This window comes from Pituophis catenifer, unplaced genomic scaffold (assembly GCF_029215685.1).
Source record: "Pituophis catenifer annectens isolate HBS135680 unplaced genomic scaffold, rPitCat1.0.hap2 SCAF_6, whole genome shotgun sequence".
In the NCBI taxonomy this organism is placed as follows: Eukaryota; Metazoa; Chordata; class Lepidosauria; order Squamata; family Colubridae; genus Pituophis; species Pituophis catenifer.
In genome coordinates, this window is record NW_027256886.1 from 1,139,608 (window position 1) to 1,268,137 (window position 128,530).

Sequence of the window (128,530 nt, forward strand, 5' to 3'; positions counted from 1 at the left end):
AGAAATTAAGGAGAAACTTCCTAACAGTGAGAACAATTAACCAGTGGAACAACTTGCCACCAGAAGTTGTAGGTACCCCATCACTGGAGGCTTTTAGGAAGAGACTGGACAGTCACTTATCTGAAATAGTATAGGGTCTCCTGCTTAAGCAGGGGGCTGGACTAGAAGACCTCAAAGGTCCCTTCCAGCTTCTATTCTATTCTATTCTATTCTATTCTATTCTATTCTATTCTATTCTATTCTATTCTATTCTATTCTCTATTGTGTTTTATTCTATTTGCTATTCTATTCTAAATTCTAATGACTGCTCAAAGTTACAACATCACTGAAAAAAGGGACTTATGACCATTTTTCACACTTATGACCGTTGTAGCATTTCCCGCGGTCACGTGATCAAAATTCAGACGCTTGGCCACTGACTCATATTTATGACAGTCGCAGTGTCCTGGGGTCACGTGATCCCCTTTTGCGGCCTTCTGACAAGCCAAGTCCATGGGGAAGCTGGATTCGCTTAATGACCAGGTTCCTAACTTAACAAGCACTGCGATTCATTTAGCCACCGTAGGAACAAAGGTCGTAAAATGGAGCAAAACTCGCTTAACGACCGTCTCGCTCATCAACAAAAACGTTGGGCTCAATTGTGTGGCCGTAAATCGAGGACTACCTGTGCAATAAATATTAGATCAAAATTGCTTGCCCTTCCGTAGGGGAACCAATGTCAGCAAAAGAGACTGTTGACCTTATATCAAAAGATAAAATAAAAATGCCCGGAATAATATTCCCATCAAACTCCTTAAATCAATTCTGGGTTGGTGGGGCCTTGATTAGCATTCTTATTCCCTGCAATTGGATAGCTCTGGTTTAATTCCTCCAGGCCAGAATAGGGCTTTAATAGTTCCCCTAGGTAGGAAGGGAGAAACGGGAGACCCTGTCAATTAGAGGCCAATTAAGCCAATTATCAGTCCTGGGAAAACTTTACACAAGACATTTAAATGAAAAATTAATATCTCGTATTGAAGAATATTTCTGTTTTGACAAATGCTGGGGCTGCGTTTCAAAAGGGCAAATCCAATCATCGATCCATGTTTTGTATTAATAGGAGGAACCTTTCCCACTTTCCTGAAAGGTAAATTATTTGCTGCTTTTATAGATATTTAAAATCCGATTTGGATTGTGGTAATAGAACTAAACGCTGAGCTAAATGAGAGCGTCTGTTCCTTGACATATTTAATACAGGCACAACATCAGGATAGTATAATGCAGGTGAGATGCAACGGGTTGACTCACAGGTGATACTAGACATGAATTCTGGCCCCTGTATTATTTAATTTTTCTCTGAATGATCTCAAGTCCATGATATTTCAGGTTGGGAGCCTCTCTCCCTCATTAGCCAAAAGAGAAAAAAACATTCTTTTGATACACAGATGACACTCTTCTTCTTTGACATACTGAATTGGGTATGAAACGTCTATTTGAGGCACTAATGATTGCCAAAGTACAAATCAACCATAACAGATTAAGGGACCTTGGAGGTCTTCTAATCCAACCCCCGGCTCAAATAGAAGACCCTGTACCATTTCAGACAAATTTATTTATTTATTTATTTATTTATTATATTTCTATACCGCCTTTCTCCCGTAGGACTCAAGGCGGTGTGCAGTCAAGAAAAATATAGACACACAAACATCATAAAATTGCTAATTAAAATTATTACTTAGTTTGGTCAATTAAATAAAACCCAGAATTAGAAATATATATATAAAAAACCCTCCAGTGATGGAGTAACCACAACCTCTGGAGGGAAGCTGTTCCACTGGTTAATTGTTCTAACTGACGGGAAAGTTCTAGGTTGCTTCTCTCCTTGATTAGTTTCCATCCGTTGCTTCTTGTCCTGCCCTCAGGGGCTTTGGAGAATAGTTTGACTTCCTCTTCTTTGGGGCAGCCCCTGAGATATCGGAAGACTGCTATCATATCTCCCCTAGTCCTTCTTTTCTTTAAACTAGACATACCCAGTTCCTGCAACTGTTCTTCATATGTTTTAGCCTCCAGTCCCCTCATCATCCTCGTTGCTCTTCTCTGCACTCTTTCCAGAGTCTCAACGTCTTTTTTATAGTGTGGTGACCAAAACTGGATGCAGGAATCTAGGTGTGGCCTTACTAAGGCTTTATAGAGTGGTCTTAGTACCTCCCTTGATCTTGATTGAATCCCTCTGTTAATGCAATTTAGGATTGTGTTGGCTTTTTTGGCTGCCACTGCACACAGCTGACTCATATTTAGCTGGTTGTCCACTAAGACTCTGAGATCCCTCTCCCAGTCACTGCTATTAAGCCTGATTTCCCCCAGTCTATATGTCTACTTTTGGTTTTTCTTGCCAAAGTATAAGACTTGACTTTTCTCTACATTGAATTTCATTTTGGTAGATAGGGTCCAGAGTTCAAGTCTATCAAGATCCAGATGGATCTTGCTTTTTGTCCTGCCTTCAGGGGATTTGGAAAATAGCCTGACCCCCTTCCTCCTCTCTGTGGCAGCCCCTCAAATATTGGAAGATGCTCTCCTGTCTCCCCTGGTCCTTCTCTTCCCTAGACTAGCCAGGCCCAGTTCCTGCAACCATCCATCGTATGTTTTAGCCTCCAGTCCCCTAATCCTCTTGGTTGCTCTTCTCTGCACTCTTTCCAGAGTCTCCGCATCTTTTTTACATCATGGTGACCAAAACTGGATGCAGGATTCCAAGTGTGGCCTCACCAAGGCCTTGTAAAGTGGTATTAACACTTGACATGATCTTGGTTCTATTTATTTATTTATTCTATTTAACCTTGTTCATTTATTTTCCAGCGGTATGGTCTCAGGACTTTATTGTGTTAAATAGAGATTGTGAGAAAATTTAGCACCGGAGTCAACAGCTAAAGACGGCATCTCATGTTCACTTTGAAGAATCGGTTACAGGTATACTTTTCAACTCCCTAAATATCTGAAGAGTGTATATTTAAGTAAAAGCAGAGTAACCTTTTCAAAGATGAAATGTGTTGCCATCAAATACGCTATGTGGTAGATTTCAAAAAAAAAAAAAAAATCCCCAACTCTCAAAGAGTTTGACCCTGTAATGGTATTGATCTTGAAACGGCAGATCATATTTAACGCTGCTGTGAATTTTATAAGAGCCCTTGGCAGGAAGTTAACTGGCCTACTTTAAAATCAAAACTCGGAAGAGATATTTCTGAGTACCTTAAAATGATACTTGGAGATGAAAATCCTAAAATAACAGAAGGAAGAGCCCAAACTTTAACCATGCCTGTCAGAACAAGGTTTTCAGTAACAAAGCGATTCTTTGGGGTTCTAAGCATTTTGCATACATCAAATATTTTTACTTGCTAAATTGTTTTCATATTAGTCGTTGGATTATATTTGTAACTTGCATTTGCTCCTTTGGCTATAAATAAAGATGGAGTGACAGATTGAAGGACTGATTGATGTGATGTGTAAAAGCTTAGTCAGTGAGAAGGTTAGTCCATGTTTAGAAATATGATTTGCAATTTGACTTTGTATACAGATCATTGCCCAAGTAGCCATTATATATTGTTTCAACAAAGCAAAATAGACCAGGAGAACAAATTGTCCAGAACGTTTATAACCCAACATTGGAGCTACAACAACTGTCTAGTCGTGACCCCCTCCCAACATAATTTGTTATGGTCATTCCCTGGGACCTGGTGGTCAGTTTTCCCCACTGAAGAGAGCAGAGTCTGGGTCCATCAGGTCTCCTTTCAGCTCCTAAATGCTTCTGCTAACGCTCAACGCCTTCCTTTCTCCCCTTCCTTATTCCTTCTTTCTAAGGAGAAGGAATAATGGCGTTGGAAGGGACCTCGGAGGTCTTCTAGTCCAACCCCCTGCTCACGGAGGAAACCTTATACCATCCCAGTCTCTTTTTGAAAGCCTCCAGTAATGAGCAGCCACAACTTCTGGAGGGCAGCTGTTCCACTGAGGATTCATTGTTCTCACTGTCAGGAAATTTCTCCTTCGTTCTACGCTGAATCTCTTTTTAATGATCTTCCATCCGTTGCTTCTTGTCTTGCCTTCAGGAGCTTGGGAGAATAGGTTGACCCCCTCTTCTTTGTGGCAGCCCCTCAAATATTGGAAGACGGCTTAAATGTCACCCCTCTCCTTCTCTTCACTAGTCTGCCCAATTCCCTCAACCATTCACAATATGAGAGTTGGAAGGGACCTTGGAGGTCTTCTAGTCCAACCCCATAGGAAGCCCTTTCAGACAAATGGCTGTCTAGTCAATTGTCCAGTTTCTCCCATCTGTCTCCAGGCCAGGGTTACAGCATTGGAAACTTTAACACTGAATCAGACAGAAAATATGATTTTTTTCCTAGGGTATAGCCCTGAATCCAGCTCCCACACTTTGTAGACATCATAAGAACAGAAACTGTGGTAACCCCAAAGCAGAAAGAAATTAGCAGCACCTTTCCAGAACAGAACAGAATAACAGTTGGAAGGGACCTTGTAGGTCATCTAGTCCAACCCCCCACCCAGGCAGGAGACCCTACACCATTTCTGATGGACGGCAGTCCAGTCCCTTCTTGAAAGCCAGACTAACGGGTTTTATGAAAAAGCATCATTTTTGTGCACAAGAGCTTATGTCTTATCTTACATTTTCTTAGCCTGAGAAAATGCTTCTGGAGTCCTCCTGCTTTGTGAATTACTCTGCCAGTTCATTTGCAGAATAGCTTTGACTTAAATCGGCAAGAAACTGTCTTAACTTGGACTTAAATCTGGTCTCTCACTGGAACTTCTCCACATATCTTATAAAAAACATCTTCTCAATCCATGTGAATGAATTGGCATTCAAATTAAGGGCATTGGTTTCCCTATTATTTCCCTGCCATAATCCAGGTGTACATTTGAAACTTGATCTACAGGTAGTTTTAGACTTAGGACCACAATTGAGGCCAAAAGTTGTGAGTTTTGCCCCATTTTGCAACCTTTGTTAAGTGAATCACTGCAGGTGCTAAGTCGTTGCAATATCGTTGTTCAGTGAATCTGGTGCTTCTTCATTGACTTTGCTGGTCAGAAGGTTGCAAAAGGGGGTCACGTGACACCCCCACCCCCACCCCCCGGGGACATGGCAACCGTCATAAATATGAGTCAGTAGCCAAGCGTCTGGATTTTGATCACGTGACCCTGGGGATGCTGTAACGGTCATAAGTGTGAATAACGGTCATAAGTCACAATTTTCAGTGCTGTCACTTTGAACGGATGGTCATAGGTCGAGAGCTACCTGTGTACATATTCTGCATGAATTTTTGTGCTTTTTTTGTTTTTTGCTTTGCTCTTTAAAATCTCTCCAATATTCCCCCACCTTAGTCAACAGAGATTCTCGGTCATTCATGGTTGTCCCAAAAGTGTTTTTCCAGGAGGCCACTGGACTTCCTTGTTTTTTTCTTTGAAGACGTTTTGCTTCTCGTCCAACAAGAAAGTCCAGTGGCCTCTTGGGGAAAAAAAATGCATCTTTGGGACAACCCTGACCTTGGATGACTAAGAATCTCTACAGACTTTTAGCTACGCAATTTGGGATGAAGCCCCTTTGAATGGGGTGGGAATGGGAAGGGATTTCCAGAGGAAAAAATTGCAGACCACAGGAACCATTTGCACCACTCAGGTGACCCTGAGGACACAGAGAAACCTCCAAGTGGCCTCAACGTCTCTCTAAAAGGATGCAAGTGACCAGCTGTCTGCAAGGAGTATAAATCCTTCCATTCCCCACCATCCACTCAGAGATGAAGAAGCTTCTGGGATGAGAAGTGAAATGCCTTCAAAGAAAAACAGAAAATCCAGTTGCCTCCTGAAATGAGCGCCTTTGAGTCCCATCCCCCCTTAGGTTTCTTTCGTATGAAAGTGAGAAAGAAGGAACTAATACACTGGACAAGGACACACATACAAAACCACGCATACACCGAACTTGTGTGCCAGAGAAAACAAGTCAGCAAAACAGAAGTCAGCGTCTCGAGTGGATGCATAGAAGCCAGCCATCCGTCAGTCTCTGGGCAAAGGAGAGCTGTTCCTTTTCACCCAGGGAAATAAAGTGCAGAATACAGAATAACAGAGTTGGAAGGGACCTTGGAGGTCTTCTAGTCCAACCCCCTGCTCACACAGGAGACCCTACACCATTTCTGACAGATGGCAGCCCAGTCTCTTCTTGAAAGCCTCCAGGGATGAGGGTCCCACAACTTCTGAAGGCAACTTCTGTTCCATGGGTTGATTGTTCTCACTGTCAGAAAATTCCTCCTTATTTCCAGGTTGAATCTCTCCTTGGCCAGGTTCCATCCATTATTCCGTGTCTGGCCTTTGGGTGCCTTGGGAAATAGCTTGACCCCCTTCCTCCTCTCTGTGGCAGCCCCTCAAATATCGGAAGATGCTCTCCTGTCTCCCCCGGTCCTTCTCCTCAATAGACTAGCCAGGCCCAGTTCCTGCAACCGTTCTTCATATGTTTTAGCCTCCAGTCCCCTCATCATCCTGGTTGCTCTTCTCTGCACTCTTTCTGGAGTCTCATCTTCCATCATCTCCCTTCCACTTTTCCAGGTAAGAGAGGACTTCTACTCTCCCCCAAGGCAAAATGTGGAGTAGTTGGATCTGCAAGAGAACCAAAACTAAGGGAAATGAGGCTTTTCTGTCTTCCGGGGAGAGAGAGAGAGAGAGAGAAAGCATCAGAGACAGCTCCCTGGTGCCTTCCTTCTCAAGGATGGAATAACTTGTCTCTTGCAATAAATCTCAAAATGAAATGATGAATCACCAGGAATAAATCTGTGGTCCTAGCAGAGGTGCAGACAAGGCGCCTTTGAATTACAGCCAGCCGAGGCCGTGTGCCTCGATGGCTTGAGAACACAAGGCTGACTTCTCTGCAAGCTTTATTTCAGACACCTCATCATCCCATGGGAGAAGCCACGATCCTTGGCTGCGCATTGGTGGAGCTGGGATGGAGGAGGCTCTTGGCCTGATGTGGCTTATACCTTCTCAAGGTGGGGGGGGGGTGCTTGTGGTTTCTATTTCCAATTGTTATGTAGGTGTTGGAGCCTGTAGGTGTTAGAGAAAGTGGGACGTTGCTCTGATCGTTCCGAAGATCTCTTTCCCTGGGTTGTTAATAAAAAGACAGTGACTCACTGGCCGTCTCTGTCTGCTGATTCTAGTAGTTACAAGGAAAACCTCTTAAGCAGTAGGAACGGTTCCTCCGTGGGACCACTGACACAGAGACGGGGAGGCCCCCCCTCCCTTGGAGGGACTGCTGGCACAGCTGCTGAAGTCAGGCGGGAGAAACAGGAAGGCACCTGGAGTTCCTTCCGAGTAGTTTCTTCATTGCTATTTGCCTACAGACAGAATCTTGACAGATTCAAGCAACTACCTGCATAACACGGAATGTACTCTGTGAACTGCTAGGGAGGAGCTGCCTTGACTCTCTTCTGGCCTACCAGCCATCCCATGCTCCACTGCCTCTTTGGCAAGCAACCCCTCCTTCCTAGGACTTCAGATTGCAGCTAGTCCTCGACTTACAACAGTTCATTTAGTGACTGTTCAGAGTTACAGTGGCACCGGGAAAAGTGACTTATGACGTGACCCGGATTGAATCCCTCTGTTAATGCTAACTTCTGAGGATCTTGATACTCTCCCTCTGTAGATGCAGCCTTGGCTCTTTTGGCAGCTGCAACCCGTTGCTGGATCTCCTTCTGTCTACCCACCAATTCCCATCCTAGCATTGAGAGCTCAGGTAAATAAGTTCACAACCTGTGACACCTTTCCAAGTATCCCCAGCCTCTATGGCCTCACACCAGCTTCATCAGCCGGGGTCTCAGTCCCCCTGGGAACAACCCAAGAGCAACAGCAAGAGCACTTAGCCTTCTGTACCACTTCACAGTGCTTTACGGCCCTCTCTAAGCGGTTTACACAATCAGCCTATTTCCCCCAACAATCTGGGTCCTCATTTTACCCACCTCAGAAGGATGGAAGGTTGAGTCAACACTGAGCCGGTCAGGATTGAACCCCTGACAGAATTAGCCTGCAATACTGGGAATAGGAAGGAAGGAAGGAAGGAAGGAAGGAAGGAAGGAAGGAAGGAAGGAAGGAAGGGGAAGGGCACTTAGACTTATATACCGCTTCACAGTGCTTCCATCCCTCTCTAAGCAGTTTACAGAGTCAGCCTATTTCCCCCAGCAATCTGGGTCCTCATTTTACCCATTTCGGAAGGATGGAAGGCTGAGTCAACCTTGAGCCTGGTGAGATTCGAACTGCCAAATTGCAGGCAGCCAGCAGTCAACAAAGAAGTAGCCTGCAGTACTGCACTTTAACCACTGCGCCACCGTGGCTCAACCCAAACTCTCCCAACGGTTTTGTTTGTTACCCATGGGACTTTGCCGCGATGAGATTGGGTAGGGTGGGGTAAGCCACCATGGCTTATAACCACACAGGGGCGATGCCAATTCGGCCATCCATGGCTTGCTCAGTAAGCAGCGGTTAAGGCATCCATGTCTTAGACTGATGTGTGAACCAGGTGGTTGGGGTAAGACCAGATGCGGAAATCTTAAATGTTGCATTGGGTTTTTTTTGCCCAATATTCCAGGAGAAGGAGGGTGCAAGGATGAGCAAGTGGGCTATTATGAGAAAGAGCTATTAAAGGAAGCAACAATTAAATCTCAGCATCCCCATGGAAACCATTAACAATCTAGGAAGTTCTCTTATCCGGGCTGGGCCTGCCGTGAATCCAACATCCAACAAAATGCAATTCAGGGGTTAGACAAGGAAGGCCCGGCACCTAGGCAGAAGAATCAGATGCACAGGTATAGCACCTGGATCAACTCCAGTAACTTCGAGAGGGACCTTGGAGTCCTAGTGGACAATCACTTGAATATGCAGCTGCCAAAAAAAACAACGCAATCCTAGGATGCATCAACAGAGGGATAGAATCAAGATCACTCAAAGTGTTAATACCGCTTTATAAATATCTTGCTAAGGCCACACTTGGAATCCTGCATCCAGTTTTGGTTGCCACGATGTAAAAAAGACGTGGAGACTCTGGAAAGAGTGCAGAGAAGAGCAAGAAAGAGAGTCTGCAGGTACTTACGAGATCACCTTCTGCCACCGATTAGCCTCCCACTGGCCAATACGCTCCCACAGAGAGGGACTCCTCAGGGTGCCATCGGTCAAACAATGTTGACTGGCGACTCCCAGGGGGAGAGCCTTCTCTGTGGGGGCACCTGCCCTCTGGAATGAACTGCCCCCGGAGATACGTATGATCCCTGACCTACGCACCTTTCGCCGTGCCCTCAAGACATTATTGTTTCAATAAACTGGGCTGGCTTACACATGAATTTTAATGGTTTGTTTTAGTTTTTAATAATATTGGGGCCAAATTATTTAATATGTTTTTAAACTGTTTTTTTAATTTTATGGATATATGTGTTTTATAGTTGGCTGTGCACTGCCCTGAGTCCCTCGGGAGAAGGGCGGTATAAAAATTTAATCAATCAATCAGTCAATCAATCATACGATGAATGATTAAAGGAAGTAGGTATGTCTTAGTCTCATAAGAGAAAGATTCAGGATGACGTGATAGCATCTTCCAGTACTTGAGGGGCCGTGATAGGGAAGAGAAGGTTAGCCTATTCTGCAAAGCAGCCGAGGGAAAGACAATAAACAAAGGATGGAACTTTGTTAAAGAGAAATCCAATCTGGAAATCAGGAGGAATTTCATGACCGTGAGAAAAATTAATTGGTGGAACGGCTTCCCTCCAGAAGTTGTGAATGCTCCAACACTGGAGGTTTTTAAGAAGACACTGGACAACCATTTGTCTGAAATGGTCTAGGGTCTCCTGGTTAAGCAGGGGGCTGGACTAGAAGACCTCCAAGGTCCCTCCCAGCCCTAGGATTCCATGAAGGGGCTGATTCTGCCAGACTCTCTGCTCATCCTTCAGGCTGGTCCTGCTGTTTTCGCCGGTTGCTTTCCTCATTGCAGGGATATCACCGGATTTGACTCCGAAACAGACCTTCCGTTTTATAGCACTGAGCCAGTCAGCAGAAACTGAGCAACCACAGCTGAATTTGAAGCAGAGAACAAGCGACTTTAGTGAGAGTAACTCTGAAACAACTTGTTGAAATGGATCTTGAAGCCAAGGTAGACGTCCTTATTTATTTCCCAGGCACTTGTGAAAATCTACAAACTTCCTCTTCCAATTTGTTAATAAAGAAATGGCCTGAGGCTCCGAAAGAGAGGAACGGCCCTGGACTGGGAGCAGAACAGAGGAATTATGACTCTTTAGGAGAGAATATTTGGAGCTTGGGGTTGAACTGTGGGGGTCCTTGGTGGTTTTCTTGCAAACATTTCATGACCCAACTAGGGAACATCATCAGTGCTAGAAGGGAGTGGGGTTTGCAGAGAGGGGGAGGGGGAGGAGGAGGAAGAGGAAGAAAGCTGTGGGATCCTTGGTTGTTTTCTTGGAGATGTTTCATTACCCAACCAGGTAACATCTTCAATTCTTGAAGGGAGAGGAATTTGCAGAGATGAGGAGGAGGATTGTGGGGTCCTTGATGCTCCCTGAGCTGAATTGTTTTCTTGCAGATGTTTCCTTACCCAACTAGAGAACATCATCAGTGCTAGTAGGGTTTGTGGATAGGAGGAGGAGGAGGTTGGGATACGTGGTGCTCTCTAAGCTTGGCTGTTTTCCTAGAGATGCTTCATGACCCAAGTAGGGAACATCAGCAGTGCCAGAAGGAAATGTGGTTTTCTCTCTGTGTTGCCCTGACAGTTTTGGTGGGACAATCAAGGAACTACTGACTAACCTCAATCAACCTCAATCAAAAATAAACCACAATTTAAGGAACCACCAAGAGCCCACCCGTTAAGCACCATTAGAGGACCTAGTGGAGGAGATGACCAGGGTGAGCCTGAGGGAGGGGTCAAATGTATTATCAGCCTTGAGTCCCTTCCTGCCCACAAGGGATCTAAGTCCAGCCTTCCTTGAATTCCATGGACTCTACTCTGCTGCCAATTTGCTTTGACCGTTAGTAGGTCAGATTCTTGTAGCGAGTGTTAGCATGCAATAACATTGTATTCATGTGAACTGCCTTGATTCCTGATTTCCTGAGCTTGACACCTAGATCGAGGGGTCCCACACATCTCAAAGTTGCCAAGTTTGAAAAACGCTGCCTTAGAACAATCTGCATAAATTAGTTGTATAGATTTTTCTCTCATAATTGGTCACTCCAATCTAAATTGAAGGGAATGACCAGAATACCAGTGTCAGAAGGGACCCTGGAGGTTCTCTAGCCCAACCCCCTGCTAAAGCAGGAGAGCCTATATCATTCCAGATAAGTGGCTATCCAGTCTCTTCTTAAAAGTCTCCAGGGATGGAGAATCCACAAGTTCTGAATGCAACTTCCATTCCACTGATTAATTGTTCTCACTGTCAGGAAATTTCTCCTTGGTTCCAGGTTGCTTCTCTCCTTGATTAGTTTCCACCCGTTGCTTCTTGTCCTGCCCTCAGGGGCTTCGGAGAAGAGGTTGACTCCCTTTTCTTTGTGGCAGCCCCTGAGATATTGGAACCTTGTTATCATGTCACCCCTAATTCTTCTTTTTTTCTAAACTGGCCAAACCCAAATCCTGCAACCATTCGTCATATGGTTTAGCCTCTAGGCTTTTAATAATCTTACTTGCTCTTCTCTGCATTTTTTCCAAAACATCTTTTGTGTAATGTGGTGACCAAAATTGGATGCAGTATTCCAGGTGTCAGTTGAACAATTAACAGTTAGAACAATTAATAAGTGGAACAACTTAGGCCTGCAGAAGTTGTGAATGCTCCAACACTGGAAATTTTAAAGAAGATGTTGGATAACCATTTGTCTGAAGTGGTGTAGGGTTTCCTGCCCGGGCAGGGGGTTGGTCTAGAGGACCTCAAAGGTCCCTTCCAACTCTTTTATTCTATTCTATCCTATTCAGTGAAAGGTGTGGCCTTACTAAGGCATTATAAAGCGGTAGTAACACTTCACATGAACTTGATTCTATGCCTCTGTTTATACAACCGTGGATTGTTGGCTCATGTTTAAAAGTGACTGTCCACTAGGACTGCAAGTTCCTTCTCCCAGGTCCTGTTTCTGAGCCAGGTTTCGCCTAATCTGTACTTGTCCCTTTGGCTTTTCCTGCCCAGGTGTAAAATCTTGCTTTTCTCCACACTGGAATGCATGTTATTGGATGGGGCCCATTGTTCAAGTCTGTCAAGATCTTTCTGGATCCTGTGCTTGTCTTCTGGGCTGTTGGCTGTTCCTGCCAGCTTAGAGTCATTTGCAGATTTGATGAGTTCCCCTTCTATCCTAAGATCTTGAAGAGTCCTGGGCCTAAGACAGAGCCTTGCGGTGCCCCACTGCTTACTTCTCTCCATGTGGATGTAATACAGTGGTGGGTTACTACCGATTCGCCCTGGGCGAACTGGTAGCGGCGGTGGCCGGAGGCTCCGCCCACCTGCCCGGATGTATGCACATAAGTGTTGCACGCACACACCCACGAGCAAATCAGTAGCGACAGGTTTTGAAACCTGCCCCTGATGTAATACCATTAAGGACTGCTCGTTGAGTACGATTTGTCAGCCAGTTATGAATCCATCTGACAGTGACTCAAACTTTTTTCCATAATTGCTCTATGATCAGTTAAATTCTCTTCTCGAGCTTTTATTTCTTGAGTGATTCCGGAAAAACCACCTCGGAGAATAAATTGGGCACGGAAACCTGGTGCCAGTCTGCCCCCTGCCTGCCATGCCAGGGAAATGCACCCTCCTATTATTTGGAATTGAAGCTGAGTTTCCTCTTCCGCCCTTGCTCTTAGGATGTTAAACTTGGCTAATGGATGGATGGAAAAAGTGGTGGAAATTTTGTTTATTCATTTATTTATATTTCATATTTCTTAGCTGTAAGTCTACCTCAGAGAGGGGCTCCTTAGAAATGGCAAAATTGGCAGTTTTAATCAGAGAAAAAAATAGGAATGGAATGGAATGGAATAAGCATAGCATAGCATAGCATAGCATAGCATAGCATAGCATAGCATGTTGGAAGGGACCTTGGAGGTCTTCTAGTCGAACCCCCTGCTTAGGCAGATGACCGTATACCATTTCAGATAAATGGTTGTCCAATCTCTTTTTAAAAAAACCTCCAGTGTTGGAGCAGCCACAACTTCTGGTGGCAAGCTGTTCCACTGGTTAATTGTCCTCACTGTCAGGAAATTCCTCCTTAATTCCAGGTTGCTTCTCTCCTTGATGAGTTTCCATCCAGGGAATCTTTGCAGTTCAGAATTAAACAGTGGGGCATTGTGCTTGGTGGTTTTCTTGCAAATATCTCTTGAGCCAACTGGGTTACATCATCAATGCTAGAAGAGAAAGGGGTTGCAGAAAAGAGGAGGGGGGAATGAAGGTTGTTTTCCAGGCTAGTTCATGACCCAACTAGGTAACATCATCAGTTGGTAGAGAGGAGGAGGAAGACTCTGAGATCCCTGGTGCTCTCTACCTTACTTGTTTTGCAGAGTCACTAGCACTGATGATGCTCCCTAGTTGAGTCATGAAACGTCTGCAAGAAAACCACCAACTCAGACAGCACCAAGGACCCCACAGTCCTCCTCCTCCTCTCCACAAACCCCACTCCCTTCTAGCACTGATGATATTCCCTAGTTGGGTCATGAAATGTCTGCAAGAAAGCCACCAAGCCCAGAGACCAGCAAATACCTCACAGTTCAGCCCTTCTATTGATAATCAATACATTATGCCAGCCCGCAGAAAGCATTAATGCAGCAACCAAATCAAAATGCATTGTGTGAGTGCGCCTGATGACTTGTGAAAAAAAATGGGTGCTATCACCAGGAGGGCCTTGCAATGAACACTTCAGCGGCTGTGAAATTTTCTTCACGGAGGGTTTTCTATTTTTAAAAATGACAAGTATTGAAGCCCCCCTGGAAAGGCCAAGAGAATTGGGGGACGATGAGTAAAACTCATGTAAGAGTTTTAGCTCTATTTACAAAAACACAATTAAGTAGGCCAGCGAAAAGCCTGGTGTGTGATTGACGCAACCTGCAAAGCTTTGTTAGGTGTAGCTTTTAGTGTGAATTTTTGTGCAGCTCAGCACACCGGGAAGCCATTCCGTAGCACGAGTTAGTTCAATGCACCAGGCAAACTCAGAACGTAGTGAGAGTCCATTCCGTACCCAGGTGAATGCAATAAAATCTTGTCTATTTGCCATAGTGGCTCTTCAGTTCGGTTGAAAGGAAAATCCAGGTCCAGTTTCAAGCCGGGAATAAAATGGAGGCTGATTGGAAAGAAAGAAATTAATTGATGAACAGAACAACAGTGGGTAGTTCTGGGACAGCTGTCAAAATGGAGTTGAGAGTGGGTGGGGTCTTCATACCGTCTCTGGCCTATATATTTGAGCTTCCTGTTCCTGTGCAAGAACATGTCCTTTAATATTCTAACGGCTGCTGTCAGATTCCTACGGGGACATGGCTGGCTTTAGAGGCAAAAGGGGAAATGCAAAATCCTAGGTGTTTGTCTGAGCTAATCTTGTCAGCCTTTGGCTTGCCTAATTGTATCGCTTATCTGGAGTCTCTGTCTGACCCAGTCTTTCTGAATGGATTACCAGATCTGCATTTCTAAAAGCTAGCCTCCTCAGCTTCTGCTTGGAGGCAGGGAGAGTGGGGCTAGTTCCTGCCCCCCTTAAGATTTCTTTTTCCATTTCTCCTTGAGGGAAAATATTCTATCCTGCCCTTTTTTAATATCCCCCAAAATATTTCACTCTCTAGGAGGGTGGGCGGGTCCTGACTTTCTACAGTTCATATGAGTACAAGATACAGCCTGTTGTTTTTGTTGGTTTTAACTTGCCTCATTGGCTTACCACCATTCATTTAATGACTGCTTCAAAGTTATAACTGATGGTCTGGCTGCTAAAACAAAGCAAGGTTGTGGCATATGCTTGAAATGAGATCAGGAAGCCACTGAAAAAAAGTGACTTATGACCGTTTTTCACACTTATGACTGTTTCAGCATCCCCGTGCGCATATGATCAAAATTCAGACCTTTGGCCACTGACTCATATTTATGACGGCTGCCATGTCCCAGGGTCACATGATCCCCTTTTGCAACCTTCCGACAAGCAACCTTAGCAGGGAAGCGACTTAACTGTGTTACTCATTTAACAACTGCTGTTATTCACTTAACAACGGTGGCAAGACAGGTCGTAGAAATGGAGTGAAACTCACTTAACTTCCTTGCTTAGCAGCGGAAATTTTGGATCGACTGGGGTCATAAGTGGAGGACAACCGCAGTTATTTATGGATTTGCCAAAGGCCCCTCCCTCCACCTGCCAGAAAACAGCTGGGTGCACCCTTGCTCCATTTTTATTTTGATGTTTTTAGAAAGCCGGATTGGTGGCGAAAAATTGATGCAGCAGGTAAAAACCAGGACTTCTCCTCCTGCAGAGTCATGAATGGAGGGTAACTCACCTGGCCCTGAATGGAGTCACAAGAAAGTCTATATCACCCCTGAAGGCACCAGGCAAACCTAGGAAAAGGACGGACTCTTTTCAATAGCTTCATGACAATGAACCTGACATATATCTACTATCTAATGTAATGTTGATCCAGTTCTATAGAGGGATTAACAGAGTTGGAAGGGACCTTGGAGGTCATCTAGTCCAACCCCCCACCCAAGCAGGAGACCCCACACCATTTCTGACAGAGGGCAGTCCAGCCTCTTCTTGAAAGCCTCCAGAGATGAAGCTCCCACAACTTCTGGAGTTAAGCCATTCAACTGCTTAATTGTTGTCACTGTCAGGAAATTCCTCCTTATTTCTAGGTTGAATCTCTCCTTCCAGCCATTATTCTTTGTCTGGCCTTCAGGGGCTTTGGAAAACAGCTTGACTCCCTTCCTCCTCTCTGTGGCAGCCCCTCAAATATTGGAAGATGCTCTCCTGTCTCCCCTGGTCCTTCTCTTCACTAGACCAGCCAATGTCCAGGTCCTCCAACCGTTCATCGTATGTTTTCACCTCCAGTCCCCTAAATCCTCTTTGCTGCTCTCCTCTGCACTCTTTCTAGAGTCTCCACATCTTTTTTACAGCGTGGTGCAGTGGTGAAATCCGAACTGGTTGGCTACTGGTTTGCTGGCCACTCATGCACACTAAAAGGAGGCTTGAGAAAGTAAGTAGAAGCGAGCGGGGGGGATCAGCTGTGGCGTGCGATTTAGCTTCGCTAGAAAGCAGGATTTCCTGCTTTCTAGCAAAGCTAAACCCCGCTGCACAGCTGATTGTCGGAAATAACCGGTTAGGAGGAACCAGTAGCTTTTTTTTTTACTACCGGTTTGCCTCATTGGTATTATAATTATCATTGCTCTGTTGCTTTGCATGGAGACCGAGAGCTTCTGTGTTGGAGACAAATTTCTTGTGTGTCTAATCACACTTGGCCAAGTAAATGCGTTTAATGCAGGACGTGGCATGGCTGCCAGCTGGGCTTCTCTTCCGATCCACGTGGAAGCAGCACCACTGAGTGGCCAAGCTTATCTTACACAACGCACCAGCTTTTCCCCACCAGAAACGGGGACCACAACTCCCCTTGGCCTGCCTAAGACATAGACTTCTGGTGCTGGAAGGGACCCCGGAGATCTTCTAGTCCAACCCTCTGCTCTAAGGCAGGAGACCTAGCTGGGGACTGGGGACAATTGGAGCTGTAATCCAACAGGAATTCAGGCTGGGAAAAGGGTGTGCTACATACCCATCCTTCTTTACATCCTGTCTTCCTTTCTATATTTGCATTTGCTATATATTAAGTAAATAGTTACAGATGGTCCTTGACTTAGGACCACAATTGAGCCCAGAATTTCTGTTGCTAGGGGAGACAGATGTTTTGCCCCATTTTACGACATTTCTTACCACAGTTGTTAAGTGAATCGGTACAGCGGTTAAGTTAGCAACACGGTTGTTAAGTGAATCTGGCTTCTGCATTGGCTTTGCTTGCCAGGAGGTCGCAAAAGGGGAATCACGTGACACACACACACACATACACGGGATACTGCGACCATCATAAAGACGAGTAAGTTGCCAGGCATTTGAGACTATGGGGATTCTGCATTGGTCGTAAGTGTGAAAAATGGTTGTAAGTCACTTTTTTCAGTGCTGTTGAAACTTCGAACGGTCACTAAACGAATGGTTTACCATAAGGACGACCTTAGTTTATTGAGTGATTCATTTTACAACCATATTGAAAATATAGAACAAAAAAATACAGGATTTAAGTCCAGGTTAAAATAGATGAAAGAAACAGTAACAAAATACCTTGGTGTTAAATACAAAAAAAAAAAAAATCAACGTTCAGGTAGATCTATCCAGAGGGGGCTTCACATAATTTAACAACCAGTTTGCCGAGTGCAAAACTGAAAATGTGAGCTTGCACGCGGCTTCAAACACACAGTGATTTCCTGCGTGCGGCTTCCAGCACAGCTTCTCGGGCAGCCGCGGAGAGTAGAGCGGGCGAGGCGTGGAAATCAGCTGGGCGGGGCAAGCGAGCCAGAGAGTGAGAGATATATAGGACCAGATAGCTGGTGGTCGGAACTACCGGTTCCCCCAAACCGGCAGCAGCCCACCTCTGGATATATCGCCTTTACAGGGTTATCCTACCTGTTGGATAGAAGGGGTCTTTTAGTCCAGGGGTCTCCAACCGTGGCAACTTTTAAGACTTGTGGACTTCAACTCCCAGAATTTGGGAGTTGAAGTCCACAAGTCTTAAGGTTGCCAAGGTTGGAGACCCCTGCTTTAGTCAACGGCCTTAGCTATAAATTTAGCAGTTCTGCCCTTCTTAAGAATGGCATCAGACCAGGGGTGAAATGCTCCTGGTTCGGCCCGGATCACCCGATCCGGTAGCGATGGCGGCGGGTAGTTTGGAGAACTGGTAGCAAAAATCCCTGCGCACCCCCCCCCCCAAATGCCCAGCTGAGCCGGGCGATCATCAGAGGCCTTTTTTTTTTTACTTTTAAAAGCATTTTTTCTACAACCTCTTCAGCCGAAAAAGTAAAAAAGTAAAAAAAAAAAAAAGCCTCTGATGATCGCGCGGCTCAGCTGGGATCGTCAGAGGCTTCTAAAGGCATTTTTTTTCTGCAACCTCTTTGGCTGAAGAGGTTGTAGAAAAAATGCTTTTAAAAGTAAAAAAAAAAAAAAGTTGGCCACGCCCACCCAGTCACATTAGCACCCCCCACCACCACCACCACCACCAAGCCACGTCCATAGAAACAGTAGTAACAAATTTTAGATTTCACCCCTGCATCAGACTCATTTGAGACATATTTTTTTCAGACTGGAAACTAGTTTTACCCTTAGCCGACCCATTGAAAGATCCACATTTTGCTGCGTCAGTGTGGCTACTGATATTTAGTTCTCTTCTGTTTTGTATTTTTTGATATGGTCATCATTTATTTATTTATTTATTTTGATATTTCTGATAGGGTCATAAAATGAATCAATTCCTTGCCTGGGAAGCTGTGGAGAGTAAAACAGATAGTCCCGGACTTACAATTCATTTAGTGACCGTTACAACGGCACTGAAAAAAGTGACTTATGCCCATTTTTTCACCCATAGGTCCCCACGGTCACATGATCAAAATTCAGAGGCTTGGCAACTGGCATGTACTTATGACAGTTGCAGAATTCCAGGGTTATGTGATCCCTTTTTGCAAACGTCTGACAAGTCAATGAGGAAGCCAGATTTACTTTACGACCGTGTTACTGACCTAACTGGAGGGATTCATTTAACAACTCTAAAAGAAAGGCCATAAAATGGGACAAAACTCCCTTAACAAGTGTCTCAATTAGCAACATAAGTTTTGGGCTCAACGGTGGCCATAAGTCAAGGACTACCTGTATGTGAAAACTTTAAATATGAATTGGCTATATATGGAATAGGGACCCGTTTCTCTACTTATCCATTCCCAGGACGCTTCTCAAAAGCACATCTGGACTTGTTCAAGTGAGGTGGCTCTTCTAAGACTCTCTAATTCCACCCTGTCAGTCAGTATTGGGACTGTCATGGAATCCTAGGGCAGGAAGGGACCTTTGAGGTCTTCTAGTCCAACCCCTGTTCAAAGCAGGACTCCTTATACCAGTGTTTCTCAACCTTGGTAGCTTGAAGATGGGTGGACTTCTCAAGGTTGAGAAACACTGCCTTATACCATCCCAGACAAATGTTGTCCAATCTTTTCTTGAAAACCTCCAATGTTGGAGCTCCCACAACATTGGAATCAAACTATCAAACCTGATAGTTACCTGTTACCCAATGGCCTTGCCAAGAACCCCCGGGCTTTTGAGAAAGGAGACAGACTCACAGAGGACCATTGTGTGCTCCTACCCAAACACTCTCTCTCTTTCGATCAATCCAGCCATCCAGGTGGGTTCCAAGCCATTGCCACCGCAGGTTTCAGCAGGAAGTGCCTTCTGCTAAAAACTCCTTTTTCGGTCAAAGGGCCTGTTGAAAATGTCCATGGAGCTTCTCCATCATCCAGGTCACGGCTGTCCCAGAGGTGCTTTTTTGAGGGGCAAGTGGACTTTTTCTTTGAAGACGTTTCCCTTCTCATCCAAGAAGCTTCTTCAGCTCTGACTGGATGGTGGAAGGATTTATGTTCCTTGCAGACAGCTGGTCATTTGCATCCTTTTAGAGAGTCGTTGAGGCCACTTGGGAGGGTCACCTGAGTGGTGCAAATGGACATGGAGCATTCTTGGAAGTGTTGAAAGGACCACGTGGTAGACAGGAGATGGCTAGTGTGGTATCCCTCCCCCTCTGTTGAGAAGGGGCTGTTGAATTTGAACATAGATGGCCTCTCTGACCATCTCTTTCAAGCCAGAGGTCCTCCCTCTGCAAAGCCCACAGTTTGGACAGACTCATCCAGTCAGAGCTGAAGAAGCTGAGAAGCAAAATGTCTTCAAAGAAAAACAAGACAGTCCAGTTGCCTGCTGAAAAGAAAAGCATTTCTGCTCCCTGGTTGCATTTTGAATTCTAGAGGTGATTAAAAAAAAACCCGACAGCCCCAGGAGGCCCAGCCAACAGAGTCAAGAGGTTTTTAGGCCGAATGAAAATCTCTAGCTGGCATGACCAGAAAACCCAGCTTGGACCTGGCCCAACAATGCTTTTTACAGTCCCTGGAAAGCAGAAATATCGGAGTGTGCTTCTGGCCAGTATTTTTGGCTTCTCCAAAATGAATCTGTGTCACTTCCCCACTTCTGTTCTCTGTGCGTTTCTCCCCCTTCCTCTTCTTTCTCCTCCTCCCCCTCCTCCCTGCAACCCCCTCCCTTCTAGCACTGATGATGTTCCCTAGTTGGGTCATGAAACATCTGCAAGAAAAGAACCAACTTCAGAGAACACCAAGGATCCCACCGTCTTTCTCCTCCCTCTTCTTCTTCCTCCTCTTCCTCTCTACAAACCCCTCACCCGTCTAGCACTGATGATGTTCCCTAGTTGGGCCATGAAACATCTGCAAGAAAACCACCAAGCTCACAGAGCACCAAGGAGCCCCCCTGTGCATCCCCGAGCTACAAATACTCTCTTCTCTAGGGGTTACATTTAAAATCCCGACTGCTCTGGCCCACTTCCCAGCCCACCAGGACCCATTTAAAAGTTCCGTTTCCTCTCTAATTCCTGAGCTGTGTCTCCACTGTGTAGGGAAGCTTTCAACGCATAAACCCCTCTCACCTCTGAACGTTAATAAATACTTCCGATGGAATAAAGGAGCACCGAAGAAGGGCAGACAGTGAAAAGATTGAACCTGGCCACCGGAAAGAATACATAAAACACCATTGGAGGGTTGATAGAGATCGTATCGAAATAAAACTATATACAAAAAGGAAACCAGTGGATATGACAAGAAACATCAAACCGAACCAAAATTAGGGAATACATTGGACGTCTTCAGCATGGCATCGTCACAAGACAAGACTTCAAAATGAATATGGGGAAAAAAAATATCACAACATAATATTTCAAGAGCGAAATCTAGGCGAGGCAGGGAGGGAGGGGCTCTTACAGACAAATTTGTCCTGGAGATTTTAATTTTTTTTTTCTCCAGCAGCAAAGAGAAGAGTAGCAATAAACGCACCAGTTACATTGAAAGCCATCGTCCTCGCCTGGCTAGCCCCCCCCCCCACTCCCCGCAACAACACAAAACAACACAACGTTGTGTGGGTCACACAGTCCAACAGAGCTGGTGGGCTCACCGAGGGAGAAAAAAGGGTTGAAGGCACTTTCAATCTGCATGTGATATTCTGGTAGGGTTCATACTTTCCAAAAACAGCTTCCGCGCTTCATTTTTTTCCCACCCCCCCCCTTACAAACGCATTTCAAATTATGAAAATTCCAGTAATTATGGATGCTCTCCTTACTGGTTCCAAAGTATACTTTTTTTTTAAAAAAAAAAAAAGCTTCATTTTGCTGTAATATTTCAAAAATACTGGAATTTGATGTCCACTCTGTAAGATTTATTAAGATTTATTCTAAATCTATTCAGGCCAGTTTATCTCAATTTGAACAACTTCATCTTCAAGTTGTTCAAACTGAGATACGCTGATGTGCTAATACTCATCCACATGGCTTACATTCACACATCACTTTTAACCAGGTCAGTAAAAAAAAAAAACCCACAGCTGCATTGACCCCCATTTCCTAAACTGGATTATTTTAAATCTTGCTTCCCTTCTTCCCTTGTGGCTTAAATGTGCTGTGTGAATCCAGCACGTTTGGTCAGTTCACGACACCCTGTACTTTGCAAGACCCGTAAAAGGTTATTAAAACTGAACAACAAAAAATTCAGGAACCGGATGAAGCATCTTGTTGAGGGCCCTCAAGGCCTCATTTGCAGCATCTTAAGGACGGGGTCTAAATTCTGTGCTCAAAACTAAGCTTAAAAAATTAAAATAAAACAGACCTGAGTCATCATTATTTATCCCAAATGATCTTTCTGATGAATGTATCTGTGAGTCGATGGAAATTAAAATTAAAAAAGAAAACAAGCTAATCTCATGTTGGTTCCTGTCCTTCAGGAAATGTTTGGAAAACAAGAAAGGGCTAAGCTAAAAATGTACAAAACTGTTGGGCCCATCCTAAAATGACCCAGTGTTTCCTGGGGGGGGGGGAATTCCCATTTTTCTTTCCCAGAAAAGGACATGGACATGTCTCTCTCTCTCATTTTTGGAAGTCTTCTTCTCAAGAAATAGTGCTCAGAATTCCAGGCGAAAGGACATGTGCTTGGGGAAACATCTCCAGAAGTTTGAGGTTGGTCCATTCCAGAAGAAACACTGACCCAGTCTGACCACAGAACCCTCCTCTGGCCTGATCCCAGCCACCTGGACATCTCATGACAATAAGACTACCACCTTCCTGGCTGACTGATTCCACCCTTCCCTGGCCTTCCTCTGGTGTCCATCTGGCCACATCCTACTCTTGTGCTCGGCCAACGGAAAACTATGGACAACAAAGCCAGGTTTTGGAAGCTCGAAAGAGATTCTCGGGGTGCAGGTGGGGTGAGAATGTTCCAAAGGCTGGACTTAACTGGCCAGCCTGGCACAGAGGCAAGGAGAACATCGCCCTACAACAGGCTGAAGGAGGAGGAGGAGGAGGAGGCACCATTTGTGGACATTCTCCTGCTGGAAAGGATGGTCTCCTTGGAGAATGAAAGGACGTCGGGATATCTCTTGGAAGAAATGCAATAAAGCCTGCTACATGGAAAGTCAGTATCTATAGGGAAAAAAAGGGACTAGGGAGGTTTCCTCCTACTGCTTATAGGGGTGACCTGCAAGCAAAGAAAACAGAAAAGAAATATCAAATCAGCAAAGGCATATTTTAGAATTTAGAATCAGAATAGAGCTGGAAGGGACCTTGGAGGTCTTCTAGTCCAGCCTCCTGCTCAAGCAGGAGAACCTATACCATTTTAGATAAGTGACTGTCCAGTCTCTTCTTAAAATCCTCCCACAACTTCTGGTGGCAAGCTGTTCCACTGGTTAATTGTCCTCACTGTCAGGAAATTTCTCCTTAATTCCAGGTTGCTTTTCTCCTTGATGAGTTTCCATCCATCTAAAAGATTAAATCATGGCAACTGGACCAAAGTTTTATTAAACTTTTGATGACTGAACCTTCATTTACATGTTGCTTTTTCATTTTGGGGAGAAATCCCCTTGCAGTCTACATGGCAACAATTGCTTCTTTCCAGTGACTCTGATTCTCAGCCTAAGTATTTTCATTTGGACTGAAGGAGGTTCCTTGGATGACTCACGAAAGGTTTTAATAAACTTTGCTCCAGTTCTCATGATTTAACCTTTTAGATCACTTTGTTGGTTTAGATCTGATGATCTGTGATTGTATCTGATGATTTATCACTCTGTTGCTTGTATGTACACTGAGAGCTTCCACGCTGGAGACAAATTCCTTGTGTGCCAATTCACCCTTGGCCAATAAAGAACATTCTATTTTATTCTATATTCTATTCTGTGTGGTGCGGTGGCCTCGAGGTGGAGCTCTCGCCTCACAATCAGGAGGCTGTGAGTTCGATCCTAGGTAGAGGCAGATGTGTCTCTCTCTGGGCACGTTGAGAATATATCCACTGAATATAACTCCGCACTGGTGACAGGAAAGGCATCCGGCCATTCAAACACTCTGCTAGCTCCATTCAGCTGCCCAAAACTCCACCCCACAAGGGATGATGGGGTCATTAAAAGACGATCATGATTCTATATTCTATTCTATAAAACAAGAGGCCACATCTCACCTTTATGAGCTGACTCCGATTTGGATATCTGATGGGCCACGTTATGCTGATTCGTAAGGCCAGGCGGATGGTCCAGCTCCTTGGTCAAGGGGGGAGCAGCTCTGGCGGAGAGAAGGCAGAACAGGTTAGCATCACAATTGTTGGCAACAAGTTGTTGTTTTTGGGAAATGGAGCCTGGAGAGGTAGTCCTCGATTTACAACGCTTCATTTACTGCCCATTCGACGTTACACTGGCCCTGAAAAAAAGCGACTTATGACCTTTTTCCCACACGTACGACCGCTGCAGCATCCCCAGGGTCACGTGATCAAAATTCAGCCACTTGGCAACTGACTCGTATTTATGACAGTTGTGGTGTCCTGGGATCATGTGATCCCTTTCTGTGATGTTCTGACAAGTGGTGTCAATGGGGGAGATTCATTTAACGACCATCTTACTGACTTAAGAACAGCAGTGATTCACTTATCCACTGTGTTGAGAAAGGTTGTAAAATCGGGCAGAACTTACTTAACAATTGTCTCATTTAGCAACGGAAATTTGGGGCTCAATCGGGGTCATAATTTGAGGACTACCTGTATTTCCAGAAGGAGATGCTACTGACATGGAAATAGGACCAGCCACCAAGCAGCAAAATGCACAATTTCCTTCTAAGTCTTCTTCCTCCTGCTCCTGCTCCTCCTCCCTTGCAAACCCCCTTCTAGCACTGATGATGTTCCCTAGTTGGATCATGAAACGTCTGCAAGAAAACCACCCAGTTCAGAGAACATCGTTTACCGTGTGGGCTTCTCGCTCCTGCCTCGGTGGGGGTCATATCCTTCCCTTGATCGTCCGCACGCCGACTCAGGAGGCTCCTGCTGGACGAAGACAAAAAAGCTAAGCTAGGATCAACCTTCAGGTTTCACGTCCGTGAAGACACAACCGGAGTGCAAGACAAGCAACGTAGCACATAATTTAAGGCCAGGAGGATTTCAGAGCAAAGGGGTGGACGCAGGTGGAACTGGGCTTCAATGGGAGGCACTGGAAGGTCAACCGGAAGAAAAATAAACCTATTCTTGCTTTATAGCTGTGACTGGAAATGAAGAAGGTGAGATCTTAGGAAACCCAGGAGGAAATCTTCTTGCAAACTTTCAATAAACCTGAATCAGAGATGGAAATTTTCTCTTTTGGCTTTCTCTGTCTCTATTCCCTGACATCAGTTATAGAAAAAAAACTCCACCATATATTTAAGAATTGAGAGTCGCGTGATTGCAAGATGGGAGGGGGGAGGAATATATAAATTTAATAAAATTGCCCAAGGCCAATCTTAATTTGGGATAAGAGATGGGATGCGGTTGGGGTGATTAACCTCCTGATTGAATATTTGGGACCTTCCAACTGAGGAATAAGAACCGAACCTACTGATTGGAATCGTCACTTGTCAAAGGATTATCAAAGAAATACCCAGATATAACAAGAGAAATTCTCAGCCTTCCTCAACCTGCCCCCACCCCACATAAGCTGAAATCTCGGCTTGCTCTCCAAACATGATGGGGAATAGAGATGGTCTATGAAAGCATAATTCATAAAGAGAGCAAATTCCATTCCTTTCTAGCACTGATGATGTTACCTATCTGGGTTATGAAATGTCAGCAAGAAAACAGTCCAGTTCAGAGCGCACCAAAAACTCCACAGTCCTTCTCTTTGTCCTCCTCCCCCACCACCAGCCCACTCCCTTCAGTACTGATGAAGTTACCTAGTTGGGTCATGAAACGTTTGCAAGGAAACCACCAAGCTCAGAGAACACCAAGGATCTCATAGTCTTCCTTTTCCTCTTCCTCCTCCTTTCCCCCTCTCCCCTGCAAACCCTCCCCCCCTTCTAGCACTGATGCCCTTACCTAGTTAGGTCATGAAACGTCTGCCAAAAAACCCACCAAACTCAGAGAGCATCAAGGACCCCACAGTCCTCCTCCTCCTCCTCCTCGCAAACCCATTCCCATCTAACACTGATGCTGTTATCTAGTTAGGTCATGAAACGTCTGCAAAAAAACCCCCAAGTTCAGAGAACAGCAAAGCCCCCAAAGTTCAAAACTAAAGATTTTCTTCTATTAAAAAACATAATTCTTGTACAGGGGATAAGTATGTCCTCCCTCCCCTCCCCCCTTTTTCCTTTCCAGCAGAAGCCAACCTCTTCCCAAACTGAATCATTTCTCACCTTCCAGTCTTGATCCGGCCTCTTCTTCTCCCGTTCCTTGGCCTTTTTGTAAGCTTTCTTCTCCTCTGCCATCAGAAGGCGAGCTATTTCCTGCGGGAAACAGTTTAAACAAATTACCGTTTTTTCCTTCTTTTTTTTGGCTCACCTCTCTGATTCTCAGTTTCTGAACTACAGAGAATAACAGAGTTGGAGAATAGAACAGAACAGAACAGAACAGAACAGAACAGAACAGAATCTGGAAGGGACCATTGAGGTCTTCTAGCCCAACCCCGTTCTCAAGCAGGAAATCCTATATCATTTCAGACAAATGGCAGCCCAGTCTCTTCTTAAAAGCCTCCAGTGATGGAGCTCCCACAACTTCTAGTGGCAAGTCGTTCCACTGGTTAATCGTTCTCACGATCAGGAAATTCCTCCTTAGCTCTAAGTTGCTTCTCTCCTTGATGAGTTTCCATCCATTTTTTTCTTCTCCTGCCTTCTGGTGCTTTGGAGAATAGGTGGACCCCTTTGTCTTTGTAGGAGCCCCTCAAATATTGGAAGACTGCTCTCATGCTACCCCTAGTCTTTCTTTTTGGTCCCTGTGCCATAATTTTTTTTTAACAGAATAACAAAACTCAGAAAGGTCTTTGGAGGTCCAAAGACTACAGAGAATAACAGAGTTGTAGAATAGAATAGAATAGAATAGAATAGAATAGAATAGAATAGAATAGAATAGAATAGAATAGAATAGAATAGAATAGAATAGAATAGAATAGAATCTGGAAGGGACCATTGAGGTCTTCTAGTCCAACCCCTGTTCAAGCAGGAGAGACCTGTACCGTTTCAGATAAATAGCTGTCCAATCCCTTCTTAAAAACTTCCAGGGACGGACCATCCTTCTGGTGGCAAGTTGTTCCACCGATTAACTTTTCTCTCTTGCAGGATATTTCTATGTTGGGTTTCTCCTTGATTAGTTTCCCTCCGTTGTGGGACTTACTTAGCAATTGTGGCAAGAAAAGATTCCAGATTCCACCAGAATGGAGAATGTTTACCCCCACCTGCCTTGCTTTCATGCTTAAGCCGAATTTCACGGGCCTTTTGACTGACACATTTATTCTCCCATCTGGAGTAATTCATCAGCATTTTTGGTTTTCCTTCCCTAAATGGTTGGGTGTCGTCCACCAAGACCACAGATGAGAAACCACATCTGCCTTGCGGCCAAGAAAAGTGAGTCACCAGGATACCGTGGCAGACATGAGCTCTACGGAAGAGTTCAGCCTTTTTAAGATTTTCCAACTTTGTCAACTTTTTAAGATGTGTGGACTCCAACTCCCAGAATCCCCTATAGCAGTGTTTCTCAACCTTGGAAGCTTGAAGATGGGTGGACTCCAACTCCCAGAATCCCCTATAGCAGTGTTTCTCAACCTTGGAAGCTTGAAGATGGGTGGACTCCAACTCCCAGAATCCCCCAGCCAGCAGCGCTGGCTGGGGGATTCTGGGAGTTGAAGTCCACCCATCTTCAAGCTACCAAGGTTGAGAAACACTGCCCTATAGCCACCACAATCTCTCCCACAGTTGCTACTGTTGAGCCAGGCGCAATCTATTCTGCACCTGGCTTTTCCTGCCTAAGTACAAATAGCCCTCGACTTACAACCGTTCATTTAGTGACCGCTCAAAGTTACGACGACACTGGAAAAAAATGACTTACGGCCGTTTCTCACCCTTGTGACCTTTGTAGCATCCCCATGATCATATGATCAAAATTCAGATGTTTGGCAACTGACTCATATTTATGACGGTCGCAGTGTCTCAGGGTCAAGTTGATTCCCTCTTTTGCGACCTTCTGACAAGCAAAGTCCATGGGGAAGCCAGATTCCCTTCACAACCGGATTACTAACTTATCAACAGTGGTGGTTCACTTAACCGCAGTGGCAAGAAAGGTCGTAAAATGGGGCAAAACTCACAAATGTCTCACTTAAGAACAGAAATGTTGGGCTCGACTGTGGTCATAAGTTGAGGACTACCTGTAAAGGGCTTTCTGTTTCTCATCATTGAACTACACCTTGTTGGGACCTCAACTCCCAGAATTCTTATTTGTGGCCATGCAGGCAAGTGGAATTCTGGGAGTTGAAGTCCACACACCCAGAAATGACCAAGAAATGATACAATACTGCATTAAGGGGAACAATGCACATGGGATGGAGCCTCTGAAGACCCAGGGGCCCCTGGAAAATAGCCAGCAAGTCCAGATCAAGAACCCCCCTTCTCTTTCCTAGCAGGAATAGCCAACATCCCAGAAGATGGGCTCAAGATGCAGAAGGATCTTGACAGAGTTGAACATTGGGCCCTGGCTAACAAAACGAAATTCAGTGATGAGAAAAGTAAGGCTTTCTTTATACTTAGGCAAGGAAAAAAAACCTAAATAGGCAGGTCCAGATAAGGTGAAACCTGGCTCAACAGCAGTAACTGTGAGGGATCTTGGAGTCCTACTGGACAATCACTTAAATCTGAGCCAGCCGTGTGCAACAACAGCTGCCCAAAAAGCCAACACAGTTCTGGGCTGCATAAACAGAGGGAGAGAATCAAGATCACGTTAAAAGTGTTAATACCACTTTACAAGGCCTTGGTAAGGCCACACTTGGAATCCTGCATTCAGTTTTGGTCGCCACGATGTAAAAAAGATGCTGAGACTCTAGAAAGAGTGCAGAGAAGAGCAACCAAGAGGATTAGGGGACTGGAGGCTAAAACATAGGAAGAACGGTTGCAGGAACTGGGTATGGCTAGTTTGATGAAGAGAAGGACTAGGGGAGACATGATAGCAGTCTTCCAATATCTCAGGGGCTGCCACAAAGAAGAGCGAGTCAAGCTATTCTCCAAAGCACCTGAGGGCAGGACATGAAGCAACGGATGGAAACTCATCGAGAAGCAACCTGGAACTAAGGAGAAATTTCCTGACAGTTAGAACAATTAACCAGTGGAACAACTGGCCTCCAGAAGTTGTGAATGCTTCAACACTGGAAATTTTTAAGATGATGTTGGATAACCATTTGTCTGGGATGGTAAAGAGTCTCCTCCTTGAGCAGGGGGTCGGACGAGAAGACCTCCAAGGTCCCTTCCAACCCTGGTATTCTGTTATTCCCTTCAATGTAGACTCTAACCCTTATGTTACTACGATGGGGGATTGGACTAGATGACCTCCAAGGCCCCTTCCAACTCTATTCTGTATTAAGGTATTTCCCAGATCTCTTCCAACTCTGTGATTCTGTTGTTTACCTACCTCGTCTTGAGCAACTTGTGCAGCCCTCCTGTCCACCTGGCTGGCCTAAAAAACAAAGAAAAAAAAGGGAAATTTTAAAAAGAGAAGATTGGGAAACTGTTTCCTGCAGACCTCCAAGGTCCCCCCCCTCTTCACCCCTGCTTTGAACTCTTTCTCCCCACCTCCCCAAACGAGGTACTTCAAACACCCCCTCCTCTGCTTCTGGCTCCCTCCAACCCACTGTGGCTCCACTTGGAAATTCTCTCTTGGCCTCTAACCTCCGAAAAATTCTACTTTGGGGCTACACAACTCCTTTCCCAGCCCTTCCGATCAACGTAATGGGGTTTCGACCCTACCCTTGATTGAGGATAGATAAGAAGCCATCGTAAATTTTCTCTGAGTTGTACACAGTAACAGTTTGTTAGCAGACGGTTTTGAAACTTTATTCTTGTTTTTCTGGGTTTTATTCCTTCCGATGCTTTACCTGTTAAGTATTTTGTCATCCATATAGTAGATAGGTGACAGGTTAATAATTTGCATGTAGAATTAGAAGTTTGAAAACTTGCTTTGGGCTCATTTCGCAAGGAGGGTGAAACTAATATTCTTGTAATATATTCATCGGTATTGGGGAGGGGGGAGGAAATATGTGTTTATGCGTTTGTGTTTTTTAATGCACTTTTTTGTGCAATGTATTGTCTGCTTTATTTTTTCTTTCTTTGCTTATCTTTTATGCATCTATTTTTTTTAAGTTTTGTATTTCTATTTCTTCTTGAATAAAATAAAATTAGATAACCCCCCCCCCCCCCGACAAAAAAGGAAATCTCCGCTTGTTCTCCAATATCTGGAAAATTAGGTTTGGGGCCACACAGCCCCTTTCCCATTTTCTCTTTCAATCAGGCCCTGCATCGCTCACCCCCTTCAACTCCCAGAGAAGACCCCTACCCACCCACCCATGCCCGGGATGCTATTCTCTTTTCTGCCATGAACCGTGGAGAAAATCAAAGAAGGGCACCAAAGCAGCTGAAAATGGGAAAATTAAATGGGGGGGGGGGTTCGTCTCAGGATTCCCCCCTGTAACGGCAGAGTTTGGCCCTGCTCACCAGCAGTTCCTCTTCCTGTAACTTCCAGGCAATCTCAGCATCGTAGGCTTCGGGGTCCCGGGAAGCCCCTACTCGGGGTCTGGCGTAGACGTCTTCCTTTGACCCCCGGGGTTTTGTCCCTGCAAAACAGGTTGCTACGTGGGATGATTGCTAAGAGAGTTTGGCCCCATGTTACGACCTTTCTCGGCACGGTTGTTAAGTGAATCGCTGCAGCTTAGTCACACCATCATTAAGTGAACCTGGCTCCCTCCTCCCCCCCAGTTGACTCTGCTTGTCAAAAGGTCACAAAGGGGGATCACATCACCCTGGGACATTGTGACGGTCGTAAATGCGAGACAGTTGCCAACGGTCTGAATTTTGATCACATAACCACGGGGATGTTTCAACGGTCGTAAGTGTGAAAAACCTTCTGCCCTTCTCCTGTGCACCACCTGTTGTCAGGCCTGGAAGCCATCTTTTGCCTTGGGCCTTCAGGCCTGCCACATTTAGTGCGGTGGGAAACTGGGAGGGGGGATTGTATGGAGCCAGGGTGATATGTAGTCATAATAACATTCCTTTCTCAGAGAGTCAAGGACATCTTGCCCTGCACCTGGAGGGCTGGAACTGGGAGGCATCTCCAGATGGGACGCTGCTTGGATTGGGCCATGTGATGGACAGGTGGGTGCAGGGGAAGGGACCTGGACTTTCTTTTAGGTGGGGAAAACCTGGAAGCTTTCAGATTCGGCTTTTCCCAGATGTGCCAATATGACATCTCTAATAAAATGGAACTTTGAGGAACTTCAAGCCTTGGAGCTTTCTTTCGTTGGGAATGTTAGTTGAAATCCTGACACCTCTTTCCTGACCAGCTAGCAGCACAGAGAAGACCCCTGGACAGACCTTTCAGAGGGAAAGCAGGCCACCCCCCCAAAAAAAAAAACCCTGGCACCCCTCTTGTACAGCAACGGAGCCCTCAGCAGCATCTGCTGAACAGAAGGCGTGAACAGCCCAGCTGCCTCCACTTAGCAGCGTCTCTGGGGAAGAACTCCGAGACTACAGAGAGCGAGACAACTTTCCCAGGACACCCCCATCCCTTGGCGTGGGCCCAGGGAGAAGCCAGGCCTACAGGAAGAGGTGGGGGGGTGGAAGGGTCTATTTATAGGCCTACGGGGGCCACTGCAAAGCCGACAGCCATTGCAAAACGTCACCGAATTGGAAGGAGAACAAAAGCTGGGGGTTTGCATGAATGGACCAGATGCAACCAGGTTCCATCCAAAAAGATTTTGCTGGGAACAAAGAGGGAAGGGGATTTGCCCCGTCTGGGACCCATTTGCAGCAAGAGTCTGGCGTCTCTTTCCCAGCTTTGCAAAGGAGAAAGTCTCCGTACTTTTTCCCACCCAAGCAGGGGACCAGCCGCCATCCCCTTGCTGAGTTCGGGACAGGATGGGGGCCATCTGCTGGCTTCTCTCTCCTTCCTTGGATGGATCCCCCAAATTGTCATTATTATGGTTCATTAAACCATCAGATCATTAAATTGTGGCGCTCGGGCAGAAGACGGGATGGTGGCCATCCATGCTGGTGTCCGGCTTGGGTGACCCCGGACATTGGCCCTTTCCTTAGCAGCTACATTTCCTGACAGGGAGAAGAATTAACCCGTGGGATGACTTGTCTCCAAGAGGTTGTGGGGGTTGGACTAGAAGACCTCCAAGGTCCCTTCCAACTCTGCTATTCTGTGAAACACACAGGAACTGTCACAACCACAAGAAAGCATTTTATGGTTAATGACTCTAATCGTCCTCTCTTTTCCTTCTCCTCTGCTCCGTAACTCCCTCTCCTTTCTAACACTGATGTTATACTCTAGCTGGGTAATTAAACATCTCTTAAGAAAACCACCCAGTTCAGAGAGCACCAAGGGCCTTACAGTCTTCTTCCTCCTCCTCCTCCTTCTCCTCATCTTCCTCCTCTCCCTCCCTTCCATCACCGATGATGTTCCCTAGTTGGGTCATGAAACGTCTGCAAGAAAACCACTCAGCTGAGAGAGCCTCAAGGACCCCACAATGCACTAGGGACTGTATCAGAGCCTGCTTATGGGGCTGAAGGACCTGCTCTGGCTTCCAGGCTGAGACTGACCCCCATTTCAGTTCAGAAGAAGGGAGGGAGACAGACTTCAAGCTCCCTAACAGGGAACATCCATCACACCTGTAACAGAAGCCCTGGTGTTGCTAGAGCAAACTTAGGGACAGGGAACAAAAACTCTACCCAACCTTCTTCCTGACTGGCAATTTTAGTGGAATCCTCCCTTCTTGGGAGGGTTTAGGATTCCTCGACTGGCAGCTGGCACCCTTCTGGCCCAAGGGGGAAAGGCGGAAGACAGAAGGCCCAGCCTCGAGCACAAAGACCCCTTTGGCCGTGGCCCCATTACCTGGATTCCGGGGACGCCTGCCTTCCCTGTCCCTGCCCTCCCTGCGGTGGGAGGTGGGGGAGGCCCGTGCCCCCCTGGGTTCCCTTTCTCCATCCTCCCTCCTGGGCCGGTGCCGGTGGGCAGCATCCGAGTCGTAGTGCCGGGCGTGATGGACGGGGGTCCTTGGGGAACCACGATCCTCCTGAGGTGGCAGCCCACCACGGTCCGGATTGGGAGAAGGGCTTTGGCCGTACCGTCTTTCCGCTTGCCTCTCTCTCCCGTTGGGGGTCGGCCCCCGTTCCCCCTGCCCTCGGGGCCCACGGCTGCCATGTCCACTTCTCCATTCCTCTTCTTGGCCCACAAGAGGAGGGGGCGTCCTTTGGGGTCTCTCGTGGCTCCGAGGCCTGGTCCCTCGACTGGCCCGGGGTGGCTCTGCATCCAAGACAAGCAGATGTGGCCCCCGAGATTTGTCCTGGCCCCGGTTGGGGCGACTGCAGGCTCTGTCGGGGGCTTCATCTTCCTCTTCCTCCTCTACCTCTGGAGGACCCCTGTGATGGGGAGGCCTCTCGTGTCCGTCTTTCTTCCTCTCCCGTCGCTTCTCCCGGTCCTTCCTCCGGTCATCCTTGCTCTTCTTCGCTTCCTCGCCACTCTCCCAAGTCTCCAGGTCAAGACCCTCTGGAACCAGTGGGGGCCCCCTCCAAGGCTCCCTCGTTTGGGGGGGCTGCCCCTCAGCGCTCCCGGGCTGAGGGTCTTTGGGCCCCGGTTCCCAGGGAGTCCCGGACAAGCGGTCTGGGCAACAATGAAGCGGCAAGACAGACAAGGGAGGTGAGTTAGTGACCTGGGTTAATGGCAGGTATCTATCAGGCTACACAGCGAAGGGGGCAGGGGGGAGGGGGAGCCAAGGGGAGAAAGCTTGGAGGGGCAGGGAAGGCATGCAGATGAGCAGCAAATTTCCTGCCGGGCCCCCGGCCCCTCACCCCGAGAGCAAAATCTCCGTCTCTTCACCACAATCCTAAATGCTGAAGCTCTGAACCCAGGACTCTCTCCGTCTCCAGTAAGGAGGGTCCCTTCCTTGCCCGGACAGGACAATGCAGCAATTCAATTATCACCACGTCCAAGGACAGAAATCCAAGGCTGTTTGCTGCTCACTTTCTAATGGCCCCACGCGTGAGATTCCCAGGGGGATTGTTGGGGGGAGCCAACACAGGCCAAAAGATTTGCTTTCTTGCTCAAGAGGTCAAAAGTCACTTCAGTCCCCCCACTCACGGCTGTCCCGAAGGTGATTTCTTTTTCCCCCCAAAGGCAACTGGACTTTCTTGGGGTTTTTGCTTTGAAAACCTTTTTGCTTCAACTGAAGAAGCTTCTTGAATGAGAAGAGAAACATTTTCAGAGAGAAAAAAAAACACCAAGAAAGTCTAGTTGCATTTTGGAAAAAAAGCACTTTGGGGATGGAGAATCTCCATTGACAAGCTGCGTTGTTGGGTATGGACTGAGAGGTTTGGGTCCCCCCACGGCCCCCAATCTGTGTGTGCGCATGCAGGAAGGGAAATTTGGCACCACATGTTAGGTTTGTAAACACCACCTTGGCAAGATCGCCCAGAAGCAGCAAAAGAATGCAAAAGAAGCCGGAACCAGTAAAGGAGAATATTTGTAGCTCAGGATGGAGGTGAGGGGCCCTGGGGACACTCTTGAGCCTGGAGGTTTTCCTGCAGACGTTTCATGACCCTAAGTAGGGGACATCGTCAGAACTAGAAGGGAGGGGGGTTTGCAGAGAGAGGAAGAGGAGGAGGGGAACTGTGGGGTTCTTGGGGTTCTCTGATTCTGATGGTTTTCTTGCAGACATTTCATTGCCAAATTAGGTAATATCTTCAGTGCTAGAAGGGAGTGTGGTTTGTGGAGTGTAGAAAAAGGAGGGAGAGGAGAAAAGGAGGAGGAGGAGGAGAAAGAGGAGCAGAAGAGGAGGAGGAAGAAGAGGGAGGAGGAGGAGCAGAAGAGGAGGAGGAAGAAGAGGGAGGAGGAGGAGAAGAGGAGGAAGAAGAGGGAGGAGGAGGAGCAGAAGAGGAGGAGGAAGAAGAGGGAGGAGGAGGAGCAGAAGAGGAGGAAGAAGAAGAGGGAGGAGGAGGAGGACTGTGGGAGTCCTTCGGGCTATCCGAGCTGTTTCCTTGCAGACATTTCATGATCCAGCTTGGTAACATCATCAATGCACATTTTTGAGAGAAATGTAGGAAGAATAATACCTTAACAGTTGATGTCAGCTTTGTAAATAAAAAAAGAACTCCAAAGCTATGACACCATTATTCATCCATTATCACTTCCCAATGTATTTATTTATTTGAAGAGGGTAGAAGTTATTTTCTGGGAAGCTCTTCGTATGTGGCAAGCCATTTTCCTACAAATCTACCGCGTGTTTCATGAATCCTTCCCCCCCACCCCCCACCCCATGTTTAGCACTGATGACGTTACTTAGCTGGGTCATGAAACGTCTGCAAGAAAACCGCCAAGCTCAGAGAGCACCAAGGATCCCAATTTTCAACCCAGAACTACAGATATTCTCCTTTATTGGTGGGGGTACATAATCCTACGCTCGGGGCAGAGTCCAAGCGAAGGAAGGACGAGCAAGGATGGGAAAGACGCCACAATTGCAAAGCAGGCAGACGGCCACAAGTCCAGCGGAAAACGCAGGAGGAGTCAGGAAAGGGCTGGATTGCCACACCAGCCAGGTGAATGCTGGGATCGACTCTGCTACCCGCGCAGGTGGCCAAGGAGAGCCCGGCAGCAGGTGAGCTCTGGCCATTAGCACCGAAGCGATCCAGCTCTTGAGGAAAAGGTGCATCCTCCATTTGGGTTTGAAGGCTACCAGCCATGATCTGCCTTTTTTCCCGACACACCCAAGACGAAGAAAAGCAGAATCTGTTGCACAGATGCACAATTAAAGAGGCCGGCCGGAGAAACCACACCAAGCGAATTTCCCACCAAGTTCATTAAATCCCAGCTGTGGAAGTTCCTTTGATCACGTGAGCCCTTCCAGGAGGAGGAGGAGGAGGAGGAGGAGGAAGAGAGCCAGCGCGTAAATCACAATCCGAGAGGCGATTTCCGTTCTGCAGCAGCGATGTTGATCAAACCGCGAGTGGCTTTCGGGGGAAGATCGGAAGGAAGCACAGAAAAACCTCGCCCCTCCCAGGGTCTGTCCAGTTGGCTCTGGTGGAGTTCATTCACGCCAAGTCCGGCGTCCCTCTCGGTCCCCAGGGAGGTCTAAGGCAGGGGCCTCCAACCTGGGCCAGTTTGAAGCCTCGTGGACTTCAACTCCCAGAATTCTCCAGCCAGCAGCTGCTTACACTCAAAGGTCCCTTCCAGCCACATGTTTTTATGATCTTGGGCAGAGGGGTGGACTAGAAGACCTCTAAAATCCCTTCCAACTCTGCTATTCTGTAATTCTGAGCCCTCTTTGGGCTCCTGGGCTACAGCTGGGCACTTGGCAAGATCTGAGGGGGGTGGGAGTGCCTGTCTCTGTGTGTGTGTTGATTTCTTTGAGAAGCCTGGGCCCCTGGGCATCCAGACGGAGAAGCCCCTTCCCTTGACCCATGGCCTTCGTCCTAGGCCTGAGGGAGACACCCCGTCTTAACTGCCACACCCAAAAGGCTCCCCTTGCAGAGGTCAAAGGGCAAAAGGCAACCGAGGGGGGGAGACGGGGGAGCAGCCCCTCCGCTCACCTCTGTTCTCCGGGCAGGGGGCTTCTTCAGAAGCGGCCAGGCGCAAGGGATCCGGGGGCAGCTTCTTCCTCCTTTTCTCCTCCTGAAGCTCCTTCTGCTGCAGAATCCGCGCAATGTCCTGAAACGAAGCACAAGTGACGGGATCCTCTACCCTCTACGGTTTCCCTGGAAATCCGGTTGGATCTCCGTCTTTTTCTTCCTGGGGGTTTCCTGCACAAGCAGGGGGGTTTGGACTAGAAGACCTCTAAGGGCCCTTCTGACTCTGTTGTCCTGTTCTGTTGACACGGACGCCAAGAGGACCCTACCAGCCCCCATCCCCCAGGTCTTCCTGAGGACCCCCACCCCCACCTGGAGATCTTTTCTCTACAGGCAGTCCTCAACTTACGACCTCAATGGAGCCCAAAATATATGTGGGCAAGTGAAACATTCGTTAAGTGAGTTTGGTCCCACTTTACGACCTTTCTTGCCAGACTTGTTGAACTGAATCACTGCAGTTATTAAGTGAATCACATGGTTATTAAGTGAATCCGGCTTCCCCATTGACTTTGCTCATCAGGAGATCACAAAAGGGGATCACGTGACCCAGGGACACCGCAACCGTCATAAGAACATGCCAGCTGCCAAGCCTCTGAATTTTGATCATGTGACGCTGGGGAGGCTGCGACGGTTGTAAGCGCGAAAAACGGTCATAAGTCACTTTTTCCAGCGCCGTTGCGACTTCGGTCACTAAATGAACGGTTGCAAGTCGAGGACTAGCTGTGTGCCTCCACAGGCAAATCTACTCTTCGAAGCTTGTGGGGCAACAGTGGGAGGACCTGTTGGCTTCCTCCAGGACTGGGGCCTCCAACCTTGGCCACTTGGGAATTCTGAGATTTGAAGCCCACCAGGCTTAAAGTTGCCAAGGTTGGAGACCCCCTGCTCCAGGAGATGGGTCTCCACGCCCGGGTGAAGCTTACCTCATCATCCTCTTCCTGGCGTCGTTGCTCTTCGGCTTCAATCACCAGTTTGACTTGGATTTCCTGGGCGATCTCGCAGTCTTGCTGTTCTCTGAAAATTGGACCAGAGGGTCTTTGTGAGTGGGTGGGGGACAGACTGGGAGCATCAAGCGGGGGACGGAAGACGAGGGCAACGGGAGGTTTCTGCCTCGGCTCAGAAGAACCTCCACCAAGGCCTTCGAGATGAGAAAGGCTGTTCGGGGGCAAGAATCGCGGGAGACAGGGCTGCCCCACCCTTGCCACTTGTAAGATCTGTGGACTTCAACTCCCAGAATCCCCCAGCCAGCCATGGAGGAGGAAGAGGAGAAGGAGAAATAGGGGAGGAGAAGAGAGAGAAAGGGGTGAGGAAGAGGAGAAGAAATTGTGGAAAAGAAGGAGAAAGAAATGGTGACAGTGGTGGGAGGAAGAGGAGGAGAAGGAACGGGAGGAAGACTGTGGGGTCCTTGGTGCTCTCTGAGCTTGGTGGTTTTCCTACAGATGTTTCATGACCCAACTAGAGGACATCATCAGGGCTAGAAGGGAGAAGGAGATGGAGATGGAGGAGGGAGGACTATGAGGTCCTTGGTGGTCTCAGGGCTTGGTGGTTTTCTTGCAGACGTTTCATGACCCAACTAGAGGACATCATCAGGGCTAGAAGGAAGAAGGAAGGAAGGAAGGAAGGAAGGAAGGAAGGAAGGAAGGAAGGAAGGAAGGAAGGAAGGAGAGAAAGAGATGGAGAAGAAACCCCCCACCCCCCTCCTTTCTCTCTAAAGACCCGGAAGCGCCCACCCACCATCTGCTCAGCCTACGTTAGGAGGAGCAAAAGCTTTGGAAGTCAAGTCTTTCTCCCTTCAGACCGACTAAGAGCCATGTCAACGGTTCTTATGAAATATGAGCTTCTCTGATCTCCTCCCACCCCTTTTTTCATGTCCTGCAGCTATGAAGCTGGGATGCACCTCCGAGACTGACGCAAACCTCTGCGCCTTCAACCTGGCCTGTTCGGGAGCAGCAAGCAAGCAGCTTTTCTGATCTAGGCCAGATGCTCACCCAGGCCCCACTTGCATTTGCATTGGGTGGGTGGGTAGGTGGGGGGGTTACATGACCTCTTTGGCTCTGGATGAAAACACTGCTCATCTTGAAGTCAGACGGCTGAGATCATGAGCCGAAATCTCCCCCCAGGCCAAGCCACGTCTCCATCCACCCCAAACCCCCAGCCCGGCCTTCTACCATTGCTTGCGTGTCTTTTCTGCACTTCTTCCCAGTTCTTCCTTACATCCTTTTCCAAATGCAACACTCACAACTGCACCCCGATATTTATTTCCCTGCCCCCCAAAAAAAGGCATTATGACATTTCCAAAACACGGAATTTGCCCCCTTTTTTAACGGCTGCCAGATACGGCATTGATCATTTCATGCCACAATATGACTTCCATTATATTTATTTTACTGTTCAATTTACATCCCGTCTTAAACTCTGTGTAACTCCTGCATGACATGAATGATATTCGCAATTACAGCAGACCCACCCACCTCTTTTTCCAGTCCCACGCACAGAATTAAAAGACGAGGGGCTCCAGGGTGCAAGGCCTTGTGTTTACTTACGCCACGGTGCAGGGGTGAAATGCTCCTGGTTCGGACCGGATCGCCCGATCCAGTAGCAGTGGAGGCAGGTGGTTCGGAGAACTGGTAGCAAAAATCTCTGAACGCCCCCCCCCCCCCCGCCCCCAGGCCCAGCTGAGCCACACAATCATCAGAGGCTTTTTTTTTTTAGTTTTTAAAAGCATTTTTTCTACAACCTCTTTGGCTGAAAAAATGCTTTTAAAAGTAAAAAAAAAAAAGCCTCTGATGATTGCACGGCTCAGTTGGGATCATCAAAGGCTTTTAAAAGCATCTGACGATCCAAGCTGAGTTGCCTGATCGGCAGAGGCTTTTAAAAGAAAAAAAAGCCTCTGTCGATCAGGCAACTCAGCTGGGATCGTCAGAGCCTTTTGAAAGCATTTTTTACAACCTCTTCGCCGAAGTTTTAAAAGCTGGTTTTAAAAGTTAAAAAAAAAATTGGCCACACCCACCCAGTCACATTACCCCTCCCCCACAAAGCCACGCCCACAGAACCGGTAGTAACAAATTTTACATTTCACCACTGCCACGGTGCCATTTTAATAAGACGGACCCCTTTCAACCTGGTGTCGTGGGGAGTGTGCGGATTGCCACTCCCAAGTGTGCTGAGCATTTCAGAGTGGTTGCAAAACCTTTTATGGGGGAGCAGAGAGGAGAGAGGCTGATTTGAGGGGCCCTTGGTGCTCTCTGAGCTGCGTCGTTTCCTTGCAGACGTTTCATGACCCAACTAGATATCATCATCAGTGCTAGTCCTAGTCCCACTCACTAACATTGATGATGTTCCCTAGCTGGGTCACGAAACATCTGCAAGGAAACAACCCAGCTCAGAGAGCACCAAGGACCCCACAGTTCTCCTCCTCCTCCTCCTCCTCCTCCTCCTCCTCCTCCTCCTCCCCGCAAGCCCCTCTCCCTTCTAGCACTGATGATGCTACCTAGTTGGGTCATGAAACATCTGCAAGAAAACTACCAAGCTCAGAGAACACCAAGGACTCTACAGTCTTCCTCTTCCTCTCCACAAGCCCCTCTCCCTTCTAGCACTGATGATGTTCCCTAGTTGGGTCATGAAACATCTGCAAGAAAACCACCAAAGCTCAGAGAGCACCCGGGACCCCACAGTCTTCCTCCTCCTCCTCCTTTCGAAAAACTTTCAAAAAGTTGGTCGAAAACAGCCTCTTCACAGAATGCCGTAATTTGAGTTTTGTTCAGTTTCCCAACTCAGACAGGAGACTGACTGCCTGCCCGCCTGGCCAAAATCTGAAGAGCGTGGCTGGAGGGGATTTTTCACATCACAAGAAAAGGGGGGTCACATCCAGCCCCCCTCCCATGGCTCAGTGCAGAGAGTGAGTCCTCGGGGATCTTCTGTGGCCCCTCCCCACAAAAGCCCCCCATTGCAGCCACCACACACCCCCACTCACAAGTTCTTGTGCTGCTCCTGCAGGCGGGCCCTGGCCTTCCGGTCTTCCTCCTCCTGCAGCTGTTTGGCCATTTGTAAGTCATGTTTGACCAGGCGGTTACGCTGGATGTTGGTGGCCAAGTGGTGCTCGACTGGGAAGAGAAACAAAGCAGGCAATTAAATACTAAAGGACAGCACTCCTCATGCCGTCCATCCTCCTCCCCCTCCCCTCCCTTCTAGCCCTGATGATGTTCTCTAGCTGAGTCGTGAAACGTCTGGAAGAAAAACGCCAAATGTCAACTTGCAAATTATAGCCAAATTTCATGCAGAAAATCCAAACAAGCTTGGTGGGGGGGGGGGTCACATCCCTAAACTCTGCATCTGTACTCGAATTGTTTTGCTTTGTGCAGGTCGCCCTCGGGAAGTGAGGGGAGCCGAATGTCAACTTGCAAAGCTTTCAAGTTGCCATGAGCAGGAGGGAGGGAGAACTGAAGTGAATTCCATACATTCTTCCTGACTGCAATCAGAAGGAGGTTTCACAGCCAGCCAAAGTGGTTAATTGGAGAATGTGATTTATGACATGGCCAGGGAGGAGGGGAGAGACAGGATCATAGGGGAACATAAATCTACGTGGGATTAGTCCTAACTGCATCCGAGTATTGCCGGAATGTTGCTCCTAATAAATGACTGTATTTCTTTTGAAGTTTGGCTCATGGCTCATGAATTAATTAGGGCATCTTTCGGAAACTTGACACCAAGCTCAGAGGGCACCGAGGACCTCACAGTCCTCATCTCTCTCTCCGCAAACCCCCCCTTCCTTCTAGCACTGATGATGTTCCCTCTTTAGGTCATGAAACGTCTGCCAAAAAACCAACATGCTCAGAGAGCAACTAGGACCCCACAGTCCTTCCTCTTCCTCCTCCTTCTCCTTCTCCTCCCCCTCTCCCTGCTCCTCAAAACTGGAACTAAATTCCAGATTTTTGGCCAAAAAAAATATATCACAAAATGTGATCACATGACTACGGGATACTGCAAACAGCCATAAAAATATGCCGTTTGCCAAGGGCCCCAAAATGCAGTCATGTGACCACGCCGGGAGATGTGTGTGTGTGTGTGTGTGTGTGTGTGTGTGTGTGTGTGTGTGTGTTTGTGTGTGTGTGGCCCTCGGAACTCAAGAACTCGGTTGGAAGTATCTCTGGGGAGGTTGGTCGTAACTTTAAACAATTGCTAAGTGACCAGTTGTAAAATTGAGCCCTTCCTGTACCTTATTTTTTCTTACATGGCATCCATTCTCTTTAAAGAATTTGCAATTTTAAAAAAAAATCTTTTTATCGATGGTTCTAATTAATTTTGTGAGCTGTTTCAGATGAACTGATAAACAAACTGGGTACATACCGTATATCTCAATAAAGAGACAGAAATGCCAATCGGATTAAAAATTCGATTAAAAACCAGCCGAGCAGAAGCAGAAGCAAGAGAAGAAAAGTGCAAAATACACCATGTGTGAAGTAAGAGAGTAACAAGCAAGTTTTCCTAGGTGTAACTTACTTTCCTGTTCCTGCAGGCTGTGGGCCAACGTGTGATCCTCCCGCACAGCGAAATCTCGACACACTAGGGAGAAAAAGCAGAAAAAAAGACATTTGGTTCCTCCAGGAAGGATGTGCAAAATCCGTCAGCAAACTTTTTGCAAGATAACCAGGCGCCTAAAACCTCCAAAACAAATTCTCTCTCCAGATGCATCTCAAGGCTTCTTCACAAACACAACCCAGAGGCCAAAAGATACCACAACAGACACAATCGGTGGGTGTATAGAGCTCGCTCTCTCTCTCTCTCTCTCTCTCTCTCTCTCTCTCTCTCTCTCTCTCTCTCTCTCTCTCTCTCTGTGTGTGTGTGCGTGTGTGTGTGCCAGGGACAGTGGGAGTGTGCAAATCTTGCACCAAAGGCTCCACTGGGGAGATAGTGAAACAGGCAACATCTGCAGGAAAAGTCAACGGGGCAGCCAAGAATCCCTTCAGTTCAGAGAGAAGTTATAAAAATAAAAGCCAACTTTTATCCTGGATTTGCTACTACAGAGTTCCTCAACCGATGAGAAGGGGAGGAAAGAGGTGGGGGGAACCCCCCCACTGCCAGCAAGATGGACTCCCAAGACCAGACAAGAAACAACGGATGGATGGAAACTAATCGAGGAGAGAAGCAACCTGGAATTGAGGACAATTAACTAGTGGAACAGCTTGCCATCAGATTTTGTGGGTGCTTCATCACTGGAGGCTTTTAAGAAGAGGTTGGACAGCCACTTGTCCAGAATCGTATAGGTCTCCTGCTGGAGCAGGGGGTTGGACTAGAAGACCTCCAAGGTCCCTTCCACCTTCTATTCTGATTAAGGTCTTGGTCTGATGAAGCTGTTCTTGGTCAGCTGCAGGAACGTGTGAAGGAGTAGAGACTCTCTCTTACAAGAGGACAAGTTGCAGCTGACCCTGCATAGCATCCGTCCTTGAACCTTCTCCCTTTCTCCTGCTCTCCAGATCCCCAGAAATCCCAAGTTGCTTTGGTTTCTCAGCTGTTTGGGGGGGGAGGCAGCCAAGCAAGGAAAGGAGCCTGCCAGCTGGGCCCCTTCCCCCCCACCCCCCCTTTAGAAGACGCCTCCACCCAAGTTCCTGAAGTTTGAGCCAAAACCACCGCAGCCAGCCCAAAGTCAGCCAAGAATGAATCAAACAGCTGCGACCCCATTACAAATAGCTTAATTGACCTTTCTCCAGAAGTGGGGGTGGGAGGGAAGGGGGGGGGCTTTGCTCTGAAAGATCAGCGTGGATTGGCTGGAGCTGGTTGTCCTGGAGATGGGCCCCCTCCCGGTCCGCCCTCTTTGGCTGGTGGGGGGGGTCTTTGTTTGATAACAGATGCAGCTTCTCTTTCTTCACAAAGCCACAGGCGGTGGGGAGGGGGATAAGGGGGAGGGGGGTCCCTCCAGCTCCTGGCCTCAACGCAGCAACTAAATCAGGAAAAGCTCTCTGCAAATTCCTCCCCAGGAGGAGAAGAGAGCACCCCAACGCCACCAGGGCGTCCCACGTATCCATAAGGCAAACCTGGTTAAATCTGAGGCTGAATTCCACCGCCAACCCCCCCCCCACATTTAGGGATCCCTAAAAGCAACCCAGGGAATGCAAGAGAGTTTTGACAAGGAACCCCAAAAATCTACAGGTGGGCCTCGACTTATAACCATTAGTTTAGTGACCGTACAAAGTCAAAATGGCACTGAAAAAAGTGACTTAGGACCGTTTTTCACACTTATGACGGTTGCAGCATCCCCAGGGCCCCATGATTGAAATTCAGAGGCTTGGCAACTGGCGTGGACTTATGACGGTGGCAGCGTCCCTCAGTCACACGATCCCCTTTTGCGACCGTCTGACAAGCAACGTCAACAGGGGAAGCCAGATTCACTTAACAACCATGCTACTGATTTAACAACTGCAGTGATTCACTTAACAACGGGGGCAAGAAAGATTGTGAAATGGGGTGTGATTCACTTAACAACAGAAATTCTGGGCTCAGTTGTGGTCAATCAATATGAACTCAGTTGCCGAGTGTCTGAACACGTGGCCAGAGGGAAGCTGCAACCACAGTTGAAGTGTAAGTCACTTCTTTCAGTGCCTTATAGAGCAGTGACCAAACTTCAAACAGTCAGTAAAGGGTCGTAAGTTGAGGAGTACCTGGAACAGGGTAGAACCGTTGCATTCCCGCCGTTGCCCGTCCCCGGAAGCAGGAGGCGGGCAGGCAGGTGAGCTGGTGACCTTTGGCTGGGCGTGGCACCTGTGGGCTGGCCCAGAGGAAACCAAGGAGATGAAGGGAAGGAAGGGAGGCGGAGGAGGAAAAAGAAGAATTTGGAGAAGGGGGACACGGGTGGGAGGGGTGAAGATCGAGCAGGATGCAGGCATACGCATAACAGAATAACAGAGTTGGAAGGGGCCTTGGAGGTCTTCTAGTCCAACCCCCTGCTCAAGCAGGAGATCTTATACCATTTCAGACAAGGGGCTGTCCAGTCTCTTCTTAAAAGCCTCCAGTGATGGAGCTCCCACAACTTCTGGTGGCAAGTTGTTCCACTGGTTAATTGTCCTCATTCTCAGGAAGTTTCTTCTTAATTCCAGGTTGATTCTGTCCTTGGTTACTATTTCCATCCCTTGCTTCTTGTCCTGCCTTCAGGTGCTTTGGAGAATAATTTGACCCCCTCTTCTCTGGGGCAGCCCCTCAAATATTGGAAGATGCTCTCATGTCTCCCCTGGTCCTTTTCTCTAGACTGGCCAAACCCAAATCCTGCAACCGGTCTTCATGTGTTTTAGCCTCCAATCCCCTCATCATCTTCCTTGCTCTTCTCTGCACTCTTCCTAGCGTCTCCACATCTTTTTAATGTTCCAAGTATGGTTTACCAAGGCATTATAAAGTAGTACTGAACCAAGCTCACTTTACCAACTCTGTTTGTTCAAGCAGAGTGAACTTGTGGCAATCACTAACTATTGATTTCGCTTTTTCGTCTGCAGAGCAAATTATTGCTCATATCAGAATAACAGAGCTGGAAGGGAGCTTGGAGGTCTTCTACTCCAACCCCTTGTCTTAACTCAGGCAAGAGATCCTACCCCATTCCGGACAAATGGCTGTCCAGTCTTTTCTTAAAAGCCTCCAGTGATGGAGCCTTCACAAGTTCTGGTGGCGAGCTGTTCCACTGGTTAATTGTTCTCACTGTTAGGAAATTTTCTCCTTAGTTCTAGGTTGATGAATTTCCATCCATTGTTTCTGCTGCGGAGAAAGTATTTCTGTAGGTCAAGATCTGAAGAACTGAGAATCGCCATGGGGCTTCCCCACAGCAGCTGCTTCCCCCTGGCTTTCCCTCTTCCTCTAAATGGGGGTGATGGCAGCAAGCAACCTTCTGTCCTGCAACCCGGGGGGAAGGGGGGAAGAGCTCTCCCAAGAGTCCCTCTGCTTCCATCATCCCCTCCCAGCGTCCTTGGGAGTTCCTGCCCCCATCTTTTCCAGCTCCACCTGCCAATCAATCCTCACCCATTGCCTCTTTCCCACACCGGCTGCACCCCAGAGCTACAGTGGGGGTCTCTCCCAGCAGCCCCCTTTGGTGTTTAGGGGGTGCTACATATGGGTCAAAGGTAAAAGCTACCCAGAGCAGGTTCCCTCTTTAAAAAATGGATCACTGCCTTGAGACAAAGAGACTCTTGTTCGTCCGTGCAAAAGTGGTTTGCAGGGCCCCACTTGAGAGGACAGCGAGGGAGGGGAGATCAAAGGTGAAGCCCCCAACTGAAGGGCAGGGGCTGCTTCAGACCAGATTCCCAGGCCCCTTCGGGGGAAGGAAAATGCTTTTTACCAACAACTCTGTTCATCTAATCTAAAAGCTAAGAAGATGCAGCTCGCTGGTCATTCAGGGAGACCCACCAGCTCTGCCCTAAAAATCAGGAAAAGGCTCCCCCCCTCCCTGCCCCCTTGGAAAGGACCTCCGGTTTGGGTCAGGTCTTCTCCAAATCAAAGCAGGCCCTTCAGGGTTTCGTTTTGAGCAGGTTTATCAGAATAAAAAATGCAGAAATTTGAAGAGAAATGAGAATGGGAATTTAGGGGAGGAGAAAAAGGGAAAAGACAAAGGGAAGCATTGATGTCCGATTCTTTTTAATAAAATAGCGGAATAACATACAGCCGCAACTTTTGTTGTCATGCAACATCTGCAAGAAAACAACTGTCCTCAGGGACCATGAAGAACCCTACAGTTTTCCTCTCCGCAAGACCTTCTCCCTTCTAACACTGATGTTGTTCCCTAGTTGGGTCATGAGACGTCTGCAAGAAAACCACTCAGCTCAGAGAGCACCCAGGACCCCCCAGTCCTCCTCCTCCTCTCTGCAAACCGCACTCCCTTCAGTCACTGATGATGTACCCTAGTTGGGTCATGAGACGTCTGCAAGAAATCAACCCAGCTCAGGGAGCCCCCAGGAGCCCCTCAGTTCAGCCCTGAGCTACAGAGATTCTCTTTCTAAGGAGCTTCATTTGCGCTCTTAATTACTATTATTACGTGGTGCTTTTTTGAGGCCTGCAATTTCCCTGGGAATAAGCTTCATCAGCAGAGCCGGGTTTCGAAAGTCGCCTTCGTGGAGCCGCGTGGTGTGAAATTTGCATTCATTTTAAAAATAAAAGTCCAGGGGTTTCCTGGAGGGCAGCTCTGCCCTCAAACTTTGCATTTGTGCTTCTGCTGCAAACGTTCACAGGCTACTTCACAAGTTCTTATTTCACACCATAACAGCCCACGGCCTCGAGATCAAATCCGGTGTCTGGGATTGTGCATCCAGGCAGAGGGTCAAGTCAAATACAGGCAGCCCTGGACTTACGACCACAATGGAGCCTGAAATCTCTGCTGCTAAGTGAGACATTGCTTAAGTGAATTTTTCCCCATTTTACGACCTTTCTTGGCACAGTTGTTACGTGAATCACCACAGTTGCCGAGTTAGTAAGACGGTCGCCGTTAAGTGAATCTGGCTTCCCCGCTGACGTTGCTTGTCAGAAGGTCGCAAAAGGGGATCACGTGATCCCTGGATGCAGCGACCGTCATAAATACAGGTCGTCCTCAACTTACGACCACAGTGGAGCCCAACATTTATGTTGCTAAGTGAGGAATTTGTTAAGTAAGTTTTGCCCCGTTTTACAACTTTCCTTGACTCATTTGTTCAGCGACTCCCTGCAGTTCTTGAATTAGTAATCCGGTCATTAAGTGAATCTGGCTTCCCCATTGACTTTGCTTGTCAGGAGGTCGCAAAACGGGATCATGTGACTCTGGGACACTGAAACTGTCGTATATGTGAGCCAGCTGTCAAGTGTCCAGATGTAAATCATGTGACTACCGTATACGGATGCTGCAACAGTCATAAGTGTGACCCCCAGGGGGAGGGCGTTCTCTGTGGGAGCCCCGACCCTCTGGAATGGATTGCCCACTGAGCTCAGGACAGCCCCCGACCTTCTTTCCTTCCGTCGCGAGCTGAAGACGTGGCTCTTCCGCCAATTAAACTGATCCGTTTGGGGGTACACTGGTATAATTTTAAATCGTTTTTAATTGGGTTACTGATTTTAATTTGGTATTGTATTGTGATTTGTATTGAAGTTGTCATTTTGTAAGCCGCCTTGAGTCCCTAGGGAGAAAGGCGGCATATAAATCGCAATAAATAAATAAATAAATAAATAAAAATGGCCAGTCACTTTTTTCACTGCCATTATAACTTTGGGCGGTCACTAAACGAACTGTTGTAAGTCAAGGACTACCTGTATGTCTGAATTTTGATCATGTGACCGTGGGATGCCGCAAGGGTCATAAGTGTGAAACACGGTCATAAGTCACTTTTTCCAGTGCCGTTGTAACTTCAAACGGTCACTAAATGAATGATTGTAAGTCAAGGACAGCCTGTAGCCGTTTCCCATAGACTCAGAGTGTCTTTCCTTCACATAACTTAAACAAACCAATTAGGAAAAACTTTTATCCGTTCAGCATAAGAAAAATTATTCTAAGTTTTAGCTTATACAGTTTTCAAAATGTTTCTCTTGGAACACAGTTCGCATAACATATTTTGATAAAATGGGTTAAAGATTTTGGTAAAGATCCAGCCAGCAGCTTGTGTACACAACACAAAAACTTTACGAAATGTTTACTTTGGCTTTTTCCTGGGTTTTTTTCCCCTAAAAAATACTGTTATTAAAACTTTTTAAAAGGAAGATAAAAACAAATATAAACTAATAAAAAACAAGGCTGGAAAAAGAAAAAGAAAGGAAAAAAGAAAAACAGAAAATAGGACGTAAATAAATGGTTTCCGATCTTCTTTACAGCAGTTATAAATATCATTAGAAATTTACCTCTTCCTGTAAAGTTACAACAGAACTCTCTGCTTCCTGAAATCTGTGTCTAAGCTCCAAAACCATAAATCACAAATTTGTTTTTCTTCTGTTCTACACGAAAAATCTGTAAGCGATTTACAGCCAGCAATAAACACAGATTTTGTCTTTTCCCCTCATCCAATAAGTCAATTTAGCCACCATCATCTTCACCAAACCTTCCTCCATTATAGGGATTGCCAAACACTCCCATCTTTGACCATATAGTAAATCTCCCTGCCGTTTTCATCTACAGATACAAAGTTCCACATCTCTTTTCCAACTCTTTGTCCATCAGTCCCCAAAAGAAAGACCTCTGCTCTCAACTATATATTGGCCTTTTAAAAAATCCTCTGAATCGCTGTATTTGTATCCAAAATTCACTAGCTTTTTTTTTTTTTTTTTTACATGTCCATCCAGCACAATAAAACTTCCATTCTCTCCTTGCTCGTGTTCCCAGCATAAATTTGAAGCCGCCTCGTTTTGGGCTTCTCCGTGATCTACAACATTGTGCAAATTCAATTTGCAACTCAAAAGCATTGTTTTTTTTATTTTTTATTTTGCAAATCCAGAACAAGCAACCAGGCAAAAGGTGATACGCAAACAGAGCCGTGTGTGTAAATATAAAGCAAATAATGAACATTATTTTAGTAACCACCCTGGATGTTGGCCATAACCCACATTTTACAAGGCACGGATTCTACTTCTGCAATCAGCTTAACCCATCTACATACATCAGAGGGAGCTGCGGCGCACAAAAACTTACACCGCCTTTTAATAAAAGTTGTGAGTCAGAAAAGTTGCTCCCAGGGTTGGTTCGGGTTTTTTTGACACCCGAGGCTAACACAATTTGCTTTCTTGGTAGTGTATCTTGGGAGAAGTCTCTTTGTAAGGCAGGTGTGCAGGGATTCAGGGGTCTGTGTGTCTGTGTGTGTGTTTGATGCCTCCTGCCCAGAGGGAGGATTAAAACTACACCAGGATCAAGAGCCTTACTCTCAAGGCCAAAGGAGGTCAGGGAGACAAGAATGGATCCCGCTCCCTAGACCAGATGTCTCCAACCTTGACAACTTTAAGCAAAGCTGGCTGGGGAAATCTGGGAGTTGAAGTCCGCCAGGCTTAAAGTTGCCAAGGTTGGAGGCCCCTCTCCCAGATCTTCTTCTCCAACAGACACAAAGAAGAGGAAGATCTTTCCCGAAACATCAAGGGAAGGGCTCCTCTCAAAAACAAAGCCTCCAGCAGATTTTGCAAAGCCATTTACTTCCCTTACTAGAAAGCAATTCTGCAAGTACATCAAGTCTTTGACTTACGACCACAACAGAGCCCCAAATTTCCGCCGCTAAGCCGGTACGGTTATTCATGGATTTATTTTAGAGGATTTATACGGCCGGCCGCTCACTCCGCAGTGACCCTGGCTTGCTTACAAGCAATGAAGTGGCTCCTAAAGTGAGTTCCCCCCCCCTTTTTATGAGTTTTCTCACCACAGTTCTTAATCGAATCACTGCAGTTGTTAAGTTAGCAACACGGTCGTTAAGCGAATCTGGCTTCCCCACTGATTTTGCTTGTCAGAAGGTTGCAAAAGGGGATTGTGTGGGATGCTGCAGTTCATTTAGTGACCATTCAAACTTAAAACGGCACTGAAAAAAGTGACTTATGCCTGTTTTTCATACTTATGCCCGTTGCAGCATCCCTGTGGTCAGGGGCTCAACATTCAGAGGCTTGGTGGCTGACTCGTATTTGTGACGGCTCCAGTGTCCCAAAGTCACATGATCCCACTTCTGATGAGCAAAGTCGCCGGGGAAGCCAGATTCATTGAACAAGCGGGTTACTAACTTAACACCTGCAGTGATTCACTTAACAACGGTGGCAAGAAAGGTCATAAAATGGTGCAAAACTCCCTTAACAACTGCCTAGCCCGGCAATGGAAGTTTTGGGCTCAACTGTGGTCAAGGACCAGCTGTGCTGAGAAGGAGGCTTCGCACCTGGGAGAGAGAGGAAGGAGTCTGCCACAGCAAGCTGGATGCATTTGTGTGTGTGAGAGAGAGAGAGAGAAAGGAGGAAAGAGTGAAATAGACAAAAAGAGAGAGGGAAAAAGAGAGAGAGAGAGAAAGAGGTGGAAAGAGAGAGAGAGAAGGAGGGAAAGAGAGAGAGAAAGGAGGAAGGAGGGAAATAGACAAAGAGAGAGAGGGAAAAAGAGAGGGAAAGAAAGAAAGAAAGAAAGAAAGAAAGAAAGAAAGAAAGAGAAAGAGGTGGAAAGAGAAAGAGAGAGAGAAGGAGGGAAAGAGAGAGAGAGAGAAAGGAGGAAAGAGCAAAATAGACAAAAAGAGAAAGGGAAAAAGAGAGAGAGAGAAAGAAAAGCCGGGAAAGGGAGAGAGAGAGAAAGGAAAGAGCGAAATAGACAAAAAGAGAGAGGGAAAAAGAGAGAGAGAAAGAAAGAGAAAGGTGGAAAGAGAGAGAAAGAGAGAGAAGGAGGGAAAGAGAGAGAAAGGAAAGAGTGAAACAGACAAAGAGAGAGAGGGAAAAAGAGAAAGAAAGAGAGAGAGAGAGAGAGAAGGAGGGAAAGGGTGAGAGGGAAAAAGAGAGAGAGAAAGAAATAAAGAGAAAGAAAGAGAAAGAGAGGAGAGAGAGCGGAAAAAGAGAAAGAGAGAAAAAGGAGGGAAAGAGAGAGAGAGAAAGGAAAGAGCGAAATAGACAAAAAGAGAGAGAGAGAGAAAGAGGTGGAAAGAGAGAGAGAAGGAGGGAAAGGGTGAGAGAGAAAAAGAGAGAGGAGGAAAGAGTGAAATAGACAAAGAGAGATGGAAAAAGAGAGGGGGAGAGAAAGAAAGAGAAAGCGAAAGAAAGAAAGAAAGAAAGAAAGAAAGAAAGAAAGAAAGAAAGAAAGAAAGAAAGAAAGAAAGAAAGAAAGAAAGAAAGAAAGAAAGAAAGAGACTCTTCCGGGGCTGCCAGGGCCTCCCCCCCCGTTCCCTTCCCTTCCCCCCCGGAGCCGCCTTCCTTTCCCTCTTGCCGGCCGCTACAAAGTAACGAGCGCAGGAAGCGCCGCTGCCGCTGCTCCGCGCGGGGAAGCCAGGCCGGCCCTCCCAGCCCCTCCGAGCCCCGCTTCCCGCGACAGGTGGCGCCGGCCCTTCCCGGCTTCTTCGACTTGAGCAGCGGCCCCTGGGCGCGGCCGGGGCCGGAGGGGCGGCAAGTGGGGGGGCCCTCGGGCAGCCTCCCCGCCGCCCGCCTCACCTTCCTTGACGCCCGGCAGCTTGGAGCGGTCGATGCCCACTTCGGCCATGTTGCGGGCGGGGCGGGAGCGCGCGTGCCCGGACAGCCCCCCACCCGCCGCCGCCGCCGCCGCGGGGACGCGCCTGGCCTCTCCCTCAGCCGCTCCGGCCAGTCCCGCCGCCGCCGCCTCCTCCTCCCTCTTCTCCAGCGGACCCTGCCCTGACTCCGCCCCCTCCAGGTAAAGCGGGAACGCCCCGTTCTCTCCCCCCCCGAGCCCCGCCCCCGCCCCTTCCCCTGCGCATGCCGGGAAGTGTAGTTTGATTCCCCCACTTCCCCCCCCTCCCCAGTGAGATTCCTTCTCCACCGCCTCCTCCTCCTCCTCCCCTTTGTTTTGGCCTCCCCTTCCCCGCTGGCCCGGCTGGCTGCGGATGATGGGAGTGGTGGAGAGGGAGGACCAGCCGAGCCAGGCAGGGCGGGGAAGGCCGGCTGCCTACGGGGGAATCCCGAAAGGAGCCGGAGGAATGCGCTGGGGAGGAGGGCTCTGCCGGAGGGACCCCCTCTAGCAGGACGGTGGAGGAGGAGCTGATCTAAAGGGGGCTTTCCGGAGCAGCCCGGCTCAAGAAGATCTGGGTTCGGATTCGGCCAAACTGGTCTCTCTCCCCCCCCCCCAATTGCATTCCACTGCTGAGCCCCACTTGGGCTGACATCAGTCGAGGGAGGAACTGGTGGGGCACAGCCCAGTCTCGAACTTGGGGAGCACTTGAAGCTCCCCTTCAGCTGGCTGGCTGGGGTTGCACCCCTCCAATCCAGCCCCCCTCCCCCAATGCAGAGTGCAGGGGAGGGATCCCCTTGAGTGCCATTCTGGGGACTGCCGGAGCCCCACCCTGCCCTCTTCTCAGAGTTAAAGGGCTTACCTTCTCATTCCAGCCCAGGGATTTCCTGGTGGCCTCCCATCCTAGAACAAACCAGCCCACCACGCCTGGCTTGGATTTTTCAAGATCAACCGCGGTTGAGTAGCTGCTACAACTCCTGGAGACCCCACCTGGTTGCCCCATGGCACCCTGGGAGAATCAAGGCAGGTAGTCTTTGACTTATAACCCCAACTTTTTTTTTTTTTTTAATTTGATTTATATGCCGCCCTTCCCCGGAGACTCAGGGCGGCTTACAATCTGCTAAGCAATAGCCTTCATCCTTTTTTGTATATTTATACAAAGTCAGCTTATTGCCCCCACAAACTGGGTCCTCATTTAACCTACCTTAGAAAGGATGGAAGGCTGAGTCAACCTTGAGCCTTGGCGAGATTCGAACCTGCAGTAATTGCAGGCAGCTGGTCTTAATAACCAGCTTAATAACAGGGTGCTTTAGACCACTGTACTACCAAGGCTCTTGAGCCCAAAATTTATCTTGCTAAGCGAGACGGTTGTTAAGTGAGTTTTCCTCCATGTTACGACCTTTCTCAACACCGTCGTTAACTGAATCTGACTCCCCCCTTGACTTTGCTTGTTAGAAGGTCACAAAAGGGGATCTCGGGACACTGCGACCGTCATAAATATGAGTCAGTTGCCAAACGTCTGAATTTTGATCATGTGACCGTGGGGGATGCTGCAGCGGTCGTAAGTGTGAAAAACGGTCCTAAGTCACTTTTTTCAGTGCAGTTGTAACTTTAAACAGTCACTAAATGAACTGTTATAAGTCAAGGACTCCCTGTATTGCTAAATTGGAAGGGACCCCCAGTGGTCATCTAGCAAACCCCATGAGGTCATCCTGAGAGGGATGCATCCCCTTAAAAACCTTCAGCAATTGAAACCCACCACCTCCAGAGACAGACAGATGTTTCCACTATGGGGCAGATTAGATTGTGAGGATGTTGGGGGCCTTTGAAGTCAAGATCAATCAAAGATCAATCAATCAGAATAGAGCTGCGAGAGACCTTGGAGGTCTTCTAGTCCAACCCCTGCTCAAGCAGGAGACCCTATACAATGTCAGACCAGTGACTGTCCAGTCTGCTCTTAAAAACCTCCAGTGTTGAAGCACCCACAACTTCTGGTGGCAAGCAGTTCCACTGGTTAATTGTTCTCATGGTCAGGAAATTTCTCCTTAGTTCTAGGTTGCTTCTCTCTGTGATTAGTTTCCATCCGTTGCTTCTTGTCCTGCCCTCAGGTGCTTTGGAGAATAGGTGGACCCCCTCCTCTTTGGGGCAGCCCCTCAGAATAAAATAATAGCCGAATAACAGACTTGGAAGTGACCCTGGAGGTCTTCTAGTCCAGCCCTCCCTGCTCCAGCAGGAGAACCTATACTATTCCAGACAAATGGTTGCCCAGTCTGTTCTTAAAAACCTCCAGTGTTGAAGCACCCACAACTTCTGGTGGCCAGCTGTTCCACTGGTTAATTGTCCTCACTGTCGGGAAGTTTCTCCTTAGTTCCAGGTTGCTTCTCTCCTTGGTTAGTTGCTTCTCGTCCTGCCTTCGGGGGCTTTGGAGAATAGGCTCCCTCCTCTTTGGGGCAGCCCCTCAAATACTGGAAGGCTTGCTATCCTGTCCCCCATGGGAGCCCAGCCTCAAGAAGAGCAGGAAGAGAAAAACGGGGGTCTCCCTTCGGAGGGTTGCTCCTTCTTCAGCCCAGACAGGAGCCACCTCTAAGAGCTGCACATACCCACAAGCGCACACACCACACCCCCAAAGGGCCAGAGAATCACACACCCATCTGCCCCCCTGCAGGGGGAGGCTCCATCGGAAGCCGGGCTATCTTTGCAAACCCATAATAACCCAGGGAAAGGGGGTAATTAGGGGCTTTGCGAATGGCTATTTTGCGGTGCCAGGGCTGTTCTTAGCGAAGTGCAGGCGGCCGGCCAGCCTCCCGAGCTTCTGCCCACAGCTGCTTTTCTTTTCCAGCCAGAACAGAAACTCGAACCCGGCACTCTCCCACACTTGACACCTTCCCGTGAGGGGAGGGGGAACCTCATCCCACAGTCAACCACGGCAGGTGAAAGAAGAAGCTGGGAGGGGGTGTCCCCCCCCCACACACAAACAACTGCCCTCCTTAAACTAGAACCTGCCTCAACTTCCTCATCCGCCTTGCAGTTTTGCAATTTTGTCTTTCTCCTGAATAATAGAATAACAGAGTTGGAAGGACCTTGGAGGTCATTTAGTCCAACCCCCTGCTCAAGGCGGGAGACCTTTTACCATCCCACTCAAATAGTTGTGTAGACTAGTTTTGAAAACTAGACTACACAACTTCTGGAGGCAACTTCCATTCCACTGATGAATTGTCCTTATTATCAGGAAGTTTCTCCTGAATTCCAAGTTGCTTCTCTCCTTGATGAGTTTCCACCCGTTGCTTCTTCTCCTGCCTTCAGGTGCTTTGGAGAATGAGTTGACTCCCTCTTCTTTGGGGCAGCCCCTCAAATACTGGAATACTGCTATCATGTCTCTCCCCCCCCCTTCTTTTCTCTAGACTGGGCATATCCAATTCCTGAAGCTGTTCTTCATATGTTTCAGCCTCCAATCCCCTAATCCTCTTGGTTGCTCTTCTCTGCGCTCTCTCCAGAGTCTGGAGGGGAGAGATGCCCAAGCCCACCCAGCTTTCAGACCACCCATGTCCCTGTCTGAGCTGCTGGACGTGCTCATTGGGTGGCCTTGAGTCACTCAGTCTATCAAGGACAGCTCTGCTTTCTGGATCTATCTCTTCTTCTCAATGGGCTTCCTCTTCCCTAGACAGAAGGGGTGCACCAGCTTGGGGGGTCTCCAGGCTTGGGGCTGGGGGCTTAGGAGGGATTTTCTGTCTGTCCTGCAGGGATGACCAACTCCCTTTTATGTTATCTGGTGTGTTCCATTCCTTCGCTTTTTATTTCCTGTGCTGTCCAGATGTTGTGATGTTGGGTGGCCTTAGCTATGAGGAGTGTAAATAAACACATGTAGTATCCTGCGATCCCTAGGAAATATTTCCCGGGCCTGTAGGCTGCCTAAGTAAGTACAATTAAGTTAAAGAAAGTGAGATTTTTAGCCTTAAAAACTTCCATTTGGAGGCTTACAGCATAGCTTTAAGGCACTGGGAGCAAACAGAGAGTGTTCATTCAGAGCATAATTCTATGTTTCAAGTTCAAAATTCAAACTGGCTCCTTTTGCCAGTTTTCAGGGAAAGGAGAAATGGAAAATACTTTTTTCCTTGTTTTTATAAATGTGTTTTTGTATGTATTTATGTGTGAGAGAGAAAGGGGGGGGAAAGATATTGAGACTTTAGAAAGAGTGCAGAGAAGAGCAACAAAGAGGATTAGGGGACTGGAGGCTAAAACGTGAAGAACGGTTGCAGGAACTGGGTATGTCTAGTTTAATGAAAAGAAGGACCAGGGGAGACATGATAGCAGTGTTCCGATATCTCAGGGGCTGCCCCACAGAAGAGGGAGTCAAGCTATTCTCCAGAGCACCTGAGGGCAGGACAAGAAGCAACGGATGGAAACTAATCAAGGAGAGAAGCAACCTGGAACCAAGGAGAAACTTCCTGACAGTGAGGAAAATTAACCAGTGGAACTGTCGAGCCCTTTTCAAGGGCTCACCATACCTGGGGGGGGGAAGTGACATGGCAAAAACGGCGATGGCTGGGGTGGCAGGAATGGCGGCAGCCGGAGCGGAGTTGGAGGCAGCGCCTCTGCAACAACAGGCACGCCTCTGACATGTGTGGCCCGTGATGATTGGCTTCTCCTGGATTGCCCAGTTGATGCCCTGCGGCTGCCAGGCCTCTACACCCCAGCCGATGCCCTGCAACCATCAAGACATCGACATTCTGCTGTCCGGCTTTATGCAGACGGAGCGGCTCAGAAGGCAACGACCAGATTGCCGCCATGAGGGATTCTATGAGGGCCGGAACAGCCGGATGCTGGCTACTGGGGGGGAGGGGGGGCATGGCAGCCAGATAATTGGGGAGTGGGGCCACACGCTCAAAAGCAGTGCTGGAAGGCGGACACTCCCAGTGCTGACTTTCTCTCAGCCTGGCAGGAATGAACTGAGCCGAACACAAATGCGTCCAATGCCCGGGTGGCTCGGGTGGCTGGTGCAATCCCTGGTGATGGCCTCACAAAGGAACTGCAAGCAGCATCGTTGAACGACCTGTGGCTCTTGGAGACCCAAGCACTGCGCACTCATCAAGACGGATTAGCCTGGAAAGGTGACAGGTTATATGTTCCGGCTACCCTTAGGCCCACGGTGCTACAGCATTGCACGACGTAAAGCAGGCTGGCCATTTTGGGTTCCTTAAAAAGTTACACCTGGCCAAACAGCAGTTCTGGTGGCCTCGTATGTGGTTGGAGATCGAGGACAGATCTGTCCAACGTGCAATGACAAAGGTGCTGCCCGGAAAACCGCTAGGCCTACTACAGATCATGGCTGATCCCGTCCGACTGTGGGAGAATATCGCCATGGACTTCATAGTGGATCTGCCAGAGAGCAATGGGCATACAGTTATATGGACGGTCATAGACCTGTTCTCGAAACAGGCCCATTTCGTACCATGCGTTGAGATACCATCGGCATGGCGGCTAACTAAACTATTCATTGGGCATATCTACCGTCTCCATGGGGTGCCCCGACGTATCATCTCAGATACGGGGGTTTCAATTCACCGCCAAATTTTGGCGTGATTTTATCCAGCTGATAGGCTCCACCCAAGGCTCAGCGTTTCACCCCAGTACCAATGGGGCCAACGAAAGAGCCAACGCCATGACTGAATGCTATCTGAAGATGCTATGTCTCCTATCAGCAGAAGGACTGGGCAGGCCTCCTCCCCTTTGCGGAGGTGGCGTATAATAACGCGGTGCACGGGAGCGCTGGATTCACCCCCTTTTGAGTGGTCAACGGGATGGAGTTTGTGGCTATACCCGAGTAGACTCATGACCCCCAGGCCTCAAAGTAAAGGGCAGGCATGATACCGGACGTCTGGGGGGGCAGTGAAAAAGTGTTACAAAAAGCGGCCGAAACCTATAAGGTCCAGGCTGGCAAGAAGCAGGCAACACATAGACCTTTTAGGGTGGGTGACCTAGTGTATTTGTCAACTAAGCACCTCAAACTGAGGGTACCATGTAAAAAGCTAGGCCTGATCTGTCCCCGTCCACACACACACACAAACACAGCCAGCCGAGGGTTAAGGAAACACTTTGGAACGCACCCAGGTCTTATCTCCAACTTGGCAGCGATAGACACACCGTCTGCCAAGTGCCTTTATTTTCACAGAAAAACAGAAAGACAAATACTCAGCTTCCAAATGTCCGACAACAATAAATCTTTCTCTCCGCAGTTCCGAACGAGGCTTTAGTGACTATCCAAGGTTTACTTTTGTTCGTCACAAGGATCCTTGACCACCACCCTCTATTATATAGTCTCTGGGGTGTGGTCCAGTGACTCAGTTCTAATCCCTAGCACGCCTCCTAAGCTGCTGCAATCGTTTATCACGCCTTCGGAGGCGTGCGTCCAGGAATGATGTTTCTCCGTCACTCTGATCCGAGCCACCTGTCTCCCTGCTAATCTCCTCTCCCTCGGCCGGCACCTGAGACAATGCCAGAGGGGAGGGGCCTGGAGAGGGAGGCCTGGCTGACTCCTCTTCCTCATGCTCGGAGCTTTCTTCCTCCGATGGGACAGGCTCAGAGGGCGGGGCCACAACAAGGCCTAAAATACCTAGGCCCATTCCCTATCATCCAGGACATCAATCCCGTGACTGTGGAACTGAAGCTCCCGTCCTTACTGGGCCGGGTGCATCGTGTGTTCCACAGTAGCTTCAGGGGTGAAATCTAAAATTGGTTACTACCGGTTCTGTGGGTGTGGCTTGGTGGTGGTGGGGGTGTAATGTGACTGGGTGGGCGTGTTCAACTTTTTTTTTTAACTTTTAAAAGCATTTTTTCTACAACCTTAAGAGGTTGCAGAAAAAAAATGCTTTTAGAAGCCTCTGACGATCAAGCAACTCAGCTGGGATCCTCAGAGGCTTTTAAAGGCATTTTTTTTCCTACACTCTTCAGCCGAAGAGGTTGTAAAAAAAATGCTTTTAAAAGCCTCTGACGGTCCCAGCTGAGCCGTGCGATCATCAGAGGCTTTTTTTTTTTTTTTTTTTTTTTACTTTTAAAAGCATTTTTTCCGGCCAAAGAGGTTGTAGAAAAAAATGCTTTTAAAAGTAAAAAAAAAAAAAAAAAGCCTCTGATGATCACGCGGCTCAGCTGGGCATGGGGGGAGGTGCAGGGATTTTTGCTACCGGTTCTCTGAACCACCCGCCTCCCATCGCTACCGGATCGGGCGATCCGGTCCGAACCGGGAGCATTTCACCCCTGAGTAGCTTGTTAAAGCCTGTAGAGGCCACTCAGATGAGACCCCTACTGGAACCCCTGGGACCTGTGGGACAGGATCATTACGAAATAGATAAGGTTCTAGACTCACGGTTACATCGGGGTAAGCTCCAGTACCTAGTCCAGTGGAAGGGTTACCCTACCACCGAAGCCTCCTGGGTACTGGAACGGGATATGAATGCATCTCTGATGTGTGTGGCCCATGACTCCCAGCTTCTCCTGCATTGCCCAGCTGATGCCCTGCGGCTGCTGAGACATTGATGATCTACTGGCCAGCTCTACGCAGATGGAATGGCTCAGAAGGCAACGGCGGTATTGCCACCATGAGGGATTCTTTGAGGGCCGGATCAGTGGTGAAATTCAATTTTTTTTACTACCGGTTCTGTGGGCGTGGCTTGGTGGGTGTGGCTTGGTGGGCGTGGCAGCGGAAGGATACTACAAAATCCCCATTCCCTCCCCGCTCCTGTGGCCAGCCAGAGGTGGTATTTGCCGGTTCTCCGAACTACTCAAAGTTTCCGCTACCGGTTCTCCAGAACCTGTCAGAACCTGCTGGATTTCACCCCTGGGCAGGAGCGGCCAGATGCTGGCTACTGGGGGGCGTGGCAGCCGGACAATTGGGGGGTGGGGCCACAGGCTCAAAAGCAGCGCTGGAAGGCGGATGCTCCCAGCACTGACTTTACATGGACTTGGATTTAAGCTATCTCTCCGCGTTCTGAAGCCATGGTCTGTTTATGGAAAGCAAAACCCGAGTTTTGACGCATTTGTGTTTGACTCAGTTCATTCCTGCCAGGCTGAGAGGAACAGCTCGTCACAAGACGTTATGGGTGATCCAACACTGGAGGTTTTTAAGAAGAGACTAGGCGGTCACTTATCTGAAATAGTATATAGTAGGCCTGGTGCACGCACATTTGCGAACTGGTAGGGAAGGCAAGTGAATTTCACCCCTGATTGATGTATTTAACTATTACAGGTAAAGACCAATCAGGTAAATACTGTCCACATGTTAAACCTAGTTAGCATTAATCCTGGTTAGTCTTTGGTGGCTTTGTTTTCTTCTGCAAATCCAGCCTGTTTGATATTGTATGTACCTAGAAAAAAGGTTACTTTGGTTTAAGCACATTGGACGGATGCGGTTTATTTATTTATTTATTTATCAAATTTCTATACCGCCCTACTCCCAGAGGACTCAGGGCGGTGAACAGCCAAGATAAAATACAGATAACACAAACATTAAAAGTCCCTTAAAATTATTAAATATTTTGGCCGAAAACACAGATTAAAACACCCAATTTATAAAACAAATCAAATGATTTAAAAATTTAAAAGGGAGAGTTAGGCCAGGCCAGGTTAACACTTGTATTTAGCTAGCTCCCTTTATAAACCTAATTTCATTCAGTTAACCCGGTTTAACTAAGCTGGCTTCACACAACGCCCAACAATGAAATGTGGCTGGATGGAGATGAGGCAATCCTTCACTCTTCCTTTGCAGGAAAGATGGGTGTGTGCACAGCCAAGGCATGGCGTAATTTCCCAGCGGAGATTGAAAGCAGACGTCCTAAGAAGAATCCCTACTGTAAGTGGGAAGCCAAAAAAATGAGCCGGATTTTTTGCCAATATATGTTCTATATATTCTGTGTTCTATGTTTGCCGGTAGACTGGGCACCTCGTCCCCTGTCCTGGGTTTGGCTGACTCGTAAATTCTAGGGCTGGAAGGGACTGTGGAGGTCTTCTAGTCCAACCTCTTGTCTTTATACTAACCCAGTTGGCCAAAATTTTCTTGAAGATGTCTACGGAGCACTGACGGCTCTGGGAAGGAAGCTGTTCCAAAGATGAATTGTTCAGATGGTCAGGAAATTCCTCCTTTTTTCCAGGTTAAATCTTCCTCTAATGAGCTTTCATCCATTGGTCTCCTCCCTCTTCCCTTCCTCCCTCCCTCCTGCCCTCTCTCTTCCTTTCCTTCCTCCCTCCCTCCCTCCCTTTTGAATCGTAGCTCTGCAGGGACCTCGGAGGTCTTCTAGTCCACCCCCCTGCTCGGCCCTAGGCCATTACAGACAAATGGTTCTTAAAAGCACCCACGACTTCCGGAGGGAAGCTGACTGATTGTGCTCCCTGCCAGGAAATTCCTCCTCCGTTCCAGACTGGGTCTCTCGTGAAGGCGCTTCCACCCACTGCAACGGCTGCTCCCTGCCAGAGGAGTTGGCAGCCAGCAGGCAAACAGGAAGGGCAATATATTCTTAGCCCGGGCGCAGGACTTCCGAAGCTCCCCAGAGGAGAATCTTGAAGTTATGCGTTGTTAACAAACAAAAAAAACCTCTTCCTGTCACTCCTCAAAGCCTCCCTTTTCTGTGTGTCTGTGTGCATAAAGGGCCTGCTTAGCTTTGTCTCCCCTTAAAGCCATTTCCCACCCACCCCACTTCGGCTGATTTTTCCATCTGTTTCAGTGGCTGCCGCATTTTCTTTTTTCTCCCTGTGGCTCCAACCGGATTTTCTGCAGTCCAGACTAGGAAAATGGGAATTGAGAAAGCGCCTCAGAAGGAGGATTGATGGAGGAGGCAGGATGAAACGGACTCATTAAAGTCAATTGCAGAAAATCCAGCTCATCGGCCAGCTAGGACGGGTCGCGTTTTCCCCCCCTCCCCCCCCCCCCCCCGTGGTGGCTCCTGTGTGATTGACTGCAGGTGTTTGGATTGGAGAAATGCATGGCAAGGTTCCTTCTCTTCGGGGAGGGGAGGGACGCAGGATTATTCAACATTTTCCTGAATGGACAATGGGATGGAGAAGCTGTTAATTGGAGAAGGGCAGAGAATTGGGAGGTCTGGCTCAATGCCCAGGATTAGGGAATAAAATTGAAATTTAATTTGGATGCTTTTGAAGGATGAGGCTGAGAAGAACACAATGCCCTTCAACCAGGAGAAATCACATGTGTGTGTGTGTCTGTGTGTGTGTGAATGTAGGGCAGACATAAAAGATGGGGAATGTAGGGTTTGATAATGCAACATCTGTCTTGGACACTGGCAACCGGCTGAACATCAGCCAGCAGCCTGAGACTCCTTCCAAAAGGGCCAATCCGATTTGGGGCTGATATAGCAGAAGTGTCAACCCATCAAAGACAGTCAAAATCCTCATTTTTCTCTCTTTTCTTCTCCCACTGCTGAGGCCAAACCTGGAGACTTGAATACAGGTAGTCCTTGCTTAACGACCAGTTATGATGCAATGTGGCTGCTCGGGAAATGGTGGCGGCTTCCAGATCATGCCATGTGGCCCAAGAACAGAGTGGCCTGTCTTTCCTTCCCTACCCAACTCGGCTGGGGGACTTTGGGCCAGGAGACGGTGAGTTCTAGTCCCACCTTAGGCATGAAAGACGGTTGGGTGACTTTGGGCCAATCGCCAGGAGCCTGTGAATTCTAGTCCTGCCTTTGGCACAAAAGCTGTCTGGGTGACTGGGCCAATGACCAGGAGACGGTGAGTTCTAGTCCCACCTTAGGCATGAAAGACAGTTGGGTGACTTTGGGCCAATCGCCAGGAGCCTGTGAATTCTAGTCCTGCCTTTGGCACAAAAGCTGTCTGGGTGACTGGGCCAATGACCAGGAGATGGTGAGTTCTAGTCCCGCCTTAGACATGAAAGACGGTTGGGGGACTGGGCAATTCTCTCTCTCTTTCAGCCCACCTCACAGGGTGGTTGTTGGGAAAAGTGAAAGAGGAAGGAGGCCACACCTTGAGCTCTTTATAAAAATAATGAAGGTGGGATATAAACCGATCAATCCCATCCCTTCAAGAGAAAGGAAAGAGAGCCTTTGGCTATAAGATTTGGGAAATGCATTTTCAGAACCAGGGTGGAAGCAGAGCGAATAAGATTTGTCCATCACAGAAGAGGCAGAAACAATATGTTGCGAATCTGCCCTTCTTCAAATAACAGAGTTGGAAGGGATCTTGGAGGTCATCTAGACCCTGCTCGAGCAGGAGAGTCTAAACCACTTCAAACAAATGACTGCCCAGTCTCTTCTTATGGAGCAGCCAGAACTTCTGGTGACAAGCTGTTCCACTGGTTAATTGTGGGAGCTCCAGCACTGGAGGTTTTAAAAAAGAGACTGGACAATCAGTTGTCTGAAATGGTATAGGTTCTCCTGCTTGAACAGGGGGCTAGACTAGAAGACCTTCAAGATCCCTTCCAACTCTATTCTATTCTAATTGTTCTGTCAGGAAATGTCTCATTAACTCCAGGTTGCTTCTCTCCTTGATTACTTTCCATCCGTTGCTTCTTGTCCTGCCCTCAGGTGCTTTGGAGAATAGCCGGACTCCCTCTTCTTTGGAAAAGCCCCTCAAAGATTAAAACACTGCTATCATAAGTGGACCCCCGGTCCTTTTTCTTATTCAACTAGACACACCCAATTCCTGCAATTGTTCTTCCTATGTTTTAGCCTCCAGCCCCCTAATCCTCCTGGTTGCTCTTCTCTGCACCCTTTCTAGAGTCCCAGCATCTTTTTTATAGTGTGGTGACCAAAACCGGATGAAATATTCAGTTGCAATATTCAGGGAAAAAAAGATGTTGAGATGTTGTTTTGCCTTCTGGTGCTTTGGAGAATAGTTTGACCCCTTTGCCTTTGGGGCAGCCCTTTGTGTCTAGGGGAAGTTGAGCTCCATTCTTTCCCTGGTATTTCATCCCCCATCCCTAGAAGTGACCGGAAATGCCAAAGTAATTGGGAATTGTTGGGGAAACTCAAGAAGTCAGCCGTGAGAGAAAACCCAGCGGGCTCTTTCCAAGGTCCCAGCTGAGCTGCAACTGAAATTCTGCTGTGTCCCAAAACTTCTTAGTTAATGCTGATCATATCATTTCCAACCATGGTTAAATAGCCGTAATCCAGGATATCTATATATAGCCTCGATGGGAGACAGAGAGAGAGAGAAGAGAGAGAGAGAGAGATTGAGAGAGAGAGAGAGAATAAAAGTTTCTCAGCTGGGATTGGGATCAAATTGGCTTCTTGGGTGAGAAGAACGGATTTGCTGGAGAAGTTCAGCCTCTCGTGGGGCAGCCTGGGCTGTTTCCTCCCTGGTGCTCTTTCAGTTGGTGGTTTTCCGGCAGACGTTTCATTACCAAACTAGGTAACCTGATCAGGGCTAGAAGGGAAGGGGGTTTGGTGGTATCTTAATAAGGCTGAAAGAATAATTCAGAAAATATTGGATGGTGCAGAGATGGATAGACCGACATGGAAAATAAAAGATAAAGGAGATACAGAGAAGTACTCAATGTGGGATCGGTTTTATCAATGGTTAGAGAGAAGAGGTTGAGGTTAGATGAAGGTGGATTATTGTTATGTGCAAATACAGATGGACGTTGTTTATGACTATAGGTATGCTAGTATAATGAATAAATGTAGCCTTGGTACTACAGTGGTTTAAAGCAGCCTGTTATTAACACAGCTGCCTGCAATTTACTGCTGGTTCGAATCTCTCCAAGGCTCAAGGTTGACTCAGCCTTCCATCCTTTCTAAGGTAGGTTAAATGAGGACCCGGTTTGTGGGGGCAATAAGCTGACTTTGTATAAATATACAAAAGGATGAAGGCTATTGCTTAACGCATTGTAAGCCGCCCTGAGTCTCCGGAGAAGGGCGGCATATAAATCAAATTAAAAAAAAAAAGTGATTATAAATAAGCTAATATAGCTATTAATACTGCTATGATTACTTATATGGGTGTGGCTTACTAGGTGTGGCATGGCTTGGTAGGCATGGCTTGGTAGGCATGGCAGGGGAAGGATACTGCAAAATCCCCATTTCCTCCCAATCAGCTGGGACTTGGGAGGCAGAGAATAGATGTGGGGGGGGGGGGGGCAGTCAGAATTTTTACTACCGGTTCTTGGAACTACTCAAAATTTCCGCTACCGGTTCTCCAGAACTGGTCAGAACCTGCTGCAACCCACCTCTGCCTCTGAGCCACAAATATTCCCTTCTATGGCAAACAAACGGTTTCCCAACAGCTCAGTTCTACTCCCTGGGGGCTCAGGGAAGATTGCTTTCAGGGAAGGACCAAATGATGTAAGAGCCTGATTCTTTTCAACGAAGTCTTGCTTCAACCTTGTGGAATCAGGCAAGCGTGCTTGTGTGTGCCCTAACGTGCAAATGTTGTTTGTGTGGTCCTATGTGTGTGTGTGAGAGAGAGAGAGAGGGAGGGAGAAGAGCCAAAGTCTGCCATTCTGTGCCACAAGCATCGCATTGAAAAGTGTCCCAGGGATGCCACCCAGGCTGTGGTGGAAATCTCCATCTTCCAGGTTGTCTTTTTGACAATTGTTGTGGTTGGAGAATGCAACTTCCTTTTCTATAGATTTTGACCAGCCTCAGAGACCTTCTAGAAGTTGGATCCCAGCTCTTCTTCATCCGGGGAACCGGAGGCTTCGAATACTCGGTCCTGAATCTGGGAGCAGATCTGAATAAAAGTGGGGGACCACCCATGGCCCTTATCTTCATACAGCTTGTTCCACCATCTGCTGCGCGCATACTCTACTACATCATTGGTTCTCAGCCTATGGTCCTCAGAGCCTGGGGTGGGGGCTGTGTTTATTTATTTATTTATTTATCTATCTATCTATCTATCTATCTATCTATCTATCTATCTATCTATTTATTTATTTATTTATTTATTTATTTATTATTCATATTTCTATGCCGCCCACTGTCCGAGGACTCTGGGCAGCTTACACCAAAGGCAGTATACTAAATAGCATATTGCCCCCCAACAATCTGGGTCCTCATTTTACCCACCTCGGAAGGATGGAAGGCTGAGTCCACCTTGAGCCGGTGAGATTTGATCCGCTGATCTGCTGAACTAGCAGTCAGCTGAAGTAGCTGCAGTACTGCACTCTAACCACTGCGCCACCTCCTGTGTTGTCGTTCCAGGGGGTCCGCGAAGTCTTGGAGGAGGAGGAGGACTGTGGGGTCCTTGGTGCTCTCTGAGTTTGCTTGTTTTCTCACAGACGTTTCATGGCCCAGCTAGGTAACATCATCAGTGCTAGTAAGGAATGCTGTTTGCTGTTAACACCATACCGACAATCTAGTAAACAATTCCCCAATCAGGAAACTGCCAAAGAGGCATCAGTAAACAGCCGAACCAAAGAATCTTTATGACCGCCCCCACCAACACAGACAAGCAAGCCACCAGAATATAAGCTAACAGCAAGCAGCCACTCCTCAGTGGTACTGATTATGTTCCCTAGTTGGGTCATGAAACGTCTGTAAGAAAACAAGGAAGCTAAGAGAGCATCAAGGACCCCTCTTTATGATTTAAATCTCGAGTTAAGTCTTGGGGATCCGTGGCCACAAAAGGTATTTAAAGGGGTTCCGTGGTGAAGAAGAGGTTGCACACCACTGCTCTACGTTGACTCTTAAACTCACCCCTTATGCTGGGCTCAGACATCCCACTAAACCACAAACAGAGATAAACCCTAAGCCATCTTAACATCTTGTGCCCATCCGGTGATGGCGGCCTTCAGATGCATCTGCTTGCAAGCGTGAGTGGGTCTCCTTAGCTCCTGCTTCTGGTGCAACTGGGGTGTGTGTAGCTGTTCTGGAAATACACCACACCCAATGGACGTGCAACAGCTGGGCTCCAGATGTTCCAGCTTCTGTTTCTGGTTATGAGCTGACACGTGTAAAAATACAAGGCCACTAAACAGAAACAGATGCAACTTGGAAGAACACAGAATGTCGTCAGAGTTGGAAGGGACCTTGGAGGTCTTCTAGTCCAACCCCCTGCTCAAGCAGGAGACCCTATGCCAAGAGCTGTGGTGGTGCAGTGGTCAGAGTGCAGTACTGCAGGCTACTTCTGCTGACTGCTGGCTGCCTGCAATTTGGCAGTTCGAATATCACCAAATTGACTCAGCCTTCTGTCCTTCCGAGGTGGGTCAAATGAGGAGCCAGATTGTTGGGGGGCAAGAGGCTGACTCTGTAAACCGCTTAGAGAGGGCTGTAAAAGCCCTGTGAAGCGGTATATAAGTCTTAAGTGCTCTTATTATTGCTATTTCAGACAAGTGACTGTCCAGTCTCTTCTTAAAAACCTTCAGTGATGAAGCTCCCACAACTGCTGACGGGAAGCCCTTCCACTGGTTAATTGTTCTCACTGTCAGGAAACTTTTCCTTAGTTCCAGGTTGAATCATAGAATGCTAGGACTGAAAGGGACTCTGGAGGTCTTCTAGTCCAACCCTCTACTCGAGCAGAAGAGCCTCTACCATTCCAGAAAATTTGGTTGTCCAATCTCTTCTTAAAAGCCTCCAGCGATAGAGCACCCACAATGTCTGGAGGCAACTTCTGTTCCACTGGTTAATTGTTCTCACTGTTAGGAAGTTTCTCCTTAATTCTAGGTTGTTTCTCTCCTTGATGAGTTTCCATCCATGGCTTCTTGTCCTCCCTTCAGGTGCTTTGGAGAATAAGTTGACCCCTTTTCTTTGTGGCAGCCCCTCAAAGACTGGAAGACTGCTATCATGTTCCCCCTAAATCCTTCTTTTCTCTAGACTACCCAATTCCTGCAACTGTTCTTTGTATGTTTTAGTCTCTTATATTAAGCCTTTAATCATCTTAGTTGCTCTTCTTTGCACTTTTTCCAAAGTCTCAACCTCTTTTGTTTGTAGTGTGGTGGCCAGAGAACTGTCCTGGTGGAGTTTTATACAATATTCAGACCACAGGAAATACTCAAGACTGCATTTCATACAGGGGCAAAAGCAGGACAAGATGAAAGATACAGGTAATTCTTGATTTACAACCAGAATTGACCGCAGAATTTCCCTTCTTAAGTGAGACAGATGTTAAGTGCATTAATCACTGCAGTTGTTGTTAGTGACATGGTTGTTACTTGATTAATGACCACTCCTCACACTTACGACCATCACAGCGTCGCCATGGTTACATGATCAAAATGTAGCTGCTTCCCAACCAGCATCCCAGGGTGCAGTGACAGCCAGTTGTGACTTTCCCAGCCAGCAAAGTCAATGGGGGAAGCCGGATTCGCTTAAGGACTGCCTAATTAACAGCTGCAGCAATTCACTTAACAACTGTGGCAAGAAATGTCATAAAGCGAGACAAAATTCACTTAACATGTGTCTTGCTTAGCAACAAAAATCCAAAAATCATAGTCCCAATTGTGGTCGTAAGTCCAGACGAATGCCCCAACACTGGAAGTTTTTAAGAAGAGATTGGACAACCATTTGTCTGACATGATATAGGGTTCCCTGCCTAAGCAGGAGGTTGGACTAGAAGACCTCTGAGGTCCCTTCCAACTCTGTTATTCTATTCTATTCTATTCTATTCTATTCTATTCTATTCTATTCTATTCTATTCTATTCTATTCTATTCTATTCTATTCTATTCCATTCCATTCCATTCCATTCCATTCCATTCCGCATTCTACTCTACTCTACTCTACTCTACTCTACTCTACTCTACTCTACTCTACTCTACTCTACTCTACTCAGGACTACTTATCGGGAGATCATAGCTCCCTGATCCCAATTTTGGCCATTTCCAGATGCCTGGACTTCAAATCCCAGATTCCAGACCCAGCTTGGTTATTGATGAGAATTCTGGGAGTTGAAGTCCACAGGCCTGGAAACTGCCAACATTGGGAATGTCTGGTTCTCTCACCAAAGGGCGCTCTGCCCTCTAGTGGCCAGAAAAGGAATTCTTCTTGAATTTTTATCCTTCCCATTCTAGAGCAGAGTATCCATAATCAGATTGGTCAGGATGAGAACAGAGGATTTAGGAGAAGATATTCTAGAATGGAGTAGAAATGAGAAAGAACCTGGTAGTCCCTTTTCCTCCCTAGCACATTTTATTCTAGGAAGCTGAAGGGCGTGTCCAATGGGGTTGGCAGGCACTGGGCAAGCTAAGCGTAATTTTCAAGAACAACTTTCCCTCTCTGCCTATAGAGGGAAGATTTCGATCCGTGCATTCTACCTGCTCTAACATATGGTGGCAAAACATGGACACTAATCTCACAATTGATACAAAAATCCAGGAGCCTGGATAGCTCAGCAGACTAATGCATTGTAATTTAACTCTAGCTGTCTGCAATTAAGTTCGAATCTCGCCAGGCTCAAGGTTGACTCAGCCTTCCATCCTTTCTAAGGTAGGTAAATTAAGGACCCAGTTTGTGGGGGCAATAAGCTGACTTTGTAAAAATATACAAAAGTATGAAGGCTGTTGCTTAATGCACTGTAAGCCGCCCTGAGTCTCCGGAGAAGGGTGGCATATAAATCAAATTAAAAAAAAAAAAAGCTACAAGTGGCACAAAGAAAGATAGTCGCTCGGCATCCCAGGAGAAGATAGAAATCCCCACGCGTGGATCAGAGAACACAAGCACACGATCCCATCAGAAGAGTCAAAGAATTGCAATGGAAATGGGGCTGATCACGTAGCAAGGGGAACTGGTGGCAGGTGGACCAAGGCAGTCACAGACAACGGATCCCACTTGATCAAAAGAGACCTACAACAAGATAGAGTGATGACATCAGCAAGTACTATGGGTCCAATTGGCAAAAGGAAGCTCAGGACCGTCTGCGTTGGAAACGGCCGGAAGAGGCCTTCGTCCTGCAGGAGATAGAGTAGGCCATGGCTACAATGAGGAATGATGCAGGTGACATTTTATTCTTTGATGAACTGTAGCTCATTCCACCAGATACGTAGAGTGACCGGGGAGTCTTTATTTATTTATTACTTATTAATTCAATTTGTATGCTGCCTCTCTCCGAAGACTTTCTCAATGGAAAATAGAGGATCTGTGTAGTTGAGGGTCAAACTGTGGGGCCCTTGGTGTTCTCTGAGGTAGGTGATTTTCTTACAGGCATTTCATGACCCTACTAAGTAACATCATCAGTGTTAGAAGGGGAATGGGGTTCGTGGAGAGGAGGAGGAAGAAGAGGAGGAGGAAGATGACTGTGGGGTCCTTGGTGCTCTCTGAGCTCGGTTTGTTTTCTTGCAGACATTTCATGACCCAACTGGGTTATATCATCAGTGCTAGAAGGGAATGGGGTTCGTGGAGAAGAGGAAGGAGGACTGTGGGGCCCTTGGTGCTCCTTGAGCTTGATGGCTTTCTTGCAGATGTTTCATTACCAAACTCAGTAACGTCATCTTCTCTATCAACTGATGATGTTCCCTAGTTGGGTCATGAAACGTCTGCAAGAAAACCATCAAGCTCAGAGAGCACCAAGGACCCCACAGTGTTTCTCAACCTTGGCAGCTGAAAACTGGGTGACTCCCAGAATCCACCCACCCAAACCTGCAAAGAGTTGGGAAAGTGCTTCAGTTGTAGCCCTCCACAACTGTGCTCACAACTTTTGTGAATCGGTCCGGGAAGAAGGACATCAACACAACCGCCCAGGAACCTTACAAATGCCTAAAATCATCCTTTTATTTTATTGTCAATGGCATGCAATGCAATTCTTATATAGTACATGTACACACACACACACACACACACACACACAGCCTTTCTGTGCCTGTTTATCAGGAGGACAGAGCGTCAGTGAACAGAACGAAATTAGCCAGAAATACTCGGCAAAGAACTACAGAGGAAGCAGCTTAACAAAAGGTTCCCTTAATTGCAACGTCTTTGGGAAGAAATGGGTTGGGGGGAGCAGAGCGGGGAGGGTCACCGCGGTTCTTTCTCCAGGCCTGGGGGGACCTTCCAGGAGGCGGGAATCTGTAGGAAAGGAAGGGAAACTGAATCAGAAGGAGCTTTCCAGCTTCTACCCTGGAAGACAAATTTCGTAGCAGACCAGGTGGGTAGGTGGGAATTTGGGAGGAGGGGGCTGCATCTGGCCATGGAGGGGGTTCAACAAGCCAAGTGGGTGGGAATAAAGAGTTTTATGGAGGCTTGTTTCAATAGAAACACAAATTGCGATTAAACCAATGAATTAAAAGATGCATTTAATTCTTTCCCTCTTTTGACCCACGAGAAAAGCACAATGGAAGGAATTTTTCCCAGCCCGTCTGCAGATGGAAGGAATCGAATCCGAGGCTTTCGGTTTGCAAGATTGGCGAGGAATCCTCTGGTTTGAATCTCCCAGATGGAGCAGCACCCAGACGGCACCTGATGTTGGCTAATATCGTTAACCAGGCTAAACCGAGTTACGCAATCAGGGCTGTGTTAGCCACGGCATGCAAATCTGGGTTAATGTTTAAGAGAGACAATTTGGTCTACTGGTTATGGCACTAAGCTAGAAATCAGGAAACTCTGAGTTCGAGTCCTGCCTTAGGCATGAAAGCTTTGGAGCCAATCACCAGGTGAGTTCTAGTCCCGCCTTAGGCACGAAAGCCGCCTGGGTGACTTTGGGCCAATCACCAGGAGACGATGAGTTCTTGTCCCGCCTTAGTCATGAAAGACAGCTGGGTAGCTTTTGCGCCAGTCTCTCAGCCTAATCCACCTCACAGGATTGTTGTTGTGGGGAAAATAGGAGGAAGAAATATTAGTATGTTTGCCACCTTGGCTTATTTGCAAAAATAATAAAGGTGGGATACAAATACAAATAAAAATAAATAATAAAATAAAGTAATAAATGAAATGAAATAAATAAAATAAAATAAAGAAGTGAAGTGAAATGAAGTAAGTAAAATAAAGTAAAATCGTAATGTAAAATAAAATAAAATAAAATAGTATAATAATAATAAATAACAACATAAATAATAATAATTAAAGTAAAGTAAACTTCCATTTAGCCCAGGGTGCCAATTCAGTTTTTTGGGTCCCTTGAAAACTCGACCCACGTAGCCCCCAGATTCCTCCCAGTTGCAGTTCCCCCCAAGAGGCTTTTAAAACCCTGGAGGTGGCCCTAGAATAGGGAGAAGGTCGAGACCTCCATGAGGAGCCTCCAAGAGCTTCCCACCAATGGAAGACGGAGGAGGAAAACGGGAACGTAATTCTTCATCTGGGTCCATTCCTGCCCCCCTCCCCAGCCCCTGGCAAGAGACCGTTGGGGGGGGGGGCGCCTGGCACACGCTTACATGGGCTTTGGGTGGGAATCTTGGTCTTACCTGCTTCTCCTAAACTCTGGAGCTTCTCAGGCGATTCACGCCGATCCGGTCCAGAGGAAGTCCAAACCGCTTCTTTGGCAGCGGCACGACTTTCCTGCAAGAAAGACAGCAGTCAAGGAGGAGGAGTCTGGGGGCTTCTTCCAGGCCTGGCGGGTAGAGTAGACCCCACCGTCCCCAGGGCCTTCCTGCCGACTCATGGAAGAGAATCTGTCTAGCTCAGGGCTGGGCTGTGGGGTCCTTGGTGCTCTCTGAGTTGGAGGTTTTCTTGCAGACATTTCATGACCCAACTAGGGAACATCATCAGCTAGAAGGGAGGGGGGTTTGTGGGAGGAGGAAGAGGAAGAGGAAGAGAAAGACTGGGGGGTCCTTGGTGCTCTCTGAGCTGGGTTGATTTCTTGCAGATGTTTCATGACCCAACTAGGGAACATCATCACTGTTAGAAGGGAGAGAGGTATGTAGATGGGGGGGGAGGAGGAGGAGGAGGACTGTTGGGTCCTTAGTGCTCTCTGAACATGATTATTTACTTGCAGATATCTCATGACCCAACTACGGAACATCATTGGGAATTTTAATTGTCTCGGGCGAAATGATTTAATTTGGTTTTAATTATGTTTTTTAACTTTTGTATTTATGTGTTTTATTCTGTGCCTGTTCACTGCCCTGAGTCCTTCGGGAGTAGGGCGGTATACAAATCTAATCAAATGAAATGAAATGAAATTAGGAGTAGAATTAACTTCTCCATCAGCAAACCCCTCTGCACTTCTAGCACTGATGATGTTACCTAGTTGGGTCATGAAATGCATGCAAGAAAACAACCCAGCTCAGAGAGCACCAAGGGCTCTCTACACAGTCATCCTCTTCCTCCCCCTCCCCCTCCTCCTCCCCCTCCCCCCTCCCCAGTCTTGGGTACAAAAGCACACCTATTTTCATGTCCCCACCCAACACACCTCTAAGGTCAGCAGGATCCTTCCCTCACAGCACCCACCCATCCATCCATCCCTCGATGCCTTCAACAAACAGAGGAACATCATCCATCGCATTTCGATTCTCGCTTCCGCTCTGGACCCTCTTTAAGGAATTTCATTTATTCTCCAATGTTTCATTTCCATCAGGCACCGCTTTTAACATCTTCAGAAATCGACCTTCGGCTCCAGCTTTGCACGAAACGCTCCATCATCCAGCTCCATTTTTTTTTTGTGCTGTCCCCCTCCTTTTTTTTTTTTCTGTTTGCAAAACGTCCGCGAACAAAACCCCATTTCCGAAATTCATTTACTTCTCAGAAAGCTGCTAAAGAGCAAAGCTTGCAGCTCGGCATAATGATTCATCACCCTTCCCAGGTTCGTTCACTTTTTAGCATCCTTTCAGAATTTTGCAAGCCCCTTTCCCAAATAAAAGCACCCGTTTTCATTTCCACATTCATTCTGGCCCCCCGTCTCTCTGAACCGCACAACAATCCCCACATTCTTCCGATTGTGGGGCGCAGCTGCAGCCTTCGCAGGCACCCTAGGCCAAGTGCACAGCCGCTTTGTCACTGAGGCGTTTTCGGTTTTCTTCACAGCTCTTTTTCCACTCGGGCCATTTGTTTTCCTAGCCACACCAAGAATACTATTTTTCCAGCATTCTGAAAACCATTTGCGGTCCTCATTTTTCCCCTCCCGTGACACAGGCACTTATATAACCTTTCCTCAAATTGCACTCTTTGGCGTTTCTCAATTTGCTTTCATGCTGACGCCTTAAAAAAAGTCATTCTTGCAGGTCCTCCGTTCAGTTGGCTCCCAAATAGAATTCAGAATAACAGAAAGACAGAGCAGGAAGGGACCTTGGAGGTCTTCTAGTCCAGCCCCTACTGAGCTTGTCGATCAGAAAGGTCGGCAGTTCGAATCCCTGGTACAGGTCTCCTGCGTGAGCAAGGGGTTGGACTAGATGACCTCCAAAGTCCCTTCCTGCTCTGTTACAAATGGCTGTCCAATCTCTTCTTAAAAACCTCCAGTGATGGAGCTCCCACAACGTCTGGAGGGAAACTGTTCCACTGGTTAATTGTTCTAATTGTCAGGAAGATTCTCCTTATTTCCAGGTTGGATCTTATGGAATTGTAGAATTATAGGGTTGGATGGGACCTTGGAGGTCTTCTAGTCCAACCCACTGCTTGAGCAGGAAGCCCTATAGTATTTCAGACAAGTGATTGTCCAACCTTTCTTAAAACCCTCCAGTGATGGAGCTCCCACAATTTCTGGTGGCAAGCAGTTCCACTGGTTAATTGTTCTCATCGTCAGGAAATTTCTCCTCAATTCCAGGTTGCTTCTCTCCTTGGATAGTTTCCATCTGTTGCTTCTTGTCCTGCCCTCAGGTGCTTTGGAGAATAGATGGACCCCTTCCTCTTTGGGGCAGCCCCTCAGAATAACAGAATAGCGGAATAACAGAGTTGGAAGGCACCCTGGAGGTCTTCTAGTCCAACCCTCTGCTCAGACAGGAGACCCTACATCATTCTGGACAAATAGCTGTCCAACCTCTTCTTAAAAACATCCAGTGATGGAGAACCCACAACTTCTTGTGGCAAGCTGTTCCACTGGTTAATTGTCCTCACTGTTAGGAAGTTTCTCCTTAATTTCAGGTTGCTTCTTTCCCGGGTGAGTTTCCATCCAGTTCATTCCACACCTGTCACATCTAGTTGGGACTTGAACGGAAACCACCATAAATAAGAGCCTTGGTAGTACAGTGGTCTAAAGCACCCTGTTATTAAGACCAGCTGCCTGCAATTACTGCAGGTTCGAATCTCGCCAGGCTCAAGGTTGACTCAGCCTTCCATCCTTTCTAAGGTAGGTAAATTGAGGACCCAGTTGGGGCAATAAGCTGACTTTGTATAAATATACAAAAGGATGAAGGCTATTGCTTAACACATTGTAAGCCGCCCTGAGTCTCCGGAGAAGGGCGGCATATAAATCATTTTTTTTAAAAAATAATAATACAGGTTGTCCTTGAGTTACAGCCACAATTGTAAATTTCTGTTGTTAAGCAAGACTGTTGTTACATGACTTTTGCCCTGTTTTACAACCTTTCTTGCCAAAGTTGTTAAGTGAATCACTCTAGTTGTTAAGTGAGTAACCCGGGTGTTAAGAGAACCTAACTTCCTCATTGGCTTTGCTTGCCAAAAGATCGCAAAAGGGAATCACGTGATCCCGAGACACAGCAACCGTCGTAAATATGAACCAGTCGCCAAGCCTCTGAATTTTGATCACATGACCGTGGGGAGGCCATGGGGAGCATGTGGTCGTAAGTGTGAACAACGGTCCATAAGTCACTTTTTTCAAAGTGCTGTTGGAACTTTGAACTGTTGTAACTCAAGGAGATGCGTACGTGAAGCTGCAAAGCAGGATCTTAACCCCATGGATGTTCTTGGGTGGTCTTGGGTTGTTTTCCAACCAATTCCACCAACTCAATTTCCCTAGCAGTAACCACCTCAAACCAGACAGGTGACAAGAATGAGCCTAGAACTAAGGAGAAATTTTCTGACAAATGAGGACAATCAACCAGTGGAACAGAAGATGCCTCCAGAAGTTGTGGGAGCTCCATCACTGGAGGTTTCTAAGAAGAGATTGAATTTAAATGGTGTAGGGTCTCCTGCTTGAGCAGAGGGTTGGACTAGAACAGGGGTCTCCAACGTTGGCAACTTTAAGACCTGTGGACTTTAACTCCAAGAATTCCTCAGCCAGCTTTGCTGGCTGAGGAATTCTTGGAGTTGAAGTCCACAGGTCTTAAAGTTGCCAACGTTGGAGACACCTGGACTAGAAGATCTCCAGGGTCCCTTCCAGCTCCATTCTGATTGAAAGAAAGCAATATCAGGAAACTGCGTCTCCCTTACTTTGATCCCGTGATGCAGGAGAATTCATCGGAGAAAGCAGTTGTGTTGGGAAGAGTGAGCGGTCAAAGGAAACCAGGCCTCCAAAGAACAAGGGTGGCTGGAGACCATCAAATCTGACCCCAGCCAGAGCACTGAACAACTCAAAGAAGCAGAGCAAGACTGGAAGAGGTGGAGAGACCACCTGGCCCAGAGGATGACCAAGAATCGGACACGACTGAATGGAGAACATCGTCATCAATCACCTCAAGAGCAGCAAGTATGAAGAAGGAGGAGAAGAAGGAGGAGTCACCTACCTCTGCTTGGTCTTCAGGCCCTTTGAAAGCCTGTCGAGGGGTGAACCAAATCCAGTGAAGCTTCTCTTCTTCTTGGTCTCAAAGACGTCGTTTTCCAAGGACACCAGTTCGTTCAGGAATAACATTTTGGCCACCAGGTCAGTCGTGGACTTCTCTTCCCTGGAAGGAGGAAGCCGTCCTGGGCCAGGGCCGAGCGCGGGGTCAAGGGGCTGCTGTGACATAAAAGAAGATGGAGAGTGAGGGACAGTGGCTATGCAGGCAGAAGGTCTCAAGGTCTCCCCTAAATCTCCAGCCTAAAGATCTGGCAGACATCTCCTGGAAAACATACAATAAATGGTTGTGGGAACTGGGGGTGTCCAGAAGTCTCCAAACCCGGCCACTTTGAGACTTGTGGACTTCAACTCCCAGAATTCCCCAGCCAGCAGACTTTATTATTTAAAACTCCTGTGGGTGTTTTTTGCTTCCTGCCACCCTCACTAAATGATGTTGACCCTGACTGAGGCTAGCATGATGTCCGTCTTATTAGGTAGATCAAACAGGAAACTTGACCAGGTGAGCTAATTCTACTTTATTGCAAAGGTGCCTTAACAGAATCTTGGACATCTGAAAAAATAAACCTCCCATCAAAAGAGGGTTCCTCCTGAGCCTCCCTTTCCATGCATAATGCAGCTGTGGGCCATTCTTTTTTTTTTTTTTTAATTTTGATTTATATGCCGCCCTTCTCAGGGCGACTTACAATGCGTTAAGCAATAGCCTTCATACTTTTGTATATTTTATACAAAGTCAGCTTATTGCCCCCACAATCTGGGTCCTTAGAAAGGATGGAAGGCTGAGTCAACCTTGAGCCTGGTGAGATTCAAACTTGCAGTAATTGCAGGCAGCTGGTGTTACTTAACAGCACTTTAATCTGCTGCGCCACCAAGGCTCCATCAATGGATGGAAACTAATCAAGGAGGAGAAGCAACCTAAAATTAAGGAGAAATTTCCTGGCAGTGAGAACAATTAACCAGTGGAACAGAAGTTGCCTCCAGAAGTTGTGGCTGCTTCATCCTTCCTTTTAAGAAGAGACTGGACAATGATCTGTCTTGAAATAGTATAGGTCCTCCTGCTTGAGAAGGGGATTAGACTAGGTCTAATCCAAGGTCCCTTCAATTCTGTTATTCTGTTCAATCTCCATCTTCCAAGCTTATATTGTATATAAATAGAAAGCAAACCCCACTCCCTTCTAGCACTGATGATGTTGCCTGATAATTGCAGGCAGCTGGAAACTAAAAACTACCTTTAACTGTAGCATTAGTCTGCTGCGCCACTCAGGCTCCTGTTCCCATTCTTCAGCTCTGACTGAATGGTGGAAGATGGATTTATATTCCTTGCCTCTTATCTGACTGTTTCCTAAACCAACATTAATAGAATCTTGCAAGTCTGAAAGTACAAGTCTCCCACCATCTGTTTTACAGTCTGAGAAACTAGGGAGGGTTCCTTCTGAGCCTCTTTTCTTCATCCATTATGCAGCTGTGGGCTACGGTGCCTCTTATCTGTTCCATGCGGTATCAACCTTTTCAAACTTCCAATTCCACCATATATTCAAGATGGACAGTGATTAACATTTATATGTATTTATACGTATGGGTGTAGGTATATACATATGTATGTACATAGCATGTCTATATGTATGTAAGTATGTGTACACTTTTGAGAGCAGGCCATGGAATTTCATTTTTAATGTGTGCCCCCAGTAAAAATGACAATAAAGATGATCTTATTCTTACTCTTATCTGTTTTCAAGCTCCATTAATAAAATCTTGTAAATCTGAAAGTACAAATCTCCCACTGTCTTTTTTATAGCCTGAGAAAATAGGGAGGGTTTCTTCTGAGCCTCTTTCCCCCCCACCCATCATGCAAATAGGCTCAGTTATTTCTTATCTGACTGTTCTTTAAAGCTGTCTGAAAGGACAGCTTTGCAGCCTGAGAAACTAAGGAAAGTCCCTTCTGAGCCTCTTTTCTCCATCCGTTATGCAGCTGAGGGCTCAGCTGCCTCTAATCTGTCTGTTCCCTTGCTAACTTCCCTTCCTCCGTCTCCCAAGGTCTTTCCCAATTACACGTGAACATATCTGAAAACTCTGGAAAGTTTGGCGAGAAAGAAACTCTCACCACATGAGGTCACCCCAAGCAAGAAAGCCACAGGACAGAGAAAGTCACCACCCAGTGATTTTGGCCAACCACGGGCAGAGGGTCGGCTCAGCCCCCTCCCCCCCTCCCCCATTTACCTCTTGCATGCCCTGTGCCTGGAAGGCTCTCCTGGGCTGCCAGAGGAGCAGAAGTGTCAGGATGAGGTATCCCGCTGTCTGCTGGCAGGGCTGCATCTGCAAAAGAAAACAGCTGGTTTCTTAACTTTGCAGGAAGATGTTACTAGGGGAGGGCTTGTCTGAGCTTTTCCCGGAGGGCACAAGATATTTTAGCATGCACTAAAAGAAGAACAAAGACAGAAAGGTTAAGTGAAATCTTATTTCTTTTTTTTTTAATACATGTTTTTTTGAAGTTTTGATAATGTTTTTTTGGTAAACTATTCTTTTTCTCTCTTGGGGAATTTGTATTTTAACTTTCTCAATAAAAAATACAAATAAATTTTTAAAAAAGATATATTAGCATGCAACAAAATTTCACTTTAAAGTATGCCGATTAGTGTATATTTAAAATGACAATAAAGTTAGATGGATCTTGACAGACTTGAACCCTGGACCCTATCTAACAAAATGAAATTCAGTGTAGAGAAAAGTAAAGTCTTAGACTTAGGTAAGAAAAACCAAAAGGACACATATAGACTGGGGGAAACCAGGCTTAATAGCAGTGACTGTGAGGGGGATCTTGGAGTCTTAGTGGACAACCAGCTAAATATGAGCCAGCCGTGTGCAGCGGCAGCCAAAAAAGCCAATGCAATCCTAAACTGCATTAACAGAGGGATACAATCAAGATCAAGGGAGGAACTAATACCACTCTATAAAGCCTTAGTAAGGCCACACCTAGAGTCCTGCATCCAGTTTTGGTCACCACACTATAAAAAAGATGCTGAGACTCTAGAAAAAGTGCAGAGAAAAGCAACCAGGATGATGAGGGGACTGGAGACTAAAACATACAATGAACAGTTGCAGGAACCGGGCCTGGCTGGTCTAGGGAAGAGAAGGACCAGGGGAGACAGGAGAGCATCTTCCAATATTTGAGGGGCTGCCACAAAGAGGAGGGGGTCAGGCTATTTTCCAAGGGACCTGAAGGCCAGACAAGGAATAATGGATGGAAACTGATCAAGGAGAGATTCAACCTGGAAATAAGGAGGAATTTTCTGACAGTGAGAACCATCAACCCATGGAACAGAAGATGCCTTCAGAAGTCGTGGGAGCTTCATCCCTGGAGGCTTTCAAGAAGAGACTGGACTGCCCTCTGTCAGAAATGGTGTAGGGTTTCCTGCTTGGGCAGGGGGTTGGACTAGATGACCTCCAAGGTCCCTTCCAACTCTATTAATCTGTAATCTGTTATTCTAAATTCTAAATCTACCCATTTCTGGGCCAGGAAAGATCCTTGTCAAAGCAGCAGGAACTAGCTGATGTGCTCCAATCTACCAGCAGATGGCGCTCGTGCTCTCTGGCTGCTGCATTGTAGCCCCAGCGAGGGCGTCTCATTGGCTTTGATTCTCCCTGGTTAAATGTCCAAGAAATTGTGTGAAAATTCACACAAAAATCCACAAAGAACAGAGAATAAGAGGCTCATTTCAAAATCTTGGTGCACAAGTCCAATTTAGACATTTTTGCCTGCAAAAATTGGAAGATGTCCCTTTTTTCTTACCAAGCACAAATACGAAGCGTTTTCATGTACTGGAAGAGACACAGTTTTGCTCATCATTGTGTTCGGTTGTGGTTAGCATCACAACGTTAGAAAGAGAACAATTTGGTGCAGAAGGCAACGACCGTCCGATGTGCTTGTGGCTTCAAAAGTGCCAAAATGGAAAGCTAGCACTTTCCTAAGTAGCTCAGATATGGGATTTTAGAGAGAGAGAATAAAGTTTTTGATTTTTTTTTATTTCAGATTTTTATCTTGTCTTTATTATTTTATAAATAGCTCCAGGCGACAAACATATGCAATTCCTTCCTTTTTTATTTTTCCCACAACAACCCTGTGAGGTGGGTCAGAGCTGAATTGTGGGGTCCTATTTGCTCTCTGAGCTTGGAGAGGTTTTTTGCAGATGTTTCGTGACCCAACTAGGGAACATCATCAGTGCTAGAAGGGAGTTGGTTTTGTGGGGAGGAGGAAGAGGAGGTGGAGGGGGGACTATGGACTTTTTGGTGCTCTCTGAACTTTTTTTTTTTTTTTACAGATGTTTCTTGACACAACTAGGGAAAATTATCCCAGTACTGATGATGTTACCTAATTGGGTAATGAAATGTCTGCAAGAGAACCCCCAAGCTCAGAGAGCACCGAGGGATATTTAAAACAGCAAAATCAAACAAAGGACAACACCCCCATAAATCTTTCCATTGGCAGAAGTTTTTAAAATGCCTTTTAAGGGCTTTGGTTGGCCTGGGTTCCTCTAACCATCTTCTTATTTTAGTCCAATCTTTCCTGGCTTCTGGACATGTCCACCACATATGGAAAAATGTACCTTGGTTGCGCTTGCATTTCCAGCAATCCGCTGATCTATTTGGGAACGTTTTCGCCAATCTTGCTGGGGGTAAATGCCAACAATAAAACATTTTATATAAATTTTCTTTACATGTTGCCGACATTGTTCGTTTATAATTTTCTTCCCATCATTTTTCCCAATATTCTTAATTCGATAGTATACCCAAAATTCTTTGCCCAAATTATCATAGTTTCTTTGACCGTTTCTCCTTTCATTTTGAATCTCAAGAAATAGTTGTACTTTCATTATCATTTTTTCCTCCGTCCCCTGTACTATTTTATCAAACTCTTTTTGTTCCTTATAAAAGACGTAGTTTTCTAGATCTTTTTTATATCTTCCCTGAATTTGCAGATACGGGCACTAATCTATAGCTATTCCTTGATGTTTTAATTCTTGATTTGTTTTTAATTTCCCTTGATCATCTAATACATCTTTGTATCTTACTCTTTTATCTAAATCCAATACATTAGGGTATATCAACGCCTCCATGGTTGATAGCCAAATTGGTATTTTAGTATAATGATTTTTCTTTATTTTCCCCCATACATGTAGAAGGGCTTCTCTGACTTGGTGTCTCTGGAAATAAGTATTTTATTTTTCCCCTCCCAAATAAATGCATGCCAGCCTAATTGTAAATCGTGACCCTCTATTGCCAATATCCTTTTATTTTTTAGATTTATCCAGTCCTTTATCCACATCACTGCCGATACTTCATAGTATAGTCCCCAGTCAGGGAGTCCAAAACAGACCTTATTTCTCCTGGCCTGGGTTCCAGCTGGCTCCTGGGGTTGAGCGAAAGGATTGCTCCAGGGGTGAAATCCAATTTTTTTTACTACCGGTTCTGTGAGCGTGACTTGGTGGGCGTGGCAGGGGAAGGATACTGCAAAATCCCCATTCCCTCCCTACTCCTGAAGGAAGGTTATTGCAGACTCTCCATTCCCACCCCACTCTGGGGCCAGCTAGAAGTGGTATTTGCCAGTTCTCTGCACAAAATTTCCACTACCGGTTCTCCAGAACCTGCTGGATTTCACCCCTGGATTGCTCTCCTCTTAGGGGAAAGACAGACTGACAGCTTCGCCCACCCCTCTCTCCATTTCAACTGCACAGACGTTTCTGCGTAAGAGGAGGAGGCCTAATTCTCCTCCCCACCTGATGTGGTTTTAGCGCAGGGTCAGGAGTGAGTGGGGTTGTCCCACTCTTTGCAGATCCTGCCTCTTGTTCCCACGTGCACGAGTGAGGTTGAGTTGGAACAAATTCTTTCTGCTTTCTTCTTTGGAGCAGGAAAATAAAAGCATGGGGGGGCTATGCGATTTTTTTAAAACCCTGATCTGTGTCTGCAGCGCATAGACAAGATTATGAAGGACAGACTTTGTGCCCAAGGATTTCTGAAAAGCTTTTGCAAACACAAGCTTCACAAAGCTGTACAAATCTCTCTTCGCTGACAACAAAAATGCTGCCAGACTGCAAGTTTCTTCTCAGTTTTTATTCTTGGATCCTTTTTAGAATTAATGCACTCTTTTTTTATTTTCTCAGAAAGTCCCAAAGGATGCTCAGCTCAGCCACAAGTAGAATTTGTCCAAAGCAGAGGAGCTCAATTTATTTTCCAAAGCACCAGGACAAGAAACAATGGATGGAAACTAATTAAAGAGAGAAGCAACCTGGAACTGAGGAGAAAGTTCCTAACAGGGAGGACAATTAACCAGCGGAACAGCTTGCCACCAGAAGTCGTGGGTGCTCCATCTTCCTCCCAAAATTGGGTGCAGATCAACAGTCAAGAGGTGGAAATGAAAGGACTCAGGTGGGACCAGAAGAAGAATTGAGTGACTCCGAAATCCATCAAGCAAGGAGATGGCTGCTATTATTTCAGTTTTAATTCCTCACGGTGAGCTGAGTCAAGAGAAAATCACACGCCCCAAATATTTGAGAATTAGAATCATATAAGGTTGGAAGGGACCTTGGAGGTCTTCTAGTCCAACCCCCTGCTCAGGCAGGATTCCCTAGACCATTTCAGACAAGGGGTTGTCCAGTCCCTTCTTAAAAGGCAAAGAGGCAAAGAAAGACAAGTAGTCCTTGAGTTACCACCACAACTGAACCCAAAATCTACGTTGCTAAGTGAAACATTCATTAAGTGAGTTTTGCCCCATTTTAGGACCTTTCTTGCCACTGTTGTTAAGTGAATCATTGCATTTGTTAAGTTAGTAACAGGTTGTTAAGTGAATCTGGTTCCCCCCATTGTCTTTGCTTGTCAGGAGGTCACAAAAGAGAATCACGTGACCCTGGGACACTGCAACCGTCGTAAGTACATGCCAGTTGCCAAGCCTCTGAATTCTGATCACGTGACCACGAGATGCTGCAGAGTGGTGCGGTGGCCCCGAGGTGGAGCTCTCGCCTCACAATCAGGAGGCTGTGAGTTCGATCCTAGGTAGAAGCAGATATTTCTCTCTCTGGGTACGATGAGAATTTATCTGCTGAACAAAACTCTGCATTGTCGACAGGAAAGGCATCCGGCCAGTAAACGCTCTTCCATTCAGTTGCCCAGAACTCCACCCCACCAGGGATTATGGGGTCGTTAAAAGGAGATGACCACGGGGGATGCTGCAACCGTCGTAAATGTGAAAGACGGCCCTAAGTCGCTATTTTCAGTATTGTTGTAGCTTTGAATGGTCACTAAGTGAATGTTGTAAGTCGGGGACTATCTGCAAATATAGGCGAGTAAGGTCAGGTGTTTCCTTAGGACCCTCTGCCTTTCTTAGGGTGATTTATTTCAGTTTTGCTCCTTTGCCCAAAGCAAGCAAAGATGGGTCTAAATTTACTTGCCCAGCCACACCAATCTTGCAAACTGTCAAGGACTTCCGTTCCCAGGCAGAAATTCTTTCCCGGATGGAAAATGCTGCCTGGCCAGCCTGCTCCCCGTCCTCCAAGGGGAGGGAGGGTGTTTCGGGTGGGGCACAGCAGAGGAAGACTACTCCTGCTCCGTACCTGGACATAAACTCAGGACCCAAAAAGATCTTGGCAGACTTGAACAAAGGGCCACACTCAAAGTTTGGAGAAAACGAGAAAGACATGAAGCTCGCGGTTGACATGAGGGGTCCTGGCTGGTCTCTGAGCTTGCTTCTTCTCCTGCAGGCATTTCATGACCCAAACTAGGTAACATCATCAATGCTAGAAGTGAATAGGGGTTACGAGGAGGAGGAGGAGGAGGAGGAGGAGGAGAGGAAGAAGAAGAAGAAGAAGAAGAAGAAGAAGAAGAAGAAGAAGAAGAAGAAGAAGAAGAAGAAGAAGAAGAAGAAGAAGAAGAGGAGGAGGAGGAGGAGGAGGAGGAGGAGGAGGAGGAGAAGGAGAAGGAGAAGGAGAAGAAGAAAAGGAAGGAGGAGGAGGAGGAGAAGAAGAAGAGGAGGAGGAGGAGAAGAAGAGGAAGAAGAAGAAGGAGAAGGAGAAGAAGGAGAAGAAGAAGAAGGAGAAGAAAGAAAAAAAACCTAGGTAACACCATCAATTCTAGAAGAGAATAGTGGTTACAAAGAGGAGGAAGAGGAGGAGGAGGAGAATAGGAGGACTGTGGGGTCCTTGGTGCTCTCACTGTTAGGAAGTTTCTCCTTAGTTCTAAGTTGCTTCTCTCCTTGATTAATTTCCATCCATTGATTCTTGTTCTGCCCTCCGGTGCTTTGAAGAATAGCTTGACCCCCCACCCTTCTTTGGGGCAGCCCCTCGAATGTTGGAAGATTGTTATCATGATTACTTGAATATGAGCCATCCGTGTACAGCAGCATCCAAAACAGCTCATACAATGCTGGGTTATATAAACAGAGGCATAGAATCAAAATCATGTGAAGTATTAGTGCCACTTTATAAAGCCTTAGTAAGGCCACACCTGGAATACTCTGGATCCAGTTTTGATCACCACATTGCAAAAAAGGAGGTTGAGACTTTGGAAAAAGTGCAGAGAAGAGCAACCAAGAGGATCAAAGGGGAATAAAACATACGAAGAACAGCTGCAGGATTTGGGTTTGGCCAGTCTAGAGAAAAGAAGGATTAGGGGTGACAGGGTAGCAGTTTTCCAGTATTTGAGGGGCTGCCCCAAAGAAGGGGGTCAACTTATTCTTCAAAGCCCCAGAAGGCAGGAGAAGAAGCAACGGATGGAAATGCATCAAGGAGAGAAGCAACCTAGAATTAAGGAGAAATTTCCTAACAGTGAGGACAACTAGCCAGTGGAACAGAAGTTGCCACCAGAAGTCGTGGGTGCTCCATCACTGGAGCTTTTTAAGAAGAGATCGGACAACCATTTGTCTCAAATGTTATAGGGTCTCCTGCTTGAGGAGAGGGTTGGACTAGAAGTCCTCCATGATTCTATTCTATTCTATTCTATTCTATTCTATTCTATTCTATTTGTTCTGTTCTGTTCTGCATTCTATTCTATTCCCATTCCATTCTCCCTCCAGTCCTTCTTTTCTCTAGACTGGACCTATCCTATTGCTGCAACCGTTCTTCATCTTTTAGACTTTCCAAAGTCATAACATCCTTTTTGTATCGTGGCAACCAAAACTGTACGCAGTCTTCCCGGGGTGTCTGGAAAGGAAGGAGAGGGAAGGGCTCTTTGCTCTTAAAACTGGGAGCAGGTCGACAGTCCAGAGGTGGACATGAAAGGACTCAGGTGGGACGTGAAGAAGAATTTAGTGATTTCAGAAGTCACCAAGTAAGGAGACAGTCAGGACAGAGACAGGGTGGGGTCTTCTTCACCGTTTGCTTTCCAAAGAGTGGTGGGTGGAAGCAGGCCACCGGTTGCAAAGGGTTCCCAGGCTGAACGGGCTGGACTAGATGGCCCTCAGGGTTCCCTCCAACTCATTCATTCTTAATCTGACTCCCTTCTGGTGTGAGGCTTCCCCTGTCACGTCCTCCAGAAGAATCTCCTCCATTTCTTTCTATTGCAAACCTCTTGACCCCCTAAAAAGCAGAATTTAAATGCTGCTATTATTTCAGTTTTAATTCCTCACGGTGAAGAGAAAATCACCCACTCCTCAAATATTTGAGAATTAGAATCCTATAAGGCTGGAAGGGGCCTTGGAAGTCTTCTCCTCCTTTTTGGGGAGGATTTTCATCACTCCATCCTCTCAGCGAGTGGGAAAGAAACCCCAAACTGCAGGCTGAACGGAAGAGGGGAGCCCAGATATTTATCCTTTTCAAAACTTTTCAAAACTTTCCTGCCCTTCGCTGAAGCGATTGTGGCTTTGCAGCAATCCAAGGAAACTCATTTTTGATTCCCCAAGGCAAAAAAAAAAACAGAGACGAGAGAACAAAGTTGGTAGCTGCCCACTCACCTTTGCCAGGAGTCACAGATCCCTTGGAACAAATTCCCCAAGTGGCCTTCCCTTTCTGAGTAGATCTCCCCAACCGGATCCTCTGAGTTCTCTTTTTTCTCTCTGGTCTTTTATAGTCTCGGATGGAGCCTCCAAAGGCTGCCTCTGCCCCCTCTTACATCATGTCTGCAGTTTTTTCACCGGCTCTGCTCTTACATGGCTTTCTCCCTCCCCTCTAAACGGGCAGGCTGCTCCTGCTGCAGCTGCTGCTTATCGCTCTAACCATGATCAGGGGAGAAATCAGGATCTGATTATGGTGAAAGAGGCTCGTCAGAAGTCCATCCATCCATCCATCCATCCATCCATCCATCCATCTATTTATTTATTTATTTATTGGTTCAATTTATATGCCGCCCTTCTCCAGAGACTCAGGGCGGCTTACAATGCGTTAAGCAATAGCCTTCATACTTTTGTATATTTATACAAAGTCAGCTTATTGCCCCCACAATCTGGGTCCTCATTTCACCTACTTTAGAAAGGATGGAAGGCTGAGTCAACCTTGAGCCTGGCGAGATTCGAACTTGCAGTAATTGCAGGCAGCTGGTGTTACTTAACAGCACTTTAATCTGCTGCGCCACCAAGGCTCCATCAATGGATGGAAACTAATCAAGGAGGAGAAGCAACCTAAAATTAAGGAGAAATTTCCTGGCAGTGAGAACAATTAACCAGTGGAACAGAAGTTGCCTCCAGAAGTTGTGGCTGCTTCATCACTGGAGGCTTTTAAGAAGAGACTGGATAATATTCTGTCTGAAAATAGTATAGGTCCTCCTGCTTGAGAAGGGGGTTAGACTAGAAGACCTCCGAGGTCCCTTCAATTCTGTTATTCTGTTCAATCTCCATCTTCCAAGCTTATATTGTATATAAATAGAGAGCAAACCCCACTCCCTTCTAGCACTGATGATGTTTCCTAGTTTGGTCATGAAATGTCTGCAAGAAAATAAGAAAATGGTACCACATTCACATAGAAGTAAGCAGTGAGGTACCACAAGGTTCCATATTACGCCCAGTACTTCAATATCTCCATAAATGATTTAGATGAGGGGATAGAAGAGGAACTCATCCAATTTGCAGATGACCCTAAGCTGGCAGGAACAGCCAACAGCCCAGAAGACAAGCTCAGGATCCAAAAAGATCTCGACAGACTTGAACAATGGGCCCCATCCAACAACCAACGAAATTGAATGTGGAGAAAAGCAAAGTTTTGCATTTAGACAGGAAAAACCGAAAGGGACGAGTACAGATTAGGCGAAACCTGGCTCAAAAACAGGAACTGGGAGAGGGACCTTGGAGTCCTCATGGACGATCCCTTAAACGTGAGCCAGCCGTGTGAGGCAGCAGCCAAATAAGTTGATACGATCCTTGGTTGTATAAACAGCCTTGAATAGTACAGGGGTTTAGTGCACCCTGTTATTAACACAGCTGCCTGCAATTTCTGCTGGTTCGAATCTCTCCAAGGCTCAAGGTTGACTCAGCCTTCCATCCTTTCTAAGGTAGGTGAAATGAGGACCCAGTTTGTGGGGGCAATAAGCTGACTTTGTAAAATATACAAAAGAATGAAGGCTATTGCTTAACGCATTGTAAGCCGCCCTGAGTCTCCGGAGAAGGGCGGCATATAAATCAAATTAAAAAAAAAAAAACAAAAAAAAAAACAGGGACATAGAGTCAAACTCACGTGAAGGACTAGTACCGCTTTAAAAAGCCTTAGTAAGGCCACACCTCGGAAGGATGGAAGGCTGAGTCAACCTCGAGCCTGGTGAGATTCGAACTTGCAGTAATTGCAGGCAGCTGGTGCTACTTAACAGCACTTTAGTCCGCTGCTCCACCAAGGCTCCTTGGATTGATTCTGATTGATTGATTGATTGATTGATTGATTGATTGATTAAGTCCCCAGGCTGGCTTAGAGGAAGGACAGTTGGGAAGCAGTTGGGAAGCCACGAGCTCATGAAAGTCAAAGATGGACTCTGAAGAAGAGTGAAATGACGGGTATTTTTTATTTATTTTTATATTTTATATTTATTTTATATTTTTATATTAAGAAATGAGAGTCTTGATGACTCCAAGTGGCTTAAAGCAATGAAACCCCAATACCAGTAGTCCTCGACATATGACCATAATCGAACCCCAGATTTCTGATGCTCTGGGGGCATCACCTGAAGAGCATCGAGGAACTGCAGCTGGCGCAGAAGGTGGTTGCACGAGCACATCTGGGCACGCCTGGGGTCACGCATGTAACACCCCCACTATGTGAGTGGCATTGGGCGCCAGGAGGATTCTGGGGGTGTCGGTCATTACCTTTAAAGGTAATCCTTTCAAGTGCAGGGAAAGCGCCCCAGAGGGAGACCACAGCTGCGATATAAGGATATCTGCAAGAGGGACCTAAAGGCTCTGGGAATGGACATTAACAACTGGGAAACCTTGACCTCCAATCGTTCAGTTGGAGGCTAAAGACGCAGCATGGCCTTCTCCAATTCGAAGAGACGCTTGTTCGGCAGGCTGAGGCAAAGAGGCAGTCCCGGAACCAGCAAAATCTTTGGGGTGGGCAGGGGACAGAATGGATCTGCCCTCAGTGTGGAAGGGATTGATGGTCACTCTCCAATTGGCCTTTTCAGTCACACTAGATGCTGTTTTAGGACCTCTTTCCAGAGCACGATACCAGAGTCTCTGGAGACTGAAGGATGCCAATGCAATGAATCCTCTACCTACAACCAGAACTGAGCTCAACATTTCTGTTGCTGAGTGAGACAGCTATTACATGAGTTTTGCCCCACTTTATGACTTTCCTTGCTTGCCACGGTTGTTAAGTGAACCTGCCACTGGTTAACAGGTTTCAGTTAGCAACAGAGTCGTGCAGTGAATCTGGCTTTGCTTGTCAGAAGGTTTGCAAAGGCGATCACGGGTCCCTGGGACACGGCAGCTGTCATAAATGTGAGTCAGTTTCCAAGCATCATGTGACCCTGAGGATGCTGCAATGGACAAGTTAGGGTTTCTTGGAAACGTTTCATTACCAAACTAGATAACACCATCAATTGACTGCAAGAAAACCACCAAAGAGCACTAAAGACCCCACAGTCCTTTTCCATCTCCTCCTCCTCCTCTTCTCCTTCTCCTTTTTCTTTTCCTCCTCCTCCTCCTCTCCTTCTTCTTTTCCTTTTCTTCCTCCTCCTTTTCTTCTTCTCCTTTTTTCTTCCTCTTCTTTTTCTTCTTCTTCTTCTTCTCCTCCTCCTCCTCCTCTTCTCCTTCTCCTTTTTCTATTCCTCCTCCTCTCCTTCTTCTTTTCCTTTTCTTCCTCCTCTTCTTCTTCTTCTTTTTCTCTTCCTCTTCTTTTTCTTCTTCTTCTTCTTCTCCTCCTCCTCTTCTCCTTCTCCTTTTTCTTTTCCTCCTCCTCCTCCTCTCCTTCTTCTTTTCCTTTTCTTCCTCCTCCTCCTCTTCTTCTTCTTTTTCTCTTCCTCTTCTTTTTCTTCTTCTTCTCCTCCTCCTCCTCTTCTCCTTCTCCTTTTTCTTTTCCTCCTCCTCCTCCTCTCCTTCTTCTTTTCCTTTTCTTCCTCCTCCTCCTCTTCTTCTTTTTCTCTTCCTCTTCTTCTTCTCCTCTTCCTCCTCCTCTTCTCCTTCTTTTTCTTTTCCTCCTCCTCCTCTCCTTCTTCTTTTCCTTTTCTTCCTCCTCCTCTTCTTCTTCTCCTTTTTCTCTTCCTCTTCTTTTTCTCCTCCTCCTCCTCCTCCTCCTCCTCCTTTCTGCAAACCCCACTCCCTTCCAGCACTGATGTTGTTATCTAGTGAGGTAATGAGATGTCTGCCAGAAAACAACCATGCTCAGAGAGCACCGAGGACTCCAAAGTCCATCCCTGAGCTACCAGTCTTCTCTTCTGCTGGTTCATCATCTCCATTTTCTCTTCATTATGTAAACTCCTGTTGCAAGTTTTACTGGTTCTCGTGGCCCATTAATCTCTCCCGGTTTAATACGGGCAGGCTTCGGCTCTGGTCGTCTCCTTCAACAGCAGGGCTGAAAAATATCAGGCCGTATCTGCAAAGAAGAATGAAACGTAGATTTCGCAGCTCCCGGGGGGGGGGGGGGCTGACTCATGCAAGTGGCAGCTGGATGTTTTGCAAAGGTACCTTCTCATGTACGAGTTGGAGGATCTGTTTTTAGACCCCAGAACCGGGAGAAAATTGTATCTCTCCAATGCCAAGCCCTCCCCAGCTTTTAATATAAGTTGTATTTTTTTTTTAAAAAAAAAAATGTGAATGACAGCAATTTTGGAGGCCGGAGATGGGGAAAACTCGGCAAAATGCAAAATTGTGGCTCAAAATTGGAGACAACGAAGGCCGTGCAACGCTGAATTATTTTGCTGGGTAGCAGAGGCTCCCTAATTCAAAACACTTTTCCAGGTCAACCACTCCTGTCGGTCCCTGGAACGGTTGACTAAAGATAGTCCTCGGCTTACGACCACAACAGAGCCCAAAATTTCTGTCGCTAAGCGAGACAGTTGTCCCATTTTTACGACCTTGCTTGCTACATTTGTTAAGGGAATCACTTCAGTTATTAAAGTGGTTGTTAAATGAATCCAACTTCTCCAATCCCACTTGACTTTGGTTGTCAGAAGGCCGCGAAAGGGGGGGTGTCACACGACCCCGGGACCCTGCTACTACGAGTCCTCTGAATTTTGATCACGTGACCATGGGGGAGACATACTGCGATGGTCATTAAGTGTGAAAATCGGTCATAAGTCACGGGTCATTTGCTTTTTTCAGTGCCAGTCTAACATTGAACAGTCACTAAACGAAACTGTTGTAAGTTGAGGACTGCCTGGACAGATCTCCAGCCAGCTTGATCCAAATGCTGGGCATTGTAATCCAGGATGTATAAAGTTGTGTTGAAATTTGGACGGTGGAGAAGAGAAGCCCAGATTTCTGTTCATTGAACTCAATAGGATTTACATCCGAGTAAACACGGGATTATATGGGACGTCTGGGTTGAACTGCTCCAACTACAGGTCTTACCTTGGCCACAAATTTCCCGAGTGTTGATAAAGAGGAAATTGAGTTCAAAATGCATAATTCAGATCATCCTAATGAAACTCTGAGTTCCAGCCCCCTCCGGCCTCTCCTCTGACCATGCGCCTCGGCCAACTCGCCCCAGGACAAGAGTTACACTCATCGGAAAGAAACTGTGGGAGAGAATCCTCAAATCAGCCGGTATTCAAGATGGACGGTGATTCACATTTAGTTGTATTTATATGTGGGGGGGGAGGTATATGCGTATGAATGTAGCATGTCTATATGAGTGTTATGTATGTGCCAGTGTGGCCAAGTAAAAAATGACAATAAAAGTTATCTATCTATCTATCTATCTATCTATCTATCTATCTATCTATCTATCTATCCATCCATCTTTCTATCTACTATCTATCCTCTCTCTCTGTCTCTCTCCTATCTATCTATCTATCTATCTATCTATCCATCCATCCATCCATCCATCCATCCATCTATCCATCCATCCATCCATCCATCCATCCATCCATCATCTATTCATCTATCATCTATCTATCTATCATCTATACACTCTCTCTCTCTCTCTTTATATACATATATATATATATATATATATATATATATATATATATATATATAATCTTTCTCTCTCATTATCTGTCTATTCTATCATCTATGCATCTATTTATCTATTTACTATCAATCATCTATCTATCATCTCTATTCTATCTATGCATCTATCTATATCTATCTATCTATCTATCTATCTATCTATCTATCTATCCATCCATCTTTCTATCTATCCATCTATCTATCTATCTATCTATCTATCTATCTATCCATCCATCCATCCATCCATCCATCTATCCATCTACTATCTATCCTCTCTCTCTGTCTCTCTCCTATCTATCTATCTATCTATCTATCTATCTATCTATCTATCCATCCATCCATCCATCCATCCATCTATCCATCTATCCATCCATCCATCCATCCATCCATCATCTATTCATCTATCATCTATCTATCTATCATCTATACACACACTCTCTCTCTCTCTCTTTATATATATATATAATCTTTCTCTCTCATTATCTGTCTATTCTATCATCTATGCATCTATTTATCTATTTACTATCAATCATCTATCATCTCTATTCTATCTATGCATCTATCTATATCTATCTATCTATCTATCTATCTATCTATCTATCTATCTATCTATCTATCCATCTATCTAAAGAAAGGATGCAAAAGGAGGGACAGAATGAAATGAAAATGGCAAAAATTAAAGTATTTTTAAATTTTGTTTTAATGATAGAATTGTTAAATTGTCCCGCAGCGAGTCCTCCCCCTGGGGGTTTGTCACAGTGAGTTGGCTGTGGCAAGTTGTCCCACACCTGTCCACGGGTGTGACTCACACAAGGGGAGCTGTTTATTTTTAAAAGGTAACTTCTAATGTATGAGAAGTTACAACCTCCCACCCCACACACACCCCCGAACTAACGTGCCTTCCACTTCACACAATACCCTGAAGCTCAGCTAACTGAAGAGGCTGCAATCCTGCCACCCGCTGAGCCCCCCACGCGCTCTGACACTCTCCCGTGCAGACCCTCAAACACACCCAAACTGAAACCACGTTTTGCAATTGCAGGAATGGGACCGTCAAAGCAGAGGGGTGGGGTGGTTGTGTGAATGCTGCCTTCTGGGTCACAAGAGAGCAGTCTTGTCCTTTGGGAAGCAGGTTTCCTGCAAGTCCTTCTTCTTTCAAGGATGCTCTGGGGATTTACTCCAAAATAGGAAATCCGCGGGGGAGGGCCTTCTCTGTGGCTGCCCCGGCTCTCTGGAACCAATTACCTCCTGAGGTCCGGACTGCCCCCACCCTATTGGCCTTCTGGGGCCGTTGATCTCCTTATAGTGATCTTGCAAGACCGGGTCACAAATTGGAGCGTATGTGTTTTAACGTTTTAATGTTTTGATGTCTTCTTTTAACTTTTGTATGGGATATTGTTGCATTGTTTTATTCTCTGTTGTAAGCCGTCCCTTGGGAGTCCCTTGGGAGTTGGGCGGCATAGAAATGCAACAAAATAAATGAATAAATAAATAAAATGTAGGCAGCGAACCCTGATTCTTTGGCGACACCGGACGTTGGGTCCAAAGCCTGCAGGAATCACGCGAGGGTGTGAACTCACCTGGAAGGCATCAACCTAAAACAGGTGACTTTAAAATGGTGTTTTACTCAGAGCCTCAGTAGCAAGCAAGCAATCAGAACAGAGCTGGAAGGGACCTTGGAGGTCTTCTAGTCCAACCCCCTGCTCAAGCAGGAGACCTTATACCATTCGAGATAAATGGCTGTCCAGTCTCTTCCAGTCTCTTCTTAAAAACCTCCAGTGATGGAGCACGCACGATTTCTGGTGGCAAGCTGTTCCACTGGTCAATTGTCCTCATTCATAGGAAGTTTCTCCTTAATTCCAGGTTGTTTCTCTCCTTGGTACGTTTCCATCCATTGTTTCTTCAGGTGCTTTGGAGAATAGTTTGACCCCCTTTTTTGGAGGGCAGCCCCTCAAATATAGGAAGACTGCTATCATGTCACCCCTAATCCTTCTTTTTCTCTAGACTGGCCATACCCTATTCTTGCCATCGTTCTTCACATGTTTAATCCTCTTAGCAAGAGAGGGCTTGAAGTCTCAGCAATAATTTAACGTGAGACGACAACTTGGCTCCAAGTTTGGAGGGCGTCTGTGATGGATCAGAAGGGGGGAGGGAGGTGCCCTTGTTCCACCAGGATCTCCTTCCAAGTGTGGCTTGGGAGATACCTTCAGGTTTTGTGGGCCTCTGTGGCTACGTCTCCCAGTGGGAAGGAATCCAAAATGTTGTGGTTTGGACTCAACCTGGAAAAGACCGATAAAAAGCTGGAATGAGGTCATCCTGCATGGAGTCAATTGCCTGCTAAAAATAGGACCTTAAAAACAATGTGAGAAGAGGATCTCTCTTCTTGTCTGTCTGTCTCTCTCTGTCTCTCTCTCTCTCTCTCTCACACACACACACAGAGTCTTGCATCTTAGGTGATGGGGAAAGAAGGAGGCTCTGTGTGTTGTGAACATAGAACATAGAACAAGAGAGTTGGTGTGTTTGCGTGTAAAGGAAGGGTGAGGGGTGGGGGAGAGAGAGAGAGATTTTCCCAGTAGGATCTAAGCTATTAATTTGCTCCTTAGTAACAGAGTAACAGAATATCAGAGTTGGAAGGGACCTTGGAGGTCTTCTAGTCCAGCCTTCTGTTCAAGCAGAAGAAAAAGAACTTATATTATTTCAGACCAATGCCTGTCCACTCTCTTCTTTAAAGCCTCCAGGGATGGAGCTCCCACAACTTCTGGAGGCAAGTCGTTCCATTGATTAATTGTTCTCACTGTCAGGAAGTTTCTCCTTAATTCCAGGTGGCTTCTCTCCTTGATTAGTTCCCATCCGTTGCTTCTTGTTCTACCCTCAGGTGCTTTGGAGAATAGGTGGACCCCCTCTTCTCTGTGGCAGCCCTTCAAATATTGGAAGACTGCTATCATGTCTCCCCTAGTCCTTCTTTTCACTACCCAGTTCCTGCAACTGTTCTTCATATGTTTTAGCCTCGATTCCCCTAATCCTCTTTGCTGCTCTTCTCTGCACTCTTTCTAAAGTCTCAACATCTTTTTTGTATCATGGCGTGGAAAACTGGCTGCAATATTCCAAGTGTGGCCTTACTAAGGCTTTATATAGTGGTATTAATACTTCTTGGGATAGTACTTGAAATAAAGCCTGATCCTTCCAGCCAAACCTTCTGAAGAAGCCATGGATGAGCTGGCCAGCTCTGAAATGTTACCGCAATGGAACCCATTGTTTACTGCTAATTGGCTGCATGGACCTTATTGGCCTACAAATATTCTCTTCTATAGAGACAATGCAGCTGGAGGGTCCATTCTAGCAGCCCTCAGGAGCTGAAAGAACCACAAAAGAACCTTGTCCCAAAGGTGCTTTTTCATGAGGCAACTGGACTTTCTGGTTTTTCTCTGAAGACATTTCACTTCTCATCCAAGAAGCTTCTTCAGCTCTGCTTCAGCTCTTCTGAAGAAGCTTCTTGGATGTGAAGTGAAACGTCTTCAGAGAAAAAACAGAAAGTCCAGTTGCATCATGAAAAAGCACCTTTGGGACAACCATGGCCTGGAGGATGGAGAATCTCCATAGACAAACCATGAATGGAGCATCACAGAAGCTAAGTGCCCCCCACCCCCAACCATCCTCCTCTGGCTGGACCTGTTCCACTCAGAAGCACCCAGCCCTTCCTGGCTGATTCCTCCCAGAGCTGCGGTGTGCTCCGTCTGCCCTTGGCAACATGGGAACACGCCACAACTTTGCCAAAGAGTTTCTCCGATAACCCTGTATTTATCTGGGTTCCATGAGGCTTGGAGAGAGACCGAAGGGAGCTGAGTCCGCAGCCTGCTGAAAAGACCTTGTCAGCGAAGTCTACTATCAAGCTCGGGTCTGTCATGCTTCCAAATGCTCCGAGCTTTGATATGTGAGCCCTGCTCAATCAGCGGTGAGGTTCTCCAAGAGAATGGCCCTCGGGGAGGAGGCCGGACGCCAAGGAAGTGCAGGAAGATGCTGACGGCATCGGAAAAGAGAATGGAAAGACTGGGGCCGCCATTGCCAACGGGGCACCGTTGGGAGTGATTTAATGCCAGCAAAGGGACGTCCGTTTTTGATCTTCTGGCTGATGGACGTTGAGGAAGGACCCAGAAGAGACAAAGCCAGTGGGAGGAGAATGGTGGTTGCTGACTTCGCACCGTCCTTCCAGGCTTCTGGAGACTTCAGGCTGAGTCTTCACCCTGGGAAAACACCAAGACCCATCTGGGATCCACCAAGGAGACCCCGCTTCCCACTAGAGGACTTTCCATCTGGACCTGCTCCCAGGAAGAGTAACCTCCTTTGCAACGGGTGGTGGACCTCCCCAACTGATTTGTTCTGCAAAGCAACAAAGGTGATGAAGGGTCTGGAGGCTAAACTATATGATGAATGGTTGAATTGGGCATGAATTGGGTATGTCTACTTTAATGAAGAGAAGGACTTGGGGTGATATGTTAGCAGTCTTCCAATATTTGAGAGGCTGCCACAAAGAAGAGGGGGAGTCAACCTATTCTCCAAAGCACTTGAAGATGCAGGAGGAGAAGCAACGGATGGAAACTAATCAAGGAGAGAAGCAACCTGGAACTAAGCAGGGATTTCTTAACAGTGAAAACAATTAACCAGTGGAACGGAAGTTTCCTCCAGAAGTTCTGGGTACTCCAACACTGGAAATTTTTAAGAAGAGATTGGACAACCATTTGTCTGGAATAGTAGAGGGTCTCCTGCCTGCAAGGACCCCAAGCATGGTGCAACCAGGACCCAGGACAAAAAAAAATCATAGAATCACAGGACTGGAAGGAACCTTGGAGATCTTCTAGTCCAACCCCCTGCTCAAACTACCCCCATCAAATGGCTGTCCAATCCGTTTTTCTGAAAACATCCAGCAATGGAGCACCCACCATTCCATTGATTCATCACTATCATTGTCAGGAAATTTCTTCTTATTTCCAGATTGAATCTCCTTCTGATGTGAGAAAAATGGGACTCATTTAGTCCACTAACAAGCGGTACTAACACTTCACGTGATCTTAATCCTCTCCCCCTGTTAATGTACTCCAGGATTGCATTGTCTGTTTTGGCTGCCACTGCACGCGGCTGGCTCATACTTAAGTCATGGTCCACTAGGACTCCAAATCCATCTCACAGTCACTGCTGTGGATCAAAGGCCTGGAGGCTAAAACGTATGAAGAACGGTTGCAGGATTTGGGTTTGGCCAGTCTAGAGAAAAGGACCAGGGGTGACAAGATGCTTGGGCAGGGGGTTGGACTAGAAGACCTCCAAGGTCCCTTCCAACTCTGTTTATCTGTAATCATTGGTATTTTTTTTCCCTCTATGGATTATCGGCCTGATTCTCAATAGACTTTTTTTTTTTTTAAATCGACTACTATAAGTCAGTGTTTGAATGTGTGCCTTGCCCCCTGGCTACCTTATTGTGTTCAGCCCAGAGTGTTTTTCCACTGTGGTTGCAAAGCAAATTATATTCTTTTAAGAAAATTACATCTGGAATTAATTCACACCTTTCTCCGAGTGGATCCTTAAGTGGCACTGCAGGAATGGCACGGCTTGGCCCCCGTTCCGAAGCCACAACCTCTATTAACCGGCAGGACTCCTCCTGCGGTTTCAAAATGACGGGTGGGCACAAATTCGGGAGCCACAATATTTGGATTGGGAACCGCTGCCCCCGAGCGTTGCCCCTGCCCCCGGCCCACGTGAAGGCAGGAAGGGGGACCCTGTTTCCCTGACCCCAGCTTCAGCGGCAAAAGGCCGGAGAAAGTCATTATCTCTAATAGGCAGTTCTTTAGTTTCCTGGTAGATAAATATAGGAGTTCCACATCGCTCAGCTCCTCCGAGCAGAAAGGGAAGGTGAGACACCTTAAGTGCCTGAGGTTGGGCTAGACGGCAGCCTGCGTGGGAGGGAATGGGGGGGGCAGCCCCAGAGAAAGGTCAGCACCGGGGGGGGCGAGGTGGGGTGGACTTGGCAGAAGAACTGGGAGTCACCGGGTGCAAGGAAGGAAGGTTCAGGACAGGGAAATCACCCCCCCTGGAGAGCGGATCACCCCTCTGCCACTTTCTGCAGCTTTCTCCAGGCAGGAATGGGAAATAGGAATTGCTGTGACCATTGCTTAAAGATTTCTTTTATCCTGCCTTTATTTATTGTATTTATACATAAGTCAAGCTGGTGAATGTATCTAATGCTCCTTCCTCCTATTTTCACAACAATGACCCTGTGAGGTGGGTTTGGCGGAGAGAGAGAGGGACTGGCCCAAAGTCACCCAGCTGGGTTTCATGGCTAAGGTGGGACTAGAACTCACCGTCTCCTGGTGATTGGCCCAAAGTCACCCAGGTGTCTGTAACGGCTAAGGGAAAACAGAATAACAGAGTTGGAAGGGACCTTGGAGGTCTTCTAGTCCAGCCCCTTGCTCAGGCAGGAAACCCTCTGCCATTTCAGACACATGGCTCTGCGATCTCTTCTTAAAAACCTCCAGTGTTGAAGCCCCCACAACATCTGGAGGCAAGTTGTTCCACTGGTTAATTGTTCTCACCGTCAGGAAATTCCTCCTTAGTTCTACGTTGCTTCTCTTCTTGCTTAGTTTCCATCTGTTGCTTCTTCTCCTGCCTTCGGGTGCTTTAGAATATGGGTTGACCCCCCCTCCTCCTCTTCTCTGGGGCAGCCCCTTTGGCTTTCATGCTGGGCCTTACATGGACAGTCATTTCCTCCTACAACATCTGAAGAATTTGGACCTGGGTGAGTGGCTGAGAGGTATGTTTGTTTGTTTACTTCAATTATGTTTTAAAACCACCCTGTTAAGGATACTCTTGGCTCATAACCGATGTTATGGGTTATTGAGCCGAGTACCCCTTGAGTATGCAAATGAAAGCAGCTGAGAGTGAATAACCACGGTTAATATACTGACACACTGAGTTGTGGTAGTCTTTTACTTTTAGAAAAAAGTAAAGCAAAGTCCAATAACAATCCAAGTCATACACAGATAAGGCGATAGTTACAATATCAATTCAGGGATATTCCAAGTACAAAGTCTTCTTACCAGTTGTTGTCATTACACAATAAAAACAGTTCTTCTTGAATTTCAAACAGGAACAAGTTCAGTATTAAAACATTCAATAAATAGTAGAAAGCAACAAGTAACAATAATCAAACAGTGATCATGCAGAGAGTAACAGCAAATAAGCAGATAAAATGGTGTAGTATCCACACAAGCCATGATTCAGGCTTCCCCTTAAGTAATTGGCTACAGAGCTTAGCCAATCAGGATACAGGATGATGCAATACAGTCTTAAAGCAATATAATACCTTTCTGACTGCAAACATACATTGTTGGTTTATATATTGCCTGACTAGTTAGACAATAGCAATTTCCTAACACACCCAACCGAAGATGGTAGTTTACAATAAAACGCCCTACAAAACCCATACTCTTGCCTAACCTTCACCAGAAGCACCTGAGGAGATACAGGCTCCCCTGACCCTCCCAGGAACAAACATGGCCAAGAGACCAAATGTACAAGCAAGTGTGGCTTGTTTGACGGGGACGAGCAAACCATTTCCCTCACACACCCATCGAGGAGGCTGGTTAGGGGAGGCAGGCGGGGTCTTTGGTAAGACCTTGGAATCCGGCATCCAGTTTTGGTCACCACGTTACAAAAAAGCGGCTGAGACTCTGGAAAGAAGGGCAACCAAGAGGATTAGGGAGGCTGGAGGATCTAAACCACAGGGAGAACGGTTGCTGGAATTGGGCATGACTGCTTTAATGAAAAGAAGGACTAGGGGGTGAGATGATGGCAATGTTCCAATATTTGAGGGGCGACCACAACGAGGAGGGGGTCAATCTAAATCTACAAAGCACTTGAAGGCAGGACAAGAAGCAATGGATGGAGACTAACCGAGGAAAGAAGCAATCTGGAATTAAGGAGAAAAAATCCTGACACTGAGAACAATTAACCAGTGGAACAAACTTGCCTTCAGAAGTTGTGGATGCTCCATCACCGGAGGTTTTTAAGAAGAGATTGGACAGCCACTTGTCTGGAATGGTCCAGGGTCTCCTGCTTGAGCAGGGGGTTGGACTAGCAGACCTCTGAGGTCCCCTACAGTCCTATGATTCAGGAAGAAAGGAATGAAGGAAATGAATGGAAACTAATCAAGGAGAGAAGCAACTTGGAATTAAGGAGAAACTTCCTAACAGGGAGGACAATTAACCAGTGGAAGGGAAGTGGCCTCCAGAAGTTGTGGCTGCTCCATCACTGGAGGTTTTCAAGAAGAGACTGGACAGCCATTTGTCTAAAATGGTTTCCTGCTTGAAGGGGGTTGGACTAGAAGACCTCCGAGGTCCCTCCCAACTCTAGCATTCTATGATCTGGGGCAGGGGACCTCCAAGACCCCTCCCAGCTCTGTTGTTCTGTTATTCCTGTCCGCTTTGAAGGGTTCAGCTTCAGCCCCACCTCTGCATTGAAGGGTGAGACTTTCTCCCCTGCCCGGGGAACCCTGTCAATCCCACTGCCCCACGTCAATCCCACTGAAGAGACGGTGGGACAGGAAGAGACCGCTGTCCCCTCATGACTCCAGAAGCCTGTCAGCCAAGCTGCCTGCATCCTTCAGACTTCAGACCAAGATTCAACCGGTATCAATATTCAGTTCAAAATAACTCAGCCTGAAAACCCCTGATTAGCTTTGTGGCAGAGCAACCGGGGGACGGCAGCCAGCAGACGGCAATTTTGGTCCAAATGGACGTGCCAGTTGGACGGACAAAACAGCTCCTGCTTCTCTTTCAGTGGGTAGCGAGGAGGGCCCAGAAGGTTTTTTTTCTTTCTTTCTTTCTTTCTTTCTTTCTTTCTTTCTTTCTTTCTTTCTTTCTTTCTTTCTTTCTTTCTTTCTCTTTCTTTCTTTCTTTCTTTCTTTCTCTTTCTTTCCTTCTTTCTTTCTTCTTTCTTTCTTTCTTTCTCTTTCTTTCCTTCTTTCTCTTTCTTTCTTTCTTTTGCTTTCTTTCTTTCCTTCTTTCTTCTTTCTTTGTTTCTTTTCCTTCCTTCCTTCCTTTCCTTTCCTTTATAGCCGCCCATTTTATGTGCCAAAACTTTGCGCTGATGACACCAAGACTGGTTAACAGCCTACAAGCAATTGTAAAAACCCAGCATTTTAAAAAGCTGTTGAAGCCACTTACCTACGGTGTCCTAGTTCCAGTCCTAGGTCTCTCCCAGGCCCCCTCCCCAAGCCCTCCAGCCCCCCACCTTTCCACTTTGATCCTCATTTGCATAATATCCAGAAGGATGTTTCCAAATTGGAAGTAAGCGTCTCAGGTTTCAAGAGGGGAGCTATTCTGAGAAACGGAAAGAGGGGAAATTAAATTAAATTAACTCCATGGAGAAGCTCCAACATCCATCCTAGCAGGAAAGGCCGTCCCTCAAGCCTTGGCAGGAGTTCCTGAATTGCTACAGAAAAAAGAAACACAGAGGTGCAGGAAGCCAAGGAGAGCCTGTGGCGGAATCTTTCTCCACCTTTCGTACTTCTTGGTAAGCTAGAAAAACGTGGGATAGAAAGCATCACCACCAGATGGATTCATAACTGGCTGACACATCATACTTAATGAGTCGTCCTTAATGGGTCTATGTCTACGTGGAGGGAAGTAAGCAGTGGGGTAATACAAGCTTATGTCTTGGGCCCAGGACTCCTCCTCAATATCTCCATAAATGATTTAGATGAGGGGATAGAAGGGGAACTCATCCAATTTGCAGATGACTCTAAGCTGGCAGGAACAGCCAACAGCCCAGAAGACAAGCTCAGGATCCAAAAAGATCTCGACAGACTTGAACAATGGGCCCTGTTAGGATATAGTATAAGTCTAACAAGTTGTCCAGGCAATATATGTATGCTATCACTTTAAATGTATTCTGTAACTTTAAATGTAATGCTGAGTAATTGTACTGCTGAGTCATTGTAATGACTAATGACTGCTGACTGAATGCTGACTGCAATTATCATAATTGTACTGTTGAGTCATTGCACTGCTGACTTCACTTATCTTAAGTGGATAATTACTAGTGTAAACTGTATATAAGAAGGAAGCTGAGCTATAGTTATTGTTGGACCTGCTCTCATCATTGCTTGACTTGCTGCTTGACTGGAACTGTTGGTTGGAACTGTTACTGTCGTCGTGTGAAGAAGTGGATGGATCTGTTACCATCGTGATTTGTTACCAGAGTTGAATTGCTGTTTGTATGGTAAGAAGATATCTGTAACTTAGGACTGATTTGAATGGCTAAAGACTTGGATTGATAAAAAGACTATGCAATTGTTTTTCACTACAAAGTAAAAGCTTTGTTAAACCAGTTTGTATGTATTGTACTCATTGCTCTCAGTACCGTTTCTCTGTGCACTTGCTCTGCTGGTTGGTAACACAACAATATCCTTAACAGGCCCCATCCAACAACCAATGAAATTGAATGTGGAGAAAAGCAAAGTTTTGCATTTAGACAGGAAAAACCGAAAGGGACAAGTACAGACTAGGTGAAACCTGGCTCAAAAACAGGAACTGGGAGAGGGACCTTGGAGTCTTAGTGGACGATCCCTTAAACGTGAGCCAGCCGTGTGCAGCAGCAGCCAAAAAAGCTAATACAATCCACAGTTGTATAAACAGTAAGGTGACCAATCATCCTCCTTTAGGGAGGACACTCCTTCTTTTGTAAGTTCTGTCCTCTCTTGAAAAGTGTCCTCCTACATTTCCTCCTTTTCGATATTTGAAGACTAATCTGTAAATCTCTGTATTCAATGGATGCCGACCCGATCCGTTGCGTGTGATGTGATGTATTTGTATTTGACATGACAATTCGTCAAGGCTCGGTACAGGGTGGCGAGATGCGATTATGAGACGCATGCGCTCCGCACAGGAGAATTGTTTCGAGAGAGTGCGCCACGCGCAAGTGGCTTTGTTTACTTCTTACCAAATCACGACACGGCACACATGTACGTATTAGACTCATTGTTGGTCCCCTTAATAAACAGAGGGACAGAATCCAGATCACGTGAAGTGTTAATACCACTTTACAAGGCCTTGGTAAGGCCACACTTGGAATACGGCATCCAGTTTTGGTCGCCACGATGTAAAAGAGATGTTGAGACTCTAGAAAGAGTGCAGAGAAGAGCCACAAAGAGGATTAGGGGGCTGGAGGCCAAAACAGAAGAAGAACGATTGCAAGAAATTGCATGCCATGCAGGGGTGAAATGCTCCCGGTTCGGACCGGATCGCCTGATCCGGTAGCAATGGCAGCGGGTGGTTCAGAGAACCGGTAGCAAAAATCCCTGCCCCCCCCATGCCCAGCTGAGCCGCGCGATCATTGGAGGCTTTTTTTTTTATCTTTTAAAAGCATTTTTTCTGCAGCCGAAAAAATGCTTTTAAAAGTAAAAAAAAAAAAAAAAAAAGCCTCTGATGATCTCGTGGCTCAGCTGGGATCATCAGAGCCTTTTAAAAGCATTTTTTTTATATCCTCTTTGGCCAAAGAGGTTATAGAAAAAATGCTTTTAAAAGTTAAAAAAAAAGTTGGCCATGCCCACCCAGTCACATTACTACCACCACCACCAAGCCACGCCCACAGAACCGGTAGTAACAAATTTTACATTTCACCACTGATGCCATGCCAATGGTAGACCATCTGCAACTCTTTAAAGCAGCTGCTTCTTAAGAGCTCACATGAACCTGGGAAGAAGTACAGTTGCAATAAAGCACTCTTTTTCAACCTTGGCCTCTTTCAGACATGTGGACTTCAACTCCCAGAATCCCCCAGTCTGCATGTGCCGACTGGGGAATTATGGGAGTTGCAGTCCACATGTTTTCAATGACCAAGATTGAGAAAAATTGCTGTGCAGCATCATTGCAACTGGGACTGCCAGAGGCAACTGAAGTCCCTGTACAGAAACTTTAAGGGGGAGCAAATCTTTCTCTCTTCCAGGGTTTTCTCACACCTGCAGGAAACAAATCACGCCAGCCTGGAGGAAATCATCACAGCAGTGATGAAAAAAGAAAAAAAAGATACCAAGAAGAAGAAAAAGAGAGAATATACCAATCAATACACGCTATAAAAAGTTCACACTGCATGTTAAAAGAAAAAGGGAGAATACTACACCATTACTCTTACATCTAGAACGATGAAAAACGAATTTAAATATTTTAAAATACCAGATTGATAGCAAAAATCAAAGCTCTTTTGATCTTTGCTTATACTTGTAACAAATCAAACCGCAAAAAAAAGATAAGAAAAGGAATTAACTGAACAGACTGAATTTGCAGAATATGCTACACCCCTAAAATCTGATCAAGGTTAACCCGAATCCAGCTTGGCTTGTAGTCTGAATCTGTCTGCTGGGATTTTAACCTTGTTAAAATGATTGTGATGATTGTGGCACTTGTGTTCTGAAAAATAGCTTCTCTTTTGGTTTTTTTTCCCACCAGGTGGCGCTCATGTGCCACTGATGTGTGATGTGCGCAGGAGGTGTCTGCGCACTCAGCAATCATGTACAGTATGCCCCTTGGCCTCCCCCCCCCCCCCCCAAAAAAAAAAAAAAGATAGCAAGAGGCCTTCTCTGCTTTGGCATCGCATAGCAAACAGGATCTATCTTTTTTTCTTTCTTTTTTTTTCTTTCTTTTTCTTCCTCCCTCCCTCCCTCCTTCCTCATTTCTTGTCTCCTTTCTCCTTTCCTCCTCTTTCTTTCTCTTTCTTCCTTCCTTCCTTCCTTTCTTTCTTCCTCTTTTTCTTTCCTTTTCTTTCTTCCTTTCTTTCTTCCTTCCTTCTTTCCTTCCTTCCTTCCTTTTTCTTTCTTTTTTTCCCCTTGTCATTCCTTCCTTCCTTCCTTCCTTTTTCTTTTTCTTTTTTTCTTCTTCCTTTCTTCCTTCCTTTTTCTTTTTTCTTCCTCCCTCCCTCCCTCCCTCCCTCCCTCCCTCCCTCCTTCCTCATTTCTTGTCTCCTTTCTCCTTTCCTCCTTTCTCTTTCTCTTTCTTTTTCTTCCTTCCTTCTTTCCTTCCTTTCTTTCTTCCTCTTTTTCTTTCCTTTTCTTTCTTCCTTTCTCTTTCTTCCTTCCTTCTTTCCTTCCTTCCTTCCTTCCTTTTTCTTTCTTTTTTTCCCCCTTGTCATTCCTTCCTTCCTTCCTTTTTCTTTTTCTTTTTTTCTTCTTCCTTTCTTCCTTCCTCTTTCTTTCTTTTTCTTCCTCCCTTCCTCCCTCCCTCCCTCCTTCCTCATTTCTTGTCTCCTTTCTCCTTTCCTCCTTTCTCTTTCTTCTTTCTTTTTCTTTCTTTCTTTCTCTTCTTTTTCTTTTCCCTCTTTTCTTTCTCTTTGTTTCTTCTCTCTCTCTCTCTCTCTCTCTTTTCCTTCTTCTTTCTTTCCTCCTCCTCCTTCCAAACCCTTCTCCCTTCTACCACTGATGATGTTCCCTAGTTGGGTCATGAGACATCTGAAAGAAAAGCATCCAGCTCAGAGATCACCAAGGATCCCACAGTTCCACCCTGAGCTACAAATGGTCTCATTTATTTATTTTCATTTACTTATTTTTAAATGCACAGGCACAAATATGGCTTGCTCCAGCCTGCTGGCCCCCATCCTCACCAGCTCATTCCAGCAACTTGGAGTCCAGAGTTTGAGCTGAAGCCAGCGGGCGCTTCCATTTCCCCCCAAAAGGCCCCCATCCCCACACCCCCCCAGTGAAGGAGACCATTTCTGTAGAAGCAACATCCAGAGGAAGGAAGCCACGTCTTGCTTTTGAAAGCTTTCTTGTGGTTTCTGGCATGGCCTCTGGGTCTCAAAGAAGGCCCGCCTCCACTGGGGAGGGGGTCCTGGAAAGCATCCCCCCCCCATGTCGCTCATCGGTCATCAAGAAAGGAATTCTGGGGACAATCCTCCTGATTTTGGGGTGTGGGGAGGTCCTGCTCCCTCTGGAGACCAGCAAAGGAGCTAGCAAACCCCAACCAGCTGGAGAATTATGGCTTTCAAAGTGTGGCAAACTGGGATCCAGAACCATCAAATGTATTTTAAAAGGGCTGCTTCTGCCCACTCTGGGCAAAGAGGGGGTCTGTTTGAAGAATCCACCCTGGGCAGCCAGGCCTGGCAGTGGCCTTGGACAAATATGACGTGGGGGGGGAGTTGCTTGGAGCCTTTTAGAGGATGCTAGGGACAGAGTCCTGCCAGCCAGGCGGGACGTTCCCCCCCACCCCCAAGGCCTAACTCAGGGCCAGAATCTCCCCACCCCATCAGATTCCCCCATGTGCTCAGAGCCACCAGCTGCCCTCAAGCAGGGAGCAACAGAGCCCAGACTGAAGGGAAACAAGGTCTGCAACTGTGACGGACAGTTCCATGATGGTCATACATCAAGGACTGCCTGTATACCATCGTTTAGCTTTGCAAATGCATGCAATCAATCAGAATTTCTACTATTCTACTGTCTAGGTTCTTCTTAACAACCTCCAGGGGTGAAGCAGCCAAAACTTCTGGAGGCAACTTCTGTTCCACTGGTTAATTGTTCTCAGCGTTAGGAAGTTTCTCCTTAGTTCCAGGTTGCTTCTCTCCTTGATTAGTTTCCATTCATTCCTTCTTGTCCTACCCTCAGGTGCTTTGGAGAATAGCTTGACCCCCTCTTCTTCTTTGGGGCAGCCCCTCCAATACTGGAATGCTGCTATCATGTCCCTCCTAGTCCTCCTTTTCTCTAGACTAGCCAAACCCAGTTCCTGCAACTGTTCTTTGCATGTTTTAGTCTCCAGGCCTTTAATCATCCTGCATTTTTTCCAAAGGCTCAACATTTTTTTTGTAATGTGGGGACCAAAACTGGATGCAGGATTCCAGGTGTGGCCTTACTAAGGCTTTATAAAGTGGAACCAATACTTCACTATCAACTTACTTTGCACATAAAAAGTCTAACTGAGTTTACACTAACATATTGTAGGAGAAGAATTCTATTCTATTCTGTTCTGTTCTGTTCCATTCCGTTCCATTCTGTTCTGTTCCATTCCATTCCATTTCATTCCAAGATGTGGCAGAACCCAGGGGTGGAGTTAAAAGAGGAACCATCTTAGAATCCCTACATAATCACAAGCAAACTAAGTCCAACCTCCCTTTGTGGTATTGACCCTTATCTAACTTCTAGCAGGTGCCAGCCATTAGCTGAGGAGATTCCTGTGCATAGGCTTTTAGCAATAAATAGTTTTAATTGGGCTCTCACCTGTGAACCTGGTCTTTTGCACCTGACAAGATGGGAAGGAAGGAAGGAAGGAAGGAAGGAAGGAAGGAAGGAAGGAAGGAAGGAAGGAAGGAAGGAAGGAAGGAAGGAAGGAACCTGGAGGTGGAGTCAAAAGAGGAATCAGCCTAGAATTCCCTACATAGCCACAAGTGAATGAAGTCCAAGTTCCCTTGAATTCTGTGGTCCCTTATCTAATTCCTAGTAGGTGCTAACCATTAATTGGGAATATTCGTGTGCATAGGCATGATTAGCAATAAACTAGTTTAAGCGAACCTTCACATGTGGACCTGGTCTTTTCTGCCTGACATTAAGTCTTCTGGAAGGGTGCAGAAGAAACCCCCTACAGAGAGTCCAAAAATTCAGCCAGATGTTCTAGGCAGAAGGTCTTCAGAAGGACCCTGTAGACTTAAAGGAATAGGTACTGATAGTAATTGGGCATTGTTATCAGCAGTACCACATCACATGGGTTGTTGGCTTTACTAGCTGAGGATGAAGGTGTCATTGTCCCACAAATTGAGAAGGTCTCTCCTGAAGGGCTGTAAGATGTGAGAAGACTAGCCAACAATGTTCAGGGGTCTCCAAACTTAGCAACTTTAAGACTGGTGGACTTCAACTCCCAGAATTCCCCAGCTAGTCATGGAAGAGCTCTCCCCATCCCACTCCCTGGAGTTGTAGGTGCTCCATCACTGGAGGTTTTCAAGAAGAGGTTGGACAACCATCAGACTAGGATAGGTCTCCTGCCTTGAGCAAGAGGTTGGACTACAAGACTTCCAAGGTCCCCTCAGTCCTAGGATTCTGTGCCACCTTCTTGTTTCTCTTTGACTTTGGCTGGTTTTGAGTCCACCAGTTTTAAAGTTACCAAGTCTGGAGACCCCTGATCTTGTCCCACCTTTGGAGACCATCTCAATGGGTAAGACAATGACACTCCTTCATCCTCAGCTAGCAGCCTTCCCCTCCCAATTGGACAATGCCATCCTTACCAAGCTAGCCGTGGGTGCTTCCATGGTCTTCCTCCTTCCCCTGGCATCTCCCAAATTCTGCCAACGTTCATGAGGGACAGCTGCATTGCCACTTCCCTGCTTCTACAAGGGGGACATTTCCAACCCTTTGGGCAAGAAGGAGCCATTGCTGCATTCCTGTTTCTTCCAGCAGGCCTCCTGAGTGCTTGGTGGGACCCCCAAAATGACCCAAAAATGAGTTCTTGAACAGCTGAATCCCCTCTCTGATGGGGGCAAGGGTGGGGGAGAGGCTGCCCTCTGCCAGGGGTTATTCTGCCCACAGGTCCTGGATGAATAGGGAAGAGGGAAGAGGGGGGAGGGAAGCAGACCTCCATGGGGCCCCCTTTTCTCTCCCCCAAGTTCACGGGGACTGGAGGTGGGCCAAGCCCTGGGGGCGTCCTGTGCTTGAGAAGGAAGAAAAGCAGAGAAGGAGAAAGAGAAGAGAAGAATGATGATTAGGAGCCCCCAGTGAAAAGCTCTAAAGAACTTGGATGGGTGAAGATGGCACGCGAGGAAAGAACATGGAGGGCCCTTTGTCCGGCCAGCATTCATCTCGGACCGACTTTGCCACGCTGCCAAGCTGAAGGGACAGTCGAGGCAAGCCTCTTGCCGGTCACCCCTGGAAGCAGGAGGCCCACTGCTCTCCTTCCAAGCCTTCTCTGGCCTCCGCTCAGGTGTCCTTGGATTTCTGGGTCCTGGGGGGCTCCTTCTGATGCTGGGGGAGAGGCAGAAGCTTGTCCACTGCCAGGGGCTGAAGTCGGGGGGCAGCTCCTGCTTCAGATTCCTGCCTTCCCTTTTTGCTGGTCACTCTCTCTGGAACATGAGACTGTTGGCTTTGCTAGCTGGGGACGGATGAGTCATTGTCCCACCGGTTGAGAAGGTCTCTCCTGGAAGAAAAGGGAGGTGAAAGAGGAGTAGAGGAGAAGGTTAGAAGTGGAGAAGAAGAGAGGAGAGGGGGAAGAGAAGGGGAAGTAGGAAAGAGAAGGAGAGAAAGAACGAAGGAAGTAGGAGGAGAGAGAGGAAGGAAGAGAAGGGGAGGAGAAGAAGAAAGTTTGGAGTAAAGATAAAGGGTAAAAGAGCAGTCCCAAAAAAGTAAAAATGAAAAATGAAAGTTAAAAGAAAAGATGAACGTAAAATGATGGAAATGACTGTACATGTAAATGTGTTTATGAGAAATAAAAATAAAAAATTATTTTAAAAAAGAGAGAAGGTCTCTCCTGAAAGGCTGGAAGATCTGAGAAGACTAGCTGAGGATCATCATTCAGAATAAAGCTGGAAGGGACCTTGGAGGTCTTCTAGTCCAACCAGCAGGAGACCCTGGCCTGTACCATTTCAGACAAGTGGCTGTCCAATCTCTTCTTAAAAACCTCCAGTGATGGAGCACCCACAACTTCTGGTGGCAAGATGTTCCACTGGCTAATTGTCCTCACTGTCAGGAAATTCCTCCTTAATTCCAGGTTGCTTCTCTCCTTGATCAGTTTCCATCCACTGCTTCTTGTCCTGCCCTCGGGTGCTTTGGAGAATAGGTGGACCCCCTCTTCTTTGGGGCAGCCCCTCAAATACTGGAAGACTGGTATTCTTACTCAATCTTCCCTCCCCAATATCATCTTTGGAAAGCTAGCTGTTGACACATCCAATTGTCCATGCCCTGTTCGTCTTTCCTCATCTCCCGGCAAGAGGAGGAGGAGGAAGAGGGACTGTGAGGTCCTCGATGCTCTCTGAGCTTGGTGGTTTTCTTGCAGACATTTCAAGACCCAACTAGGTAACAGCATCCATACACATTTTTGAGAGAAATATAGGAAGAATAATATCTTAACAGTGGATATAAGCTTCGTAAATTAAAAACAACTCCAAAGCTATGACAGTATTATTCATCAATTATTGCTTCCCTTTCTCTTTCTTTCTTTCTTTCTTTCTTTCTTTCTTTCTTTCTTTCTTTCTTTCTTTCTTTCTTTCTTTCTTTTCTTTCTTCTTTCCTTCTTTCTCTTTTCTTTCTTTCTTTCTTTTTCTTTCTTTCTCTTTCTCTTTCTCTTTCTTTCTCTTTCTCTTTTCTTTCTTTTTCTTTCTTTCTTTCTTTGGAAGAAGTTATTTTCTGGGAAGCACTTAATAAATCGTGAGCCATTTTCCTACCAAACTGCTGTGTGTTTCGTGACTCCTTCCTCCCTTCTAAAACTCTGGTCTTCTTCCGAAAGGGTCCGGACGAAAGAGAGAGTCACCCAGCCAGGGCCTCTTCTTCTCCTCCATGCTGCTGACTCCTCCTTTTCCTTGCAGGGGAAGGAAAAGCCCGGCTGATCCTTTGGCAGCTGATTCACCACTTTCCCTCCCTGGCTTTTCATTTTCCAGATGTTTTAATCTGAATTTGATGAATGAGCTTTGTGGAAAAGCCTCCCCTGAGCCGCATTTTTGGTTCTCAGTTGCCCAGGTGAATGTTTGACTATTTCAAGGCAACACAGACAGCAGCTGAATCACTTCTAGAAGGGGAAAAACCAAGATGGTTGGAAATAAGTACCTACAAAATAATAGTGGGTCCTTCCTTCCACTTTTCTTTCCTCCCTCCCTCCCTCCTACCATCGCTTCCTTTTTCTCTTTTTTCTTTTCCTTTATTTTTTCTTTTTCCTTCCTTCCTTCTTTCCTTCCTTCTTTCCTTCCTTCCTTCCTTTCCTTCCCCATCTCTCTCTTTCAGACTGATAGTTTGAAAGGAAACGCATTTGTCAGAATAGAACTGGAAGGGACCTTGGAGGTCTTCTAGTCCAGCCCCCTGCTGGAGCTCCTATACCATTCCAGACAAGTGACTGTCCAGTCTCTTCTTAAAAAGTGATTTTTAAATGATGGAGCTCCCACAACTTCTGAAGGCAACTTCTCTTCCATGGGTTGATTGTTCTCACTGTCAGAAAATTCCTCCTTATTTCCAGGTTGAATCTCTGCTTGTTCAGTTTCCATCCATTCTTCCTTGTCTGGCCTTCGGGTGCTTTGGAAAATAGCTTGACCCCCTCCCTCCTCTCTGTGGCAGCCCCTCAAATATTGGAAGATGCTCCCATGTCTCCCCTGGTCCTTCTCTTCACTAGACTAGCCAGGCCCAGTTCCTGCAACTGTTCATCGTATGTTTTAGCCTTCAGTCCCCTCATCATCCTGGTTCCTCTTCTCTGCACTCTTTCTAGGGTCTCAACCTCTTTTTTTATAGTGTGGTGACCAAAATGACGCTCAAAGTTGGTGGAGAGATTTTCCCAGGTAAGCAATGTATCCAAGGCAGATGGAAAGACATCTGCATCCAAGCAGATGTTGGTCCAAGCTGGAAACTGGTATTTCTCTCCCTCCCTCTCTCTCTCTCTCCTCCCTCCCTCCCTCTCTCTCTCTCCATCCATCCATCCATCCACAGAGAAAGAGAAGAACAGAGACGCATGGAATTGATAAGGCAGGAAATTACAGGAAGTAATTCATTTAGTGACCATTTGAAGTTACAAAGGCACTGAAAAACTATTTTTCACACTTAATATAATAACCGAGTTGGAAGGGACCTTGGAGGTCTTCTAGTCCAACCCCCTGCTTAGGCAGGAAACCCTACACCACTTCTGACAAATGGTTATCCAACCTCTTCTTCAAAACTTCCAGTGTTGGAGCAACTACAACTTCTGGTGGCAAGCTGTTCCACTGATTAATTGTTCTCACTGTCAGGAAATTTCTCCTTAGTTCTAAGTTGCTTCTCTCCTTGATTAGTTTCCACCCGTTGTTCTCTGTTCTTCATATGCTTTAGTTTCCAGTCCCCTAATCCTCTTTGTTGCTCTTCTCTGCAGTCTTTCTAGAGTCTCCACATCTTTTTTACATCATGGCAATCAAAACTGGATGGAGTATCCCAAGTGTGGTCTTACCAAGGCATCATAAAGTGGTATTAACACTTCAGGTGATCTTGATTCTCTCCCTCTGTTGATGCAGCCTAGAACTGTGTTGGCTTTTTCGGCAGCTGCTGCACACGGCTGGCTCCTATCTAAACGGTTGTCCTCTAGGACTCCAAGGTCCCTCTCACAGTTACTACTATTGAGCCAGGTACCTGTGCATTTGGTTTTTCTTCCCTAAATGTAGAACCTTCCTTTTTTCACCCTTGAATTTCATTTTCTTAGATAGCACCCAATGTTCAAATCCGTCAAGATCCTTCTGTATCTGGAGCCTTTATCTTCTGAGTGTTGGCTATTCCTGCCAGCTTGGTGTCGTCTGCAAATTTGATGAGTTCCCCATCTATCCCCTCGTCCAAGTCATTGATGAAGATGTTGAAGAGTCCTGGGCCTAAAACAGAGCCCTGGGGTTCCCCACTGCATACCTCCCTCCACGGAGATGTCTTTCCATTGAGGACTCCACGTTGAGTCAGCCAGTTACGAATCCATCTGGTGATGATGCTGTCACAAATGCAATGATTCAGTTAAGAACGGTGGCAAGAAAAGTCATAAAATAGGGCAAAGCTCAACAATTTTTTTCATTTAGCAACATGAATTTCAGGCTCAACTGCAGTCATAACTCAAGGACTTCCTGTACATGCTCATGCTTGCACCTCCTTCAGTTTGCAGCTAAGATTTACTCCCCATGCAGAAGAAAAGGGCTGATTAGCAGAGAGAAAAAAAATCCGCTTAGGCGGTGTATAATTTAGCTAGAACAATCGCCAGCCATCGCGCCTGCCTGTCCGAGCACCAAGGATTACCCAGGCAGCCTGCTATTGTGCTCCAGACCGGTGGCTTCCCCTTCCCCTTCTCCTCCTCCTCTGCAGCCATAATTCCCGGCCACCACATTCCTCCCACCCCAGCGCCGGCTTGCTCTCCTTCCCTGCTGCTCCCTGCTCTGCCCCGGGTTACAAACGGCCCCGGCAGACGGTCATTTCCTGCCCCTGCTGTTCCAATGCCCAGTTAGCTCCCTTGCTGGCCATCTGGGCTACCAGGCGGGCACATTCCTGCCCCCTTCAGATGCAGGGGGAATTTTCTGGGTCAAAAGAAAAATGCCCCAGCCGTGTACCGGTGTCCAGCTTGGACCATAATCCCCTGCTTGGATGCAGATGTCTTTCCATCTGCCTTGGATGCCTTGCTTACCTGGGAAAATCTCTCCACCAACTTTGATGGCTCTCGTTTTGGTCACCACAATGTAAAAAAAGAGGTTGAGACTCTGGAAAGAGTGCAGAGAAGAGCAACCAGGATGATGAGGGGACTGGAGGCTAAAACCTACGATGAACGGTTGCAGGAACTGGGCCTGGCTAGTCTAGGGAAGAGAAGGACCAGGGAAGAGAGGAGAGCATCTTCCAGTATTTGAGGGGCTGCCACAGAGAGGAGGAAGGGAGTCAAGCTATTTTCCAAAGCACGGGAAGGCCAGAAAAAGGAATAATGGATGGAAACTGACCAAGGAGAGATTCAACCTGGAAATAAGGAGAAATTTCCTGACAGTGAGAACAATCAACCGATGGAACAGAAGTTGCCTTCGGAAGTTGTGGGAGCTTCATCACTGGAAGCTTTCAAGAAGAGATTGGGCTGCCCTCTGTCAGAAATGGTGTAGGTAGGGTCTCCTGCTTGGGTGGAGGTTGGACTAGATGAACTCCAAGGTCCCTTCCAACTCTGTTAATCTGTATCTGTACCAGTTGCTTCTGGGGACAGTGATATCTTGGCAAAGGAAGAACAGTCAGCATCAACAAAGGCCAGGGTTTTCTAACCTTAACAAGAGCTTTGGCTCACTTGTGGTAACTGTGAGAGGGATCTTGGAGTCCTAGTGGACAACCATTTAGATCTGAGCCAGCTGTGTGCAGCAGCTGCCAAAAAAGCCAACACAGTTCTGGGCTGCATCAACAGAGGGAGAGAATCAAGACCACGTTAAAAGTGTTAATGCCACTTTATAAGGCCTTGGTAATAAGGCCACACTTGGAATCCTGCATCCAGTTTTGGTCGCCACGATGTAAAAAAGATGTGGAGACTCTGGAAAGAGTGCAGAGAAGAGCAACCAAGAGGATTAGGGGACTGGAGGCTCAAACATACAAAGAATGGTTGCAGGAATTGGGTTTGTCTAGTTTAGTTTAAAAAAAAAAAGGATTAGAAGGATGTGTCTGTGACATGATAGCAGAGCGCCAAAGAATTGAGGGGCCTTTGAACTCTGCTGCTGGAGAAGCCTCCTGCGAGTCCCTTGGACTGCAAGGCGAACCAACCGGTCAGTCCAAGAGGAGATCAACCCCGACTGCCCTTTAGAAGGCCAGATCCTGAAGAGGAAACTCAAATCCTTTGGCCACCTAATGAGAAGGAAGGAAGGACTCCCTAGAAGGAAGAGCCTAATGCTGGGAAAGAATGAGGGCAAAAGAAGAAGAAGGGGACGGCAGAGAAGGTGGTGGCTGGATGGAGTCACTGAAGCAGTCGGCGTGAGCTTCAATGGACTCCGGGGGATGGTAGAGGACAGGAAGGCCTGGAGCAACGTGGTCCATGGGGTCGCGATGGGTCGGACACGACTTTGTGACTAACAAAAACAACACAAAGAAGAGGGGGTCAATCTAGATCCTAAAGCACCTGAAAGCAGGAGAAGAAGCAACAAATGGAAAATAATCAAGGAGAGAAGCAACCTGGAACTAAGGAGAAATGTCCTGATAGTGAGAACAATTAACCAGTGGAACAGCTTCCCTCCAGAAGTTGTAAATGCTCCAACACTGGAGGCTTTTAGGAAGAGATCGCATAACCATTTGTCTGAAGTGGTGCAGGGTTTCCTGCCTAAGCAGGGGGTTGGACTAGAAGACCTCCAAGGTCCCTTCCAACTCGGTTATTCTGTATTCTATTCTGGACAAAAAAGTAATGGATGGAAGATCATTAGAACCCAGCCTAGAACTCAGGAGAAACTTCCTAATAGGGAGGACAATTAACCAGTGGAAGGGAAGTTGCCTTCAGAAATTGTGGGTGCTCCATCACTGGAGGTTTTTAAGAAGAGTTTTGTACAACCATTTGTCTGGAATGGCGTAGGGTCTCCTGCTTCAGATTGGGCTAGAAGGGGTCCAAACCCCCTTCCAATTTTGTTACTCTGCTTTGCTTCGCCACAGCAATTCTGGCCCCCATTGTGTTCATAAGTTGAGGACTGGTGGTATATTACCAGAGCTCTGGATTTGCCTGGAATTACAGTGCATTGCAAACAGGCAAGCATTCCACGCACCCACCCAGGAGTTTGAGTTTGCAGGCAAAGCAAAGATTCATTTCCAACCCTCTTGCCGTCCGGCTAATCCGGCTCCAGTCGGCCTCATCTGCCTGCGAAGCAAATATAATGAAATTTTCTCAGCAGGCTGGTGGCCTCGGATGGAGACCACAAGGATGGAGAAGTCCAACCTCAGCAAATACCTTGTCAAAGATGGAGAGACGGGGAATTGCAGCCACTTATGGAGCCTGAGGAGCTGGCTCTTAATGAAAACCCTCGACGGATTCGGCTCAGTCCTTGGGCTGACCTACAGCGAAGATGTCGGCAAGGGCCTGCTGGTCTAATCCTCTTAGGAAGACGCTTGGAGAAGCATTTCGGTGACCTGCTGCCCCGTCTGGGGTATTTTCTATCCATGCTGACTCCGTGGTTCCCTTGTTTTTAGCCCGCAGTTTCCAGAGGGGGTCGAGGAAGGGGAGCAGGATGGCTATGGGCCTCTCCTCCAGGATGGTGGGCATGAATGGGGAGACCAGGCTGGGAGAGGATTGACTGACTCCCTGAGTGGACCATGGCATTGCTAGTGGAGCACATTTGTTGGGCGCGATTAATTCGACTGGAAGTCAGTCTGACAAGGGAACCAGACCAGAAAATCCATTCCACAGAAGGATAAAAATCCTTTTATTTCAAGGTGTCCCAACCTGAGCAAGTTTAAGATGCCTGGACTTCAACTCCCAGAATTCCCCAGCCAGAATTCCCCGATTGAAGTCCACGGGTCTTAAACATGCCGAAGTTGGGAAATCCTGTTTGATTGAGATGGACTGTAAAGACCACAATCTTACCAGTATAAATTGTTCTATCCCACTCCTTCTCCCCTCCCCCTCCCCCTCCCCTCCTCTGCAAACCCCCCTCCCTTCTAGCACTGATGATGTTACCTAGTTGGGTCATGAAATGTCTGCAAGTAAACCACCAAGCTCAGAGAGCACCAAGGACCCCCACAGTCCTTCCCTTTCCCCTTCCCCTCCTCCTCCTCTTCCTTCATGGGTTGGTTGGTCACACGACTGACCCAATCTTATGACCTTTTTTGCAGCTTTTGTTAAGTGAATCTTTGTGGTTGTTAAGCCAATGGCCCAGTGGTGAAATCCAATTTTTTTTACTACCGGTTCTGTGGGCGTGGCTTGGTGGGCGTGGTGTGGCTTGGTGGGCAGGCAGGGGAAGGATACTGCAAAATCTCCATTCCCACCCCACTCCAGGGGAAGGATACTGCAAAATCCCCATTCCCACCCCACTCTGGGGCCAGCCAGAGGTGGTATTTGCCAGTTTTCCGAACTGTCAAAATTTCCACTGCCAGTTCTCCAGAACCTGTCAGAACCTGCTGAAATGGCCCGGTTATTAAGCAAACCAACCATTCACTATGGGTATGGTTTTGCTGAAAACCGGAAGTTAATGCTAGTTTTCAGCAAAACCGACCTAAATTGTGGCCACGTGACCACGAGATGCTACATACAGTCAAGAATATGGCCCAGCACCAAGTGCTCCGAGTGCAATCCCATGACTGCAGGAAGAACTTTAAATCTGGGTCATCCTGTTAAGAGTTTGCAGCAATCCAACCAGCACACAAGTAAATAATTCAGCAGGATCCTTCTATAGAAAAAACTTGTCTATACACAATAATATAAAGCATGATGCATGTATACAACACCCAGGCAGCAGAACTCAGAATCCAGAAGCACAGAATCTATATAATCACAGAAGCAATCTTATATGCTGTATATACAGATCAGTCAAGCTAAGCCACGCCCAGGCTCCAAGTTGTCTCAGTCACCAAACACTCCCCATTGGCTGACCTGTTGCCATGTCTATTCCAATTCATGAACTCTTATACACTGACACATACGCACCTGCAGATAGGTAAGCTCTCATAGGTCAAGAGCTGCCTGTATGGGATCCTTCATTCATTACACTGAAGAGACAGGCATATTTGGGGGTCTTCTGCAAACGTGGCTGCACCCCTGTCCTGCTGCTCCTGATTACATCAGTTGGGGAGAGTTTTTAACCATGGTTTCCAGATTTCCGTTCAGGCAGCCGTCCCCATCCGTGGGGGGAAGCCGCCCCTGTTCAGGCAGGAGAGCCTGGTCAACTATATTTGGAAGCCATTAAGAGGGTCATGGCTCTGCCAACCTGATCTTTGTGCTTGCATCATTCCAAAAACCTCCCCTTCATAAGACCCCTCCCCCTCCATAAAGGTTCCATGCATGCACCCACACCACTTCTTACTAATTCGTACAATCGTGGAATCATAGAATCAGTCATAGAATCAAGGAATAATCATAAAGCCATAGAATCAATCATAAAATCAATTATAAAACAATACTCAATTATAAAATCATACTCAATCACAGAATCATAGAATCAATCATAAAAGCGTAGAATCAATCATAAAATCAATTATAAAATCATAGACTCAATCATAGAATCATAGAATCAATCATAAAATCAATTATAAAATCATACTCAATTATAAAATCATACTCAATCATAGAATCATAGAATCAATCATAAAAGCGTAGAATCAATCATAAAATCAATTATAAAATCATAGACTCAATCATAGAATCATAGAATCAATCATAAAATCAATTATAAAATCATACTCAATTATAAAATCATACTCAATCATAGAATCATAGAATCAATCATAAAAGCGTAGAATCAATCATAAAATCAATTATAAAATCATAGACTCAATCATAGAATCATAGAATCAATCATAGAATCATAGAATCAATCATAAAATCAATCATAGAATCATAGAATCAATCATAGAATCATAGAATCAATCATAAAATCAATTATAAAATCATAGACTCAATCATAGAATCATAGAATCAATCATAAAATCAATTATAAAATCATAGACTCAATCATAGAATCATAGAATCAATCATAAAATCAATTATAAAATCATACTCAATCATAGAATCATAGAATCAATCATAAAATCAATTATAAAATCATAGACTCAATCATAGAATCATAGAATCAATTATAAAATCATAGAATCAATCATAAAATCAATTATAAAATCATAGACTCAATCATAGGATCATAGAATCAATCATAGAATCATAGAACCAATCATAGAATGATAGATTCAATCATAGACTCATAGGCTCCTAGGATCATAGAATCCCTAAGGCTGGGAGGGACCTTGAAGGTCTTCTAGCCCACCCCCACCCCTATACCATTGTGGGCAAATGGCTGTCCAGCCTTTTCTTGAAGACCTCCAGCGACGGATCCAGGGATTCGCCAGAGCCAGCCTGCCCAACGCAAGAAGCCCCCTCCTGCCCTTTCTGATCCTGGCTTAGACTTCCAGAGCCTTGCAAACAGACAAGCATCCGTGCAGGGGCTCCAGCTTGCCGGCAGAGCAGCAGGGCCGTGTTCAAATTCCTGGCAGCCTTGGCTGGCCGGCCCGTGTCAGGAGCTCTTCTCGGCTTCTTCTCCCAGAAGACTCATTAGGTCAGGCGCTCCGTGGGGAGCTGACATTCAATTAACTAGCTGACTTCTGCTCGTGACCCCCTGCAAGCCAACCGAGGTCTGTTTACAAACACAGCCTGCCAGCCCATACGGAAGGCCAGGTGAGGTCGGGCTCCCGCCGGGTGAGTTTGTTCAAAGCTAAACAGAGCTTTGTCAAGGGAAGATCAACATATTGCTTCCGGAGGGAGGGAGGGGGGAGGGGGGCGGCTTTAATGAGGGGCTTGCAATTGGGGGAAAGGGGGGAACAGACCCCTCTGCATATTCAGCCTGAACAAAACCGGGAGGGCAGCCCCAGCTCCCCTGCCCCTTTGCCATCTCAAACACCTCTGAATGGGCAAAGCATTTCTTTGACACAAGATGCAATTCACCTTCCTTCCTTCCTTCCTTCCTTCCTTCCAACTGGGGTTCCCAACCCCCGTTTTTCAACTGATGCATTTATATCCCACCTTTATTAGTTTTATAAATCACTCAAGGCAGCGAACATCCCTAATATGGCTTCTTCCGCCTGTTTTCCACATGACAACAATCCTGTGAGGTGGGCTGGCCTGAGAGACAAGGATGTCCCAAAGTCACCTAGCCAAGCTTTCATGCCCACGGCAGGACTAGAACTCACCGTCTCCGGGTGATTGGCCCAAAGTCACCCAGTCAGCTTTCATGATGAAGGCGGGACTAGAATTTATTGTCTCCGGGTGATTGGCCCAAAGTCATACAGCCAGTTTTCATGCCTAAAGCGGGACTAGAACTCACCGTCTCCGGGTGATTGGCCCAAAGTCACCCAGCCAACTTAAAGTTGCCAGTTGGTGAGGAATTTTGGGAGTTGAAGTCCATACATCTTAAAAGTTGCCAAGGTTGAGGAACGGTGCATTAAATCAGAAAGCGGTTTGCTTATTTAGGAGTAACATCTCCTGTGAACCCAGAAACTCTGCTTTATTAATCCAGATTTGGGGGTTAAATAATTAAGTGCACCCAATTTATGGGCTGGCAGAAATTCCATTAGCGAACAGTTTTTGTACAAATCGCTTTGGACAGTGAGAGGGGTGGCATATAAATAGAAATAAAATAAATAAGCCCCCCTCCCAAAATGCACCTAGAAGAGACCAGCTAAGCGTTTATACTAAATCACCCAATTTGCCCTTCCTGACCTTGGGCCAAATCTGCATTGTTTAAAATTCTGAATGAAAGAGAGAAAGTGAGCCACAACACAGGTGGCCCTCCACTGACGACCACAATTGAGCCCAAAATTTCTGCTGCTAAGTGAGACGTTTGTGAACTGAGTCTTGCCTCATTTTACGACCTTTCTTGCCATGGTTGTTAAGTGAATCCCTGCAGTTGCTAAATTAGTATTATGGTTGTTGAATGAATCTGGCTTCCTCCTTGACTTTGCTGGTTAGGAGGTCACCAAAGGGATCATCACGTAACACCCCCCCCCCCCGGTCATAAATATGAGTCACTTGCCAAGTGTCTGAATTTTGATCACCTGATCATGGGGGTCGCTGCAACGGTCGTAAGGGTGAAAAACGGTCATAAGTTTTCCAGTGCCGTTGTAACTTTGAATGGTCACTAAACGAACTGTTGTAAGTGGAGGATTGCCTGCAGCCGAAATGTTTTTTTGTTTTTTTGCAAAAGAGCCAAAGACACGAAGGGAAAGTTGGGAGGGAGATTCTGCACGCAAAGTGTTTGTAGAGGCTGAGGTGAAGAATCAAAGTTGGGGTCAAACTGAATGAGACCAAAATAGGGCAGGTTCGTCTCTCTGTGGAGGTGGGAGGGGGCAGAATTTGCGGGCAGGTCAGCACCAAGGACAGAGCCCCAAGAGGCTGAAGCAGCCCAGGTGGGAGAAGCTGCTGGAGAATTGAGATTGTGGGGCAGGAAGGTCAATCAATCCATTTCTCTCTCTCTCTCTCTCTCTCTCTCTCTCTTTCTTTCCTCTTTTTTCTCTTCCTCTTTTTTATATATTTTCCTTTTCCTTTCTTCCTTCCTTCCTTTCTTTTTCTTTCTTTTCACTTTTTCTTTCTGTTTCTCTTTCCTCTTTTTTCTCTTCTTTTTCTTGTCCTTCCTTCCTTCCCTCCCTCCTTCCTTCCTTCCTTTCTTTTCTCTTTCTCTTTTCTTTCTTTCTTTCTTTCTTTCCTTTTTTCTTTTTCTTTTTTCTTTCCCTTCCTTCCTCCTCCTTTCTTTCTTTCTTTCTTTCTTTGTTCCTTCCTTCCTCTTTCTCTTTCCTTCCTTCTTTCTTTCTTTCCTTCCTTCCTTCCTTCTTTCTTTTTCTTTCTCTTTCTTTCCACTTTTTCCTCTTCTTTTTCTTTTTTCTTTTCCTTCCTTCCTTCCTTCCTTCCTTCCTTCCTCTTTCTTTTCCTTTCTTCATTCTTTCTTTCTTTTTCTTTCCTCTTTTTCCTCTTCTTTTTCTTTTTTCTTTTCCTTCCTTCCTTCCTTTCTTTCTTTCCTTTCTTCCTTCTTTCTTTTTGTTTCTTTTTCTTTCCGCTTTTCCTCTTCTTTTTCTTTCTTTTTCTTTTCCTTCCTTCCTTCCTTCCTTCCTTCCTTCCTTCCTTCCTTCCTTCCTTCCTTCCTTCTTTCCTTCCTTCCTTCCCCATCTCTCTCTTTCAGACTGATAGTTTGAAAGGAAACTCATTTGTCAGAATAGAGCTGGGAGGGGCCTTGGTGGTCTGCTCAGGAAGGAGACCCCAGACCACTCTGGACAAATGGCTGCCAGCCTCCAGGGACGGAGCCTTCACCACTTCTGAAGAGAAGCACTTCCGGTGCCTAGACATTGGCTAAGTGAGTTTTGTCCATTTTATGACCTTTCTTGCCACAGTTTTAAGTGAATCCACTTTTCCCATTGACTTTGCTTGTCAGGTGATCACAAAAAGGGATCATGTGACCCCAGGACACTACAGCCGTCGTAAGTCTGAGTCAGTTGCCAAGTGTCCGAATTTTGATCAGGTGACCCTGGGGAGGCTGCAACCGTCGGGAAGTGTGAAAAATGGCCATAAGTTGCTTTTTTCAGCGCCGTCGTAACTTCGCACCGTCACTAAACAAATGGTTGCAATTTGAGAACAGCCAAATAAACAAATAAATGTAAATTAATTTTTCCATCTCCGTTTGGCCCAACTTCCTAAACCAGGATGGGGGGGGGAACCCTGCTGGCACAGTGCAAAGCCAGCCCCTTCCCATCATTTTAACCATATAGCCCCTTTCCCCCCCAAAGACCCCTTCCATTTCTCCTTTCCCCCCCCCCCACAAACTCCTCTCGGTGAGCCTGGAGACAGCTGGGGTGCCGCCCTCCCCCCCCTCCGCCTCAATCCGGTGCCCACCGGGGGCGAGGCCAATTAAAGGAGGGTCGCGTGCGAGGAAGCCACGCCGCGCGCCGCCCTTAACCACAAAGTCTGAGCCGCCTCCAATCTCTGTTATTACCAAGCTGTTCCTGCCGGCGAGCGGACCGGCCCCAGACAAAAAGAATAGATTAGGATCTAGCCAACCGCCCCCCCCCCCAAAAAAGGCTGCCTCCCTCCCTCCCGCCCCAAACTTTCCTCCCCAGCACCTCGCTGGCTGGCTGGCTGGCTGGCTGGCGGCTGCAGCCCCGCCACCATATGCTCGCAATTAAGCCCCGCTTCTCACGCTGGCACCAGCGCACAAACGCCCCAGCACACCGGAGCAGCCGCAGCCCCCGAGGGGATTTGGGCAGGGGGTGGGCTGATCCAATTGACGCCACCAGCCGGCCCGGAGGAGGGCGTCCGCCGCCCCCCAGCCCCGCCTCCCAGGCCCAGCCGGTCCCTTTCCAGCTGTGGCCCCGTCCGCCCCGCTCGCTTCAGCCCCAATTTAAAAAGCCAGCGTGAAATCAGAAGAGGCCGAAGGGACGGTGGGGGGGGGGAGGAGGAGGACTGTGAGGTCCTTGGCGCTCTCAGAGCTTGGCTGTTTTCTTGCAGACATTTCATGACCCAACTAGGCAACATCATCAGTGCTAGAAGTGAGGAAGAGGAGAAAGAGGAGGAGGAGGAAGGAGAGGAGGAAGAGGAAGAAGAAGAAGAAGAAAAGGGGAAGAAGAAGAAGAAAAGAAGGGGAAGAAGAAAAGAGGAGGAGGAGGAAGAAGAAGAAGAAAAGAAGGGGAAGAAGAAGAAAAGAGGAGGAAGAACAAGAAAAGAAGAGGAATAAAAAGAGGAGGAGGAAGAGGAAGAAGAAGAAGAAAAGAAGGGGAAGAAGAAGAAAAGAGGAAGAGGAAGAAGAAGAAGAAGAGGAAAAGGAAGAGGAAGAAGAAGATTGAACTGAGGGCTCCTTGGTGCTCTCAGAGCTTGGCTGTTTTCTTGTAGACATTTCATGACCCAACTAGACAACATCATCAGTGCTAGAAGAAAGGAGGAGGAGGAAGAGGAGGAGGAAGGAGATGAGGAAGTGGAAGAAGAAGAAAAAGAAAAAGAAGAGGAAGAGGAAGAAGAAGAAGAAGAAAAGAAGGGGAAGAAGAACGAAAGAGGAAGAAGGAGAAGAAAAGAAGAGGAAGAAGAAGAGGAGGAAGAGGAAGAAGAAGATTGAACTGAGGGCTCCTTGGGGCTCTCTGAGCTTGGCTGTTCTCTTGTAGACATTTCATGACCCAACTAGGCAACATCATCAGTGCTAGAAGGAAGGGAGTTTTAGGGGGAGGAGGAGGAGGAGGAGGAGTGTGTCTGGGGTGGGCCGAAGGCTGCTCTGCTGCTCCCTGCAAAACGTGGGAATCTCAGCCCTTCATGAATTGGGGTTAGGGCTCAAGGTGGCCTCTTACCTGTCAAGGTGGGCACAAGAGGGATGTTCTGGCGGCCTCTCAGACTGGCATTCCGGGCAGCCTCTGGCCCTTGAGATCAATGCCCTGGGCAGGAAGGGCAAAGTGGCAGATTCCCCCCCCATTTATTCCCCCTCTTAGATGGCATCAGCAAGTGGCTTTTTTTCCTTTTATTTATTGAACCATGTTAAGTGAGTCTTGCTCCATTTTACGACCTACCTTGCCACCGTTGTTAAGTGACTCGCTGCAGTTGTAAAGTTAGTCACATGGTCGTTAAGCGAATCTGGCTTCCCCACTGACTTCGCTTCTCAGAAGGTTGCAAAAGGGGATCACATGACCCTGGAACACTGCAACTGTCATAACTTTGAGTCAATTGCCAAGCACCTGAAATTTAATCCGGTGACCATGGGGATTTTGCAATGGTTATGTGGAAAACGGTCATAAGACGTTATTTTTCAGTGGCCTTGTAACTTTGAATGGTCACTAAATGAACCGTTGTAACTCAAGGACTCCCTGTGTGTCACATTTAAAAAAATGATCTGTTGAACAGAAATTACAGAGTAACAAAGTTGGAAAAGGGACCTTGGAGGTCTTCTAGTCCAACCCCCTGCTCAGGCAGGAAACCCTATACCCGTGATGGCAGTGCCGAAAATCGGCCTGTGCATGTGTGCCGGCCAGCGGATCATCGGGCGCCCATGCGCGCTAGAACCTGGAAGTTCGGCTTTTCCAGAGCACAGCCCCAACAAGTGTGCACGCCACAAAGTTCCTCCACATCGCCATCACTGCAGACAAATAAAGATGTCCATATTTACCGTATATCTAAAATATGGCTAATATTAAGTCTGCTGTCTGGAATATCAATGATGGTGGTTGGTGAATGTATTTTCCTTCTTTCCTTCCTCCCTCCCTCCCTTTCTCTCACCTTTATTTCCCTTCTTCCTTCTTCCTTTCATTCCCATCTCCCTCCCTCCCTCCCTCCCTCCCTCCTTTCTAAACTGTTTTATTTATTGATTGATTGATTTGATTTGATTTCTATACCGCCCTACTCCCGAAGGACTCAGGGCGGTGCACAGCCAAACAATAAAATACATACATACAAAATTTAAAAATAGAATAAAATCAAATTAAATAGTTTTGGCCCAGACAAATTAAAACCCCAATCAATTTAAAACCTATTTTAAAATTTGAATATATAAAATACTAAAAAGTATTAAAAAATTAAAAATCTTTTATAAAAGAGGGGGAAAATTAGGCCAGGCCGGCCTGGTGAAATAGTAAGGTCTTTAAAGCGCGGCGGAAGGTGCGCAGATCCGGGATCCTCCGTATCTCGGGGGGGGGAGCTCGTTCCAGATAGTAGGTGCCCCCACAGAGAAGGCTCTCCCCCTGGGGGCCGCCAGTCGGCATGGTTTGGCTGACGGCACCTGGAGGAGCCCCTCTCTATGAGACCGTACCAGCCGGTGGGAGGCTACTGGTGGCAGAAAGCGGTCCCACAAGTACCCAGGTCCTGAGCCATGGAGCGCTTTAAAGGTGGTAACCAAAACCTTGAAGCGCACGCGGAAGACCACCAGGAGCCAGTGCAGCTCGCGCAGGAGAGGGGTTACATGGGAGCTCCATGCCATTCCCATAACCACCCACGCACCCGCACTCTGCGCCAGTTGGAGCCTCCGAGTGCTCCTCAAGGGGAGCCCCATGTAGACAGCATTACAATAGTCCAGACGAGAGGTGACAAGGGCATGAGTGACCGTGCGTAACGAGTCCCGATCCAGAAAGGGACGCAACTGGCGAATCAGGCGAACCTGATGAAAAATCCTCCCGGTCACGGCCGTCAAGTGCTCTTCTAAAGACAGCCGTGAATCCAGGAGGACGCCCAAGTTGCGAGCCCTCTCCGTGGGGGCCAATGATTCGCCCCCAATAGTCAGTGATGGCACCAACCGACTATATCGGGACGTGGGAAACCATAGCCACTCGGTCTTGGATGGGTTGAGTCTGAGCCTGTTCCTCCCCATCCAGATCTGCACGGCCTCCAGGCACCGGGACATCACTTCAAGGGCATCGTTGGGGTGGTCCGGGGTGGAGATGTACAGCTGGGTGTCATCAGCGTACTGGTGGTAGTTCACCCCGAAACCACAGATGATCTCACCCAGCGGCTTCACATAAATGTTGAACAGGAGAGGCGAGAGGACCGACCCCTGCGGCACCCCACATATAAGGGGCCTCGGGGTCGACCTCTGCCCCCCTGTCAACACAGACTGCGACCGGTCAGAGAGAAAGGAGGAGAACCACCGCAACACAGTGCCTCCCACCCCCAACTCTTCCAACCGGTGCAGCATGATAGCATGGTCGATGGTATCAAAAGCCGCTGAGAGATCTAACAGGACCAGGACAGAGGAGCACCCCCTGTCCCGAGCCCTCCAGAGATCATCTACCAATGCGACCAATGCCATTTCCGTGCTGTACCCAGGCCTGAAGCCCGACTGGAACGGATCCAGATACGTCGTTTCATCCAGGTGCTGGGGAAGCTGTTGTGCAACCACACTCTCAACAACCTTTGCCACAAAGCGAAGGTTGGAGACCGGACGATAGTTTACCAACATTGCCGGGTCCAGGGAAGGCTTCTTGAGGAGAGGCCTCACCACCGCCTCTTTCCGGTCTTCTCCAATTCTTCATCTTCTATTCTGCCTGGTATAATCCAATTATCCACACTTTCTTCTTTTCAATCACAGTTAAATCTGCCGTGTGCCAAGAGTTTGTCGGCTTGTATGGAGAAATCCCGCAACATTTTCAACCTGCTCATTTCCAAATACATTCACAAACTTCACTACCAATTTTCTATTACTGGCACCCGGTACCTTTTACAAATATTCCTGTGGATCACTTTGGCTATTGTGTTATGTGGTTGTTTTATCATTCGTTTGTGCAATCTTCTTGCATAAGCTGAGCATATGATTTACTGTTTCTTCTGCTTCTTTGTACAACCTGCACTTTGAATTATTGGTTGACCAAAATCAAGCCTTCAGTTTCTCTCTTTCTTTTTTAATATTCTAGTTGGAAGGCATGGCCAATTCTATCTTTATCCACTCTCCCCTCAATTTTTTGTAGAAATTGATCATGTAATGCTTTTCCTTGCCAGCATTCAGGTATTTTTTTTAAAAAATAATAATTGTTATTGCATATTTTTGCATGATTGTATATTGCATTTGAGGATAACTTCAAAGCCAAGATTAACGTGGGCAAAATAATAATAATAATAATAAAGAAATGAAGAGGAAAATTGGGATAGCTGGTGATAGGGTATGGCTACGGAAATATCTCCTAAAATATGTCATTGATCTGTTCAGCATCTTATATACTGTACCTCCCGCCTGTTTAGAATCAAGGAAGTTTACAGCATGTCATTTCTATGATACATGACATAATGTGAAAAAGCAAAAATGCACAGTGTGTAACTCCCTATTACCTTGGTTATTGCCTTGTAGATGTTTCATGACCCAACTAGATAAAATCATCGGGGTTAGAAAGGAGTGTATTGTGGCCCGTCAGGGGCCTGTGCGGATTGTAGCTGATTCCGACAGCGAGGAGGCTGGTGTGGTGTTGCGCCAGCAGCCTGTGCAGCTGGCACTCGAGTCGGACAATGAGGAGGCTGGAGAAGATGTGGTGCCAGAGGCGGGGATTCAGCCAGGGCCTTCAGAACCTCCAGAAGCTCCTTTAAGTGAAGAGGATGAAGAGGAGGAGCCTCTTCTCGATGCACGGGCGCACAGAGCTGCCAAAAGGCAGGAGTGGCTCCTCAGGAGGAGGTCTCCTCGAGAGTAAGGCTTGGGGCTAATTGGCCACTCCCTTAGCCTATTTAAGGAGGAACTCCAACTGAAGCAATTTGTAGGGAACAACTTTAGCTCACTCTCCTTCGCATCTGGATTCTCTGCAAATTGCTTCTGGGCTTTCTGCCAACCTTAGTAAGATTGTGATTACTTTATCTTTGGTTTCTTGTAGGCTGTTAAGAAAGTTTATTAACAGCCTTTGTTTGGAAGAGACTGAGTTATTTTAGTAAATTTAAGTTTGGTACAGACTTTGTGTGTGCTGTGTTCTTTGGGGTCCGTAGCTGGGGCAGAACAGAGTGGGGTTTGCTCTCTGTTTACATACAGTATAATATCATTCTGTTCTAGCATGGATGATGTTCCCTAGCTGGGTCATGAAATGTCTGCAAGGAAGCCACCAAGCTCAAGGACCCCGCAGTCTTCCTCCTCCCCCCTCCCACCCTCCTTCCCTCTGAAAACCTCTGTCTCTTTAGCATTGATGATGTTCCCTAGTTGGGTCATGAAATGTCTGCAAGAAAACCACCCAGCTCAGAGAGCCCCAAGGACCCTCAGTACTCCCCTCCTCCTCCTCCTCCTCCCTTCTTTCAGAGACAGCAAGGTCATGCAAGAACGTTCTCCAAATGTTACAGAGCTAAGGCCTCATGCAAGCCATTTTTTCCCTGAGACGTAACCCGTTCTGTGGCAGAACGTTCATTTGACAAAATCCTGCTGCATTTCAAACAATAATGAATACTCAGAATATAAGTTGGGTAAATTTTAGTGCACTATTTTAAACCTAACCATCGGTGTGCATATTGTTTCTCCTGTTATATGTTCACTCCTGAAGCAATTATAATTCTGCATAATTGCAGTTTTCCTCCTGTTTGATTAATGGGCTGCATGACACCATTTTTAATAACCAAAACAGTTTAATAATGAACCTGTTTTTTTTTTTTTTTTTCATGAGTGCTATTTTACACAGGCCGGAGGTTGTTTGCTTTGTATCTCATTTTTGACTATATGTGTTGTTTTTTTTGTGCAACACATAACAGACACCACGTATGATTGGAATGTGTTTTTTTTTAACGAATGAATTTGAAAAGAAATGTTTCTCTTTGGTCAAGGATGTGTGTGTGTGTGTGTGTGACACACGCACGCATGCACATATACTGGGAGAGTCAAATTAAGCATTTCCTGGATTTTGGGCATGCTGAGCCCAAAAGATTTCCGCATCACTGCTGTAACAGGTGAAGCCAGCTTTCCGGATGCAGGCTGTTCTGACAACCACTTTGGCAAAACTGACCCACAATCAGCAACGCAGAGGTTTTCTGTATCTCAGCTCAGACTGGCAAGCCTGCAAGTTGGAGGCTGGTGTGGTGTGGTTGCTACCTCAGACCCTCAATGGCAGGGGTGGGCAACAATTGCCCCCTTCCAACCTGTGGACTTCAACTCCCAGAATTCTTGAACCAGCAGGAATTCCT

General features: G+C 46.7%; 2 protein-coding genes across 4 annotated transcripts; both read right to left on the bottom strand.

Moving 5' to 3' along the window:
* Positions 1-20,850: 20,850 nt before the first annotated feature.
* CCDC50 (coiled-coil domain containing 50) lies at positions 20,851-51,638 on the bottom strand. Of its 3 annotated transcripts, none has more exons than XM_070945001.1 (11): positions 51,512-51,638; positions 41,942-42,004; positions 40,416-40,545; positions 37,366-37,456; positions 36,410-36,527; positions 30,323-30,441; positions 29,244-29,288; positions 25,991-26,080; positions 24,574-24,653; positions 23,802-23,902; positions 20,851-22,774 (listed from the first exon to the last, which is right to left on the bottom strand). In XM_070945001.1, the coding sequence occupies exons 1-11, from the start codon at positions 51,558-51,560 to the stop codon at positions 22,626-22,628; spliced, it is 1,035 nt and encodes a 344-aa protein (XP_070801102.1). In that variant the 5' UTR covers positions 51,561-51,638; the 3' UTR covers positions 20,851-22,625. The 3 variants fall into 3 exon arrangements, with proteins under 3 accessions (XP_070801102.1, XP_070801101.1, XP_070801100.1); XM_070945000.1 differs by having other exon boundaries at positions 22,697-22,829; positions 24,574-24,650; XM_070944999.1 differs by having other exon boundaries at positions 22,697-22,829.
* Positions 51,639-71,834: 20,196 nt separating this feature from the next.
* Positions 71,835-78,340, bottom strand: OSTN (osteocrin). The gene is made up of 3 exons (XM_070945639.1): positions 78,245-78,340; positions 75,978-76,189; positions 71,835-71,919 (listed from the first exon to the last, which is right to left on the bottom strand). The coding sequence occupies exons 1-3, from the start codon at positions 78,338-78,340 to the stop codon at positions 71,835-71,837; spliced, it is 393 nt and encodes a 130-aa protein (XP_070801740.1).
* Positions 78,341-128,530: the final 50,190 nt, after the last annotated feature.

Coding starts and splice junctions, on each gene's coding strand:
- OSTN (XM_070945639.1), bottom strand. CDS start 78,340: ATGCAGCCCTGCCAGCAGACAGCGGGATACCTCATCCTGACACTTCTG. Junction 76,190..78,244: donor AGGCACAGGGCATGCAAGAG/GTAAATGGGGGA, acceptor TTTATGTCACAG/CAGCCCCTTGACCCCGCGCT. Junction 71,920..75,977: donor GGCCTGAAGACCAAGCAGAG/GTAGGTGACTCC, acceptor TCTTTCTTGCAG/GAAAGTCGTGCCGCTGCCAA.
- CCDC50 (XM_070945001.1), bottom strand. CDS start 51,560: ATGGCCGAAGTGGGCATCGACCGCTCCAAGCTGCCGGGCGTCAAGGAA. Junction 36,528..37,365: donor GCCAGGAAGAGGATGATGAG/GTAAGCTTCACC, acceptor GCTTCGTTTCAG/GACATTGCGCGGATTCTGCA. Junction 23,903..24,573: donor AGGAGCGAGAAGCCCACACG/GTAAACGATGTT, acceptor TCTCTCCGCCAG/AGCTGCTCCCCCCTTGACCA.